The sequence below is a fragment of the Gorilla gorilla genome, chromosome 5 (genome assembly GCF_029281585.2).
Source record: "Gorilla gorilla gorilla isolate KB3781 chromosome 5, NHGRI_mGorGor1-v2.1_pri, whole genome shotgun sequence".
NCBI classification, from domain to species: domain Eukaryota; kingdom Metazoa; phylum Chordata; class Mammalia; order Primates; family Hominidae; genus Gorilla; species Gorilla gorilla.
In genome coordinates this window covers 109,656,309-109,775,000 of record NC_073229.2, presented here as the reverse complement: position 1 = coordinate 109,775,000, position 118,692 = coordinate 109,656,309, and the positions used below count along the sequence as shown (strand labels likewise).

Sequence of the window (118,692 nt, the reverse complement as noted above, 5' to 3'; positions counted from 1 at the left end):
ATCAGAGCTGGTTAGTCAGGCATTCCAGATAGTGGTTCTTTTCAGAACCTTTTTAAAAGGGTTGGTTAACTACCTCAGTAGCAGAGGATTGAACTATACCCTGTCTGTACTGTACATAGAAAATCTTTGTAGATAAAAGCAAGGCTTGTTAAATATGATATGAGGGTAAGATTTTAATATACCAAATGTAACATTCTTAGTTGCCTTTAGTTTCAGAGGCTTGTAAGACTTCCTCATGACCATCATAACAGGCCTTGCTTTTGTCGTATTTTGTGGCTGAAAAAGCAGCCTTGCTTCTTCAGATATTGTAGTTATTTGGATGTATAATAGTTTAGCAAGATGTTACTTTTGTAAGACATCAGATGTTCAAAAAAGTGCATCCGAACTTGTACTAAATACTGCAGTGTCCCTTTATAAAAAGTCAGACTAAAACTGACAATTGTACAGCGAAGCCTGACATTTGGATATTTTGAAGTTTTTTCATAAATCATAGAAATTAGTATATGGCTGTAGTTTAGCTTTTTAGGTAAAAGGTATGTTTCATTAGTGCATTTCTTCCTGCTGATCACTGTAAACATGTGAATCAGCTTTCCATTTCTTACGCAGGTCATGATAACTTGTAGAGTAGAGTACAATCATTTGTGCTATGTTTTTAATTTTCTAAAGCACCTTGATGACAGTGAGTGTCCAGTGGTGAAGCATCCTCTATTGAACCACCCTCAAAAATTTTTTTGCCAAGTCCTAAGTTGATAGCTTAAAGTAAAAAGTGAAAATTATAGTTTCATTAGGACTTGGTGTAAAGAAATCCCCTCTCCCCTTCCCCAAAGGGATACTGCAGTTATATCACATACCCAATAGGCACCACAATGAAGATCAGAGCTTATACTTAATTAAGGTTTTATACACACCAGTTCCCCAGTAAATGCAAATTTAACAAGAAAATTAGACATGTCATATGTTCAAAATGCTCATGGCAAACAATCATTTTGCATTCCTGCAAATAAAATTGTTTTATACTGTAAGCTGGAGGCGAGTGTAACTTATTTTTGTAATAAAGTTTTTATTTTTTTTATGTGTCATTAATATAAATGTGTGTTAGTGTAGAAATCTTCTGGTTTAAAAACTTAGAATTGCACACATTTCAGTATGTTTATTTGTACTTACATAATTTTAGAATAGTGGTTGCCAATAGCCTGTATGTTTCACATTAATTGGTTTTTTGTTATCTAAATAAATCATTTTAGTATGTTGTATGTCAGTTACTGGGATAGCTGGGACATAGAGTGTAATTTAAAATTTGTCAATAAGTATTCATTGGAATATATGTAAATGTGCCTTGCCGGTTATTGAAACTTATCTACAAAATGAGTATGGGGTGACAAAAATTAGTTCCTGGTGCTTAATGAAACTTTCTGCCACTGATTTTATATATTACCCCGTGCTTTTTTAAAGTACATCTCTCTCAAAACTTAGTGTAAGTTTGAGGGCTACACAAAACATTTACATTTCATTCTAACATAATGAATATAATAGGTTGTGGAAAGTGGGTAAACTAAATGTAGCCTTCAGTAAAATTGAATCTCAGTGTAATCCTTGGTGCTGGCATTTCCCAGTTCCGAGGAGTTAAATGATCCCATCTAAGAGGTCATTGCCATGCCTATTGGCACTTTACTGTCATAGCATTTTTAAGGGACACTGTCAAGGTGTTTAAGTTCTCAGAATTACTTGTTGGGATTTTAGGACAGGTTTGTTTACTTAAAGTAAGAACTGCATTGTCAAAGTTGAAAGAGGAACACTTTTGTGAGTTCACAAATGTGTTCTTAAGAAAACATTAAAATATGGAGCTCTGGGTTTTCAAGACTATTTGGCATTCTTAGTTTGGGGACTTGGGAGGGAAACTGATAAAAAGAAATTGTGAAGAATTGATGGTTATACTTAAAGAAGGGTAATGTAAACAGTGGTGATGAAATACATACACATCAAGTGAAATTACTTGACAGTGTTCATTTGAATGACTTTGAATTCAAGCCATTATAATTACTTTTAAAATTAAATATCATTTGCACTGTTCTGATAATGGGTGCAGTTTTTGAGCAATATAATCAGAGCTAAATATGCATGTAGTGATTAGTGATGTGAACAATTAACGTTCTGAGAAGAAATACTAACTGGTATTTTCAAACTGAAATTTCTGTAGTAAAATCAGTATCAAAGTCTTATCAGATCAAGGAAAAACAGGCAATGCATATAAACATACTTTTGAATGTTGTGTGGCCTATAAAGCAATAATGCAATTTATATGGAATGTCATGGGATATGAGAAATGGAAATGCAAAAATAACTAATCCTTTAGTAAAAATGTCAACATGTTAAAGGGGGAATGTTAACTAATGTAGGTTATTGCTATTTGTGATTTGTTTATGGGTTCTTGGCTTTGACAGCTTCAAAGAATGGACAGTGATAAGTTAAAAGAAATTTTGTATATTGTCAAGGAAAGGGTCTTAAATCCGAGTCAAGTCCCTTCCTTGGGGTAAAAAATGTATTCTTAAAGCATTCTGATGTTAAAAAGAAAACTTAAGTTATCTAACCAAAACAGACGCAAGATTTTGTTTCTGCAGACTACTTGGCAATCAAAAGTGATCATAAATTTAGGTTATCAGTTTTCAGAAAGTTGCTTTGTGAGAAAATTTTGTTAGATATATTCTCCCAAGCATGCTTTTTGTGGAAGGTTTTCAGCCATTGCCACTGAATCAGATGTTAAAAATGAAGGGAAAATTGAGTGTGCACACACACAACTGTTGTACACTCATGATTGCAGTTTTAGCTTAAGAAACTTTTCTACCAGTTACTATGAATCTGACTTAAAATGTAAAGTTTCCTCATGATAAAATAGGAACAACATAGAAATGGATTGATAGGGTGATCTGAGTTATTGTATATAAAAGTTTTTAAAGAATAGAATGAACATCAAGCTAGATAGGCAAAAATTGACACATTCAGAACAGCTTTTTTTGACTGCGAAGCCAAAAGTTGTCAGAAACATAGCAAAAGATCCCTTATTATTACAGAGTATTTTACGTAGTCTCTATTTTAAGGAGAGAAATTAAATAGAAGGGCTTCATGCATTTAGGGGAGGGTGCTAAAACTTCTCAAGTTCGTAAAACTTACAGGAATACCCACCATGATCATTTTCTCTCTAATTATGTATACCATAAAATTTTCATCTGGCCATAGGAATTCACTGGTGGGTGTAAAATTAATGACTAAAGAAATTAAGTGACAAATACGTAAAAGAAACAGACTTGTGGGGATATTGTTTTAAGGTGTATTAATTACTCAGTGATCATACCACTCAATAGGGCATGCCACTACTTTTCTTAAGATGCTAATTATGAAGCAGTGCTCACAGGCATTTTTTAACTAGCAAATTAGTAGATGGACTTTTGGGGTCTGTCACTTTTTAAAAGTATTTAAGACTTAAATTCTATTAGCACCACAGTCTGCCTTCAGTAATACACCTAAAATATTTTTCAGGACCAGAAGCATTCAGTTTGAAAATTTTGCAGATGCAAACCAGTATTATTACTAACGCTCTGGGTCAAAGATTAGGTTTTTAATATTAACAGTAGTCTGGTAAATATTTAGAAGTCTGGCATTGAGAAACAAAAGCTTGTACCTGACTAGTATTTTTATTTAAAAAAATTAGTTCTGTTAGCTTATTTAAATTGTGTTTTATTTATCCGTAGAATTTATATTTATTTCATTCCTTTCATCTCACTGAAAACTGTCTGCAGGCCCTTTGATTTGGATTAGATGTGTGAAGTACTGTCTTTTGCCAAAAACCTCAAATTACCTGTTCTTTTCAACGTAGTGGGTTTGTGCTTGTTTGGAGATCAGTTCAAAAACTATCTGTACTATCTGTACTGCCTCTGATGTTAAGATTTTATGTATAGCATAAGGAAGCTAGCTCTGACTATATTTTCCTAAGAATAAAGACCTATTTTTGTAGCATGTCTTAGGATCTCCAGGAGTCCAAGAATTATTGTGGGTGTCCTCCATTTCATCACTCTTCACTTAACAGCTTTTAAGTAGACACTTGGAATCTTTAGAGGTCTGTCGCCCTTTGATTATCCATACATTCGAAGTAACTAGCCAATGGTGAAAAATTCCTCAAGATATCCTCAGTTGCAATCACATTACTGGAAGATGAATAGAATAAATGTATTAGGCTGGTCTTAATTTTTGATGGAAACATTCTGTTGTCACGTACTTGCCATTGGATTTGATAAAGTTAGTGGTAATTTGGAAAGAATCGGGGACTTGCCAATATATTTGTGGGTTTTAGCTTATACCCCTAGGATTTCTTGGTTGCGGGACGAGCAGTTTTGGCCACTTCCATCAGGACAAGACTTTTTAGGTCACTTAGTGCAGGTTTTAGTTTCTATTTTGGATTAACAACATTTATATTGATTATCGAAAAGAAGCTCTCATCATTTCAGAACAGTCCTGGAAGTTTGACGTTGAGTGTGGGAGAAGTCCTAATAAACCATTTTGGAAATTAGTGTCTCCAAGTGTTACAGCTTCCTAAAATGGGTTTCTAACACAGTGGGATCAAAATAAGGTTATTTTAGGATAATATACTGTAAACTTAATTGACTGTCTGATTTTCTACTTTGTCTATAAAGTGGCTTACAACAAGTTCTAATCTAGAAAGGAGTTACAAAGGTTATCTGTAATGTTTATGAATTGTCATTTCTTGCCTTCTTTTAGGCTTTCAGCTGTATTCTGAAAAGGAGATTGTTGTGACAAACCCAACTTGTTTTGGAGAGAATTTTAGGAAACCTAAGGGAGTTGGCGTTTTATATCATTTTTGATGTGCAGTTTTTGAGTTTTCAGGGCAGAAGGGCAAAGTATTTGGTGTGGACAAGTTGTTACCACAGATTAAAGAATAAGACCAGGGCTTGCTGACAATAAGAAATTTGTTAAAGAGTTTTGTAGGTTCCATATGGTAAAATTAGGTCTTGTAACTATAGAAACACCATGATATACAAGAAGAGTTCCAACATACCTGTTATGGCTCGTTAATGGTGTTAACTTTAAGTTGAAATGTGAATAACATGGAATTTGTGTTACATGAGTACTGCATCATTTAAACACAAATTTGCTAAAGCTAGGTGCATGTGTATACTAAAACCCTTATGACATCATTTTTAAGAGAATATCTTTAATATGTCAGTATTTATGTTAATTGGTTGCTTTAATTGGAAGACTCAGGAATTAGGCCTCCAGTTGCTTTAAGTTTAACACGTCATGAAAAATTAGAAAAGCATATGTACAAGTTGTATTTCTCAGTTTTATTTAATATTTGGAATATACTTAGAGGAAAACCAGAAATAAACAATGTTAAAGGTGATCTATAAAAATGGCAGAATACACTTTTCATTTCCACTCTAGAGCCACATGTATACAGTGTAGTTTTGGCAAATTTCGTTCATACTTCTACCTCCTTTGCTGTTTTCCTTGAAATAGTAAAAATTCACATAAATTTGCAGAAATTAAGTTCTTAGGAGTTCTTCAACAGTATTAAAGACAGGTTCTGTTCCCTTTTGGTTTCCTGCCTAACTTCAGGTACAGTTAAACATGGAATTAAAAGACAAACAGCCTTTATTGTAAAATTGTCATGTAACAGATCCTAGTTGATCTCTGGTTTCCTGGAGATTTATTTAGCATTTGGGAGAGGATCAACAAAGGGGCACAGCAAGCAGATACTGTAGTTAGTATTATTTTTCCCTTTTTTGCTTACTGTCTATCGATTAGTCTTTAAATTACTAGTACATTTTATGATAAATTTCTTTGACTTATTTTACCTCCTTTTAGAATGGAAGCTCCTTGAAGGGCAGGGAAATCTGAGTAGGCAGGCATTTAAAAATATTTAAAATGTTCAGTTGGGTGGAAGTTTAGTTTCATTTGCCAAATTAGGCTTGTGACATGAGAACTTGACAAAGGGGATCAAATATTTCGAACCACTTAATTTACGGCATGGAAAGCTTTTAAAAATGATCACAAAGTGCTAATGATTTAAGTAAATTAAGATGAAGATCCACATTTAAATTATCAATGTGACACTTTAAAAAATTATAAAATTGTCTTAAGTTGAGGGAAGAGTTGGCCTAGTGACTTACAGATTTTTTAATATGTTAAAATAACCCTATGTGTAAGTGACTGTTTTCCTTATTTGAAATTAAGAGGAAAAGGGTGCTCATAAATCATCATTAGCAGTGAACTTAAAAGAATCCAGTGGATCAGTTTTCCTTTATGCTGTTGTGTAGTTTAATCTGTGCTGCTGAACAAGACAGTATCAATTTATAAGCCCCCTGTCTATAAGTTCTTTATGAGGTGAGGAGGGGGTACTTCAAGATGGAACTGTTTTGCTAATGAGGGTCTGGTTGGTTTTGAGTCTAAAGTTTTTATAAGGTTCTTTTGCATAGCAATTTGAAGGTGAGGGAATAATGATACTTGAGAAAAAGCATGAAGCCTAGATAACTAAAAATGAGGTTGAAAGCAGCTGTTTCCGAGGGTAGTGTATATTGCTTTCTCTATCTTAAAGTAACTTAGAGAAATGGTTACATACATATGAATAGCGTTATATTTACCTACCAATTGATAGGTAGCTGAAATTCAATAACCTGAATAGCGAGGCTCTGAATTTAACGTATTATTTCACTATACTATATATACCTCCTAATATCAGTAGTGTGAGTAAAAGTGGTATTTATGTTTATGCTTAGTTGATGTTTTAACTTGATTTTTTAAAATCTAGAAGGACCTTTCCATGGAGTCCACTCCCAGATATCTCCTCCTCTCTTTAGTTCTCTCTTAAAATTTATTTTATTTTTTTAAGAGAGATGGTTGGCCAGGCATGGTGGCTCATGCCTGTAATCCCAGCACGTTGGGAGGCCCAGGGAACGGATCACCTGAGGTCAGGAGTTTGAGACCAGCCTGGTGTCTGGCCAACATAGTGAAACCCTCTCTCTACTAAAAATAATAATAAAAAAAAAAGTCCGGAGAGTCAGGAGAATTGCTTGAACCTGGGAGGCAGGTTCAACCTGGGAGGCAGAGGCCGAGATGGCGCCACTGCACTCCAGCCTGGGCAACAGAGTAAGACTCCGTCTCAAAGAAAAAAAAAAGGTCTTGCTCTGTTATCCAGGCTGGAAATCTGTGGCACTGTCATAGCTCACTGCAGCCTCAAACTCCTGGGCTCAAGCAGTCCTCCTGCCTCAGCCTCCCAAAGTGCTGGGATTACAGGCATGAGCCACTGTGCCTGGTCTCTTGGTTACGTTTATTATTTGAAATACACTTAAGTCTCTACTTAAATGAATTTTAGAATCTCTGATTCTCATAAGATAAGGAAATAGTACACTGAGTAGTTTTCTTTTCCTTCATTTTCCACTTCCTGTTAGGTATCCTTCCTTTCTTACTGTTAGGATTATAATACTTTACAACTGATTACCTTATACTTGCCTCTAGACTGAAGAGAGGCAAAACAACATATATAATGTACTTGCCTATCCTTGTCCATCACAGCAGTTTATTTTATATATGCACAGTCTTGCTCACTCTTGAATGCTAGAAATTTTAAGTTACCAGTTTCTTATATGGTGCATTGAAATATTAGTTCACATCAGTTTTCTCTTTGTGCTTCTGATTTCCTCAGACGTTTGGTGATTCTTCATATTTATCAAAGAAGGATATTAGGAAAACTGATGTTGACTTGTCTACTGAGATGGCTTACTGAACGTTCTGTGTGTGTGAGAAAATGAGGACTAATAGCCTTTATTTTTAGCTTTCGTGGGAGTAGTGAGGCAAGTAGGGTACCCTTTCCAGTGTCAGAAGAGTTTTCAATTGCAGGAATTTTGACTGCTCTCAGGTTACTCACTTTGAGAGCGAGGTAGACCCTAAAAGCAATTTTACCACTGTCAAGTCTCAGCCCTTTCACTCCTACAAACTAGGAGGTCTTGCTTTTTCCTTCCCACTCATCCCCCCCATGGAAAGTGGCTCCTGCTGTTTGTAGCAAAATTAATATGAGCCTCATTTCTTCATCTTTTGTATGAAGGAATATGAATTTATCTTTTATATCTAAATTGTGCAACTTAGTATAAAAGGTGCTAGTTTTAAAATAGAACTGGTAGTAAAACACAGTAGTAGCATGGTGCCACCTCCTGAATTAGGAGAAATCTTTTAATCTGTATTATCACTTACATATCACTGCTCATTTAAAATATATTGTCTTGGAAAAGTGAGTAAGTCTTACTTGGAAAGAGAACAGGTACATAGAGGACATTTTGTGACTAAGGATGCAAATTTAGTGACATTCTTAATTGGGAAAAGCATATTATTTTGGAAGACCTTTTTTGTTTTGTTGTTTTTGAGACAGGGTCTCTGTTGCCCAGGCTAGAGGGCAGTGGTGCAATCATGGCTCACTGCAGCCTTAACCTCCCCGGCTCAAGCAATCCTTCCACTTCAGTCTCCTAATAGCTGGGACCATGGATGTGTGCCACCATGCCTGGCTAATTTTTATTTCTTTCGAGACGGAGTTTTGCTCTTGTTTCCTAGGCTGGAGTGCAATGGCATGATCTCAGCTCACTGCAACCTCTGCCTCCTGGGTTCAAGTGATTCTCCCAACTCAGCCTCCTGAGGAGCTGGGATTACAGGCGCCTGCCAACCACACCCAGCTAATTTTTGTATTTTTAGTAGAGTTGGGGTTTCACCATGTTGGCCAGGCTGGTCTTGAACTCCTGATCTCAGGTGATCCACCCGCCTCTGCCTCCCAAAGTGCTGGGTTTATAGGTGTGAGCCACCGTGCCCGGCCAATTTTTTTATTTTTTGTAGAGATGAGGTCTCCATATGTTGCTGAGGCTGGTCTCAAACTGGGCTCAAGTGATCCTCCTGCCTTGCCTCCCAGTGTGTTGGGGTTACAGGTGTGAGCCACTGTTACCTGGCCTGAAAGGCCTTTTTGGAAATAGGTTCAGAAAATGTTTTCACATTTAGTTTCTGAACATTTAAAACTAAACTATTGAGAGTTTCTTTTTCCCCATTATATTTAACAGTTTGTCTTTCTGTCTTGTTATTTTCAGCAAGGCAAAATTTTTGGCAGGTAATGAAACTTCATTCCTTATTGTGGCAGGGATCTCAAACCTACTTTCCAGATTTGATGTTCTGGGGTTTGGTGAAAATCCACGTTAATTTACTTCTGGAATATATTCTATACTTCTGTCAACTCTGGTGATTAGGGAGTTTGATTTTCTACATAAAGACAAGTCAAACTTCTTGAGTCACTTTGGCTTCAAGGTATCAAAACAGTTCTTAATTAGGTTTTGTGATATTAAATATTGGCTGATACCAAGGAAGAAACTGACTTGAAAGGTTTCTGGTACCAACAATCTTGGCTATTTTTTTTTTTTTTTTTTTTTGAGACGGAGTCTTGCTCTGTCGACAGACTGGGGTGCAATGGTGAGATCTCGGCTCATTGCAGCCTCTGCCTCCTGGGTTCAAGTGATTCTCCTGCCTCAGCCTCCCAAGTAGCTGGACTACCGCTCAGCTAATTTTTGTATTTTTAGTAGAGATGGGGTTTCACCCTGTTGGCCAGGCTGGTCTCGAACTCCTGACCTCAGGCCATCAGCCTGCCTCGGCCTTCCAAAGTGCTGGGATTACAGGCATGAACCACTGTGCCCAGCCTAATTTTGGCTAATTTTTCAGTGGTAACAGTATCTGGCCAGTCACACATAAAAATGTACATACATTTATAGATATATATACACACATAATAAGAAACTAAACAGGGAAATAAATCTTCAGTAGACCTAGATCTTTTAGTTAAAATTTATGGACATAAAATGCTCTTAATTTCTTACCTTCGTGTCTTTTATTCATATGGCTTTCCCATTTCTAACAAGCCTCATCTGGCTTGTATATTTATTTTCCACATATACTTACAAAGGTATAGGTTGGTGAAGTAAAATGCTGTCTGTGCATTAATGTGGTTTTCTCATTTCAGCGACTTAGGTAGTTTTTTCAGGAGTTCTGGATGAGACACTGAAAATCTGTTAGTCATTGGGCCATGTAATGGAAGCAGCTACGTATAAACATTTAGCTTCTCTGAGCCTGAGTTTTCTTGTAAAAAGATATTTTTCCAGCTCTCAATTATATCCTATGAATACAGGATTTATAGGATCGTGTCTTTTTTTTTTTTTTTTGGGAAAATTCTGCCTAGAGGACTTTTGACGTTATTTCATTCATGCTTTTATGTGGAGATTTATTTTCACAAAAGAATAAATGTTGCATTAAAAAGTAGACTTAATTCACCCTGTAATACCTTACATGTATGAACATTTGGTACATTATTTTTGTGATAGCTCTTTGAGGGAAAGACAGGGTAAATATGACTTTTGAAAGTTGAGGAAGCTAACACTGAAGCGTATATTTTCTTATATTCTGAGGAGGAAAACTATCAAGCTCTCATTAGTCCACAAAGCATTATTCCAAGTTATTCCCAAATTTCCCTAAATTACCATGTTAATGCATGAATTGGGAGTTAACCTGAATCACATAGATGTTAGCTAATACATGAATCTACTTTTGTGGGAGTAACTCCATTTTAAAAAGTTTTAGAATAGGTGTTCATTTATTCTAAGTTTCTTAGTTTTGAAATTCTAGTCAAAATTCTCAATGCTAATAGATGAATGAACCTGATAAGTAAATACAAAACAGTCTAACTGCTAAACCAACCTAGATTTTATTTATGTTGATAATTGTTCTCTAACAATTACAGGACCACCATATAGTCCAAAATAGCATCGGTGTTCTGATTACCAATGACTCTCCTCAAGTAAGCTGTCTTTAGGCTGAAAGTCCACATATTTAATTATCAGTAAAGCATTTTATTGCATCTTTTCTAGTGAGCTTGGTGGTTTTGGAATGATACCTCTTTTAAGTACAGTCTCTGTTGTACTCAGGCTGGAGTGCAGTGGCGCTATCTCGGCTCACTGCAACCTCCGCCTCCCGGTTTCAGGTGATTCTCCCACCTTAGTCTCCCAAGTAGCTGGGATTACAGCCACCACGCCTGGCTAATTTTTCGTATTTTAAATAGAAACTAGGTTTCACCATATTGGCCAGGCTGGTCTCAACTCCCGCCTCAGGTGATCACCTGCCCGCCTCGGCCTCCTAAAGTGCTGTGATTACAGGCATGAGCCACTGCGCCCGGCCTCTCCTCTCTTTTTAAGAGTTGTTCACAGGATACCAGTGTCCCCATATGAAAATTATATATTTTAAAGATTTAACCCCTATGGCATTTATTACATTCACTTAACCTTGAAAAATCTTGGCAATTTGCCAAGTTATCTCATCTTCCATCCTTACCTGTTCTTATTTTCCTTTTTCCCTGTATACGTGTTTCCTTGATCACACCTACATTACAGTCCCATATCACATCTGTGTGGACTCCTCTTTTAGTGTCAGGGCTTGCTTGATGTCTGTTACGTGCAGTTCTGCATTTCAGCTGTCTCCTGAACACATTCAAGTGCTCTTCTCCATCAGCAACTGTCTCATTAATTTCTCACTTCATATCCAGTCACATTTGATCATTTACTTGAAGAGGCCTGAAATGTCCTCTCTATCCAGGTACTGCCAGTCCTTTAGGAAGTTCAGATCTGGCATAACTCCTTATAAATAAGTTAAACTACTAAGTGGCACATTTAATTTTGCTAGTTCTCTACATCTAGCTCCAGAGTCTATGACAGTATTGTCAAATAGAAATGAAATGCAAACCACATATGTAATTTAAAGTTTTATAGTTTGGCCCCAGTTCATCCTTCTAGTGTAATTTTCCATTAATACTGTCTAAAGAAACTGCCCGCCTTGTGTTTCTTTGGCTCATCTCACAGCTTCTGATGTCTTGAATTCTGCCCCATTTTCTTCAACCAAAATAGGTTAAAATCATCCTACTAACAGGCACATTAGAACTACCAACATCGTATCCCTGAGGAACAAGTACAGTTTGGAGAACATTAAGATAAAAGTCTTGGCTTTGCCTTCTGGGGCAAATAAGGCTATTAGCTGATTTTTCTTCTTTTCTTGGTTTTGTTTTTTTGAGACGGAGTCTGGCTCTGTCACCCAGACTGGAGTGCAATGGTGCAATCTTGGCTGACTGCAACCTCTGCCTCCTGGGTTCAAGCGATCTTCAGCCTCAGCCTCATGAGTAGCTGGGATTACAGGCACGTGCCACCATGCCCGGCTAATTTTTGTATTTTTTAGTAGAGACAGTTTTGCCATGTTGGCCAGGCTGGTCTCAAACTCCTGACCTCAAGTGATCCGCTCGCCTCAGCCTTTCAAAGTGCTGTGATTACAGGCATGTGCCACTGTGCCCAGCCTTTATTGTGGTATAGGTTTGTGATATAAAAAATTTATCAGCCTCGCTTAAAGGTAACTTCAGGAGCAAAAGTATACTTTTTTTTTTTTGAGACAGGTCTTGCTCTGTTGCCCAGGCTGGGTTGAAGTGGCACCATCTCGGCTCTCTGCAGCCTCGACCTCTGGGGCTCAAGGGATCCTCCCACCTCAGCCTGGGACCACAGGTGTTTGCCACCACACCCGGCTAATTTTTTTTGTTTTTTTGAGGCGGAGTCTTGCTCTGTCGCCCAGGCTGAAGTGCAGTGGCATGATATCAGTTCACTGCAACCTCCGCCTCCTGAGTTAAGGTGATTCTCCTGCCTCAGCCTCTCGAGTAGCTGGGAATGTAGGCACGCACCAGCATGCCTGGCTAATTTTTGTATTTTTAGGAAAGATGAGGTTTCACCATGTTGCCGAGGCTGGTCTGGAACTCCTGACCTCAAGTGATCTGCCCGTCTCAGCCTCCCAAAATGCTGGGATTACAGGCATGCGCCACTGTGCTTGGCCCCTAATTTTTTTTGTTGATTTTTTTCATGTAGAGAGGTTTCACCATGTTGCCTAGGCTGAAAGCCACAGTTTTAAAACATCTGATGTCATTTGAAAATCTGATATTTCTATGCTTTGCAATAGCAGGAAACTTCAGAATCATTTAAATTATTACTGCTACCCTTACAATTTTTTTTGGCAGTGTGTATCTGGTAATTACAATCTTCTTTCCTCCACCATGGTAAGTAATAGTTTATTACGTTGCTTTACATAGTAGAAAACACGATGGAACTTGGCAGAGGCTGAAGAGTAAATAGATTTAAGCCAATTTAAAAATAATTATGTTAACATTTGAAAACTCAGTACTTGCAAGGGACTATCTAGATAGGGATATTTGTCCTAGGTGTCTTAACTCTGAAGCAGCTTAAATGCCCCACAAAAATTGCTCTAGTTCTGCCATCAGTGTTTCTGTGAGCATTCTTAAAGCTTTCTTTTTAGCCACAAGAATAACTGAAAGCTGATGTTTTTAACTATATATAAGCATTTTTTTGTTGTTTTTAACTAAAAATAGAAGTGATAGAACTGTTCTCTGAACATCTGGGGACAGCAGAGTTCTTAATTGTCTTGAGTACTTAAGGGTATATCTTGAATTGTTTCACAAAATTGACTATAGGACATAATGCTAAAAATTCAGACTGTTTTAGAATCTTGTGTTCATATGAGTTATGAAAAATTCAAATAGTAACTGTCTTTGAATATATAAGGGAAATTTTACAATTAAAAATTTTCAAAATTATTCAAGATTTATACTTAGATATATTATGTTGAGTTTATTTTCTGGAATCAGCTTGCCAAAAGAGGAAAAGTTTATTTTTAGTGAAGGTAAAAATTGATTTTAATTATTTGGTAGCAACCCTTACTAGTAGAATAAGAGCTGAAGTACCAATATTAGTGATTTTCACAGTTCTGAACCAAGCCTGGTTGCCTGGTGGTTTTTAGGACAACAGTGAAGAGCTTTAATTTTTATGTTTTGGGAAATAGCTTCTGAGAGGTAAGAAGGATTGCAAAGTTTTTCCAAAATATTTTATGAAGTTAGTGAAGTCAGTTGAAATGTGTATTTAAACATTTGAAGGGATATAGTTAACATTTTTTTAATGAGAGGAAACCACTGTCTGTAGTTCAGAAATAAGATGGAGTGTTTTACTTACTTAAGGGGTAATTTAAAAAGTAAACAAAAGCATTGGCCTACAAGAGAAAGGTGATGTTGGATTATAAGTGCTTTTTCTAATCGTTAATATTCATCAACAGGTGAGTATATTTTCCGTTTCCAAGCAGTTATTAATTTACATTTTCTCAAATTATAAGTAGCTTCCTGCTTCTCCAAAAGTGAGGCTTAAGAGGATGGCTATTTCATCATAAATTAGAAAAACGACTACAAATATGAAATGGTTGATTTTTTGGTACTAAGATAATGAGACCATCCAGAATTTTATGATCAAAACATGGCTTTTACCCAGGGAGTATCTGTAGTTGAGCCACTGGCTCTATAACATTGTTAGTTCTTTGTATCTTCCCAGTGGAGGTTTTACCTCATGGCCATAAAAATAAAAGAGGGTTAAATGTGAAAATAACTGCATTTTGAACATCTCAGACCCTCCACTCGTAAAAATTACTTAATGTTCCTCTTCCTTGAATTACATATTTTCCATTGTAATAAATTCCTGTTTTGAAAACCAAGGAAAGGAACATTTTTTGAAGAAAGCAGTTCAGTGGCCTCTAACAGGTTTATCGAGAGGTTGATATGTAGGGATAGGTTGTGGGGGAGAAGAGGGTGCTATGAAATGTAAAATTAAGGATGTAAAAATAACATTAGGGGTGCCACAAAAGGTGAAATATAAACCATGATCATTTGAGACAAGGGAAAAACAGGGCTTTGAAAATGCCTGTCATGTGATAGGAGGCATCTGTAAGGGAGAGACTGAAATGGCTCCCAGGGGTAGTATATCCATCCTCTTCCCGATACACCTGTGCCATACAAATAATGACCCTCAACACGTTAAAATGTGGTTTACATTCAGGGTCATTAGAGTTTAGGCCTAATTTCTGCAATTCAGGTATTCATCATTACCTTGCAAACTTACTGTACCAACATAAAAAGCATTTTGCTGGTGTGGCGGGGAGAATCAGGTTAAATTAAGTAGAAGCATTTTGGAAACTTTGCCTAGTACTTCATGACTTTTGAAAATTATAAGTGAAAACAGAGATAAGTCCTATTCTTCGCTCACATTATTTCCCACAGGCCTTTCCAGATCCTTGTAGCTAAAAATTTCCCTTTTACCATTAACTGTCATTAAAAAAAAAAAAATACAGTCTTTATGTATAAAACCGCTGCCCTTTATAACATTTTATGTGACTTGTTTGCTTCCCTAGACTGTAAGCCTTTGGAGGTCAGAAAAAAATGCATCTAAATGTATCTGCCACCACATCTAGCACAGTGCCTTACACTTATTTGCTATTCAATAAATATATTCATTAAAATAATGGACATATTACTGGATTGCAGTTTAATGTCTATGAGCCCTTTAAATGCATTATCAAATTTTTAACTTTTTATAGTTTGTCAGTGTACACCTAGCACATATGTGACCTTTGTAGCATTTATAAAAGATTTACACATTTAATTGTACTGGCTCTCCACAGCTAGCAGAGTCTATAACAGTACAGTGTAGTAGAAATATAATGCAAGCTACATATGTAATTTTAAGGTTTCTAGCTACATTAAAGTAAAAATAACTTTTAGGGAATTATTTCCAAAACATTTAATATGTAATTGCCTTAAAACTAATTTTAATTTACATTTAAATACAGTTTTCATGGTAAGTCTTTGAAATGTGATAGGTACTTTACACATCACAACAAGCCACATTTCAAGTGCTCACTGGCCACATGTGGCTACTGACTATTGTACTGGACAGTGCAGATGTAGAACTTTAGCGTAGGCAGTCAGCCTTTCTGGACCTCAGTTTTCCTAGAAATCAGGTATTTAATATGTCATTTTCATTTTAGGTTGTTGTAATCCAAATAAAAGCTAATTGGTTTAGCTCATTATTGTCATGTTCATAAAGCCATAAAATTTGAAACAAAATTTTTGTCTTAAGCATTGTACAGAGATATTTAAGAGGCACTTTCCAACTTTCCACCCATTTTAGCCCCCACCCCCCACCTCAGTTTTATGAAAATAGCTCTGTTTTAGAGTTGAGGTAGGAGTGAGATCAAGTTAATCTTGCTAACATGTTGCTAGTAGGAGATAGAGCTAGTTTCAGAACCAGGGTTGGTTGATTGTGGATATTCCATATAACCTCTTGAAAGTTCAGAACTTAACAAGGTTGGGGAAAAAATTTCGAGCTCTGTGTGTGTAAAGGTGGGTTCTAGACCATAGGCTAAAGACATTTAATGAAATAAAGGTTATTTCCTTAGATGAGGTCCGTAGTGACAGAAATTGAATTATGTTTCATGCTTTAGGTGTGGAAATTCTCTGCCATAACGAATTTCCTTATGGCTGAAGTTTATTACATTTTTTTCCTTTTCTAATCATAAGAGCAATTTGGAAATTTAAATTATCTATTGTCCAGTTAACTTATTCTAATTGCCTCTAAGAAATCAGATGGGAAAGAAGTCTTTTAATTGGATGTTGTAGTGATGTCTGATTTGAACAGAACTCAAAACATTTTGTCTTTAAAATATACTCCCTCTTGGTGAAAAGAGTAATTTCAAAATAAGGCTTTAAAAGGAAGCAAAAGTTTTAAACAAAATAAAAGGCAACATAATTTACCAGACAGGTTAATAACTTACATTATTTGTCATGAGATTAGTTTTTTAAAAAGTAATTTACAAAAGTGTAAAGCACTCAAGTCCATAGGAGGCACTTGATACATGTAGATCCACTCAACATACACCTATTTTAGTATAAACAGATAATTCAAAGACGCTTAAAAACTGCCAAAGTGAAATTAATAAATGTTTAAATATGTACCTAGAAACATTAAAAAGTGGTAAGCTTTCCAATGATGTTACACTGTAGTCTTTTAAATGGTTTAGTCACAAACAGAAAAGTATATTTGTGATGTTTAGACAATAATAGCTAATCGTGAGGATCAGTGAAATTGTTTACTTTTATACACCACTGTGGAGTTGGTACCACCATTCTACAAAGCAGTTTGACTGTATCAAGAATGTTTGTTTTTACCCTTTGACCCAGTAATTGTATTAAAGTTGATTCTAAATAATTAGAAATGTGCATAGGTTTATCATCAAGGATGGTAATATCAATGGACTTTAGTGGTTAGCAATAATGGAACAGGATGGTACATTTTGATAAAGGATAATAATGCATCATTAAAGATCCATGTTTTTGTAATACGGGAAAATATTCATTAAACTACATACATCATTAAAAAACATTTGTTTCCCCACTTTGAAGGATAAGATCCTAGGAAAGAGAGATGACAGGCGCAGGCTCTGTCTTTAGAACGTGTTCAAATCCCGGCTTTGTTAGTTTTATGATCCTAAGTTCCTTTCTGTCTCAGTAATTTGCCTGTATAATGATTGAAACTATAGTACTGTACCTACACCATGGGGTGAATGCATGAAGGTCCAATGAAAGTGCTTAGTGTCTGTACCGCCTAAGTAAATTTTCGCGATAATAGTCTTCCTGCATCTCTCATTGTAGCGGACAATACAGAAAAAAACATTTAGTAAAGGGAAAACCCCATGAGAGACTATAAGAGGGATTTTACCTAATCTGCAAACCTGCGTCTTCCAAGCACTTGGATTTTGGTTGGGCTCCTGGAGCCGGCGTGAATTGAGTTCTACCCTTGCCCGTGAGCGCGCAAAAGAGATTTTGTTGGTGGGGTGGCGGCCTGGTGAGTTGTAGTCTTTATTCTAGGGCTGTTTTACTCGCCACTCCCCCAGCCCCCAACACACCCCTTTTAAAATACCGACTCAAAGGCGTCCTCCTATCCCCCTCTCCCTTAGGCGTCACGCAAAGCTCGGACCTGCTCCCACCCGGAGCCGAGTGTACGGTGAGGCGCGGAGCGTTGCGGGGTCGGGGAAGCGCTACCACCCGCTCCATCCCTCTGCGGATTCGTGTCACGAAGACTACAGCTCCCAGCGGGCTCCACGAGCTCCGGTTACCCCTCAGGCAGCGCCCGGCGGCTACGGGGGTGCTGTAGTTTCTTCCGGGCTCCCTACAACCTTCTTCCCTCTCCTCCGCAATACAGGCAGTTACCGGGTGCTGGGGCTGTCCTTTGATTTCCGGAAATGGCCGGTCGCCAGTGTTGTCAGAGTTTCCACGGAAGACTGCGCGCTACTCCGGCCAGGAGGGCGGAGCGGCGAGACGCTAGAGGCTTTGCGCTGGGTGACGACTTCAGGCACGTTCTACGGCCGTTCGTCTGGTCGGCTGGGGACGGCGGCCGCGCACGCGCGGCGGGGGGCGTGGGGCTGGGCCCAGCCGGACGCCACCGCAGCTTGCGGCGGCTAACTGCCGGTAGGCGTCTGTGTGCGCCGCAAAGTCGGTGGGGCGGGGACGCGAGGTGTGGATGGGGGGTCGCCTTGACCCTGCCTCAGCCAGTAGCGCAGTCTCGGCCTCGCCGTTACGGAGATGGTGCCCTGGGTGCGGACGATGGGGCAGAAGCTGAAGCAGCGGCTGCGACTGGACGTGGGACGCGAAATCTGCCGCCAGTACCCGCTGTTCTGCTTCCTGCTGCTCTGTCTCAGCGCCGCCTCCCTGCTTCTTAACAGGTAACGCCGCAGCGCGGAGCCTGGGCGGCGGCTTTTCTCCGAAGGTGCGGACGCCCGGCCCGTGCTGCTTAACCGTGCGGAGGCCGCGTAGCTGCGGGACTGGGGACCAGTGGGGAGAGCGAGCTCCGCAGAGGAGCGGCCTCGGGGAGCACGGCGGAGCGTCGAGGCCGGAAGCACAGGCCGGTGGGGTGGGGTTGATTGCCTCCTTTCCCGAGGCTTCGTCTCCTGAGCTACCTTTTTCTCATCTATTTCTCAAAACGAGTCCTTCATCTTCGTTGCTTTTCAAAAGTGAAATCCATGTGTCGGCTCAAATTGAGACTGTACACAGGCAGTCAAGTCAGCTGACGGAGGAGTGTTCAAGGTCCAGTTCGTAGCCGCAATTTTAGGCAGAATCCGCACACCTCCAGCGCGTTCTTCCATCTCCCAACCCCCCACCCCCTCAGCTTGCAGCTGAAGCTTTTCCTGCAGTATTGTTGAATAAAACAGACGATCATAAAGATTTGTTGGACAGAAATCAGAAAGCAAAGTGGTACCCGTCCCAACATCCTTAGTATTTTTTATTTTTGAGACGGAGTCTCGCTCTGTCCCCCAGGCTGGAGTGCAGTGGTGCGGTCTCGGCTCACCGCAAGCTCCTCCTCCCGGGTTCACGCCATTCTCCTGCCTCAGCCTCCCGAATAGCTGGGGCTACAGGCGCCCGCCACCATGCCACCACGCTAATTTTTTGTATTTTTTTTTTTTTTTTTTTAGTAGAGACGGGGGTTTCACCGTGTTAGCCAGGATGGTCTCGATCTCCTGACCTCGTGAGCCGCCTGCCTCGGCCTCCCGAAGTGCTGGGATTACAGGCGTGAGCCACCGCGCCCGGCCACATCCCTATAATATTCTTAAGAGGACTTGATGCCACCCTCCCCAAAAAAACCTGAAATATTCCGAAAGGTTAAAGTTGATAAATTCAATTGACATTTTGAAATCAGAAGATTCTGCCCCCGAAATAAACTTGTTTTACTTCATTTTACTATTTCAAGAAATTGTTGTGATGCAATAGGTAGTAGAGGAGACTTTTCCTTAAAATTAACACCAGATTTGCTTCTGGTGGAAAGAAATCTGAGATAGTTGTCATTGACAGCATCCGCAAGCTGTTTTCTCTGATGTTTTGAACAGGCAACCATTCTTACTCTTTATCTTAAGGTAGTTGATTCCCAAGGATAGCAACAGGGAGGAATGCGCAAGGAATTTGGTAACTTCATTTTTCTCTGGCGTAACCATTATTTGTGACTGTGTTGAAGTTAGATTTCTTCCCTAAAAGTGGCCTTGCTTTCTTGTTGATTCTTGGTTTAAATATTATTGAGCTTAAATAGTAGTTGATGTTTTACTGAGAAGTGTGCTTTGTGATGGTGAGATATTTGAACTGTAGGAGTGTGGGAGAAGTGGGATCCTTAACAGAGGGAACACTAATTATTATTTGCTTTCTGTCATCTGGAAGGTATTCCAAGCTAGACTAACAGGTTTAGTATGAAAGAAATGTAAGCTTCATATGATTTTTATTTTTATTTTTTCTTTTGAGACGGAGTCTCACTCTCTTGCCCAGGGCTGGAGTGCAGTGATGCGGTCTCGGCTCACTGCAACAGCCACCTTCCAGGTTCAAGTGATTCTCATGCCTCAGCCTGCAGAATAGCTGGGACTACAGGTGGGCACCACCATGCCCGGCTACTTTTTTTGCATTTTTAATAGAGACGGGGGTTTCACCATGTTGGCCAGGCTGGTCTCGAACTCCTGATCTCAAGTGATCCACCTACCTCAGCCTCCCAAAGTGCTGGGATTACAGGCGTGAGCCGCTGCACACAGCCCATATGATTAACTTTTGTCCATGGATTCTTACCTACCTCTTTTGGGAACTGGGTCAGTTTAGGTTTCTAAGGTAGGAGAGCCATCTAGTAGGAGCAGGTTAAACTAGATTTCTGAGGTCATCTACTTATGGTCATAACATTTAGCGTTATGTGTTATTAAAAAGTCATAGGATGCCATCTGATCTGTATACCATCTAACCTGTACCCTGTATTTCTTTTAGGCAGAGAAGGTAGGAAATACAGGTAAATGTTACCTGAGTGGTTGGGTTTATGAGTGAAGCTGTTTTTGCATATGTTTTGGTGTTTTCCATTTGTTACTGCTGTAGTCAGCAAAAGTGATTTTAAACACTGTAGAACTGTCTTGAATAAAACAATGATTATGTATCCCTTTTCCAGGAAAAATCTTTTGGAAGGTGCCAGATGGTGTATGTAGCATGCTTTTCAGTGTATATATGTGATTAAAAAAAAAAAAAACTTCTGTGTGTATTCACATACACACACACACAGATGATAAGAGTATCTCTGAAATGTTGTTATACAAGAAAACATGGGCCCTTCTGAGATGGGGTATACTAGGTACATCTATTCTGAAATAAAAAATAATTTTATATGAAGTTGATCCTTGAACAGTGCAGAGATTAGGGCCACTGACCCCTATGAAGTCAGAAATCCGAGTGGAATACCATGGGATCCATACAAAGTACCACTAATGATACTGGGAGTACTCCCAAGAAGCAGAGAAAAGTAATGACATTACAGAAAAAGTGAAATGCTTGGTGTGTACTATGGATTGAGGTTTGCAGCTGTGATTGCCTGCCATTTCAAGATAAATAAATTGAGTGTAAGGACCATTGTGAAAAAAGAAAAGGAAATTCATGAAGCTGTTGCTGCAGCTATGCCAGCAGGTGTGAAAACTTCGTACTTTTTACAAAGTACCTTTTCATGTTTTATTGAAAATTTAGCTTTTGTGTGGGGGCAGAGTTGCTATGAGAAAGGCGTACATATAAACTAATGCTATTCAAAAACAAGTGAAGTCATTGTATAACAGCTTAAAGCAAAAGGAAGGAGAAGGATCTAAAACTGGGTAATTTAATGCCAGCAAAGGATAGTTTGATAATTTTAGGAAGAGGTCTGGCTTAAAAAATGTCAAGAGATCCGGAGAAAAAGCCTCTGCTGACCAACAGGCAGCAGAGGAGTTCCCAAACACCATTCAGAAAATCATTGAGGAGAAAGTATTAAATATATCTTCCTGAATGGGTGTTTTTTTGTAAAAGCAAGTTTATTAAGAAAGCAAAAGAATAAAAGAATGGCTACACCATAGGCAGAGCAGCACTGAACAGGCTTTTAATGCTGATGAAAGTGACCTGTTTTGGAAAAAATGTCACAAAAGACATTTATTAGTAAGGAAGAGAAATGAGCACCAGGATTTAAGGCAGGAAGGTATACGCAGATTCTTCTATTTTATGGATATGCAGTTGGGTTCCTTGTCTGAAGTGTCTAACCCCCGAGCTTTGAAGGAAAAAGATAAGTACCAGCTGCTAGTCTTGTGGTTGTATAAGGAGGCCTGGACAACAAGAATCGTTCTTTCTGGATTAATTTCATTGATGCTTTGTCCCTGATGTCAGAAAGCACCTTGCCAGCAGAGATTGCCTTTAAAAATTCTTTTGGTACTGGACTATGCCCCTGGCCACCCAGAACCCCATGAGTTCAACATCAAAGCCGTGTAAGTGGTCTACTTGTCCCCAGACATAATGTCTCTAATTCAGCCTCTAAATCCAGGGGTTCATAAAGAACTTTAAGGCATTACACATGGTACTCTATGGAAAGGATTGTCAGTGCTGTGGAAGAGAACTCCAATAGAGAGAACATCGTGAAAGTTTGGAAGGTTTACACCATTGAAGATGCAGTCATTGTTATAGAAAAAGCCGTAAAAGCCATCAGACTTGAAACAATAAATTACTAGTGGAGAAACTATGCCCAGGTGTTGTGCGTGACCTCACAGGATTTACACCAGAGCCAATCAAGGAAATCATGAAAGAGATTGTGGATATGACAAAAAAGGTCTTTCAGCATAAAGATCTTACAGAAATTCAAGAGCCAGTAGACATCACACCAGAGGAATTAACATAATATAACTTGATAAAGATGAGTGCTTTGGAACCAGTGCTAGACAATGAGGAAGAAGACTTTGAAGAAACAGTGCCAGGGGCCAAATGCAGTGGCTCATGCCTGTAATGCCAGCATTTTGGGAGGCCAAGGTGGATGGCTCACTTGAGCCCAGGAGTTCAAGCCTGGGTAACACGGTGAAACCATGTCTCTACAAAAAATACAAAAAATTTAGCTGGATATGGAGGTACACGTCTGTAGTCCCAGCTGCATGGGGGGCTGAGGTGGGGAAGATCAGTTGAGCCTAGGATGACAGAGTGAGACTCTATCTCAAAAAAAAAAAAAAAAGTGGTGCCAGAACACAAATTGACAGTAGACAATATGGCAGAAGGTTTTCAGTTATCAAGACTGCTTTTCACTTCTTTTATGACATGGACCCTTCTTTGATACTGGCACTGAATCCAAAGCAAATGGTAGAAGAAAGATCAGTACTATATAAAAACGTTTTTAGAGAAATGAAACAGCAAAAAGTCGGGCAGAAATCATGATGTACTTCCATAAAGTCGAGTGTGCCTGCCACTTCTGCATCCCCTTCTACCTCTTTCGCCCCTGCAATTCCTCAGACAGCAAGACCAACCCCTCCTCTTCAGCCTACCCAGTGTGAAGACAATGAAGATGAAGACCTTTGGTGATAATCCACTTCCACTTAATAGTAAATATATATTCTCTTCCTTATGATATTCTTAATAGCATGTTGTTTTCTCTAGCTTACATCATTGTAAGAATACAGTATATAATACATATACAAAATAAGTACTAACTAACTATTACTGTATTGGTAAGGCTTTTGGTCAACAGTAAACTATTAGGAGTTAAGTTTTGGGGGAGTAAAAAGTTGTATATGAATTGTTGACTGGGGGGGACCAATGTATATTGTCTTTATCTGATTTAGGAATTAAAATTATATTAGCCCATTTATTTATTTATTTAGAGACGGAGTCTCGCTCTTTGCTCAGGCCAGACTGCAGTGGCGCTATCTTGGCTCACTGCAAACTCCACCTCCCGGGTTCATGCCATTCTCCTGCCTCAGCCTCCCGAGTAGCTGGGACTACAGGCGCCCGCCACCACGCCTGGCTAATTTTTTTTTGTATTTTTAGTAGAGACGGGGTTTCACCATGTTAGTCAGGATGGTCTCGGTCTCCTGACCTTGTGATCTGCCTGCCTCGGCCTCCCAAAGTGCTGGGATTACAGGCATGAGCCACCGCGCCTGGCCTTATTTATTTTTTTGAGACAGTCTCAGTCCATCATCCAGGCTAGACAGTGGCATGATCTTGGCTCACTGCAACCTCCACCTCATGGGCTCAAGCAGTCCTCCCACTTCAGCCTCCCAGTAGCTGGGACTATATATAGGCTGAGCTAATTTTTTAAGTTTTTCTGTGTACAGACGAGGTTTCACTATATTGCCTAGGCTGGTCTCAAACTCCTGACCTCAGGAGATCCACTTGCCTCTGCCTCCCAAAGTGCTGGGATTACAGGTGTGAGCTGTCATGCCTGGCCTAGCCCTTTAAATGAGCAGTTTCCACACACACCCCACCCCCCGCTCCTCCCCTGCTGAAGCAGTTTGTATAAGGTATGTATCTGTTTCGTGAAAGTTTGGTAAAACCATTTGGGCCAGGGGCCTTTTATTGGCAACCAGGATTCTAATTACTATTTTAATTTCTTTAATGATAATTGCTCTATTCAAATTCTCTAATTTTTCACCTACTAGTTGTTAGCATTTTTATCTTTTAAAAAATTTATTTAAGGCGGGGTGTGGTGGCTCACGCCTGTAATTCTAGCACTTTGGGAGGCCAAGGTGGGAGGATCACTTGAGCCCAGAAGTTCGAGACCAGCCTGGGCAACATGGCGAAACCCCATCTCTCCAAACAAGTAGTTGGTCATGGTGGTGTGTGCCTGTAGTTCCAGCTACCCAGGAGGCTGAGGTGGGAGGGTCACTTACTTGAGCCTAAGAGGTCGAGGCTGCAGTAAGCTCTGATCATGCTACTACATTCCAGCCTGGGATGACAGAGCGAGACTCTGTCTCAAAAAAGTTTTTAAAAAGTTATTTTATATAGATTTTCCATGTATTAATGTATAGTTGTTCATAGTCTTATTTTTATTTCAGTATAGCTATGGTTACTTTTTTCATTCTGTGTTTTGTATATTTGTATCCTTGATCTGTCTTGCTAGAGGTTTGTCTTTTTAATTAACTTTTGATATTGAAAATTTCCAAACATACATAAGAGAGTGTAAAAAACTTGCAAGCACCCATTACTCAACTTTAACAACTATCCATATTTTGCCATATTTTTTTTTTTTGCCTTATCTTTTTAAGAAATGTCTTATAGAGTGGGTGAGGTGGCCCATGCCTGTAATTCTTGCTCTCTGGGAGGTGGAGGTGGGAGGATCACTTGAGGCCAGGAGTTGGAGATGAACCTGGGCAACATAGAAAAACACTGTCTCTCTCTCTCTTTCTTTTTTTTGAGATGGTGTCTCACTTTGTCACCTAGGCTGGAGTGCAGTGGCGTGATCTTGGCTCATTGCAATCTCCACTTCCTCAGTTCAAGAAATTCTTGTGCCTCAGCCTCCCAAGTAGCTGGGATTACAGGCATCCACCATCATGCCTGGCTAATTTTTGTGTTTTTAGTGGAGACCCCCAACATGGGGTTTTGCCATGTTGGCCAGGCTGGTCTCAAACTCCTGACCTCAAGTGGTCTGCCCACCTCGGCCTCCCAAAGTGCTGGAATTACGCACCTGGCCAGAAAGACCCTGTCTGTACCAAAAAAAAGAAAAAAAAGTAGCGAGCCTATGGTCCTAGCTACTCGGGGGGTGAGGTGGGAGGATTCCTGGAGCCAAGAGTTCAAGGCTACAGGGAAATATGATTGTGCCCCAACACTCCAGCCTGGGTGACAGAGCAAGACCCTGTCTCTATAAAAGATAGAAATAAAAAAAAAATCACTTCCATACAAAACTATAATATTACAAAATTAACAATAATTGGTTAATATCATCTAATAACTACTGCATAATAAAATTTTCCCTATTGAGTAAAAATATATAGTGCAGTTGTTCTAATTGGTATCTAAACAAGTTGTACTCCTATTTGGTTGCTACATCTCAAGCTTTTCTAAATGTCTTGTAATCTAGAATAAGGGTTGACACATTTTTTTTCTGTAAAGTGTTAGGTAGTAAATATTTTAGGCTTTGTATACCATGCTAGGTCTCTGTTGCTTATTCTTCTTTCTAAAAAACCCTTTAAAAATGTAAAACCTTTCTTAGTATGAGGGGCATACAAAAACAGGTATACTTTTGTCCACAGGCCATCATTTGTCAACTGCTGATCTGGAAGATCCCTCCTCACCATTTTTTTATCCTTGCCATTGACTTGTTGAGGAAACTGGATCATTTGTTCACATTCTGGATTTTGTTGTGGTTTCCTTGTAGTGTCTTGTATTTTAATCCTCGCATTTGTATTTTTGGTAGTCACAGTGTTTGATCTATAGGCTCAATTAGATTTAGTTTTTGTTTCTTTTTTTTTTCTGTTGGGGGGAGTGGTGCAAGAAGACTTTAGTGATGCCATGTACATTCCATTGCATCACATCAGTGGGTATGTAAGATAGGGTTGCTTCACTTTTAATGGGTTCAGTTAATGTCCACCAATACTGTGTCCAAAAAACTTACTCTTTGGTTTTACCATTTATTTATTTCTTGAATCAGTTACTTAATTATGGGTTACAACATGGTTATTCTCGAATTCTCTCATTTCTTCTGTATTTTTAAGTTTGATTCTTTTTTGTAGAATTGCTTTACTCCATCCATTAGGTCTATTTAGTTATTCTGATAGATAGTTCAAATTGGAAAAGTAGGATAAATGCTTACTCTTTATCAATTTTTAGAGTAATAATTGGTACCCTACTAACCTCCATTAGTATCCAGTTAGAAGTTTGGTTGTTTTATTAATTTTTCCAAAGAACTAGCTTATATTTTGTTAATTTGTCATTGTTGTCTATTTTGTTGATTTTTGCTCTTGACTATTTCCTTCCTTTTCATGTGTTTGGATTTATTGTTTTTCCCCCCAAGTTTCTGAATGCTTAGCTTATTGGTTTTCAGTGTTGTTGTTGTTGTTTGTTTTTTTTTAAATTATACTTTAAGTTCTGGGATACATGTGCAGAACATGCAGGTTTGTTACATAGGTATACATGTGCCATGGTGGTTTGCTGCACCCTCAATCCATCATCTACATTAGGTGTTTCTCCTAATGCTATCCCTCCCCCAGTCCCCCACTCCCCAACAGGCCCTGGTTTGTGATATTCCCCTCCCCTGTGTCTATGTGTTCTCATTGTTCAACTCCCACTTATGAGTAAGAACATGCAGTGTTTGGTTTTCTGTTCCTGTGTTAGTTTGCTGAAAATGATGGTATCCAGCTTCATCCATGTTCCTGAAAAGGACATGAACTCATCCTTTTTTATGGCTGCCTAGTATTTCATGGTGTATATGTGCCAATTTTCTTTATCCAGTCTATCACTGATGGGCATTTTGGTTGGTTCCAAGTCTCTGCTATTGTGTATAGTGCTGCAATAAACAAATGTGTGCATATGTCTTGATAGCAGAATGATTTATAATTCTTTGGGTATATACCCAGTAATGGGATTGCTGGGTCAAATGGTATTTCTGGTTCTAGATCCTTAAGGAATCACCACACTGTCTTCCACAATGGTTGAACTAATTTACACTCCCACCAACAGTATAAAAGTGTTCCTGTTTCTCCACATCCTCTCCAGCACCTGTTGTTTCCTGACTTTTTAATGATTGCCATTCTAACTGGTGTGAGATGGTATCTCATTGTGGTTTTGATTTGCATTTCTCTGATGGCCAGTGATGATGAGCATTTTTTCATGTGTTTTTTGGCTGCATAAATGTCTTCTTTTGAGAAGTGTCTGTTCATGTCCTTCGCCCACTTTTTGATGGGGTTGTTTGTTTTTTTCTTGTAAATTTGTTTGAGTTCATTGTAGATTCTGGATATTAGCCCTTTGTCAGATGAGTAGATTGCAGAAATTTTCTCCCATGCTGTAGGTTGCCTGTTTACTCTGATGATAGTTTCTTTTGCTGTGCAGAAGCTCTTTAGTTTAACTAGATCCCATTTGTCAATTTTGGCTTTGTTGCCATTGCTTTTGGTGTTTTAGTCATGAAGTCTTTGCCCATGCCTATGTCCTAAATGGTATTGCCTAGGTTTTCTTCTAGGGTTTTTATGGTTTTAGGTCTTACGTTTAAGTGTTTAATCCATCTTTATTTGATTTTTGTATAAGGTGTAAGGAGGGGGTCCAGTTTCAGTTTTCTGCATATGGCTAGCCAGTTTTCCGAACACCATTTATTAAATAGGGAATCCTTTCTTCATTGCTTGTTTTTGTCAGGTTTGTCAAAGATCAGATGGTTGTAGATGTGTGGTGTTATTTCTGAGGCTTCTCTTCTGTTCCATTGGTCTATATATCTGTTTTGGTACCAGTACCTTGCTGTTTTGGTTACTGTAGCCTTGTAGTATAGTTTGAAGCCAGGCAGTTTGATGCCTCCAACTGTGTTCTTTTAGCTTAGGATTGTCTGGCTATATAGGCTCTTTTTTGTTTCCATATGAAATTTAAAGTAATTTTTTTTCTAATTCTGTTAAGAAAGTCAATGGTAGCTTGATGGGGATAGGACTGAATCTATAAATTACTTTGGGCAGTATGGCCATTTTCATGATATTGATTCTTCCTATCCATGAGCATGGAATGTTTTTGCATTTGTTTGTGTCCTCTCGTATTTCCTTGAGCAGTGGTTTGTAGTTTTCCTTGAAGAGGTACTTCACATCCCTTGTAAATTGTATTCCTAGGTATTTTATTCTCTTTGTAGCAGTTGTGAATGGGAGTTCACTCATGATTTGAATGTTAGTCTGTTATTGGTGTATAGTAATGCTTGTGATTTTTGCCATTGATTTTGTATCCTGAGACTTTGCTGAAGTTGCTTATCAGCTTAAGTTGATTTTGGGCTGAGACGATGGGGTTTTCTAAATATACAATCATGTCATCTGCAAACAGAGACAATTTGACTTCCTCTCTTCCTATTTGAATATGCTTTATTTCTTTCTTTTGCCTGATTGCCCTGGCCAGAACTTCCAATACTATGTTGAATAGGAGTGGTGAGAGAGGGGATCCTTGTGTTGTGCCAGTTTTCAAAGGGAATGCTTCCAGTTTTTGCCCATTCAGTATGATAATGGCTGTGGGTTTGTCATAAATAACTCTTATTATTTTGAGATAGATTCCATGAATACCTAGTTTATTGAGAGTTTTTAGCATGAAGGGGTGTTGAATTTTGTCAAAGGCCTTTTCTGCATCTATTGAGATAATCATGTGGTTTTTGTGATTGGTTCTGTTTATGTGATGGATTATGTTTATTGATTTGTGTATGTTGAACCAGCCTTGCATTCCAGGAATGAAGCCGACTTGATCATGGTGGATGTGCTGGATTCGGTTTGCCAGTATTTTTTTGAGGTTTTTCGCATTGATGTTCATCAGGGATATTGGCCTGAAATTTTCTTTTTTTGTTGTGTCTCTGCCAGGTTTTGGTGTAAGGATGATGCTGGACTCATAAAATGAGTTTTGGAGGAGTTCCTCTTTTTCTGTTGTTTGGAATAGTTTCAGAAGGAATGGTACCAGCTCCTCTTTGTACCTTTGGTAGAATTTGGCTGTGAATCCTTCTGGTCCTGGGCTGTTTTTGGTTGGTAGGCTATTAATTACTGCCTCAATTTCAGAACTTGTTATTGGCCTATTCAGGGATTCAACTTCTTCCTGGTTTAGTCTTGGGAGGGTGTCCAGGAATTTATCCGTTTCTTCTAGATTTTCTAGTTTATTTCAGTAGAGGTGTTTATAGAATTCTCTGATAGTAGTTTGTGTTTTTGTGAGATCAATGGTGATATCCCCTTTATCATTTTTTATTGTGTCTATTTGATTCTTCTCTCTCTTCTTTATTAGTCTGGCTAGTGGTCTATTTTGTTAATCTTTTCAAAAAAAAATCAGCTCCTGGATCCATTGCTTTTTGGAAGGTTTTTTTTTGTGTGTGTCTCTATCTCCTTCAGTTCTGGTTTTCAGTGTTCTTTATGTCTGATGAATATAGGGTTTTTCCTTTTTCTTTCAGATTGAAGAACTACCTTTAACATTTCTTGTAGAGTAGGTCTGGTGTTCATGAAATCCCTCAGCTTTTGTTTGCCTGGGAAAGTCCTTATTTCTCCTTCGTGTTTGAAGGGTATTTTTGCTGGATATACTACTCTAGGGTGAAAGTTTTTTTCCTTCAGCACTTTAAATATGTCATGTGCTTTATATCCTATGTCTCTCCTGACCTATAAGGTTTCCACTGAAAAATCTGGTGCCAGATGCATTGGAGCTCCATTGTATGTCATTTGTTTCTTTTTTCTTGGTGCTTTTAGGATCCTTTCTTGGTATGCTTGACCTTTGGGAGTTTAATTATTACATTTCTTCAGGTAGTCATCCTTAGGTTAAATCTGCTTGGTGTTCCTAATCTTGTTGTACTTGAACATTGATACCTTTCTCTAGGTTTGGGATGTTCTCTGTTATTATCCCTTTGAATAAACTTTCCACCCTGATCTGTCTCTCTGCCTCCTCTTTAAGGCCAGTAACTCTTAGATTTGCCCTTTCAAGGCTATTTTTTCAATCTTTTTGTTGTGTTTTGTTATTTTGTTCTTTTGTCTTTTCTGTGTATTTTCAAATAGCCTGTCTTCAAGCTTAGTAATTCTTTCTACTACTTGATCACTTCTACTATTAAGAGACTCTAATGCATTCTTCTATATGTCAGTTGCGTTTTTGAACTCCAGAATTTCTGCTTAATTCTTTTAATTATTTCAGTTTCTTTGTTAAATTTATCTGATAGGATTCTTTATTCCTTCTCTGTGTTATCTTGAATTTCTTTGAGTTTCCTTAGTACAGCTATTTTGAATTCTCCATCTGAAAGGTCACATATCTTTGTTTCTCCAGGATTGGTCCCTCGTGCTTTATTTAGTTTGTTTGGTGGGCCATGTTTCCCTGCATGGTCTTGATGCTTGTGGATGTTTTTCAGTGTCTAGGTATTGATGAGTTATTTATTGTAGTGTTTGCATTCTGGGCTTGTTTGTTTCCTGTCCTTGGGAAGCCTTTCCTGGTATTCGAAGGGATTTGGGTATCATCTACATTTTTGGTCAATGCAGCCATATTTGCATTAAGGGGTACTGCAAGCCTAGTAATGCTGTGGTTCTTGCAGACTCACAGAGGTACCTCCTTGGTGGTCTTGGATAAAATCTGGAAGAATTCTCTGGATTACCAGGTAGAGTCTCCTGTTCTCTTCTCTCACTTTCCTCCAATCAAATGGAGTCTCTCTCTGTGCTGAGCTGCCTGGAGCTGGGGGAGGGGTGACACAAATAACCCTTTGGCCACCAGGAGTAGGAGTGTGCTGAGTCAGACCTGAAGCCAGCACAGGCGCTGGGTCTCATCCAAGGCCCACTGTAACCACTATCTGGCTACTGACTATGTTAGGGCTCTATAATCAGCAGGTGGTGAAGCCAGCCAGGCTTGTGTCCTTCCCTTCAGGGTGGCAAGTTCCACTGGATATGGGGTGGTTCCAGAGATGCCATCCAGGAGCCAGGACCAGGAGTTGGAAACCTTAGAAATCTACCTGGTGTTTTATTCTACTGTGGCTGAGCTGGCACCTATACCACAAGACAAAATCCTTACCACTCTTCCTTTTCCCCAGGCAAAAGAGTCTCTCTCCGTGTCAACTACCACCATAAGCCCATGGGAGTGCTGCTAGACTCTATCAATCTAACTACTACTGTCAATGTTTACTTAAGCCCAAGGCCTCCTTAGTCAGCTTGTGGTGAATGGTGCCAGGCCTGCAACTCACCTTTCAGGGCAATGGACTCCCCTTTGGCCCAGGGTAGGTCTAGAAATGGCATCTAAGAGCCAAGGCCTGGAATTGGGGACCCCAAAAGCCCTCTTGGTCCTCTACCCCACTGGCCAAGCCAGTACCTGAGCTGCAAGACGACATCCCCTTTACCTTTTCTTCTGCTTTTTTGAAGCAGAAGAAGTCTCTCTTTGTAGCCATCAGAGCAGTGAATGTGCTAGACACACCTGAGGCCGGCATACCTCAGTCTTACCCAAGACCTACTGTGTGACTACCTGGTTACTGCTGCTGTTTTATTCAGTCCAAAGTCTCTTTAGTCAGCAGACGATGAATCCTGCCAGGATGGGTCCTTCCTTTAAAGGCAGTGGGTTTCCTTCTGGCCCAGGGTGTGTCTAGAAATGTTGTCTGGGAGCTAGGGCCTGGAATGAGGGCCTCATTACTCTGCCCAGTTCCGTCTTCCTGTCCCTGAGATGGTATCCAAGTTGAAAGACAGAGTTATCTTTACTTTCTCCTCTCCTCTCCTCAAGCAGAGGGAAAGGGTCTCTTTCAGACCTGCAAGCTGCACTGCCTGGGACTTGGAGAGGGGTTTCACAAGCCTTCCCTTAGCTGCCTTGGTAAACAAAAGAACCATAAGGAGAGAGAGAGGCAGAACAAGATAGCCAAATAGAAGGCTCTCATCATCCTCCCCACAGGATGTCTCACTAGTTCACATGCCCTCCAAGTCCACTGGCTTTGAGCCCTAGCACAGTAGTAGGACTTGCCTAGGCGTTACAGTCCTTGTGGCCTAGACTGCCTTTCAAGTTTACTTAAGACCTTTCAAGTTTATTTAAGAACTCAGAGCACTTTAACCTGTGGTGTCAAGGATTGCTGAAACTCAGGTTTGGACTACTGGGATGAGCGGTTGCCCTCTGGCCAGGACATGTGTAAATGACCCCTTTCTGGGCATCAGCTAAGTTCTTCCTGGTGTTGGCAGCGCTGAGTTTCAGTGCAAATTCTCACAATCACTGTGTTGTCCCTCTCTCAAGCCGTGTGCTTTCCTTTGCCATGTGGCCACTTCTCGGGGCTGCAGAAGGGGTATTGGCAATTTCAGAATTGCCTTTGCTACCCTCTTCCATGCCTCTTTCAGCAATATGAAGTTAAAATTATGTACTGTGATCAGTCACCTGGTTTTTGATTCTTATGGTTTTTTTTGTTTAGATAGTTGTTAAATTTGGTGTTCCTGTGGGGAGGATGATGAGAGCCTTCTATTTGGCTATCTTGTTCTGCCTCTCTCTCTCCTTATGGTTCTTTTGTTTACTTTTTTTGCTTTTTGCTTGGCTGTCATTTCAATTATCTCTGTAGTGAACAGGTATTTTTCTTGCCCATGCCCGGCACCTGGCTCTTGTCCTCTTTGGGGTTGGTCATTTGGGTGATGATGGCCAGGCCATCCGTGGGTATGTGGCATGCCAGCTGTTTACCTCTGAAATCTTTTTTTTTTTTTAGACGGAGTCCCATTCTATCACCCAGGCTGGAGTATAGTGGCGTGATCTCGGCTCACTGCAACTTCTGCCTCCCGGGTTCAAATGATTCTTCTGCCTCAGCCTTCTGAGTAGCTGGGATTAAAGGCACACACCACCATGCCCGGCTAATTTTTTTGTACTTTTAGTAGAGACGTGGTTTCACCATGTTGACCAGGCTGGTCTCGAACTCCTGAGCTCAGGTGATCCGCCCTCCTCAGCCTTCCAAAGTGCTAAGATTACAGGCGTGAGCCATTGCGCCCGGCTACCTCTGAAATCTTAAGAATCAAATATGTCACTTACTCACCAGTGTCAACTTCTTTCATTTAGTCAGTCACACTGTCCCTGCTTCTTGACATTTCAGTCTCCTGACTCTGCTCTCTTTCTGTATGTTGTCCCTCTTCTGTTGTTAGTTTACTTTCTGATGCAACTTAGAGCCAGTCTAGCTTAGACAGATAGCTTGGTCTATCAGTCACTTCATGCAGTCTATTTCTAGTATCTTTAACTCCATCCCTTCCATTCTACTCGCCTGTCAGAATCCAAATCTGGGATCAGTGATGCTGTTTGCTTTTTTTAGGTTCATATTCTGAAAACTGAATGCTGCTGGAAAAGATCCCACAACTGAAAGTTCATTGTCTTCAGCCTCAGTAATGTCCAGCAGTTCCCCAGGATACCCCCCTCTTCCCTTCTCTGTGGCACCTGTGTCAGAATTTCCCCAGTCTTCTAGAACCTCTGTTATTTACTCTCTGTCATGCTACCTTTGTCATTTACTCTCAGGATCTCCTGTTTTAGATAAAAGCCATTATATGGCTTTTAATTCTTGTTACCAAATCTACAAATGTAACTGCATATTCATCCTTCTGTGCATCCTGTGTGGTGTTGGGAAAGAGACATTTCTCTCATTTATAACTGTTTCTTCCATTTAGATTCTGAATCCTAACAACTCCTACCTTCTTTAAGATAGTATTTACGCATTATTTCTTTTTTTGTACTTCTTTCCCTCTTGCCTCCTTTTCTCCTATATCACCATTTAAATGTGATCAGGTTTTTAATCAAAAACCTTAACTTACTGTCCCCCTCCAATTACTGTGTTATCTCTCCTTTTATTTAGAAAGAGAATTATCTACATTTACCAATCCCACTTCCTCACCTCCATCTCACTTCTCAATCCTTTGTAGCCCTTTGCCATTCTAAAATTGTTTTTGCCTGGTTAATCAGTGCCTCTTTTATTGTGAAAACTAATGGACACCTCTCAATTTTTATGTTACAAACATTTGGTCATGTTGTCCACTTCATTTCTGTAGTTTTTTTTCTCTGTTTGTTTGTTTGTTTGTGTTTGACCTTGCCAGTTTTTATGACTCGACCCTTGGTTTTCTTTCCAACTCTTCTAATTACTTGATTCCTTTATAGATTTCTTTTCCTCTGCCTAGTTCTTAAATATCTTATGCTCATTTCTTTTTTAACTCTGTAGATTCTCCCTGGGTCATGTCATTTATTCCTATGACTTCAGTGATATTTATGTTGATAATTTCTAAACCTTTATCCTTAGCCCATATTCTCTCCAGAGATTGAGACTACCCAATATTTAGGTGCTTGTGGAACATTTCTGTGTAGCGTGTTTTAAAATATCTGAAACTTAACATGCCCAAAGAGAACTGATTTTTTATTTTTCTCTTCTGCTTGCTTTTATGTATTTATTTATTTAGACGGAGTCTCGCTCTGTCACCCAGCCGGAGTGCAGTGGCGTGATCTCGGCTTACTGCAGCCTCCACCTCCCAGGTTCAAGCAATTCTCCTGCCTCACCTTCCCTAGTAGCTGGGATTACAGGCATGCGCCACCACGCCCAGCCAATTTTTATTTTTATTTTTAGTAGACATGCGGTTTCACCATGTTGGCCAGGCTGGTCTCAAACTCCTGACCTCAAGTGATCTGCCTGCCTTGGCCTCCCAGAGTGTTAGGATTACAGTTATGAGCTACTGTACCTGGCTCCTTCTGCTCACATCTAATCAACTACTTAATCCTCTTGATTTTTCCTCCCAGTGTCTCACAAAATAATTCGCTTTTTAAGATCTCTAAGTCTCTTCCCTAGTTTAGGCCATCACTGACTCTCATAGATTACTGCAACAGTTTTCTAACTAGGCTGTGTGTTTCCAGTCTAGGCCATTCTCCATATTTCATCCAGAATGGTCTTCCTATTATTTAATCTAATGATATCCTTCTGAAAACTCTTGAAAATTCTTTAAAATCTTCTTAAATCTCTTAATTGTCTCATAGATGTTACTCAGGACTCTTGATGGTAGATAACAGAAACTCAGCTCACACTAGGTTTAACAAAGGGCAAGCCTTGGAAGGTTTTGTAAGTGCAGAAATAACTGGAGTGTAGCTGGGCCCCAGAAAGACATGGAAGCAGGATTTGGAATACTGTCAATACTTTCTTCCCCTTCCTTTTTCTCCTCCTCTCTGAATTCTGGCATCATTCTCTTCTCACTCCGCTTTCCTTTAAGTGACAAAGCATATGGCTGTCAGTTTTATTACAGCTTCACATTTCTACTATCATGAGATGAACGAGACTGGTTGGACCCCAGTTCATGCAGTTTACTCTGTCAGTTCATGCAATTTACTGTGTTTCAAATGCCTGTTACTCACTAGGTTGTCTCAGATGGTGTCCATCCCTGAACCAGTCAGCTGTAGGTAGGGAAGAAGATGCTATGATTGGCCTATTTTGTTGTTGTTGTCATCGTTTTGTCTATTCTTAATCCAGTCTTGAGTGAGGGAGATAGAATCTTAGGGAGATAAAAGCTCTTATTCCCATTTGAACTTCATGAATAGAGTGTAAAGAAAGAACACTTTGCAGAAGGGATTGTAGTCTCTACTGAGTCTACAAATTATTAGATCCCTACAGTGCATTTTCTTGTAAGATAATACGGGCAGTCCCTGCTTTGTCTGGTAGTGAGGGTCTGTAAAAATGATTGTGCAAGCAGAAACTGTGCAAAATGGTTTCAGTCAATGGGAAAATTATGATTGAGTTTTAAAAAATTTTGTCAAGACATTGAAAACTCTCATTGTCAGTTATAATAGTATAGGGAAATGAAAAAAATAGTAAAGTGAGTAGTACACTGTAATTTTAAACATTAGAAACATTGAGAATTAAAGTGTTTTATTTCTTTGTAAAAATATATTAAGAGTAACTTAAACAGTGTTTGTCTTCTCATCCGATAACATGGGATATGGAGCGAATATCTTTTTCATGCATAGGTGAATTACCATACTCCTAAGTTTGGATCAACTTTCAATGTTTTATCCAATGTTGTGAAATCTCCAAAAGCTCCTTTGCTGGTGTCACTTCTTCTGGGACATTTTCATCCTTGTGCCATAACCACTCTTCTCATTGTTGTCAAAAAGTTCACTACCTTTCTCTGGCTGCATAGAATCTGTTGAACAGCAGCATTGTCATCATTCCCACAGTCAGCTATTTCTTCTGTAACTTCATTTACATTTGATTTGAATTTTACTTCTTGCATTATCACTGTTCATTTCTTTGTTTCTCTTTAATATTTGTGGGCCAAAGTCCATGTTTGTAAAGTGTATTGCAGATTTATTATTGGGAGACAGGGAGGTAACACAACTCCATGGTTTCCTGTCTGTGCATGCACTGAAGCATAACAATGTGCAGTGAGTGACCAGTCACTGACAGAACCGATGTGATTGGTCCCTGATCATGATGCACATCTGTTATTTATATAGTGATTTGTGGACTGATGAGTTAGCAGAGTTTGTACTTTATACAATTACTCACAGTTAATAAATAATACTGTGGTCATTGGCATTCGAACTGTGTTGTGGGGGACTGGTGTTATTTAGCACAATCATGGTATCCGAAATTTTTGCATATCAGAACTGTGCAATGTGAGGACTACCTGTATTAAGACACACATTGCCCATTATATCACACTATATTATTTGGCTTCTGCTTTTGCTTTTAGATTCATCTTAAGGCCTTCTTCCTTGGAAGTGTGCTCACACAGACCTAAGCCCATGTGTTTCTCTCAAGTTTGAATTCCCCTGCCTCTTCTCCAGTCTCCCATACCTCTATCCTATCCTCTTCTGTTTATTTGTTCCTACTTAAACCGTTTAAGTTTTTCTGTAGATATTGCTTTCTCTGAAAAAACTTTTCTGTTCTTTTCAAATTTGGGTTAATCAGCCTGTGGTATTCCCATATCACACAGACTTTCTGTCGTAATATCACATGTGTGATCACATAGTATTGTGCTTATTTTTACTTACGTATCACCACTACTAGACTGTGTTTTCCATGCAGGTAGAGACTATGCAGTGCAGTTCCTCACTATATTCCCAGGGCCTACCTCTATCTATAACAAAATAGGTACTTAGTAAAATTTTTTTGATGTAGTGAAAAATAATCAGAATTTTGTTGGGATATGAATACTACAATATCATCAGAAGATATTCTGGAAGAATGTAGTATAGACTAGTTAAACATAGGTACCAATTATGAAATATTGATCATTTATGCTTCCTTATCCTTTAAATGAAATATGTATTTGATAGCATACATCTTACGATTCTTGTATTTAATACATTACAAAAAATTAATCATAATTGGAAAAATTGCTTCAATCTGATATTGTAGGTGCTTAATGAATGCTTGTTAAATCAGTGAAGCAGTAACTTAGAATTAGGCATTTTCTTTGGTTGTAATAATTATTTTCATTTATTTTTAAGGTATATTCATATTTTAATGATCTTCTGGTCATTTGTTGCTGGAGTTGTCACATTCTACTGCTCACTAGGACCTGATTCTCTCTTACCAAATATATTCTTCACAATAAAATACAAACCCAAGGTAAAATTATGTGTTCTTATTGTTAAGAATCAATGTGTATGAGCCTAAGCTGTTTATTATTTGAAAGCCTGCTAAAGCAGTGTATTTTTTTAATTTACAAAATTTGTTTTCTTTCAGTTTCTTTTCTTTTTTTTTTTTAGGTACTGTGCTAAAAGCAGTGATTTTATTATAAAATGATGTTATTATTATTATAAAAATCCATCTAATTTTATTTAATAATGGAAGTCTATTAGAAAATTTTCAAAATAAGATTTGTGTATGTGTATGCTTTTAAGGTATACAATTCTCTTAGAGGAGCTATAAAAAGAAAATATGGTACAAAAGTTTCAGAAAGTTGGAGTCCACAATTTTAGGGTGTCCTCTATTAACTGTGAGGACAATAAATTAAATCAGAGGTTCCCAAAGCTGGTTGTACAGTAAATCTCCTGGGGAATTAAAAAATACAGATTCCTGGGGTGTACTACCAGATTTTGATTGAATAGTTCTGGGTTAGAGCCTTGTAATCAGTACTTGTTAGAAGCTTTCCAGCTGATTCTGAGGCACAGACTCAGGAAATTCTGGGTTAAATGATCTAATCCTATTAAATTCTTAAATGTTTGTGTGCTTCATAGAAACAGAGATATAATTAGGCAGTTTGTATAACCAAAGTAATTTATTTCTGAAATTTAATGAAGGGTGGTAATGTGGTGAGTCTGTCTCTGTAAAGCAAGGTTCTGGTCTGTAGATTAGGGTTTAGTGGGATATCTTTTCCTTTTCCTTTTTTTTTTTTTTTGACATGGAGTCTTGCTCTGTCACCCAGGCTGGAGTGCGGTGGCGCCATTTTGGTTCACTGCAACCTCTGCCTCCCAGGTTCAAGTGATTCTTCTGCCTCAGCCTTCCATGTAACTGGGATTACAGGCACACGCCACCCCGCCACCAGGCCCAGCTAATTTTTGTATTTTTAGTAGAGACGGGGTTTTGCTGTGTTGGCCAGGCTGGTCTCGAACTCCTGACCTCAGGTGATCCACTTGCCTTGGCCTACCAAAGTGTTAGGATTACAGGCGTGAGCCACTGCACCTGGCCTAGTGGGATATCTTTAAGGCTTAATAATTCTTTAAGTTGATGTAGTATCTTGTCTCGGGTTTGTTGGTATTTCTACTCAGAGGAAACACAACTGAAAGTGGTGCCCCATATTTGATCAGGAACTGTAATAGTTACCTCGTACCTTTGTCATTGAATTCAAGATTTTGGAGAAAGAGAAAATAGTTTTTTCTTATTATGCCTTTGCAGTAGAGTGTCACTTTCTTTTTTCTTTCTTCCTTTTTTTGAGACAGGCTAGAGTTGCACAAGCTAGAGTGCAGTGGCAGGATCACGGCTTACTGCAGCCTCAAACTCCTGAGCTCAGGTGATCCTCCCACCTCAGCCTCCTGGGTAGCTGGGATTATAGGCATGTGCCACCACACCTGACTAATTTTTGAATTTTTTTTGTAGAGACAGGGTTTTACCATGTTTCCCAGGCTGGCCTCAAACTCCTGGGCTCAAGCCATCCACTCACCGCGGTCTCCCAGAGTGCTAGGATTATAGGTCTGAGCCACTGTGCCTGGCCAAATTATCACTTTCAAATATAGACTGAATTTTTTTTAAGTGATCATAACAATTGATTTTAACTTTAAGCTTGGAAATTTGGCTTAGGTATTATAAGGCATTTCATGTGGTATTTTTTTCTCTGGTGGTTTAGTTTAGCCAGTATTATGTATTACAAAGGAAGGTTTCACTGTTAAAGTAGACAAAAAATGTTCTTTGAATTTATACATTGATTTTAAAAACTTCTGAAAAGTTGATTCTTTTAAATAAAGATGATATGTAAAGATGGATCTCCCCACCACCTCTCATTTTCCTTTTTTAGCAGTTAGGACTTCAGGAATTGTTTCCTCAAGGTCATAGCTGTGCTGTTTGTGGTAAAGTGAAATGTAAACGACATAGGTAAGTTAAATATTTTTTTATTTGTTGATCCTTCTAATTACATTTGGATTTCAAGTGATTTACTTGTATAATTTTTCTTTAGGCCTTCTTTGCTACTTGAAAACTACCAGCCATGGCTAGACCTGAAAATTTCTTCCAAGGTTGATGCATCTCTCTCAGAGGTAACTGATTTAATTAATATTATTAACAGAAAATGTTAAATGCCTGTGGAAAAATTTTCCAGAATTTTTTATCAAAAAATTTAATTATGGAGCATCTTAATACATGTCACTTAAATCAGTTCTGAGTTAGGCAGTTGATTATTGCAGACTAAACAACTTGAGTAGTAAGCTAGAAATGTTTTTGAATCTCATGTTTAATTTAGACATTTTCAGCTAAGGAAAGCACTGGTTTACCTGAAACAGTCATAAAGATGAAAACAGTCATCTTTATGATAGCGCAGCAGAAATATCATTTTGTAATTCCAAAAGGAACCCTGGACTGCAAGGAGCAAATCAATATATAGCTTACTGAATTATGACCCCAGTTTTGACACTAACTGAAGGGTAGAGTAGGGAATGGGATATTTTTCAGTATTTCTGCATAATACAGGAATGGAAAGCATGTTCTCTTATCTTTGTTATAGTCAGATTTTATGTGTATCTTTTTGGTAACATGTTTTAGTTGTTTTAAAGACTTGTCTTCTCAGTGGATTTGACAAAACACTCAAGTCCTTGAAGGCAAGGAATGGAGTCTCATTTGTTCCTAGCACCAAGTATCAGGTCACGTATATTGTTGGTAGCTGATCAAAGTGTATTGAATCAAATTGGATGTTAATTAGTTGAAGAATAGCATCTGAATCCTGCTTAATTATTCTTTATCCCATTTTGTATCCTGCATAAAAGCCCATTAAAATTTGGCATTTTTTTCTTTGCCTCTCTAAGGCCTTTTTTTTTTTTTTTTTTTGAGATGGAGTCTTGCTCTGCCACCCAGGCCGGAGTGCAGTGGTGCGATCTCACCTCACTGCAACCTCTGCCTCCCGGGTTCAAGTGATTCTCCTGCGTCAGCCTCCCAAGTAGCTGGGACTGCAGGCGTGCACCACCACGCCCGGCTAATTTTTTTTCTTTTGTCTTTTTAGTAGAGACAGGGTTTCACGTGTTAGCCAGGATGTGGTCTTGATCTCCTGACCTCGTGATCCACCCACGTCGGCCTCCCAAAGTGCTGGGTTTACAGGCGTGAGCCACCATGCCGGGCCTCTAAGGCCTTTTTCATCTTCAAGATACCCTGATTTAAGACTTCTATCTAATATGGTAGCTCCTAGCCACATGGGGCTATTAATAAACACTTGAAATGTGCTAGTCCAAGTTGACATGTTCTGTGTATAAAATATATAGTGGATTTTGAAGATTTTGTAAGAAGACTTAGTAAGAAAAGACTTAGAAAAAAGGAATGTAAAGTTTCTTTTTTTTTTTTGAGACGGAATCTCGCTCTGTCACCCAGGCTGGAGTGCAGTGGCATAATCTTGGTTCACTGTAACCTCCGCCTCCCGAGTTCAAACGATTCTCTTGCCTCAGCCTCCCAAGTAGCTGGGACTACAAGTGCACACCACCACGCCCAGCTAATTTTTGTATTTTTAGTAGAGACAGGGTTTCACCATATTGGCCAGGCTGGTCTCGAACTCCTGACCTTGTGATCCACCTGCCTCGACCTCCCAAAGTGTTGGTAGTATAGGAGTCAGCCACTGCGCCTGGACAAGTATCTCATTTTTTATATTGATTATATGTTGAAATGATAATATTTTGGATGTGTTGGGTTAAATAAAATATAAAATTAATTTCACCTGTTTCTTTTTACTTTGTAAAAAATGTAGCTACTAGAAAATTTAAAATTAATGGGTGACTTACATTATATTTCTGTTGGAGAGTGCGAAGTTGAGGTCTGTTGAAAACTTCTAACGAGTATTATTTGTGTCTTCGACATGTCATTCATTCATAAAAATGAAAGGACTTGTATAAAACCCTTGGTCCAGTACCTGGCACATACTGGTGCTCAGTAAATATTAGCTCTCACATTTAAAAACATATTTTGATATCTTATAGGTAGGAACTGGGCTAGGCCCTAGTGATTAAAAGTGAAGATATGGTCCCTTTCTACCAGGAACTTTAGTCTAGAAGTAGAGGCAGGCATATAAACAGGTAATCACAATATAATTTAGTGCAGGCAATAGTGGAAAAAAATTAAGGTATATAGAATTAGTATAGAGGAGAAGTTCATAACTATTGAGAGGGCAATCAGATCGGAGAACTAGAGGTTTGCCAGACTAATAGTGTGGGAAAGGGTATTTCAGGATTTGAATAGAGCTTAGCGTAGGGCTAGGCCCTAGTGATTAAAAGTGAAGATATGGTCCCTTTCTACCAGGAACTTTAGTCTAGAAGTAGAGGCAGGCATATAAACAGGTAATCACAATATAATTTAATGCAGGCAATAATGGAAGTTCATAACTATTGAGAGGGCAATCAGATCGGAGAACTAGAGGTTTGCCAGACTAATAGTGTGGGAAAGGGTATTTCAGGATTTGAGTAGAGCTTTCAAAAGGAAAAAGAGGCTTGAAACAAGGTGGGATGTTCAGCAAACTGGAGAGTAAAAAAACTCAGGTCTGGTTAAGTTCTTAATCAGGATTTTATATGGCCCTTTAGAAATGAGACTATCAAATGACTTTAAGGGCTATGCTGATGGAGCTTAGATTAATTGATTCTGGAAGTCAGTGATTTTCTTGAATTTTCAGATGTGACTCATAGGGTACACTGGGAGTGAAAAGGAAGTGATGCAGCTGCTGCATGCCAGCAGATCCCCTTCAAAATCAGTGCAATTTATACCTTTCTTATTTTCATATATTCAGGTTTGATATGTTGAGGATTTCATGCAAGAGGATGATGTGGTCAAATGTATGTTTTAGGTTACTTTGGCAACTCTATTTAGGATGGAGGGGAGTGAGCTTGGAAGCAGGGAGTTGAGAGGCCATTGCTGCAATATAAGGGGTAAGAAAACGAGTACCTGCTGGGCGTGTTGGCTCACGCCTGTAATCCCAGCACTTTGGGAGGCCGAGGTGGGCGGATCACCTAAGGTCAGGAGTTCAAGACCAGCCTGACCAACATGGAGAAACCCCATCTCTAGTAAAAATGCAAAATTAGCCATTCGTGGTGGCACATGCCTATAATCCCAGCTACTCAGGAGGCTGAGGCAGAATTGCTTAAACCCTGGAGGTGGAGGTGGAGGTGAGCCAAGATTGCGCTATTGCACTCCAGCCCGGGCAACAAGAGCGAAACTCCGCCTCAAAAAAAAAAAAAAAAAAAAGAAAAGCACTACTTAGGATATAAAATCAGTAGGACTTGGTGATTGGCTGGATGTGGGAAATAAAGGAAGAACAAATGTTTAATGATAACTCATTCTAATCTGTTCTCTCTATCCTATTCATTGTTATCCCTGTTTATGTGTATTTTCATTTCCCAACACATATAAACAATGCTTAGTTTTTGTACTAAAATGTCTAAATTATTGTTCACTTAATATTTAAACTAGAAAATTCACAAACTTTATTATTGCTGCCAGAGAAAATATATGATCTGATTTTGGAAGCATTAGATTAGATATGCCGTTTTGTTCCCTACTGCATTTGTAAGTTACTGCCCAATGTTGCAACTCCTTGTAAAAATTATGACATACTGCTTCACCCAAATCCAAGAAATGGAAGATTTAACACCCAGGGTTTGTTTTATTTTGTTTTGTTACTTTTTCACTTATATAACTTATGTACTGATTTGAGTGTACAGGTAAAATTTTCGCAAAGCGAACATATGTGTGTAACCAGCGTTCAGATCAGGAAACAAAACGTTACCAGCATCCCAGAACTCCCCTTTGTGTTCCTCTCTAGCCACTATACTCCCTTCAGAGGTAACCACTAACACCTAATTTTGACCCCTTACATAAATCTTAGCTGCTTGTTTCTTCACTGTATTCTGAAAATACTGGCTTATAAAGTTAGGAATGGAAAGGACTAACCTGCTCTGTTTCTTCTTTCCATAGCACGTTTTTGGTTCAGTTAAGCTTCAGAGTCAGGAACAATTTATTTAACTTTTTGTTTGATTATGGGAATATTTAGAAATATGTGCATGTCATTCTAATAATAACTTTTCTTATTGTGGAATTTTTATGATTTTACAAGTGTTTTCTCATATGTTTTCTTTGATCCTCATTCACATAAGGATGAAATATACATTTTGTCATGTGAAAGTATTATATTACTGTCGTTATATGTTTTTTGTTTTTTTGAGACAGAGTCTCACTTTGTCGCCCAGGCTGGTGTGCAGTGGCAACATCTTGGCTCACTGTAACCTCTGCCTCTCAGGCTCAAGCGATACTCCTGCCTCAGCCCCCCAAATAGCTGGGAATACAGGTACACGTCACTACACCCAGTTTATTGTTCTGTTTTTTGTAGATACAGGGTTTCATCATGTTACCCAGGCTGGTCTCAAACTCGTGAGCTCAAGCCATCCACCTGCCTTGACCTCCCAAAGTGCTGGGATTACAGGTGTGAGCCACTGCTCACCGCCTACTGTCACTATTTGTGATAATAAAATTGTTTCTTGGTAATGTTTTTTTTTTTTTTTTTTTTTTTTTTTTTTTTTTTTGAGACAGAGTCTTACTTTTTCGCCCAGGCTGGAGTGCAGTGGTGCGATCTCGGCTCACTGCAAGCTCCGCCTCCTGGGTTCACGCCATTCTCCTGCCTCAGCCTCCCGAGTAGCTGGGATTACAGGCGCCCACCACCGCGCCCAGCTAATTTTTTGTGTTTTTAGTAGAGACGGGGTTTCACCTTGTTAACCCGGATGGTCTCGATCTCTTGGTAATGTTACATATTCCCAAATAGTACCATTTATTTTCGAAAAACTAATTAATTTTATTTTTCTTTAAAAAATAATTGTTTATGCAGGTTCTTGAATTAGTGTTGGAAAACTTTGTTTATCCGTGGTACAGGTATGTTCTTTCTATAAGATCTTTTTTTCTGTGATACGGTGAATACTATTAAGTTAAGCATGCTAATGACATGTTTTTCATGTAGACCAGGATTTCTCAACTTTGTCGTTGTTGACCTTTTAGCCAAAATAATTATTTGTTGTGGGGGCAGTACTGTGCATTACATGATAATTAGCACCCCGACCTCTCCCATTAGATACTAGTAGCAGACATCTCTGCCACCAGTTGTGACCAATAAAAATGTCTTCAGAGGTTGCCAGATATGACCTGGAAGGCATAATTGGCCCTAGTTAAGAACCACTGATGTAGGCATCAGTCAATTAATAATTTGGTGATAGTAAAGAGGAAGAAAACTTAGGCTGTGTTTTGAAAGAAAAGTAACTCGTAGAATTCCTTATCACTCCTAAATGTAGTGATTTAATAATTTTATATACAGTTTTCACATTTGAAATAATTGTACCTTTTGGAGAGGAATCTGTATTCACATATTTCATTAAATTGAAAGATAGTTTCAGTACTTTTCCTGGAGAATTAATGGTTTTTTTTCCCCAAGTACCTTTGTTTTTGGTGTATGCCATGTACGTGCAAGGGCCTTGTGCTTTTGAAGATACAGAAAATACTTTACATTTGACAGAAATCTATTTTGAAATTAGAGAGATCCAACTTATATCATTTAATAAATACATATTTTCTTAAATAAGCATCATGTGTTTAATATATATTTGAACACTTGCACCTCCATGGCTTATACATATGATGTTTAATGACATCTACCCTGATTTTATATTGATTCAGTATATTTTGAATTTTCTTTTCTTTCTTTTTTTTTTCTTTGAGATGGAGTCTTGCTCTGTTGCCTAGGCTGGAGTGCAGTGGCGTGACCTCAGCTCACTGCAACCTCCACCTCCCAGGTTCAAGCAATCCTCCCACCTCAGCCTCCCAAGAAGCTGGGATTACAGGCGTGCACCACTATGCTTGGCTAATTTTTGTATTTTTAGTAGAGATGGGGTTTCCCTATGTTGGTCAGGCTGGTCTCAAACTCCCGACTTCAAGTGATCCACCCACCTCGGCCTCCCAAAGTGTTGGGATTATAGGTGTGAGCCACCATGCCTGGCCAAATTTCTAATTAAAAAAAAAAAAAAATGCTAGTAGTTGAATTCACCCAGAGTGTTTAAGACAAATTTAATATCGTTTCTATGCCATATTTTCCTGGAGAGCTATGTAAATTTACATTTGGTTCTGCCTTAAATATCTGGCATTTGCCATTTAATTAAAGCTGATGGTGAGGCCTTTTGTAAAATGAATCCTTTTGTGAAGACTCCCTTACCTTCTCCCATCTCTCATTACGACACTTTCGACATAAAATCTAGTTGTATTTCTAAGTGTGAAAGTATATTTTCTTCTCAGTTGCAGCTATTGATGCTGTAATATCCCCTTCTTTAGGGTTAACAGTGGAAAGCATGGTTGATACAATTATCTTTCCTATTCTGCCAAGAAAGTTAACAACACCGTCTTTGAGTTCAAGATATCATCATTCTTTCTTTTCTTGCCTTTGATTAGGGAAGGGTTCTAATTCTAGGGCCCTCCAAACATCAGGAAAATGAAAGTAACTCCTCAGTTGAAGATTGTCAGAATTTCTGTTTTACAAAATGTCTGAGTTTCAGTTCATTTAATTTCTTTTTCAAATAGAGCACACATTTTTTTGTTTTAACTTTTAGAATTTATTTTATAAGTATTTTGAACTATTTAAAAATTTTGTATTAATTCTATTGCTTCTCCAAAATTATTCATTGTTTTATTTCTTTGAACTTTCTTTGGTGTTGCTTAGAACACAATCTCAGTATTGTAAAAATAAGACTGTAGTTGTGTATGTCTGCAAGGAAATATATGTTACAAATTAGTTAATAGTGATTATGTCTTGATGCTAAAATTATGGTAGATGTTTGTTTTATTTTTTGTACATGTCTTTTGTTCTGCAATGAAATGTATTATTTGTAAATGAAAAAAGAAAAGTAGCTTAAGTAAACAGAAAAAAGGAAAATTTTCCCTTGGATTGTAGAAGGTGAAACTGTATTTCTCTGAGCTTCTGAATATTTGTTTTTCTCCTTATTGAAGGGATGTGACAGATGATGAATCCTTTGTTGATGAACTGAGAATAACATTACGTTTTTTTGCATCTGTCTTAATAAGAAGGATTCACAAGGTATATATTTTTAATGAGAAATTTGGGAATTTGGGGCTTTATCATTTAATGAAAGAGATTTAAAACAATTTTTTGTGAGTACATGGCAAATGTACATATTTGTGGGGTACATGAGATACTTTGATACAGGCATGTAGTAAGTAATAATCACATCATGGAAAATGGGGTATCTATCCCTCAAGCATTTATCATTTGTGTTACAAACAATCCAATTATACTCTTTTAGTTACTTTTAAATGTACAATTAAATTTTTGACTATACTCACCCTGCTGTATCAAATATTAGGTCTTACTCTTTCTAAGTGTATCTTCTAGGAGATTATTTGAAACTTTTTTTTTTTTTTTTTTTTTTTTTAGACAGAGTTTTGCTCTGTCGCCCAGGCTGGAGTGCAGTGGCATGATCTCAGCTCACTGCAACCTCCGCCTCCCAGGTTCAAGTGATTCTCCTGCCTCAGCCTCTCGAGTAGCTGGGACTACAGGAGTGTGCCACCACGCCCGGCTAATTTTTTGTATTTTTAGTAGAGACGGGGTTTCACCGTGTTAGCCAGGATGGTCTCGATCTCCTGACATTGTGATCCGCCCACCTCTTCCTCCCAAAGTGCTAGGATTACAGGTGTGAGCCACCACGCCTGGCCTTAAACCTTATTTTTACTTTCTCCTATACCATGTGTATTTGTTTTGTCTTCATTTTTTTAGGTTAAAAAATTAGTGAATAATTTTTGATCCATCGATCAGTTTTGCTTTCTTTCATTTTAATGCTTAGTTATCTTGGTTTGTAGAAATTAGAAATGAAAAGACAGCTATAGAAAAAAGTCATGTTCTGGCCATCAGAGAAATGCAAATCAAAACGACAATGAGGTACCATCTCACGCCAGTTAGAATGGCAATCATTAAAAAGTCAGGCAACAACAGGTGCTGGAGAGGATGTGGAGAAATAGAAACACTTTTACACTGCTGGTGGGACTGTAAACTAGTTCAACCATTGTGGAAGACAGTGTGGCGATTCCTCAAGGATCTAGAACTAGAAATACCATTTGACCCAGCCATCCCATTACTGGGCATATACCCAAAGGATTATAAATCATGCTGCTATAAAGACACATGCACACGTATGTTTATTGCGGCACTATTCACAATAGCAAAGACTTGGAACCAACCCAAATGTCCATCAATGATAGACTGGATTAAGAAAATGTGGCACAAATACACCATGGAATACCGTGCAGCCATAAAAAAGGATGAGTTCATGTCCTTTGTAGGGACATGGATGAAATTGGAAACCATCATTCTCAGCAAACTATCGTGAGGACAGATAACCAAACACCGCATGTTCTCACTCATAGGTGGGAATTGAAGAATGAGAACATTTGGACACAGGAAGGGGAACATCACACACCGGGACCTGTCATGGGGTGGGGGGTGGGGGGAGGGATAGTATTAGGAGATATACCTAATGTAAATGACGAGTTAATGGGTGCAGCACACCAACATGGTACATGTATACATATGTAACAAACCTGCATGTTGTGCACATCTACCCTAGAATTTTAAGTATAATAATAATAAAAAAGAAAAAAGTCATGTTCCAGTTAGATGGATTTATTGAGTAAATGGCAATGATTATGATCTAATTTAAAAAATATTTTTCTCAGCCAGGCGCGGTGGCTCACGCCTGTAATCCCAGCACTTTGGGAGGCCTAGGTGGGCGGACCAGTCGAGGTCAGGAGTTCAAGACCAGCCTGGCCAACATGGTGAAACTCCGTCTCTACTAAAAATACAAAAAATTAGCCAGGCATGGGGGCGGGCATCTGTAATACCAGCTACTCAGGAGGCCGAGGCAGGAGAATTGCTTTAACCTGGGAGGTGGAGGTTGTAGTGAGCCGAGATCGTGTCATTGCATTCCAGCCTGGGCAACAAGAGCGAAACTCTATCTCAAAAAAACAAAAAAACAAATATTTTTCTCGAGCTGTATTTTGTGCATATTTGGATCATTGCCTATATATATTTGTAGTATATTGTCTGTAGACACACACACTTTTCTACTGCTTTGTCAGTTCAGTATTGACATATTGAACATATTGAGAATTTATTAATATATAATATCTCTGCCACTAGTAATAAAGATTAATCTTGTTAAATTATTCTATACCTATTTGAGAAATGAACAATATAGTCAACTGCTAGAGAAAAGATTTGCAAAAATCGTACAGTAGTTCACAAAAAAAAGATACAAAATGGCCAATGAACGCTTGAAAGTATGTTGTCTCACAGCAAATAAATATGTTTTTAATGAGATATTATTCTTTTACTTATCAGACTGGGAAAGGTAAAAAAGAGTGTTAATATCTAGTAATGGTGATGTATGGAAAACAAGTTCAAATTCAAATTGGTATAATTCTCACATTTGAGGGCAGTTTGGTAATCTTTATTAAGACTTAAAAAAATCTATACTCCAGGCCATGCGCCGTGGCTCATGCCTGTAATCCGAGGTGGCTGAGATGGGCAGATCACTGGAGGTCGGGAGTTCGAGATCAGCCTGGCCAACATGGTGAAACCTCATCTCTACTAAAACTACAAAGAAATTAGCCTGGTGTAATCGTGCACACCTGTAATCCCAGCTACTTGAGAGGCTGAGGCAGGAGAATTGCTTGAACCTGGGCAGTGGAAGTTACAGTGAGCCGAGATCACGCCACTACACTTCAAGTGCTTGGGCAACAGAGCGAGACTCTGTCTCAAAAAAAAAAAAAAAAAACCCCAAAAAGTATGTTCAAAGATTTATTGCAGTATAATTTATAAAAAGTAAAACTGAAAAGAAAAATTGATGCCTACTAAGATTGTTAGTTGAGTAAATATAATACATCCTAATTACAGAATTCTACACGGCCATGAACAATCATTTTGTAGAATAATACTTATTTTCAAGGGAAAATATTTATCTTAAATAGTCAAGTAAAGGGGATGCTCATATGCTGCTGGTGGGAATGCAAATGAGTTCAGCCACTGTGGAAAGCAGTTTGGAGATTTCTGAAAGAACTTAGAACAGAATTCAAAGGAATATAAATTGTAGACATGGAATCAACCTAGATACCCAGCAGTAGTGGACTGGATAAAGAAAATGTGGTACGTATACTCCATGGAATACCACGCAGCCATAAAAAAGAATGAAATCATGTTCTTTGCAGCAACATGGATGTAGCTAGTCCTAAGTGAATTAACACAGGAACATAAAATCAAATATTGCATGTTCTCATTTATAAGTAGGAGCTAAACATTGGGTACACGTGGACATAAAGAAGGAAGCAATAGACATGGTGACCTACTTGAGGGTGGAGAGTGGGAGGAGGATTAGGATAAAAAAACTGCTTATGGGTACTGTGCTCATTACTTGGGTGACGAAATAATTTGTACACCAAACCCCCATGACATGCAATTTACTCATGTAATGAGCCTGCACATGTACTTCCTGAACCTAACATAAAAGTTGGAAAGAAAAAGGAAAAAAAAAAAAAACAACAAGAGAAAAAAGAAACAGGCAAATGAACAGGCTGGAAACTAATATGTGTGGTATTTTTCTACTTTGAAAACAAAGTTCATATATTAAAGCTTCCTAATACATATATTAAGGACATATACCTCCTTATCACTGTTAACTCTTAGTGTGGTGGTGGGCTGATGCTGATTTTTTTTCCCATGCACTTCTTTATATTTGTCTTTTTCTATTGCATGTAGCTTTTGTCACTTTTGAAAATAGTTGATAAACAGTCACCACATTGTTTAACAGACAGTCTAGGGAAATTGACTCATAATATTTAAGTGGAATGAAACAGTAAGAAATATCAATTGGTTGATGACAAACCATTTAAGTTATACTTTGGAATAAGTAAAAATTGATTTATCAAAATTAATTTTGATTGCCGTATTACGGTTAGCTAATAAACGTTAGTTAATTGAACAGTTCTTCTGTGTTAACCTTTTCCCTTTTCTTTTTTTTTTTTTTTTTTGAGACAGGGTTTCACTTTATTGCCCAGACTGGAGTGCAGTGGTGTGATCTCGGCTCACTGCAACCTCTGCCTTCCAGGCTCAAGCGATTCTCCTACCTCAGCCTCCCAAGTAGCTGGGATTACAGGCTTATAGGCATGTGCCACTACCGCCTCACTAATTTTTTTTGTATTTTTAGTAGAGACAGGATTTCACCATGTTGGCCAGGCTGGTCTCGAACTCCTGACCTCAAATGATTCACCTGCTTCAGCTTCCCAAAGTGCTGGAATTACAGATGTGAGCCACCGTGCCCAGCCTTTTTTTTTTTTTTTTCAAAGATGGAGTCTCACTGTGTCACCCAGGCTGGAGTGCAGTGGTGCCATCTCGGCTCACTGCAATCTCCACCTCCCAGGTTCAAGCGATTCTCCTGCCACAGCCTTTGGAGTAGCTAGGATTATAGGTGCCCGCCACCATGCCTGGCTAATTTTTGTATTTTTAGTAGAGACAGAGTTTCACTATGTTGGCCAGCCTGGTCTCGAACTCCTGACTTCAAGTGATTCACCCGCCTTGGTCTCCCAAAGTGCTGGGATTACAGGTGTGAGCCACTGTGCCAGGCCTGTGTTAGGCTTTGGACTAGCTTAGTGGATTCTAAATTAATAGCACCTCATACTTGGAGTGGTTTATAGATATATATATATATGTAGTTTGTTAATAGTTTTATTGAGATATAATTTACATACCATGTAATTCAGCCATTTGAAGTATATGATTTGATGGTTTTTAGCATATTCAGTTGTACAACCATCCCCGTAGTCAATTTTAGAACATTTTCATCACCCAGAAAGAGACCTTGTACCCTCTAGCCATAAACATCACCTCTTCTATCCCTTCATCCATGGCCAACCACAAATCTACTTTGTATATCTATGGATTGGGATGTCTATTCTGAACATTTCATATACATGGAATCATACAATATGTGGCCTTTTGTGACTGGTTTCTTTTACTCAGCATAATGTTCTCAAGGTTTATCCATATTATGTTGTAGCATGTATCAATATTTCATTCTTTTTATGGCTAGTATTCCATTGTGTGAATGTACTACGTTTTGTTTATCCATTCATCAGTTGATGGATATTTGTATTGTTTCTACCTTTTGTCTGTTATGTACCTGTTAGCATTTGTATACAAGTTTTTTTTTGTCGGATATATATTTTCACTTATCTTGGGTATATACATAGGAGTACAATTGCTGGATCAAAAACTCTATGTCTAACACTTTGAGTAACTGCCAGACTATTTTACAAAGTGGCTCCACCATTTACATTCCCATCAGCAGTGTATGAGGATCTCAATTTCTCCACATCCTTGCCAGAACTATTTATAATCTCACTCTTTTATTCTAACCATCCTAGTATATGTGACATGATATTCCATGGTGGCTTTGAATTGCATATCCCTGATGCCAATAATGTTGAGAACTTTTATGCTTATTTGCCATTTGTCTGCCTTCTTTGAAGAAATGTCCATTCAAATTCCTTACCTGCATTTTAACTGGGTTATTTTTTTATTACTGAGTTGTAAAAGTTACTTATATGGATACACGTCCTTTATCAGATGAATGATTTGCAAAATATTTTCTTCAATTTTCTGAATTATACTATGGCTCCTATTTTATCTGCATCACTATCCTGGAAGATAAATGGGTCATTATTATATTCATTTTGTAGAAAGGTGTTAACTTTGTCAAAGTGTTAGCAAATGTTAATGGGCAAAAGATTAGGCCTTGGTCATCTTATTCCTTCTACAATGTTCTGTTCATGATTCTGTTGCCTGCATAATGTAAATTGGAAGTTTGGGAATAATGAAAGCAAAGAATCATTTAGGGTCTACAATTTTTTAAAAATCAAAGTTTAATGACAAACCCATTATTTTACCATTTTAATTCTGACCTGAATTCCCTAAAGTGGAACTTACAAATAAAAATCTTACTGAGTATTCTCAGAAAACAAGATTTTACAAAATGTTTGAAAACTATAACATCTTGTTTATTTGATAAATATGAGAGTAATTTATAAGCGAGTACCAAGTGGCCAAGGGCAAATGAAGAGTGATGTTATTTTCAATGAGGTATAATACTAGCAAAAATAACGCCTCTTACTGAACATGTTTGATCTGGGTTTTATCAGCAAATCATTAAAATTTGGGGGTTTATGATCCATCATACTTACTAGATTTATCACCCTGGGATTTTGTTCCCTTAATACGGAATTTAAAAAGAATTGAAAAATTAACACTGTTGTGATGGAATTTTCTCATGCCTTTGATAAAGGAAATATATAATATATTAAGTTTTATGGTGGAAGACAGGCCTTTTGAAGTCTAATAAATATGCGTTTTGTTGATTTATTTATAATTTATTTTTAGTTTTTTTTTTTTCCTGTTTTCTGTGTGTGCATATAAGCCCTCAGCCCTCCCTCACTAACCTACCATGATCACTGCAGCTTCTAGCCTTTAGGTTGAAAAATCTTGGTGGGGAATGATGAAACTTAATTTTATTCTAAAATAGGGTGTTTCCATATATCTTGAAACCAGGATTCATGCTGGGCATGGTGGCTAATGCCTTTAATCCCAGCACTTTGGGAGGCTGTTGGGAGGCTGAGGTGGGTGGATTACTTGAGTCCAGGTGTTGGAGACCAGCCTGGGCAACATGGCGAAACCCCGTTTCTACTAAAAACTACAAAAAATTAGCTGGGCGTGGTGGCATGCGCCTGTATTCCCAGCTACCCGGGAGGCTGAGGTGGGAGAATCACCTGAGCCCGGGAGACTGAGACTGCAGTGAGATGGTGCCACTGCTCTCCAGCCTGGGCAGCCGCTGTGAGACCCTGTCTCAAAAAACAACAAAAACCCAAAAAACAAACCAGGATTTATCTTGTAAGCTGAATGAAGAAGTTCATTTTCAACTAATTTCTTACTAATCACAAATGTACAGCATCAAAGGGATAATAAGTTACTGGAGTTTTCCTTGAATGCATTTAATACAAAGAACACGTAAAGAAGCTAGGAGTAAAGATACTATTTTGTGGGAAAGATTTAGTATTTAAGGTATACATATTAAGATTAATTTTCAGTACTGTGGGTAAAAAAATTATCTAATGTTACAGTTAGTATGATGCAGGAATATAAAGTGTTATTTTTGAAAGATTCTGAATACTTCTAATTTTTAAGATATATTCCAATATCATAATTGTAGTGTACCTGCCATTGTAACTTAGTGATAATTATTTTAAAAGTTTTAATGTTGAATTTTTCTAGGTGGATATTCCATCTATTATAACCAAGAAACTATTAAAAGCAGCAATGAAGCATATAGAAGTGATAGTTAAAGCCAGACAGAAAGGTAATACAGTTTTCTACTACAGTTTGAGTAATTTTGTTTTTATACACCAATTTTCACCCGAAATATCTAACTATGAGTACTGATTAATTAACTTATATATTCACAGTTGATGCGAGAGTATTCTCTTAAACTGAAATCTCTTTCAGTAGTTTGTTAATGTGTGAAAACTTGAGAGCCTTTAAAAATTAAAATAAAAGTTAACTTTACTATTGACACTCTTAATCAGTTTTGAATGGTAATCTATTTCTCTGAAGTATCTTTCATTTCTCTTCACCCTTTCTCCTTAATGGTTTCAATGGTTTTGACCTATTCCAGCCCATCCTTTATATTGCTACAAGGTTACTTTTATGATATGACAAGTCTCATGTTGTCTTTCTACTAAAAAAAACAAATTTAGTGACTGTCATAGCATCTAAACTGTGTATTTAAATCCTTTTCTATCTAGTCAGATATTAGATCTAGTCTTGTCTTTCACTATATTATGCTTTGGCCAGGATGACCTGCTTGCTGCTTCTCATGTATGTTCTGTCCTTTTTACTGTCATGATTTGCACATAGCATATGTTCATTAAATGTTTTCCCTTCTTTCCTTTCCTCCTTTCCTTCTTACCATATCCTGCAGGATCTTTTCTGAATGAATGAGTGGAATCCTCATTTGAGACTTTTCATGCTCTAAGATCAAGCTCTAAAATGTTTCTTTTTAACAAAACTACTTCTTTGCACTGTACTTAGTTCGTGAAACCGAGATTTTCCTTGTATTCGCATTTGGTATTCTTTTTTGTCAGTGGTTTCTGAAGTGTGTTCTGCAGAGTACCACTCTACACACATGACCATATGACCAGAAGAGGTTTCACGGTCATATTTTTTGTTTATTGTATTCCCCTTGTAGAAATTCCCATAGGTAGGAGTACACTAAAAGCTTTGGGTAGTCCTACAGCAGTGAAATAGCTTTAACTTTAACCTAGCATGTTCCAAATTCATTTGAGCATGGAACCATTTTTTCCCCCCACATAGTATCAATTATTTTAATCAAAAAACATTTTGGGAAATTATGCTATAGGTAGATTTGAAGTTAAATGAAATTATTAGTTTATTTACCCTTTGATATGAATAGTTCCTCAGATATGAGAATTATTTTAAATTATATATTTAAAAATTATTCTGTGTTCATCTTATAACAAGTAAAAATAATTTTACTTTCAACATAGTTTAAAAAAAGGTTGAGGTTGGGCATGGTGGCTCATGCCTGTAATCCCAGCACTTTGGGAGGCTGAGGTGGGCAGCTCACTTGAGGTCAGGAGTTTGAGACCAGCCTGGCCAACATGGTGAAACCCATGTCTACTAAAAATACAAAAATTAGCCAGGCGTGGTGGTGCTACTCAGGAGGCTGAGGCCGGAGAATGACTTGAACCCAGGAGGCAGAGGTTGTGGTGCGCAGAAATCGTGCCACTGCACTCCAGCCTGGGTGATAGAGCAAGACTCTATCTCAAAAAAAAAAAAAAAAGATGAATGTGAAAGAGTTTGAGTACGCATAACTTTCTTTTTCTTTTTAAATTAAAAAAAAATTTTTTTTCTTTCAGAGATGAGGTCTCACTATGTTGCTCAGGCTGGTTTCAACATCTTGGGCACAAGCAATCCGCCTGCCTCGGCCTCCCAAAGTGCTGAGATAACAGGTGTGAGCCACTGTGCCTGGCCAAGTACACATAACTTAATTGTTGTGTTGTAAAGGCTACTTTACTGTCAGAAGAATGTATAGGAAAAGTATTTTTCTTTAAATCAGTAGATTTTATGTTTTAGAGCAATTTTGCATTCACAGAATTATTGAGCAGAAAGTACAGTGAGTTCTCATGTACTCTCACTTTTTCCTAGTATTAACATCTTACATTACTTGATACATTTGTTATAATCAATGTACCAATATTGATACATCATTATTAACTAAAGTCTGTAGTTTAGATTTTTGGTGTTTTTTGTTTTTTTGAGACGCAGTTTCGCTCTAGTTGCCCAGTCTGGAGACCAATGGCACAATCTCAGCTCACTGCAACCTCCACTTCCCAGGTTCAAGTGAGTCTCCTGCCTCAGCCTCCCGAGTAGCTGGGATTACAGGCATGCACCACCACGCTTGGCTATTTTGTATTTTTAGTAGAGATGAGGTTTCACCATGTTGACCAGGCTGGTCTCGAATTCCTGACCTCAGCTGATCCACACGCCTTGGCCTCCCAAAATGCTGAGATTACAGGCATGAGCCACCGCGCCTGGCCTCATTAGGTTTTGCTCTTTACATTGTGCATTCTATGGATTTTGACAAATGTATAATCATGTATTCATCATTACAGTAGCATACTGAATAGTTTCACTGCCCTAAAAATCCCCTGTGCTTTCTCTGTTCATCCTTCTTTCCTCTGGGAATCCCTGGCAACCACTGATCTTTTTATTGTCTCTACAGTTTTGACGTTTCCAGAATGTTATATAGTTGGAATCATACAGTATGTTTCAGATGGATTTCTTTCACTTAGCAATATACATTTAACCTCTATCTTTTCATGGCTTGATAACCCATTTCTTTTTACTACTCAATTATTTTCCATTGTACGGATATACCGCACTTTGTTTATCCATTCACCAATTGAAGGACATCTTGGTCCAATTTTTGGCAATTATAAATAATGCTGTTATAAGCATTTGTAGGTTTTTGTGCGGGGGAAGTATTTTTAATACAGTTTTAATTTTGTTCTAAAGACAAAGACAAGAAGCCTCTCAGACTATGAATAAATGGAATCATCTTTTAAATTTTAGTAGAATTGATGAGTTTAGTAAAATCCCCAAATTGCTTTGTCTCTATGAGAGTGACGTTATATATATATCACATTGGTAATCCCAGCACTTCGGAAGGCTGAAGCTGGAGGATCACTTGAGCCTAGGAGTTTGACACAAGCCTGGGCAACACAGTGATACCCTGTCTCTACAAAAAAATTAAAAAATTAGCTGAGTGTGGTGGCATGTGCCTGTAAGTCCTAGCTACTTGGGAGGCTGAAGCAGGAGGATTTCTAGAGCCCAGGAGTTTGAGACTGCAGTGAGCTGTGATCACCCAATTACACTCCAGCCTGGGCAACAGAGCAAGACCCTGTCTGAAAAAAAGAAAGAAAAAAGGAGAATGATATAAATATAAACTAATTTGACTAAAATTTATCATTGAATTTTTGTGAGAGGGGTTGCTAATTTGCTACTATTCATGTAAAAAAATCATCCTCAATTATAAAGTCACCCTAAAATGCTAGATTGCATTCATTAATAACATTGTAATCATCATAATTAATGAAGTCCATGGAAATAAAGGCTCAGAGAATTAGGAGGGCTCTTATTTTATCCCAAGATCCCAGTGTTCTAAATATCATGATAGTAAATTAGACTTATAAAAAAAGTTTTCAGATTTTTGATTTTTCATTTAATGTATAAATTTGTTTTCTAAGTTCTTTGGCTCTACATGTGAGCATAATTCAGGAAGTAAAGTTTCATTTCTTCATCCATAGTTGTCTTTACTGTCTTGGCATTCTCTGCTTAATCTTCTTCTTGAGAATAGGCATTATATAGAAGTTGTCTATGTAAGTACTTCCATGGCTCTTAGAAATGTTGAATATATATATGTGTGTGTATATATATACACATGTGTGTATATGAAATATATGAATATATGTGTATATTCAACATTTATATACATATGTATAGCTACATATATATATATATATATATATATATAAAACTTAAATTGGATAATGATTGTGTGGGACCTTACTCCAGACTTTCAACCTGAAGATATCTCTTTATCATGGATTTTGTGGACCTTTCCTTTTGTGTTCTGAAAACTGCCAACTGATAGGCATTAAATATACTGGTGATCAGTGGAGATTAATCCATGCTTTGTATTCCAGCACTCTGTTTTGCTTATATTCCCAGTTAAGGTGTTTTCCCCCACTTTAAAATATTTTGCCTGCTTCCTTTAATTTCTTATCACCTTGGATTTAAAAAATCCCTTATGTCTGACAGGTGCTGAGTAGATTCCAATCTGGTGATTTAATTTATATATTATGTGTGAATGCTTAATCACACCAAATATTGTAATTACTTATCTATATTACATTATGACTTTTCAGTGTTAATAACCGTTTACTGATACAGATTCTTTTTTTTTTTTTTTGGAGACGGAGTCTTGCTCTGTCGCCGAGGCTGGAGTGCAGTGGCGCGATTTCGGCTCACTGCAAGCTCCGCCTCCCGGGTTCACGCCATTCTCCTGCCTCAGCCTCCCGAGTAGCTGGGACTACAGGCGCCTGCCATCATCCCCGGCTAACTTTTTTTGTATTTTTAGTAGAGACGGGGTTTCACCGTGTTAGCCAGGATGGTCTCGATCTCCTGACCTCATGATCCGTCCGCCTTGGCCTCCTAAGGTGCTGGGATTACAGGCGTGAGCCACGGGCGCCTGGCCTGATACAGATTCTAAGGCTCAAAGGGATTGTTTCATTCGTTCAAAATCTTATCAGTAAAGAAGCAGAGCTGGGACTTAGCACAGCTTACTGTGCTAAGATACTGTGCAGAGATTTCTGACTTTTATGCTCACGATACAAATTTCTAAAAGACCCATGCCCCAAATTCTAATGGAGAAAAGCTTGACGAATAATTTAAAATGCGTTTTTTACAAAAACTATGTTCTTTGCTAATCCCGCTTTAAACCCACAAATGCAGATAGCCTTGATTTACCTTCTTAGTACTGTTGCCAAACTGAACTCGGGTCTGCTTGCCCAGTGTGCAGAAAAAAAGCAAGCACTGACACTGGGATTTTCAGCAAGGGAACGTGAGGCATTTATTGCTAACAAGGAGAACAGGCAGCTAATGCTTACGACCTGAATTCTCCAGTGGCATACAAGCAAGGGTTTTTAGACTTGGGGTAAATTTCAAGAAAGCAAAATTACATGTAAAATTGTAAGTCAGTACATAAAGGGTTATACATGGGTTGACTCAGAAAGCGGGGATATCTTGAAGTGAGTGAGGGCTTACAAGTGACAGGTGGATTCAGAGTCTTTGGTTTGCATTGGTTAAGAAAGCAAGGCTTTGTCTAAAAACCTGGGGTTAGCAGAAAGGAATGTTAAGCCTTGGCCTGTGGGTGTAACTCTCTCCAGGCCCCTCAGGAAGAAATTTAGAACAAAGAACGGTGGTTAGAGTTCAGTCCTCAATTCCTCCTTGTCTGAGGTCTACATGACAGTGGTTGGCATTTTCTATCTAATGGGGGTCCAGGTTTCTGAAAAATAATTCAAAGATATATGTTATAATTTTATCTTTAGTTTCTGTAGGGAACCAAACATCTTGTGACTCTGGCTTACTTGGGGCAATTGTTTATGTTATTATTTTCTTGTTTATCAGGTTATTCACTCACTTTCCTAATTGCTGGTTGTAGGGCTAGCTTAGGTGCCTGCAATTTCCCCTTGGGACTCATAAGTTTTTTCTTTATTTTCATGCTGGGGGTCCTAGCAGGCCCCTAAGAGGGATTGCTGCTCCATCTCAGTACTCACACTGTTGCAATGCATATAATGCCTTTTTTTGTGTATGAATATGCTTGCATTCTATTTCAATAAAAACAGAAGGAAATAGTTCTAAAATAAATGCTATTGAATTAGGGTTAAGATTCCCAACACAGACTCCATGATTTGAAAACTGCACAGAATGCAGAAAGGGAAAAGCATCACTTGCCTTTCCACTTAGTCTTTTGAGGTCTATAAAAAGGAGACAATACTATTAATTTTACATTTGAAAATACTAGTTATTGCCAGGTCTAAAAAAAACTTTGCTAACATAACTTTTGTCATCAGTATTTATTAAGAAATCTATCCTTTCATGGGTTTCTACTTTAAATAGTTTTATATTTCCTATGTCCTCTGCACGGGGCAGAAGATCCAGAGCTTAACCAGTGAAGCCAGATTCTATTGTGAACACAAGTTCTCTGAAAAGGAATTTGAGAGTAAAGAGACTTTGTTTCAGGGAACAGTTTGCAAACCAGGAAAACATAGCCTTCAGTGTGAAACAAGGCTGCATTCCAGAGAACAAAGAGTTCTGGTTTCATAGCAAAAGTTCCTTCCCAGGTTCTCAATCAGGCCTGTTTATGCAGATGAAGGATTAAAATCTGATTGGTCAGTGCAGCTGAGTTCTGATTGGTTGATACAGCTGAATCCTGATTGGCTGGGACAGGTGAGCTTATATTGGTTGGTTTAGGTGAGCCCTGATTGGTTGGTTTCCAGGCCCCAAACCAGGAATCTGACAGATGTTTCTTTGAAATGGCTTCTAGCGGGAGGGAGTTTCCAGCCACAGTTCATCTTGGCTCCCAACAGCAGGAACTGGTTTTGCTTGATTGTAGAAAGGGAAGTCGTATGAAAAAGTTTCATAGCATCTTTCTGAGAACACAGAGTATATAACTGCTTCCTCACGAGCTATGGTAGTCTGGATCTATTTTAAATTTCAGTTTCTCAGCTAGGGGGAGTCCATTTTGTCTGAGGGCTGAGGGCGTATTTTGATAGTGTAAGTGCTTTAAAAGGTTACTTGGATGTGAAAGCAGATGCAATTAAAGCATTTTGAGGCAAGGCGCAGTGGCTCATGCCTGTAATCCCAGCACTTTGGGAGGCCGAAGTGGGTGGATCACATGAAGTCAGGAGTTCCAGACCAGCCTGGCCAACATGGTGAAACCCCGTCTCTACAAAAAATATAAAAATTAGCTGGACGTGGTGGCCGGTGCCTGTAATCCCAGCTACTCGGGAGGCTGAGGCAGAATTGCTTGAACCTGGGAGGTGGAGGTTGCAATGAACTGAGATCATGCCATTGCGTTCCAGCCTGGGGGATAAGAGAGAAACTCTGCCTCAAAAAAAAAAAAAAAAGAATTTTGAGGCCTATAATCCCAGCAATTTGGGAGGCCGAAGTGAGCAGATTGCTTCAGTTCAGAAGTTTGAGACCAGCCTGGGCAACATGACAAAACCCCATCTCCACAAAAAATACAAAAATTAGCCGGGCACAGGAGTACCCGCCTGTGGGCCCAGCTACTCTGGAGGCTCAAGTGGGAGGATCACTTGAGCCAAGGAGGTCGAGACTACAGTGAGCTGAGATCACACCAGTGCATACCTCCAGCCTGGGTGACGGAGCGAGACCTTGTCTCAAAATAATAATGATAATAATAATAATTTTGAGTAAGATAGTTTTTGCTTTTGGAGAGGAGAAAGAAGATACAGGATTTGGCAACCAAAGCCTTATGTGTGCTAGAAGTTGTAAAAGTTGTTTTCTCTAATTTTTTCCACTTAATCATTTGCTATTATTTTATATAACTTGTAGAGACGTAAGTTTAAATTCTTGTTTGCAAAGGGTCCATTTATCAATTTATTGCAAACTAAGCAGGCTTCTAGTAAAGAATGCACATTGAAAAGAGGCTAGGAAAGGAATGACTTCGTTACATATTTTTTTGGGAAACATCTCCATTCACTGCAACCTTGCAACCTCCGCCTCCTGGGTTCAAGCAATTCTCCTGCCTCAGCCTCTTGAGTAGCTGGGACTACAGTCGTGTGCCCCCATGCCTGGCTAATTTTATATTTTTTGTAGAGACGGGATTGCGCCATGTTGGCCAGGCTGGTCTCGAACTCCTGGCCTCAAGCGATTTGCCTGCCTCGGCCTCACAAAGTGCTGGGATTACAGGCATGAGCCACCACGCCCAGCCCATGCTCTTCTATTTGTTAGTGGAAATGACCGAAATTATTTAATGTCACTTAACTTGTTTCAATATTTATCTTTAATCTCTATAGTAAAAAATACAGAGTTTTTACAGCAAGCTGCTTTAGAAGAATATGGTCCAGAGCTTCATGTTGCTTTGAGAAGTCGAAGAGATGAATTGCACTATTTAAGGAAACTTACTGAACTGCTTTTTCCTTATATTTTGCCTCCTAAAGCAACAGACTGCAGGTATAAAAAGACTAGACAATATAATAGTATTTGCATAACATGCCGTATGTATATTGCTATTTTTGGTTATGATAGGCGTATGCTAAAATTTGAGGTTAGCCTATGAATAGCTTTTCATTTGAAAACATTTATTAAGTTATTAATATATAATTTATTAATTATGGTCTTAAAATGCCAATTTAAGTGCTATTTGTGGTGTGTTGTGTAGCTTAGAATTTTTCTTTAAAACTGATCTTGGACATAAAATATAAATATGAATAAAATTAATTTTTTTATGCCATTATATTTTATTTCATTGGTGTTCCCCTTTAAAGACATGCACATTATAACTATAATAGGCAGAAACATTTGAACAAACTATATAGATGAGTTTATGTTTCAAGGTATCCAGCTGGGAAAAAGAATTGGAGGTCATCTAGTCTGTTCTCCCTTTTTCTGGCTGGAGCATGTTTAGATTATTCCGTAAGTTACCTTGTTACTCTTACCCTAATAACCCTTAGAGGAGTAACCGTGGCTTATTTTTAGTGATATTTAAAGTGATGTACTTTAAATACTACTTTTTGTTTAAAATTTTTATGGGGTTCTTAAAAATATTTTAATATTTTGATTACATGATTTTTATACTAGACTAGTTTATAATAGTAAATATGATTATAAGGTAATTACATTAAACATTAATTTAAATATATATTAAACATTTAAGTATTCTTAGGAAGTATTTTCTTTTTTTTTTTTTTTTTTTAATTATTTTTGAGACAGAGTCTTGCTCTGTTGCCCAGGCTGGAGTTCAGTGGTGTGATCTCGGCTCACTGCAACCTCCGCCTGCCGGATTCAAGCGATTCTCCTGCATCAGCCTCCCTATTAGCTGGGATTACAGGCGTGCACCATCATGCCCAGCTAATTTTTGTATTTTTAGTAGAGACGGGGTTTCATCATGTTGGCCAGGCTGGTCTCGAACTCCTGACCTTGTGATCCCCCTGCCTCGGCCACCCAAAGTTCTGGGATTACAGGCGTGAGCCACCCCACCCGGCCAACAGAGAGTATTTCCTAATGTCCCCCAAGTTCCTCCTGTTAAGGGAATACTTTTTCTTCTCTTAAGTAATATTCTATTTTAGCCAAGTAAGAACTCTAACTCTTTGCTATTCAACGTGTGGTCTGCAAACCAGTAGCATGAACATTGGTTGAGAGTTTATTAGAAATGCAGAATTTTAGGGCCTAACCAAGACCTACTGAATTATAGTCTCCATTTTAACAAGATCCTTAGGTAATTCATATGCACTTGAAAGTTAAGAACTAATATAAATCACTAAATATAAACAATTATTATTATTTCTTTTTCCAGATCTCTGACCTTACTTATAAGAGAGATTCTGTCTGGCTCTGTGTTCCTTCCTTCTTTGGATTTCCTAGCTGATCCAGTAAGACTTAAAATTTTTTTTTAAATTGTTACAAATTACACTTAATATAACATCTAGTATCTTAAACATTTTTATGTATACAGTCAGTGATACTGAAAACATTCATATTGTTGTGCAACCATCCCCATTCCCCATCTCCAGAACTCTTCATCTTATGAAATTGAAACTCGGCATCTGTTAACAATAACTCCTCATTCCTTCCTGCCTCCAGCCCCCCCTGGCAACCACCATTCTGCTTTCTGTCTCCATGAATTTGACTACTCTGGGTACCACATATAAGTGGAATCATAAGTATTAGTCTTTTTGTGACTGGCTTATTTCACTTAGCATAGTGTCTTCAAGGTTCATCCATGTTGTAGCTGTGTCAGAATTTCCTTCCTTTTCAAGGCTGAGTAATATTTCATTGTATGTGTATAACGTGTTTTGCTTATCTGTTCATCCATTGATGGACACTTTGGATGCTTCTACCTTTGATCCAGTGAGATTTTGAAGAAACAAGAATGATTTAGAAATATTTTAAATGCCAAAATCAGAATAGCTTTTATTTGCCCATTTTCACAAAGGTTAAGAACCTCTTTTGTAGATGTAAAAAAACTCCTGCTGTAATACGTATGTGCAGATTTTTTGCCACTGCTCCATTTATTTTTTCATTTTTCTAGAAACTTACATAATATGATACAAGTTATGAGAATTCTGGGGAGAATACAGTAGTGGAATTATTTTGACTTATGTTTATTATTTTCCACTAGGATACTGTGAATCATTTGCTTATCATCTTCATAGATGACAGTCCAGTGAGTATTGAATATATTAGAAAACACTTCAGATTGCATTGAATTTTGATTTTGTATGTCAAATCAAGTGGGAATTTTACTGAGTTAATAATTCTCTTTCTTTCAAAGCCTGAAAAAGCAACTGAACCGGCTTCTCCTTTGGTTCCATTCTTGCAGAAATTTGCAGAACCTAGAAATAAAAAGCCATCTGTAAGAATTTTCAGCAATAACACCTTTTTGATATAAACAATTTTAGAACTCATTTATATAGCTTAAACTTAATCTTTCTCTTATATCAAGGTGCTGAAGTTAGAACTGAAGCAAATCAGAGAGCAACAAGATCTTTTATTTCGTTTTATGAACTTTCTGAAACAAGAAGGCGCAGTGCATGTGTTGCAGTTTTGTTTGACTGTGGGTGAGGCTTACCTGTGTATTTTACGAAAGCAATTTTTAAACCTTTTAATGTATTTGAATATTTTAAATCAGATCTGGTGTTGTGGTACCCATCTATCATTGTACTAAATTTCATATACTCGATTTCCTTTTTTTTTTTTTTGTTTTTGTTTGAGGCGGAGTTTCACTCTCGTTGCCCAGGCTGGAGTGCAATGGTGTGATCTCGGCTCACCACAACCTCCGCCTCCCGGGTTCAAGCGATTCTCCTGCCTCAGTCTCCCGAGTAGCTGGGATTACAGGCATGTGCCACCACCCCAGCTAATTTTGTATTTTTAGTAGAGACGGGGTTTCTCCATGTTGGTCAGGCTGGTCTTGAATTCCCGACCTCAGGTGATCCACCCACCTCGGCCTCCCAAAGTGCTGGGGTTACAGGTGTGAGCCACCACGCCTGGCCATATACTTGATTTTCTAAGAGCATCTGTGGGTTTCTCTCAAGTGCCCACTCCTTTCCAGATTGGGAAATAATCTGTCACTAACTTCATTCAAATCCTAGTAGCAGAAAAAAAAAAACTACTAAAAGTACAGTATAATGAAAATATATTAAAAACCCAAACTGTAGCCCCTGTCAATATCACTTTTTCACAGTTTTTATAAAGGATTGTTTTGATTAAATTATCAAATGTAAGAATGCCTCATTTTGATTATAAGCTCTCTAGCATTACAGATTATTGAATTTATAAGAAACTTTATAGACTATGAAAATATTATTTTTAATGCATTTAATTTCTTTTTAAAATATAACTTTAAAACATGAGGTATAATTTATATAGTGAAACACATGGAATTTAAATGTATAGTTTGATCAGTTTTGCATGTGTGTACATCCATGTAACCTGCATCTTTATCAAGATCTAGAACATTTATTTCCATCAGTCCAGAAAATTCCCTTAGGATCCTTCCCAAGAGATCCACTCTTTCCCTTACTCCTGCCAAAGCAATCACTGGTCTCATTTCTCTCAGCACAGATTAGTTTTGCCTGTGTAATTTTTTTATATAAATTGAATCACATAATATGTACTCCTTTGTGCCTAGCTTCCTTCACTCAGGATAATGCTTTTTAAAGTTCATGTGTGTTTTTGTCTAAATAAGTAGTTTGGGCAAGGCGCAGTGGCTCATGCTTACAATCCCAGCACTTCGGGAGGCCGAGGCAGGTGGATCACTTGAAGTCAGGAGTTCGAGACCAACCTGGGCAACATAGTGAAACCCTGTCTCGACAAAAATACAAAAATTAGCTGGGCGTGTTGGCTCATGCCTGTAATCGCAACTACTCAGGAGGCTGAGGCAGGAGAATTGTTTGAACTTGAGAGGTGGAGGTTGCAGTGAGCCGAGATCATGCCACTGCACTCCAGCCTGGGTGACAGAGTGAGACTCTGTCTCAAAAATAAATAAATAAATAAATATGTAGTTTGTTCTTTGCTGAGTGGTATTCCATTGTATGAATACATATATCTTTTAAACTTCATTATTAGGTGCAGACACATTTAAGACACATTGTATCTTCTTAATGAATTTATCCTTTTATCATTATAAAATGCTCCTCTTTTATCTTTGGTAATTTTCAGTCTTGAAGTCTACTTTGTCTGATGTTAATATAGCCACATCATCTTTCTTTATATTTGAGTGTTCATTTGTATATCTTTTTCTATCTGATTGAAATGTTTAATGTATTTCTAGTAAGCAGCACGTAGTTGCTCTCGCTTTAAAAAAACCTAATTTAGTAATCTTTGCTTTTTAATTGGTATCTGTAGTACATTTACACTTGATATATTTATTATGTGTTTTATTGTTAGGCCTTACATCTTGGTGTTTGTTTTATATTTGTCCTGTATATTCTTTGCCTTTCTTTTTCTCCTTTGCTGCCTTTCTTGAGGTTATTTTTTTAGTATTTTATCTTTCCTATTTTTTTGAGTGTGTTCTGTTACTTTTTTGATTGATCAGAGATTTTTTTTTTCATTTATCATAGTCCTAATTTAAAAACATTTTACTGCTTCAGGAGCAATGTAAGAACCTCAGTGTACCTCAGAGCATCCTCTCCTGCCTATTGTGCTCCTGTTGTCATGTATTTTAATTCTGCATAGGCTATAAAACCACAGTACATTATTTCTTCACTAGTCATCAGGCTTCTACACATGTGTGGAATGCACACACACATTCATTTTTAAAGGTTCTTACAATTATTGGCATATTTACTGTCCTGGTGCTCTTCATTTCTTTCTGCAGAACCAGTTTTCTAATATTGTTTCTTTCTGCTGAAAGAAATCATTTTCACAGTTCTTAAAATACAAATATGCTGGAGATAAATTTTCTTAGCTTTTGTGTGTCTGAAAAGATGGCATGATCATGGCTCACGAAATACAGCCTCAACTTCCTGAGCTCAATCATCCTCTTTCCTCAGCCTCCGAAGTAGCTGGGACTACAGGTGAACACCACCATGCCTGGCTAATTTCTTTGTAGAGACTGAGTCTCACTATGTTGCCTAGGCTGGTCTCAAACTCCTGGGCTCAAGCGATCCTCCTGCCTCAGCCTCCCAAAGTGCTGGGATTACAGGCATGAGCCACCACACCTGACCTTTAATCAATTTTGAAAATTCCTGGCTGTCTTTTCAAATATCCTGCCCCATTTTCTCTTCTTTAACAACTCCAGTTATATGCATGTTAACTCATACAGAAATGGCAATTATATTCTATTGCCTCACAAATCTTATATCCTGTATTCCAGCTTTTTTTTTTAACTCCCTTTTTTCCCCTTTATGTTTCAGTTTGAATGATTAAGAAGTAAAAGGTAAACTCCTTATTAACACATCCTGAAATAAAAAGAAAAAGCAATTGGTATTTTGGCTATCGTAATACTACCATCTTTTATTTTGGAATAAACATTCATTTGTTCAAACTCAGTTCTGCCACTAGTTTGCAGCGTTCATTATAGAGAGAAATATTGTTTAAAAACATTGATTGGGACTAAAAAAAGTCTTCGTTTTTATTTTTATTTAGTAAGTCAGATCTCAAAATAATAAAAGACTTTTGGTATAATAAATTCAATATTCTTTAAGGAAACTGTTAGAAGTGTGTTTAGTGTTTTGAATTTTAGCAAAATTTGTATTGGTATTTATGTATTTACATATTTTCTATTAATATATAAAAACTGGTTGATTGCATTTTTCTTTTATTGAGTATTTTATTCTCAAATATTTTTTAAAAACTTAGATGAATTAGATTGCTTCTAATTGCTGCTGTTAGTATTGGCTACAATTAGAATGGGACTATGAAGTTTTTATGAATAATTTTATATTAAAATTATTTTTTCTTATTCATTCCCTCATTTGTTAGAGGAATTTAATGATAGAATTTTACGACCAGAATTATCAAATGATGAAATGCTGTCTCTTCATGAAGAATTGCAGAAGATTTATAAAACATACTGTTTGGATGAAAGTATTGACAAAATTAGATTTGATCCCTTCATTGTAGAAGAGATTCAAAGAAGTAAGTCAAAGACGATAAGAATGACTTATTTAGCACTCTTACAGTTTTCCCATTTATTTTCTGTTTATTATTGCAGTGGCTAGCTGCAGTACATGGACAGCTATTATTCTATTTTACTAATGAGATGAAAGCTTTAAAGAAAAAACTTATTTATACTTTATGTATTTGTCAGAACTAGAGCTTGGTTGGTCTGATTTCTCAATCTAGTGTGTTTCAGTGGAGTTTCAGTAAAACATTTTAGAACTGTATATATTTATGCTATTTATAAATAATTTCTACAGTAGAATTTTTTTAATAGTTGCTGAAGGCCCATACATAGATGTTGTGAAACTTCAAACTATGAGATGTCTTTTTGAAGCGTATGAACATGTTCTTTCCCTTTTGGAGAATGTATTTACTCCTATGTTCTGCCATAGTGATGAGGTAAGTCAAAATATTAACCTTGTTTGAGGATTTTTATACATAATTTAATAGTAGCTTTGATATCATTAGATGAATGATTCAAATAACAAAATAAATAGAAAAATAAAACAAGATTACTGGGCACAGTTGCTCACGCCTATAATCCCAGCACTTTGGAAGGCTGAGATGGGTGAATCACTTGAGTTCAGGCATTCAAGACCAACCTGGCCAACATGGTGAAACTCCATCTCTACTAAAAATAGAAAAAATTAGCTGGGTGTGGTGGCACATGCCTGTAATCTCAGTTACTCAGGAGGCTGAGGCAGGAGAATAGCTTGAACCCAGAAGGCCAAGGTTGCAGTGAGCTGAGATCACACCACTACACTCAAGCCTGGGCGATAGAGCAAGACTCCGTCTCAGTAGAAAACAGAACAAAAAAACCAAGATTAAGAAAGTGAATATTCTTTTTCACTATGTAATTAAGTGAAGATTAAAAAATAATTGCAAAGGCCGGGCGTGGTGGCTCAGGCCTGTAATCCCAGCACTTTGGGAGGCCGAGGCGGGCGGATCACAAGGTCAGGAGATCGAGACTGTCCCGGCTAACACACTGAAACCCCTTCTCTACTAAAAATACAAAAAACTAGCTGGGCGTGGTGGCGGGCGCCTGTAGTCCCAGCTACTTGGGAGGCTGAGGCAGGAGAATGGCATCAACCCGGGAGGCGGAGCTTGCAGTGAGCCGAGATCGCACCACTGCACTCCAGCCTGGGCAACAAAGTGAGACTCTGTCTCAAAGTAAATAAATAAATGAATAAATAAAATAATAATTGCGAAAACAATTATCAATACCAAAACCTGTTTATATTTGTGTAAGTAGATAGATTGGGACCAAATAGGTCTGCCTGGTGTGCCATATGCCTGAGTGGCTTTGTAGTACTGCAGTGACGCAGAAATCTCATTGTATACACATTATTTACAAACCTGTGGAAATCATCTGCATTTGCAATATTTTCATCCTTACCCTAGTTGACCATGTCTGTATTCACTTGATTGAGATAGCTTTTTTTTTTTCCAAAACTGGAAAGTGGTAAACTAAGGTAACATGTTTTAATGTTAATTGTAAGTGTAATAAATGATAATTATTATTTGTTATTTTAAAGTATTTCAGACAACTTTTAAGAGGTGCAGAATCACCAACACGCAATTCAAAATTGAACAGGTAGGTTGTATGTTTTGTTTTTGAACTTGCTGATGCTGGTCATTCTATGATAGCATCATTGTCTTTATTAGCTATTTTTCTGAATGAATATGTGGTTCCGTTGTTATATGAGTACACAAGGCATTTTACTAGTGAATTGTAGAACTGTATTCTATATGGTGATCTGAAAATGCCTGAAATTCTTTTAGAAAAATTTAACAAGATACATAATGTGGCCTTGTTAATCTCATAATGAATATATATTAGTTTTGATTACCAGCTTTATTGGAGACTAGGGACTGAATGCATAAGTGGCATCCACAGATAACTCAGAATTAAACGTTTTAGAGAAAACTTTTTTTTAAGAGTGCTTACTGGGTACAAAAGTGGAGGGATGTTTATTTCTTTTTTTGGCTCTGGAAATCTAAGTGTACAGTTAAATGACCTAAAGAAAGGTAATAGAAGAGAAAATCTTTATCCATTTATAAACTGGATAATTAGTGTTCTAATTTGTGTTTGCAAGGTTACATGTACAAAATTGATACAGACATCAAATCTATAAATCTATTCTGTAGATTTATAGATTTGCTCTCAACACCTTCCAATAATAAAATGTAGACATGAAACATATGAATAAATATATGTTTTAAGTCACTTAATAGCAAATCAACAAAGCTATTCTGAATTTCCAATGAAAGAATGTTAATGGCCGGGCATGGTGGCTCACGCCTGTAATCCCAGCACTTTGTGAGGCCGAGACGGGTGGATCACTTGAGGTCAGGAGTTTGAGACCAGTCTGGCCAACGTGGTGAAACCCCATCTCTACTAAAAATACAAAAATTAGCTGGGCATGGTGGCACATGCCTGTAATTCCAGCTACTTGGGAGGCGAAGCAGAAGAATTGTTTGAGCCCAGGAGGTGGAGGTTGCAATGAGCCAAGATCGTGCTACTGCACTCCAGCCTGGGTGACAGAGCCAGACTGTTTCAAAAAAAAAAAAAAAAAAAAAAAGTTAAGAAACTCTTTTAACTTATTATATATAAGGTAAATGAATCATTTCATTTACCTTTCATTTTCATTTCTGATCATTTCATTTACCTAATATGTGTACAAAATTGACGCAAACATCTAGACACCTTCCAATTTGAGCAAGTATCTAATAAACATAAATAAATTGGATATGTACTACAAAGAGAAAAGTAGATAAGTCAAGAAATGGGGCAATGTTTTAGATAGTTAGTACAAGGGAAAATGTGAAAACCTTAGCCATGAGGAGAATATACTGTATTTCTTGACATAACCAAGTGTTATGGGAATAGATGTTTTTTTGAATGTTGAATATTAATTCTGATTTAATGCCTCAGTAGAAGTAGTATACATGTAATAACTTTTCTGAAAGGTAGAAATACCTTTAGGATTATTTGCAAAAATACCACTTTGTAACTTTTTCCTAAAAATTTATGTTACAGCCGTGAAACTTAGACGTTATTTAACAAAAATCATATTCATGCTATTTAAAATAGCATTCTTTGCCCAGGCCACATGCCTTTTCTTGCATTTGAATTCTTTTCCAAGGAGTTTCCTCAAATGTACTGGCATACTTGAGAAGCAGGTAGAATTTATCCCTGTTTATAGACATAAGATGTTTGGAGTTTCATACCAGGACGTGGAGCTAATGACATGCCCTTTTCTAGGACCATTTAAGGGGAAGTGGTTCTGTGACCTTAAAAGCCTGCTTTGGTAGATGGCCGGGCATGGTGGCTCACGCCTGTAATCCCAACAATTTGGGAGGCCGAGGCAGGCAGATCACCTCAGGTCAGGAGTTCAACACCAGCCTGGCCAACATGGTGAAACCCGGTCTCTGCTAAAAATACAAAAATTAGTCGAGTGCGATGGAACACACCTGTGATCCCAGCTGCTTGGGAGACTGAGGCAGGAGAATCACTTAAACCCAGGAGGCAGAGGTTACAGTGAGCTGAGACTGCACCACTGCACTCCAGCCTGGGCAACTAAGACTCCGCCTCAATTAAAATAAAATAAAATAAAATAAAAAGCTTGCTTCATGGTTAAATCTAAGTCAAGGTCATAACTTCAGAGATGAAAAGCCTTCTTGGCTACTTTTAGAACACTTGATTATTTTCAGCATATTAAGGTACTAATTCTGTTGGCTTTAAAATATAAAAAAGACAGGTTATATGGGTTCTTTTCATTCTGGATACTGATTATGACTTTTTAAAGTATGTTTTTCTTTATGGTGATCTGATTTTAATAGTTAACTATCAGTCTTGTCAGGACTCTGCTTCTGTGATACTTAATGATTTATTTACCTATATATAATAAGTTAAAAGAGTTTCTTAACATTCTTTCACTGGAAATTTAGAATAGCTTTGTTAATTTGCTATTACATGACTTAAATTACATAAAATATGTATTCATATATTTTATGTCTACATTTTATATTTTCAAAGTAAAATTCTAATGCATATTATTTATCATGTTCTCTGTTTCATTGTACACTTAAAGTACAACTTTTGTTTTTTAATATTTAGAGATCTTTTGTTAACTGTGCTTCTTAGCTTAAAACATATTTTTTTACTCAACCTAAAAACGTGAAGCATAAATGATTCTGTCTAACATGAACACAAATTTAATGTTGGAAAATATGGGTTTGTTTTTTGTGCCAGGTTTTTGGTGGCTCAGTCTCTGCATACTTTCCACTGCATGAAAGAAATGGTATGCTTAAGGACAAAGAAAAGACAGAATTATTTCTGGATATTTAATTTCTAAGAACCTTTTTTAATTATGTAGAAAAAAGTCAGTTATTTCCTGATATATTTAATTTTTTTCCATGTCACCCAAGAGAAAACATATTTAATTTTTAAGAACCATTTTTAGTAATGTAGACTTCATCCAAACACAAAAGACAGCTATGTGCGTTTATCTTACCTTTATCACCTTATTCATGAGGATTTCTTCCCTTTGCAAAAATGAATGTTATACACTTGTGTAACTTCTGAAGCTTTTAAATTTTGTTTTGTGTTCTAAAATGAAGTTTATATAATATCTGGGCTTGCTTTCTTTCCTCTCCTTATATAATTTCACATACCTGTTATTGCAGAGGTAGCCTAAGTTTGGATGATTTTCGGTAAGTCTTGAGCATGTGATTCTTTTCAGTATTAAATGTTTTTAGAAAGTACATTGTGAACAACCTAATACAAATAAAAAGGAAAAAAATGGAACACTGGTATTAACTGCCATTATATCCTAGTTATTTAGGATAATCTTTTAAAATGAATACCTACTTTTATTCTAGATATCTCCTTTTTGAAATAGCATGATATGCCATCATAAAATAAAAATGTCCTGATACTTTAAAGATATTTTCATTATTTAATTTGTCAGTATCTTGTATTTTAAGGCTGTTGACTCATTTTTGTTCTTGTTGATTTTGCTAAATTAATTTTAGAATTATGTTTAAAGAACTTTTTTTTAAATAAGAAATATGATGTTTCTGTATTTCTGGGCATAATAATCATAAGTGAGAATTTTTAAATTTCATATTTCAACAACCCCCATTGTTTTGTAGTATCCATGTTGTAGAGACTAGAATAAACTATCTAGAGTCTAGAGATTCTAAAAATATTTTGTTAACATTTTTATGTCTTGGGAAATGTTTTTTAAATCAAGGACAATTGTGTCTACAATTCTGGATTAAAAAAAAACCCTAATTGTATGTTTGTTTAGATAAAATAATCTAGTTTAAGTACCCCTTTTACTGCTTTCTACTTATTATTAGTGTTTTTCCAGAAGTTTGATTTACTTCTTGGATGTGTGTAAAATACACATTACTGCATATTGGTGTATTTGAAACTTGATTAATTTTCTTTCTGTAATTGTATTATTTCAGTAGATAACTTAATTTTTCTCATAGGAGTAATAGCTATACACTTGAGCATTCAAAACAAACTTTCTCAAAATTTAAAGTAGTCATTTTTATTTGGATATCTGTTGTAAGAGCAGTATTACGTAGTGAACGTGACTTTATTTTATTTTATATATATTTTCTTGATGGAGCCTCACTCTGTTGCCCAGGCTGGAGTGCAGTGGCGCGATCTTGTGGGTCCAAGTGATTCTTCTGTGTCAGCCTTCCTAGTAGCTGGGATTACAGGTGCCTGCCACCTCGCCGGGCTAATTATTGTATTTTTAATACAGACGCAGTTTCGCCGTGTTGGCCAGGCTGGTCTCGAACTCTTGACCTCAGGTGATCTGCCTGCCTCGGCCTTCCAAAGTGCTGGGATTACACGTGTGAGCCACTGTGCCTGGCCTTGAGCATGACTTTTAAATTGGATAAAAGTTACGGTTTTAATTGCTGAAACATTGGGTAGCAGGCTAACGGACATTTTTGCTACTTTTGGCTTATTCGTTTTGTTGCTTTTCAGCTATTTCTGCTTTCAGAAATTCAGCTTAAAAAAATGGCAAAACCAACATTTAATATTTATGGCAGAGCAGACTGCTTCCTTGGGCTACATTTGCTTTTATCCCTATGCTCATTGCTAACCTTTCCCTTTGGCACTATTCTTTTTCTTAAAGTTCCATCTGAAAATGAAGTACTTAGAAAGTAATAGTTTAATGTTTTTTTTTCTGTCGCATAATTTTAGTCCAGTTACTCTAAAGAGATGTTTTTGGTTTTGAACAGATCTTAAGCATTTTAAAATCTATTTTGAAATATTGCAATAAGAACTATATTCCACTAGGGGGCTCTCATCTTTTAAAAATTCTAATCCTGTTAATATTTTGAAGTTAATACTAGGTAAATTTTGAGTGTTTATAAATAAATATTGTCCCATTTATTCATCCACCAAATTTAAACTTTAAATACTATGTCATTTTTGACTTCTGAGATGTTGATACTTAATCTGTGTATGAAAACTCCAAAAGTTATGTTAGCTATACCTTTAGTTTATCATTTTCAAAACTGTTTTTCTTTTTTTTTAATAATGGTTTTCAATAAACTAGACTGTTGCGATAATTTGCTATGTACTTGATACATTTTTGTTTAATATTCAGGAACACACAGAAAAGGGGAGAATCATTTGGAATCAGCAGAATAGGTAGCAAAATTAAAGGAGTATTCAAAAGTACCACAATGGAGGGGGCTATGTTGCCTAATTATGGTGTAGCTGAAGGTGAAGATGATTTTGTAAGTAAAATGTATCAATTTGATTTATTTCTAACTTCAGACTTACTATAACATAAAAATTAGATATACTCATTATTTTCCTTTTTTTTGGAGAATCTGTATTCTGTTTAATACTTTACCTTTATCTTCTTACTTCAGACTTCCTTTGTATTTCTCATTCTTTCATTAGTTGTGATAGTTTCATGACGTGAATCTAATTTTTAAAATTCCTGAGAACTGTGTTATTGCTTATTAAGGCAGAATAGTTCCTGTTAAGCTGAGATACTTCTAATAGTCAAGCAGTTTACCGTCTTTTGGTTAAGCTTCAAATTCTGATGTTACCTTTTTCCCACCATATGCTCCAGGTATACAGAGTTGCTAATAGATGCTCTAACTCCTTGCTTACTTAAACTACAGTCTGTTGACAAGCAGCATTGGCATTACCTGGAAGCTTGTATAAATACAGAATCTCAGGCACTATCCTAGACTTACTGAATCAATTTGCATTTTAACAAGATTTCCAGTTGACTTATATAAACATTTTACTTACCATCCTATTTTATTTCTCTGTATCTTTGTCCTGCTTGAAATGCCCTTCATTTGTGTATTGACCTAGAAAATTCATATGCATCCTTCAAAATGCAACTGTTCCCCATAAACCTTTACCCAAATCCCCAAGTTGAACTGAACATTTCCTCCTTTTGTGTCCCTATTATATCGTATGTTAAAGCTTATACCATAATGTATTTCAAGTTACGTGTTATGATTGTCTTTCCTATCACATAGTCCCATAAAGGCAAGTATTGTCTCATTTGTACTTTTTATTTTTATTGAATAGAGATCTTGGATTCTCATTTTGCCTTTTAATGACCCTGGGCACTGGGGATGAAAAGATGATTAAGACGTAGACCTCGGCTTTAAGAAATTCACTAACGTGGGTATAAAAGGGGTGTTTAGTACTGATGGGATTGATGATGACCAAGAAGGAGGAAAGGTGGGGAGACAGGAGTAAACCCTTTTCTTTACCCCTTCCTTTTGACCTTTGTCCCATTGCCTTCATGTAAGGGTCACTGATTCTTCATAATAATTTAAATGGAATAAAATCTTATTTAAACCTTTTTTTATTAATTCAAATAAAGCCGTTTTTTTATGCCTTTATTTTTTCCCTGTAAGTGTGGGTAGTAATTTTTTTTTTGGTTTTTTTTTTTTTTTTTTGAGACGGAGTCTTGCTCTGTCACCCAGGCTGGAGTGCAATGGCACGATCTCAGCTCACTGCAACCTCCGCCTCCCGGGCTCCTGCCTCAGCCTCTTGAGTAGCTGGGATTGCAGGCGCCCGCCACCACGCCCAGCTAATTTTTGTATTTTTTTTTGGTAAGGATGGGGTTTCACCATGTTGGCCAGGCTGGTCTTGAACTCCTGACCTCGTGATCCACCCACCTGTAGTCCCAAAGTGTTGAGACTACAGGCGTGAACCACTGCACCCAGCCTTGGTGTGGGTAGTATTTTTATGCTGGGTGTGGTGGCTCATATTTGTAATCTCAGTACTTTGGGAAACTGAGGCAGGAGGATTGCTTGAGCCAAGGAGTTCAAGACCAGCCTGGGCAACATGGTGAGACCCTGTCTTTACAAAAATTAAAAAATTAGCTGGGTATGATGGTGCCCAACTGTATTCGTAGCTACTTGGGAGGATCACTTGAGCTCAGGAGGTCAAGGCTGCAGTGAGCCATGTTTGTGTCACTGTACTACAGCCTGTGTAACAGAATAAAAGCCTGTCTCAAAAAAAAATAAAAAAAGTGTGGATAGAAGAAAGTAGATCAGAGAAAGTCTTTTTCAAAATAATGTTTATGTTTTCTAATTTTAAGCATATTCTCAGTTTTTTAATAATATAGAACAGTGGAAAAAATTTAAATGCCACGTACGTGCATATCTACCACCCAGAAACCGCTTCTATTAATAGTTTGGTGATTTTCTTTAAAAAAAAAAAAAACCTTTCCCTTTTCACCCCTGTAGACTACATTTTATATGTAGTTTGCTATCTTTTCTCTATTCGATATTATAACAAAAGTATTTAACCGTGTTATTATGAACTTTTAAAACATAATTTTTTGTGGAAGAAGATGTATTTTTTATTTTTTGCCTTCCCAATTGCTTGATACACAAGTTGTACTTTAGCTTTAGGAATAGGAGGCTATCTTTAAAAAGCTGAGAGAGTTTGCTTTGTTTTATAGTGACCCAAGGAAGAAGGAAATTCTTGATTGGGATTAAAGATAGTAGTAACAGAAAGTTGGAGAAGCAGACAAACTAATGTTTAATACTATCAAGGGAAAACTCAGGGACAGTAAGGTGCTAACGCAGACTAAGATGATGCCATTTAGGATTTAGAAGACACTGTGCTAGTTCTAAGCCGTGGGACCTTGGGGAATCCTCTTTGTCTTGTTTAGGAAGTTGAGGGAAAAGAGAAGTTTCCAGTTTCACTGCCGAGTGATCCTAAATTGGTTTGTGATCCTAAGATGGACATTTAGGATGTCTTATTGGAGACTTAGGAGACGTTATCTCGAACTCCTGACCTCAGGTGATCCACCCACCTTGGCCTCCCAAAGTGCTGGGATTACAGGTGAAAGCCAACGCGCCCAGCCTGACATTATCTTTCAGAACCCTTGTTGTGATCATTTGGCAACAGTGCCTACTTGCTCTGTGTTTCCCAGGCTAGTCTCAAACTCCTGGGCCCAAGCAATCCTCCCACCTCAGCCTCTGAAAGTGTTGGGATTATAGGCACTGTCCCCGGCCTATTATATTTTCATATACAGATGATGTAAGAAAACTTGGAGTTGATGCTAGTAACTTGTAAGTTTTTAACTTTTTACCTTTACTTTTTCAGTAGAAAATTTAATATCACCTAGCTTTCAGGGTCTTAAAAATTATCAATTGATATGGGCATATTACTTTATACTTCTATCTCATATGCTGTAGTTCTAAAGGTATTGGGAATATTAAATTCATCCTGGTAATTTTTTTCCAGATTGAAGAAGGTATTGTTGTAATGGAAGATGATTCTCCAGTGGAGGCTGTGAGCACACCTAATACTCCCCGAAACCTTGCTGCATGGAAAATTAGCATTCCATATGTAGACTTTTTTGAGGATCCCTCCTCTGAAAGGAAGGAGAAAAAAGAAAGAATTCCTGTGTTTTGTATTGATGTTGAAAGAAATGATAGAAGAGCAGGTAGGAAGCTTTCTGAGCACCTTTCTTAAAAGATGCCCATGAATGAGTCTGTTGTTATCAGGTATGATAAACATTTTGCCACTTCTAACTAACAAATATGGCTGCATATCCAAAAGAGAAGTGTCCAGAACAGAAAATTGAAAGAAAGCTTAGGATGTCCTAGGTTATCTTCATAGCAGTAACTAATTAACTAATTCAATCAACATTTATTGAGTGATGCCTGCTAGACACCTGACAGTCCATCAGGCATTCAATGTAATGTTCTTTTAATGGTTTTGTTGTCATCATTAGCCATTGTACTTACTTAATTATCATTAATCCATATAGCACTATATCAGGTATTATTCTAGTTTAATTAAGACAGCGTTTTCTCTCACCCATTTTGTGGGCTAATTAGAATTGATGAAAATATGGCCAGGCGTGGTGGCTCACGCCTGTAATCGCAGTACTTTGGGAGGCCAAGGCAGGTGAATTACCTGAGGTCAGGAGTTTGAGACCCACCTGGCCCACATGGCGAAACCCTATATCTACTAAAAATACAAAAATAGCCACACGTGGTGGTGCGTGCCTGTAGTCCCAGCTACTCTGGAGGCTGAGGCATGAAGATCACTTCAACCTGGGAGGCGGAGGTTGCAGTGAGTCGAGATCGTGTGACTGCACTCCAGCCTGGGAGAAAGAGTGAAACCCTGTCTCCAAAAAGAACTGATGAAAATATGGTTAAAACTTTACAAGCCTTCTTCATGTTTTGACATATTTTTTCTTTCGGTTATGTCAGGTATAGACTGTAATAGAGACCAGGGTTAACAGTATCTGTAGCAGGATAAACAGTCACCACTTTAAAGTCCTACTTGTAACTTGATAAAAAGAAATCGAATTAAAAAATAAAATAGTCAACACTTTGAACTTTTTCCAAGAAGTGGGGCAGTGAGTGTAATGAAAAGCACCACATTTAGAGAATGATGAGCAGAAAATAAAGTTGAGCTCAGGAAGAGGGAGTTATGAGGAAAGAAGGAAAAAAAGTGGCAATGTTAGAAAGTGGTTTTGAGAGGATAACTAAGTAGTAGTGTGAAGATCAGTGCTAATTATCCTTACTTATTTTTCAAAAAGTATTAGGTTTTCTGATTTTCCTCAGAAGTTGATCCTGTTTCAAGAACATGAGACATAGGAATTGGGAGGGAGGGAAGAATGCCCAGAGTAGCTACTTATACTTTTTCCTGTCATAATTAAATATCAGGCAGCATCTTATTCTGTCCAGGTCTTAGACCATACTGCCTGATTTTGCTGGAGTTGCTGTTCAGTCTTAGTAGTTGCTGTTCTTTCAGCATTCTGACAGGTGGACAGACTCTATTGTCAATAATAGAGTCAGATTTCCATTTCCAACTTAGTTTTGTTTGGAATATACTTTTGTTTTTACTTTAGGACAACTATTTTTAATTTTTATGCTTTATCTTAAAAGGTTAATCATTTAACATAAATTATAATAGTTCATGGCTCAGTAATTCAAAAATAAAAACCAAAAAATCTTAAAACTTTTATTTTTTAATTTAATTTTTTTTCTTTTTGAGAGAGAGTCTTGCTTTGTTGCCCAAGCTGGTGTGCAGTGGCATGACTGTGGCTCACTACAGCCTTAACTTCCCGGGTTCAAGTGATCCTCCCACTTCAGCCTCCTGAGTAGCTGGGACTATAGGTGCATGTCACCACGCCCAGCTAATTTTAAAATTTTTTTGTAGAGAAAGGGTCTCACTATGTTGCTGAGGCTGGTCTCAAACTCCTGGGCTCAAAGCGGTCTTCCTGCCTTGGCCTCCCAGAGTACTAGGATTACAGGTGTGAGCCACTGTGCTGGGCCAAAAGCTTGTATTTTAAAGATAATTTTTGTCAACAGTGCTGCAGACTTCTACTGTCAATGTAATGTGCTCTTAGAAACCATGATCTATGAGGGAGAAAAAAGTATATCATTTAGTATATTGATTTTATACGGGTAACAGAATAACAATTTCAGCATTAAAAACCTAGCCTAAATATACTATGGATCTTTTAAGACCAGTGTTGAAGAAGAAAACTACGATTTGCTTTGTATGTTGTGATCAGGTTGGTTTTTTCTAAATAGAAAGAAGTGTTGTTTTGGATGATTGTGGTATTGGTTCACTCGATCTACTGCATTCTCAAATCTATGGTAGACTGATGTTAGATGTTAACCATAACAGTTAACATTTATGAGGTATTTACTCTGTACTATGCACTGTACAGAAGTGCTTTATGTGGATTATTTTATCTGATAGACACAATTATTGTTATTCTACATCTAAGCACTGTAAGATACAGTGGTGTTATTTGTTCAAGGCCACATGGTAAATGGGGGCAGGGTTAACTGGGATTAGAACAGGCAGTCTGATTCCAGACTTACTCTTTAAACCATTACTATGTGCTGCCCAATTTAGTAGCCACTAGCTGCATGTGGTAATTAAAATCAAATTAAATTGTATTAAAATTTCAGTTCTTTAGTTGCATTAGCTGCCTCTCAGGTACTCAGTGGCAACATGTGGCTAGTAGCTACTATATTAATGCAGATCCATGGAGCATCTTCGTAACTGCAGAAAGTTCTATTGGATAGTACTGCTCTATACTATATTAAATTAGGACAGTATGGTAAATATTTGAGAAACCCCAAATCAATAAAAAAACTCATGAAATACATCATTTTGGTGATATTTTAAAAATAGTCATAATTGCATGATATTTTAAAGTTTCTGTCAGCTCTGATTCTGTTATAGAAAAAGTATATTTGAGATAACTTCATAAATAGATGAAATTTATCAGTCACTTCTAGGTAACTAAAATATGGGATAAAATGTGTTAATAATGTTATGCCAAAAATAACAAATTACAACTGTGGAATAATGTCCAGCTTTGTATTCTTTTTTCTTTTTTCTTTTTTTTTTTTTTGAGACAGAGTCTCGCTCTGTTGCCCAGGCTGGAGTGCAACGGCGCAATCTCGGCTCGCTGCAACCTCTGCCTCTTGGGTTCAAGCGATTCTCCTGCCTCAGCCTCCTGAGTAGCTGGGACTACAGATGCCTGCCACCACAGCTGGCTAATTTTTGTATTTTTAGTAGAAGCGGGATTTCACCATGTTGGCAAGACTGGCCTCGAACTCCTGACCTCAAATGATCCACCCACCTTGGTCTCCCAAAGTGCTGGGATTATAGGCGTGAGCCACCGTGTCTAGCCAGCTTTGTATTCTTAATGTTTTAAATATCGCATTCTTTTAGGGTTTTGAAATTATTTTTTACTCAGTGTGTGTGTACTCAATTTACAGTTGGACACGAGCCTGAACATTGGTCTGTCTATAGAAGATATCTTGAATTCTATGTACTTGAATCAAAACTAACAGAATTTCATGGTATGTTATTCTTTTTGGATAAAACATTACATTTCAACATTAGCATTCTTTAAAGCTATGACACCAGATTAATTTTTTTATTTTAAGTAATTGAAATACAAGAAATACAACATTGATGCTTGTGTATACTTTTATTGATAACGGAAATGTACTGTTTATCTTCTTATTTTTATCTGTATATTTAAAGTTCTTGCAATGTACATTTATGCTTTTTTTAAATAAAATCAAAATTTAAAAATAGCTATTTTAAAACTATATTTTAGAAAGGGTTCTCTATTTACTCTTTTTTGTTCTTCCTGTCTCATCAATGTATTTATTTTGGTTAATATCAGGGATATAGTTATAAAGAATTTCCAGCTATTTTTTTTTGTATTTAGCTTGGTGAATTTTATTTGTGTGTTCTAAATCTTTTTATTTTAGAAAAGCTCTGTAGAGTGTCCCTGATCCAAATTCAGGTTGGTTTTTATTGAGAAGGGTAAGGAACGTTCCTTTCCCTGCTATAAGAGCAAAGCCTGTAATAAGGATGATTATTATAGGAAGATAAAGAATATAAGGTCCCACTCCATATTTTTGCATAGATTTTGAGTTTGTACTTGTGTTCAAATGGTTTTATCTTTCTCTCTACCAATCTGGTGCAGTACCATCCTCGTTCTTTCTCTGAAAACTACTTTTTTTGTTTAAGGCTGAGAGAAGACAGTTTATCTCCATACTTTTCTTTTTTGATGCTAAAATTTCTAAAGCCAGCCCTATCTGAGAAAGCACATTCATGCTTGCTTCCTTCCTTCCTTCCTTCTCTTGTTTCCTTCCTTCATTTCCTTGTTTCCTTCCTTCCTTTCTTCCTTCGTTTCCTTGTTTCCTTCCTTCCTTCGTTTCCTTATTTCCTTCCTTCCTTCGTTTCCTTGTTTCCCTCTTGTTGCTCAGGCTGGAGTGCAGTGGCACAATCTTGGCTCACCACAGAGATCTTGGCAACCTCTGCCTCCTGGGTTCAAGTGATTCTCCTGCCTCAGACTCCCGAGTAGCTGGGATTATAGGCATGTGCCATCACACCCAGCTAATTTTGTATTTTTAGTAGAGACAGGGTTTCACCATGTTGGTGGCCTTTTTTTTTTTTTTTTTTTTTTTGAGATGAGTCTCACTCTGTCACCCAGGCTGGAGTGCAGTGGTGCGCTCTCAACTCCCAGCAACCTCCACCTCTCAGGTTCCAGCGATTCTCCTGCCTCAGCCTCCTAAGTAGCTGGGATTACAGGCATTTACCACCACACCTGGCTAATTTTTTTGTATTTTTAGTAGAGATGGGGTTTTATATCACGTTAGTCTTGAACTTCTGACCTCAAGTGATCTGCTCGCTGTGGCCTCTCAAAGTGCTGGGATTACAGGTGTGAACCACTGCACCCAGCCTACATTGTGATTTTAAGCCATTTATATAGCATTGACAAAATGCTATCTTTTTTCCCTCTGAGAAATTAGTTATTTCTTTAGTAAGGTTTTGTCTAATAGAATCTCACCAATTTCAAAAAAAAATCTCATAATAATTTTTTGAAGCTGTTTTACTAGGATGGAAAGCCAAAAAATCTGTGTCAAACAGTGATTGTTACAAGAGTAATATTTTGTTTATCAGTAGACTCAAGTTCTTTGGTCTGGACTTCTGACTTGAAGCTCTCTGGTTTTGTGAAGATTTTCAAAGAGTAATGTCACATCTGTACAAGGCAGTATTGCTAATCTGAATGTGCCATAGTAAATTTTAAAACCTAATTTAAGGTTTTAAAAATAGTAGCAGAACACAGTAATAACTACAATATATACTAATTTCAGGTGCATTTCCTGATGCCCAGCTTCCTTCTAAGAGGATCATTGGCCCCAAAAATTATGAATTCTTAAAGTCAAAGAGGGAAGAGTTCCAAGAATATCTACAGGTATAACATCAACTGTATTAATTCCAAATGTTGCTAATCATAGCATTCTCTAATTTGTCTCTTTTTCCCTTGTATATATGTTCTTTGGTTTATAAATACCTGTCCATGTAGATTTTAATTTAAAAAACATTTTTCCTTGTGAATTTTAGAATGAATTTTTGTCAAAAGTATATTACTTACCCCCCTCTCCAAATTGAATGAAATGCAAGATATTTTCTTAGGGGAAGAAAAATCTTTACTTAGTTTTAGGCTAGTTAAAACTTTGTATAGGACATTAAAAAAAGGAACTTGGTGTAAAAGATTAGATGCATTTGAAGAATACTGGATAGTATTCTTAGAATATTTGTTACTGTTTGTTCTGTTTTCTGTTTGATTTTTGTGTTTAGCTTTTTCTGAACTTTGGAGTCTTCTCTCCTATGTTATTCCTCAGTCCCTTTTCTTTTGGGTTTATAGATATTTTTCCAATTTCCTAGGATCAACTCTACTATTTGCTACATGGAGTTGAATTCCATTTTTCTCAGTGTGTGCACGTTACATTATGTTAAAATGTATGGGTATATTATTTAAATACATGGTACAGTCATCATAAAAGTTACTTGAGACATCAGGCTCTCCAAGATTAATAAACATCTCTCTTTATCAAGTGCTTACAAGGGAGGATACTTTCAATTTGTTAAAAAAATACTTTATTTGGGCATGGAATTTTATATTTTTAAAAAATTTTTCATTCAGTTAAATTTGGATGCTTCCTAGCCAAAAAGAAAGACTTTTAAATTAAAAATACTCAGCAGTATAAAGGAGTATTTACACTTTATTTCCTGTCTCTGAACTGTTGAATGCTTTCAACTCCAAGTTGAAAAAAAAAAATATATATATATATATAAGTATCTTCTGTATAAATTTTTGGTGATGTGAAAATTGAAATATGAAATAATAATTAACTACTGCAAGGATGTTTGGATAAAACACAAAGCTATGTTTTTGTTGATACTATTAACTCATTATTTGAACCAGCTAATTATTTCTACAAACTAGAGTACTTCACTCTGGAAGAAATATTTTCTTGTAATATGGATTTAAATTAGAGATAGCTGTACTGGTTTTTTTAATGTAGATTTCTGCTTATAAAGTTTTGTAACTTTCATAGTTAGGAAACTATTAGATAAGACTGGGTTAATTTTGGCTTTTAAAAGTCTTTTTTTAATTTTTTTTATTTTTTGAGACAGAGTTTTGCTCTTGTCATCTAGGTTGGAGCGCAACGGCGCGATCTTGGCTCACTGCAACCTCCACCTCCCGAGTTCAACCAATTCTCCAGCCTCGGCCTCCCAAGTAGCTGGGATTGCAGGCACCCACTGCCACTCCTGGCTAATTTTTGTATTTTTAGTACAGACGGGGTTTTGCCATGTTGGCTAGTCTGGTCTCGAACTCCTGACCTCAGGTGATCCACTGTATCAGCTTCCCAAAGTGCTAGGATTACAGGCATGAGCCACCGCGCCCAGCCCATGTTATCTTATTAGAAAACAGTGTAGCAGGAAGAACGGACAACGGATTTTTCAAGTTATTTCACATCTCCCCATCTAGTTTTCTGCAAAACCCTTTATGCCGACTTTTAAAAATTTATCAGGACAGCTGTATCAGCTATCATTTTTTTCTATAGTTGAGAAACTGGAAATAATAGTAGCTAATGTTTAGTTTTACTTCCTGTGTGTCAGATACTGTGCTAAATGCTTTATATAACAATACTATAAAGTAGGTAGTGTCATTCTCATTTTATAAGTTAGGAAACTGACTCTTGGGCAATTTAGGAACTTTTCTAGTGTCACTTAGCTAGCATGTGGAAGAGCCAGAATTCGAACCCATGCATATCTGACTATAAAGGCCAAGGTCTTACCTACTATCCTGTATTCTTCCCTCTAAAAATGCAGTTGCTTTGTTATTATTTTAAATATAAAGTAGTTTTTGGGGATTTAAAATTTAAAGAAATTAAAATACAGTTTTGACTACTCCTCTAGATTTCTAAACTGTGTTTTCCCTTTTTTTTTGTTCATTCAAGAAACTTCTGCAGCATCCAGAACTGAGTAATAGTCAACTTCTGGCAGACTTTCTTTCCCCTAATGGTGGGGAAACACAATTTCTTGATAAGATACTACCAGATGTAAATCTTGGTAAGTCAATTTAAAGAATCATTATAAGATAATAAGCTGAAAAGAATCAGCATTTTCAGATTAACTTAGAAAAATATGTAGTATAGCCTATGGTAAACTCCGAGGGCCCTTATTTCTGCATTTAGAGATAAATTGTCAGATGCTGACCTTAATCTGTCCATTTTGAGTTCTGATTATTTAAGCAGTCACTTCTAGCCATTTGTCATCACAGAAAATTACATTAGTCAATGTATTTATAAATTTATTTTGTTAAATTTAAATATAAGAAAAGTAGAGATGGTATTTTTAGCATATGTGAATCAGTGTTTTCATCATACAGTGTATCAATAGCTGTGGTATTTGAAATTTGTCATTAAATATCTCAAAAAGACAAGATCTGTTAACATTTAACTTAGTTTAAGACAGTTGCATTTTTCCACATCTTTAAGTTATATCATGCTCTTCCTCATTTTGTATTATAAAGCATTATAAATATTCCTTAAAACCTAATTTTTGGGTCACTTGTAGTAGTAATTTAGGTAAGTAAACTTTGTATAAACTAGCTTTTAATTAACTTGAATTAATCTGTCATTCTGAGCAAATTTCATTTCATGGTACATCTGTACATGAATTTTATTTAAAGTTTAATTGTTGGCTATAAAACTGGCATGGAATGTACACATGAGATTGTGGAAATATTTCTGCTTTGAATATCATTGTTAATTTGTTTTGAATTTTTCATTAGTAACAGAAAAATAATTTAGTTTCTTGATCTTTAATTTCAAAGTAACTTTATAATTAGTAAAACCATTCTGCAGTTAGTAGATTGCCTTATTTCTACTAGTACTATTGTAAAGGAAATTAAGATGTGTGAGAAAGCTTATATTTGGTCTATTTTTTAAAATATTAATTTTTATTATGACAGATATAGAATCTGTAGTCAAAGCATAGTCTGCTGGGATACTGAAGACATTATTATATTTTTACTGTTAGAGATTGAAGTTAGTATTTCCTGAAGATCATGTTTCAGAAAGTGTTTTTGTGTTGTAATACTTGAGCACTTAATTTCAGCTATCACTTTTGGATGAATTATTTATTATAGTTTGTCTAAATAGCAACAAGTTCAGCAGAAATCCAGATAGATCATCTTCTCTAACCACTAATATAGTACATACATTATAAGTACATGTATAAAAAATAGAAATATAACAAAGGATTCAATTAAATAAATGGTAGTCTGAAATTTTCCAAAGAATCATCCCATAAACCCCTGGCATGCCTCCATTCTGTTTTAAAAACTGTTCCTTAATTACTGTTCCACCTGCTGGTTATCAGTGACTGGATTTTTTTTTTTTTTTTTCTGTGATGGAGTCTTGCTCTGTCACCCAGGCTGGAGTGCAGTGGTGTGATTTTGGCTCACTGCAGCCTCCACCTCCCAGGTTCAAGCGATTCTCCTGCCTTAGCCTCCCAAGTAGCTGGGATTACAGGTGTCCACCACGACACCCAGCTAATTTTTTTGTAGTTTTAGTAGAGATGGGGTTTCACCACATTGGCCAGGCTGGTCTTGAGCTCCTGACCTCAGGTAATCCATCTGCCTTGGCCTCCCAAAGTGCTGAGATTACAGGCGTGAGTGAGCACCATGCCTGGCCAGTGATCTCATTGTTAACAGAGACATCTTCTCACTCCTCAGTCTTCTTGACCTCCTCTGCAGCATTCTTTCCTTTAGAAATTCTTTGCCTTTGGCATTCATTATTGCATATTATTCTCTTAACTGTTTCAGTCCTATCGCTACATTTCCATCCTACACAATCCTCCTTTATCTCTATACACATAAATATAGGTGTTTTCTAAGCTCTGTCCTCAATTTTCCTCTTGCCAGTCTCCACGGAACCTATTATTTTAATCTTTACCTATATATAAATGTTTCTTTTTTTCTTTCTTTCTTTTTTGAGATGGAGTCTTGCTCTGTCTCTGTCGCCCAGGCTGGAGTGCAGTGGCGTCATCTTGACTCACTGCAACCTCCGCCTCCCGGGTTCAAGCAGTTCTCCTGCCTCAGCCTCCCTAGTAGCTGGGACTACAGGCACACGCCACCTAGCCCAGCTAGTTTTTGTATTTTTAGTAGAGACGGGTTTCACCATGTTGGCTAGGATGGTCTCAATCTCTTGACTTCGTGATCTGCCTGCCTAAATGTAGTCTGACCTTTAGTTGTACCTTTCTAATACCCAGTTGGACGTCACCATCTGATCTATCATCTTTTCAGAACCAGCGTGTAATTCTGTTAATGATACTACAGTCATTTCAGTCATGCTTGAAATTTTACCATTACCTCTTGGATTTTCTCTCCCATGCTCTCACTACACATCTTTTTTTTTTGGAAATGGAGTCTCTCCGTCACCCAGGCTGGAGTGCGGTGGCGTGATCTCAGCTCACTGCAACTTCTGCCTCCTGGGCTCAGGTGTTCCTCCCACCTCAGCTTCCTGAGAACTACAGGTGTGCACCACCACACCCAGATAATTTTTGTATTTTTAGTAGAGATGGGGTTTCATCGTGTTGCTCACGCTGGTCTTGAACTTCTAAGTTCAAGTGATCCATCTGCCTCAGCCTCCCAAAGTGCTGGGATTACAGGTGTGAGTCACCATGCCCTGCCTTACACATGTTTTTAGTTCCCAGATTCTGTACGTTTTTCCTATTTGGTGTCTAACTCATGTCTTCCTCTTCATTCCCTTTACTGTTTCCTTAGTTCAGTTTTCATTGCCTCTTACTTGAACTGTACTAAGTTTCCTATCTAGTCTCCTGGATTCCCATCCTCCTCCTGCTCTCTATCAGTTTATCTTATGTAACATAGCCACATTAATCTTCCTAAAGTACACGTTTGACCATATCTAAAATCCTTTGGTTTTTCTGTCTTTGTTAACTTAGGAAATCTTTATTGTTTAATATGGAACCCTCTGAAAATCACTGTGTGCTTTGATACCAATATAACTTACCGGTATTATTTCTTACTACTTCCTTTCATACTTTAGCAAAATTGAATCCCCTATATTCTTTTGCTCCAATGCCTTTGTTTATACTCTTTTCTTCTACTTTAAATGCCCTTCCATATTACCCATCTTTGAAGATCTAGCTGAAAGAAAGGGACGGCTGGTTCTTCTTAGGGAAACAGGGAAGCCTTTCTTAGGAAGGTATCATTTGTCTAATCTTGAAAGATTAATAGAAATCGGCAGGAGATAGATAAGGAGATCATTCCAGTTGGAGGGACTGGCATGTACAAGAGGCATGAAAGAGGGAATCAGCTGGTAATGTTTGGAGTATCTTGAAGGTACAGTACATGCAAGAGAGTGAGACTAGAAAGATAAGTTATGGCCGAATGTGTCATGATAAGGAATTTGGACTTGATCATCTAAGCAGGGGGAAAGAGACACTGATAGATTTTAAACAATGAAACCTAATCAGATTTAGGTTTCAGAAATCCAACTCTGGCAGCAGTTTAAAGGATGATACTAAAGGTACTTAGAATCAGTATCTGGGAATAAACCTAGTAGAGTATGTGTATGCGTGACCATTATAGAGAAAACTGTAAACTTTTATTGAGAGATATTAAAGAAGACCCAAGAAAATAGAAATCGTATTCATTGTTTAGAAACCGCAGTATTGTAAAGATGTAAATTTATCCCCAAGTTGATTTCTAGCTATAATACAGTCCCAATCCAAATCAAACAGGTTGTGTATGTGTGTATACCTTGAAGCTGAATCTATAATTTATATAAACATGCATAGGACCAAGTAGGTAACACACTTTAGAAGAAGAACAAGGTTGGAGAGCTCTTTCGTATGTCTTGACTTATAACACTAAATCAGTAGACCCGTGGAACAGAACAGAGATCCCCAAACCGATCTATACGTCTGTGGACACTTGATTTGTGAGCATGGCTCTGCAGAATGGGGAAGGAGTCAGCTTTTCAAGAAATGCTACTGGGACATTGGATATACATTTGAACTCTTACGAAGTAGCCACATTTAAGTAGACTAAAGTCCTATATAGAAACCTGTAAAGGTATTAGAAAACAGCAGTGATAAATCTGACTATAAAATGTGTTTATAGTCAACTAAATTTGACAGAGGTGTCAAGAACCTACATGGGGGAATGGACACCCGTTTCAATAAATAGTGCTGGGAAAACTGGATATCCATATGCAGAAGAATGAAACTAGACCACTATCAATCACATAATAAAAAAATCAAACTCATAGTGGATTAAAGACTTAAATGTAAGACCCCAAATTATAAAACTACTAGAAGAAAATGAGGGGAAGATGCTTCTCGACTTTAGTCTAGGCAAAGATCTTATGGCTAAGACTTCAAAAGCATAGGCAACAAAACAAAAATAGACAAATGGGGCTAGATTAAACTGTTAGGTTGGTGCAAAAGTAATTGTGGCTTTTGCCTTTTTTTCTTTTAAACAGCAAAAATCTCTCTTTTGCACCAACCTAATAAAAGCCTTCTACACAGCAAAGGAAACAAGCAGCAGAGTGAAGAGACAACCTGTAGAATAGGAGGAAATATTTATGGATATTTTACCTGTATGTTTTGCAACTATTTAACCTGTACAATGGGAGAAAATATTTGCAAATATTGCAAATTCAGTTAGAAGACAATACAGTAGAAAAATGGACAGAAGAAAAATAATTTCACCAGCCTGGGCAACGTAAGTGAGACTCTGTCTCTACAAAAAAAACAACAAAAAAGTAGCTGGGTATGGTGGTGTGCATGTGTAATCCTGGTTGTTCCAGAAGCTGAGGCGGGAGGATCACTTGAGCCCAGAAAGTTCGAGGTTACAGTGAGCTATGAGCACACCACTGTGCTCCAGCCTGAGTGACAGAGTGAGACCCTTTCTCTAAAAACAAAAGAAAAAACACTTCACAAAAGAGGAAATCAATATATGGTCAATAAATACATGGAAAGGTGCCTAATTTCATTAATAGGGAAACTCAAATTAGAATCATGTTTGGGCAACACCGCATTCACCAAAGTTTTTAAAAGTCTGATTATACTAAGTGCTAAGTATTGGTGCAGATGTAAAGGAACAGGAACTCTTACACACTGTTAGTAGGACTATAAATTGAAAAACTACTTGGAAAAATTGTTTGGTATAAAAACTGAAGGACCCAGCAGTTCCTCTCTCAGATATATACTTTGGAGAATCTATCCATGTTTAAGAACGTTCATAGTAGAATTCTTTGTATAGCCCAAACTAGAAACAGCACAAATGTTCATCAGCAGTTGAATGGACAGATAAACTGTGGTAAAGTCTTAACGTTGAATACCCATATCATGAGGCTACTAGCAACAATGTGGATGAACTTTTAGAAATGTTGAATGAAAGAAACAAAACATGAAAGAATATATACAGTCTGATTCTTTTTACATAAACATCAAAACAGACCAAACTAGTGTAAGCTGGAAAAGTCTGAATAAAATTGTTAAAAATTCGTTGGGCGTGGTGGCTCACACCTGTAGTCCCAGCACTTTGGGAGGCTGAGGCAGATGGATCACTTGAACTTAGAAGTTCAAGACCAGCGTGAGCAACATGGTGAAACCCTGTCTCTACTAAAAACACAAAAATTAGCTGGGCATGGTGGTGGGCGTCTGTAGTCCCAGCTACTCAAGAGGCTGAGGCAGGAGAATTGCTTGAACCTGGGAAGTGGAGGTTACAGTGAGCCGAGATCACACCACTGCACTCCAGCCTGGGCAACAGAGCAAAACTCCATCTAAAAAAAAAAAAGGTAAAAAATAATATAGCATTGACTAGGTGCAGTGGCTCACACCTGTAATCCCAGCATTTTAGGAGGCCGGGGTGGGTGGATCACTTGAGGTCAGGAGTTCAAGACCAGCCTGGCCAACATGGTGAATCCTTGTCTCTACTAAAAATACAAAAATTAGCTGGGTGTGGTGGCGTGCACCTATAATCCCAGCTACTTGGGTGGCCTAGGCAGGAGAATTGCTTGAAACTGGCAAGTGGAGGGAGCCGAGATCATGCCACTGCACTCCAGCCTGGGCAACAGAGTGAGACTACATCTCTACTACTATTACTACTACTACTACTACTACTACTACTACTACTACTACTACTGTATAAAAGCAATATTTCTAAATATATTTTATTTTTTATTCATTTGTATTCATTATGGTTTTTAGAGACAGAGTCTCACACTGTTGCCTAGGCTGGAGTGCAGTGGCATAATCATAGTCTTTTTTTGTTTTGTTTTGTTTTGTTTTTGAGACGGAGTCTCACTCTGTCACCCAGCTGGAGTTCAGTGGCACGATCTCAGTTCACTGCAACCTCCATCTCCCGGGTTCAAGCGATTCTCCTGCCTCGGCCTCCTGAGTAGCTTGGATAACAGGCATGCGCCACCACGTCCGGCTAATTTTTGTGTTTTTAGAAGAGACGGGGTTTCACCATGTTGGTCAGGCTGGTCTCGAACTCCTGACCTCGTGATCCGCCCACCTCGGCCTCCCAAAGTGCTGGGATTACAGGCGTGAGCCACCGTGCCCAGCTGACACAATCATAGTTCACTGCAGCCTCAAATCCTGGGCTCAAGTGATCCTTCCTGCCTCAGCCTCCCAAAGTAGCTAAGACTACAGGTACACACCAGCACACCTGGCTAATTTTTAAATATCTGTAGAGATGGGATCTCGCTTTGTTGCCCAAGCTGGTCTTGAACTCCTCTCCTCAATTGATCTTCCCACCTTAGGTTCCCAAATTGCTGGGCTTACAGGCGTGGAGCTACCCTGCCTAGCCTCTAAATATATTTTATATGATGTAATCTGAACTAATGTATATGGAACTAAATCAGTGAGTTAAATAATGCAAGTAGACATTTGGCTTCTGTCTATACCCACACCCCCACCCAAATCAATACATTTATTTGAGTCAAAATATTTAGTGTGTGTGTATCTTTTTATTGGGGGAAAAAAGTGAGGACAAAATATTTGGTTATATATGGCATTTAGGAGATTGGGTATTCCTGGTTACTGACTAGATTTGATTGAAGAAGAAATGATCAAGGATGATCCAAGTTTCTATTTAAATAACTGGATGAATGCTGTTACTTGTTGGAATAGGGGATACATTAATAGCAGTTTTGAACTTACTGAGTTTATAGAATCCAGTTGAAGTTTTATAAAGCAGGAGAGTCCAGGAGACAGGCAGGGATTAGAGATTTGAATTTTATTTGAAATCAGATTGAGCAAATAATTTGGCTCAGTAAGAACACATAGAAGACAGAAAAGCACAGGATGAAACCATGTAATTTAAAGAACTTGGGAACATTCTAAGGAGGGGGTGTTATGAGAACCAGAAATACCAGAAATAGCCAAGTGGGAAGGTTGGGTGGTTTGCCTGTCACAAAACAGTATGTTTATTCTTTATTATTAATGTCCCCTTCTATTGCCATAAATCTACTTTTTTCTGATTTGTCCAGAAAGCAGTTTAAGTTGTATTTATCAATTTTGATTGATTTTTAAGTCATTTCTAAATGCTGGAGAAAATCTCAAGATGTTTGATGTTTCAAATTAAGGGAAGCTGGAGATCAAGAAGTAATTTTGGCAAACATAGGATTTAGAATAGAAATTCTTAATCTAAAATTCAGAATATAAACTACTGAAATAGTTTTAAATATTGAGGCAGTTCCTAAAACTTTTTTTTGACTGGCCTTTGCATATCTTTAGATACCATTATATATTCACTGTTACTGAAAATCCTTTGAAAATATTTCTTACAGAAATTTTCACAAAAGTAGACAAAATTATGTAATAAACTTCTTACTCAACGTTGTTATCAACCCTTGGCTTGTTCCATCCCTTCTCCCACCACTTACCTCACTGGATTTTTTTTAAGTAAATCCCAAATATTGTATCTATAAATATTTCAGAATACCATATTTATTGAAAATTTCCATGGAGTGTGAAATGGTCAATCATAAATACTTTTTACAGTTTTAACTTGGCTATTTCGTATTTAAAATTACCTGGTTAAGTATTCATGTGAGCAATTATGAAGAGTCTTATGCCTTCCTAAAATAATGTTTTACTTTTAATTGCAGGGAAAATTATAAAATCTGTTCCTGGAAAACTAATGAAAGAGGTGAGTAACTGATTTATGTGTGTTCTATAACATGATAATCATAAACATATTTAAATATTGATAAATTTTGCTGGATTATGTACTAAAAATTACCTTTATTTTTTATTTTCTTACAATAATCTATTACCACAGAAAGGTCAGCATTTGGAACCTTTTATCATGAATTTCATTAATTCTTGTGAATCTCCAAAGCCTAAACCGAGTAGACCAGAACTGACCATTCTCAGCCCTACTTCAGAAAACAACAAGAAGGTACTGCACATTGCATTAAAGAACTATTAAGTTTTAAGTTGCCATACTTGAGATGACTTTTTCATTGTCGAGAGAATGAATACTTTGTTAATGAAATGGATTGAGCTATACATTTCCTTTATGTGGAAATCAGTTGAATGGTATACAGAGGGTATTGTGTGTAATTACTTGGTTCTTTGCTTTAATGTGGTAAATGTTTCTCTGGATACTATATTTGCAAACTTATGCCACTTCTGTATTTGGGGATTTTTAAAAGTGGTTTTCTTAGGTTATATGTCACCAACTTTCAATAATAAGAAATTAATTGCTATACTGTGTTTATGTTTATTGGATGGCATTACCTAACTTTCATGGCTTATAAAGTATTTTATCCATTCATTAAACAAACATTTTATTACATGCCTACGATTGAGTGCTAGGCACTGGGAATATAAGGATACATTCCTTGTCCTCAAGAAGCTGTTTAGTGCCAAGGTGTAGTGCCCAGCATGGGGAGCTATGGGAGCTCAGAGGACTCTATCTTTTATTTTTGTTAATACTCTGAATAGTATCTTTAATATTATTAATATTTTCATTTTATAACTTGTATATATAGATAGAAAATTTTTATTTAGTCGTCTTGCTAGACTTAACATTAGTTTTAGTAATATCTGGTAATTCTTTTATATTGACACAATTGTTGCAAATGATTGCAGTTTTGTTTTATTCCTGACTAGGACTGCTATATAGAAAGGAAATTGTTTAATTATTTCACCATCGAATAGTATAGTGTAGCTCTTTTTGTATTAATAGATAACCTTTATAAGATTAAGGAATTTGCCAGGTGCGGTGGCTCACACCTGTAATCCCAGCACTTCGGGAGGCCAAGGTGGATGGATCACTTGAGGTCAGGAGTTTGAGACCAGCCTGGCCACCTTGGTGAAACCCTGCCTCTACTGAAAATACAAACATTAGTCAAGTGTGGTGGTGGGTGCCTGTAATCCTAGCTACTCGGGAGGCCGAGGCAGGAGAGTCGCTTGAACCTGGGAAGTGGAGGTTGCAGTGAGCTGAGATCACGCCACTGCACTTCAGCCTGGGGGACAGAGCAAGACTCTGTCTCTAAAAAAAAAAAAAAAGATTAAGGAAGTTTACATTCATGTTTATGGGTAGAATATAGCCTATAATTTTTCTTTCTCATTCTGTCCTTGTTAGGTTTTGGTATCAAAGTGTTATTAGCATTTTTTATTTTTGGTAGACTTTTTATAAATATTTGATAGAGTTGGTAAAGTCATCTAGGCCTCCAGTTTTGTTTGTAGGAAGATTTTTTATAACCAATTTAATTTCTTTAACAATTACAAAATTCTTCAGGTTTATTACTTCATGAGTCAGTTTCAATAGGTTATATTTTTTGACAAATTTTGTACTTTATCTAAGTTTGTAAGGTTATTGGTGTGAAGCTGTCAATAATTTTGTCTTTTCATTGTTACTGATGTCTGTAGCTATGTCTCTTTATTCTCAACATTGTTTATGTCTTCTCTTTTTCTTTTTTCTTTAATTTGATCAATCTTGAAAAGATTCTGTCTATTTTATCTTTTGGCTTTGTTGAACTTTTCTGTCAGACTTTTAAAATTACCTTTATTTCTGTTATTTTGAAAAATTATTTGTATTTCTTTGGGCTTTTGTTTGTATTACAGTTTTAATTTCCTGTGGTGGAACTAATGCTTAACTTAGCCTTTCTTTTCTAATATAAGCATTAAAATGTATACATTTTTCTTTAAATCTGTTTTAACACTGGCTTGTAAATTTCAATATGTGGTATTTTTGTTATTCAGTTCAGAATTTTTTATTACGATTCCCTCTTTGACCTATGGGTTATTTATAATTTTTTTTTTTAAGTTTACAAACATTCTTGAATTTTCAGATTGTTCCTTTATTGTTGTTATTGATCACAGTTTAATTACGTTGTGATCAAAGAATACATTCCATGTAATGTAAGTTTTCCATTTCCAAGAACAGCTACCTCATTGCTTTCTGACTTGACTAACAGCTTGTCATTTTTTCCAAGTTTTACTGCAGGCTCCTGCCGTTTTTCCAGCCTCCACCTACCCCTAGCTTCCAAAGCTAATACCATGTATTTTAGGTTTATGTTATGGCAACACCCTACTTTTAGGTACAAATCACTTAAACATTGTTGTGTTACAAACTACTCCAAAAGTGAATGGTTTAAGACGACTCTCTTATTTGCTCATGATTCTGTGGGTCGGCAATTTGGACTTGGCTTAGCTGCATTGTACTTCTGGTCTCATTTGGGCTGCAGTCTTAGAGCTTCTTGAATTGGAATATGGCCAAAGGTGGCCTCATTCACATGTCTGACTGTGTGTTTCCTGTTGGCTGGGCCATGTGTCTTCAGCAAGCAATTCTGGGCTCTCATGGTACCAGCATTCTAAGAGGGCTTACCCCAACACACAACTTTCCAGGACTCTGTTGAACATTTTGCTTAACATTTGTCCCAAAGCAAGTCATGTAGCCAAGCCCAGAGTTGATGTGGGAGGGGACTGTACAAGAGTGTGGCTGTAGAGAAGCATGATCACTGTGGGCTGTTACTTTAACAGTCTACTTCAGTTTACCAGTTTTGAAAAATTCTCAGCTATTGTTCTTTAGATATTGCCTTCTCTCTATTCCCCCTCTTATCTCCTTCTGGAATACAGATTTAGTTATCATTCTGTTTTCCGTATCTCTTAAGCCTTCCTCCATATTTTCTGTCTTCATTTTTGCTACTTTTTGGTGGTATATGTTTACTTTTTCTGATCTGTCTTCCAGCTCTGCTTCTTCAGTGTTGTCTGATCTGCATAAACATAACTAAACTTAAAAAAAATTGTTACTATGTTATTTTTAGGATTTGTTTGATATTCCCCCCAGGTCTACTATCATTTTAAATAATGATTTACTATTAGCTGCAGATGTTTTCCAGCAAAGCAGATTTATTGCATTATAAAACCCTGGTTGGTACTTAAGATTCTTGAATAGTAAATGCACACACAGGTCGGGAAGAGCAGGAGAAGATAACTTATCTAGTGCTCTGAAGAATATAGTGGCTGAAAATTTGGCTTACGTTATTTTGTTTGTAGTTTGTCAATATTAATGCACATTTTGCTTTCCTTGATCCTTACATTTATCTTTATTGAACACAAAAATTCCATTAAACATCATTATAAAATAAAAATGTTAAAATATTCAAGAGAAGAAATTGAGATATGGGCCCTAACTCCTCTCCTCTGCTCAGGCATCTTAAGTGTCTCTTAGAGTAAGTCTTCAGCCCTCCTCAGTAATAGCTCTGCCTCCTAAGAAACAGACATAGTGTAGTTCATCAATCAGTCTTAGTAATATTTGTCTTCTCCCTCAGGATTATTGAGATTGATATTCAAAACTGCTTGAAAAGATGTGAGAGATTCTTATGAAATTCTTTTCTTGGTGGCCTTCACTATATATGCATACTTTTGTGAATGATGAAATATGAAAGACCTAATGGGTATGATTTCAGAGGATTAACCAGGCTAAACATAGGGAAAGAGGAATTATACTGGTGTGTGAATTTTAGTACATAGGGAATATGTTTGCAAAATAATTTATGAAAGTTTGGTCAAACTGGATATTTACTTTCCTGGTGACTAGTAAATGGGCCCAACCTTTTGGGAAATAAATTGATACTGTGTAACAAAATAAATCAGGTGTTTATGCTCTTTGACCTCCTGACCTGAATGCTAGGAATTTGTCAGGGAGAAAAATAAGAGAAGAGCTTATAACATGTAAAGGTGTTTATTAAAATATTGTTTACATAAGTGAAAAATTGGAAACAACATGAAATTCTAACATTGTAGGAATGATTATTTTAAGGAACATCTATTCAAGGAGTGTTTTGCAGCAGATGAAATTGTGCTTATGAAAACTATAAAGCAACATAAAGATATTTAATACAGTGCTAAATGAAAAAGTAGGATGTGATATTTTTTGAACCTCATTGATTTGTGGCTATGTATATAGAGAGTACAAGTTAATATACAAAAGTTTAATAGTAACGCTATTAGGTGGTTGAGTTTTAATTTAAAAGTTTAAATGCCCCTTTGCTCTGTGTCACTTTATTTAGCCTTAGTGATTATTGTCAACAGATGTAATAAACTGTATATCTCTTTATTATTCCAACTTTTATTTTAGATTTCTGCTTAAAAATAATGCAAACCGTGCTGAAAATACAGAGGAAAACAAAATTGAGTTGTTTTTCCCCTGTTTTCCAGACTTACTATATAATATCACTGTTTTTTAGTGAAAAAAAAAATTACACTGAAAATTTAAAAGAGTAGAGGGAATAGTATATCAGAAGGGAGAGCCCTTTTCCTATTTTTTGGGTTGGGGAAAAATGTTTTAAGTTTATGCGTCTGCGTTAATAATATCTGACATAAGAGCCAATAGAATATATGGTCTTTGTTCTCAGGATACTTTTCTAGGAGGCTTTTAAAAAATTCATCTTCAGGTAAAATCGAATACACTTTCCTCCACAGTCTCCTTACTTCTCTTCCCTCTCCCCTCCCCTCTTTCTCCCTTTTCACAGAGTCTCAATCTGTCACCCAGGCTGGAGTGCAGTGGTGCAGTCTCTGGCTCACTGCAACCATTAATTCTTAATATCTTGTTTTAGTCCCCCCCTCCAACATTGATTAGGCCTTTGTGGGCTTTGAATATTGTCCAAATAAATTCCACCTAACGCTGGATTTTTACCTCTACTTATAGTGATTTATAATCTTTAAATCATGTTAGTGTTTCTTTTTTTGTTTTTTTTTTTTGACGGTCTTGCTCTGTCACCCAGGCTGGAGTGCAGTGGCACGATTTCGGCTCACTGTTATCTCTGCCTCCCAGGTTCAAACTATTCTCCTGCCTCAGCCTCCCAAGTAGCTGGGACTACAGGCACGCATCACTACACCTGGCTAATTTTTTTGTATTTTTAGTAGAGATGGGGTTTCACCATGTTGGACAAGCCGATTTCAAACTTGCGAGCTCAGGTGATCTGCCTGCCTCCGTCTTCCAAAGTGCTGAGATTACAGGCGTGAGCCACTGCGCCTGGCCTAAATCATGTTAGTTTTAAAGTTAGCTATCAATAATATATTTGTACATCTTTTTATGTTACTTTGCTTTTGTGGTATGTAAAAACAAAGGGGTCTTTAATGGATAATGAATTATCTACTGTAACTAAAATGAATATTTTAGTTTTTATGTAGTATTTTCGGGGAACATGTATTTTTTATTGCAATTCGGGGCATAAATGGGGAATTTTAGAAGCATATATTAACCTATCTAATATTCTGTTTTGATTGGAAAAAGTTTAAATGCCTTTGCTGTGTGACACTTCATCCTTATTGATTATTGTCAGCAGATGTAATAAACTATATATCTCTTTATTATTCCAACTTTTATTTTAGCTTTTCAATGATCTGTTTAAAAATAATGCAAACCGTGCTGAAAATACAGAGAGAAAGCAAAATCAGAATTATTTTATGGAGGTGATGACTGTAGAAGGAGTCTATGATTACCTGATGTATGTAGGTAAGATCTAAGTGGTTTAAGACTTGTTTTTCATTCATCTTACTTCTTCTGTGATGCAAATAATGATCTTGAGTATTGCCCCATCATAACTGTCTTTTTAATTGAAGATACCTTTTATAATAATTCAATACGATTGGCCTTGATCATATTAAAGTTGCTAGTGTTTACAAATAAAATATTGACCATGGTCATTTGTGTTTTCTACATTGGCAAATTTCAAAAATACCAATTCATCTGGAACAATGAGGTATCCCATTTGATCCTTTCTCAGGACGGGTAGTTTTCCAGGTTCCTGACTGGCTTCATCATCTCTTAATGGGAACTCGAATCCTCTTTAAAAACACCCTGGAAATGTATACTGATTACTATCTTCAGTGTAAACTAGAACAGCTATTTCAGGAGCACCGTTTGGTCTCACTCATAACACTTCTCAGAGGTTTGTATTTTCTAATGTGTTTGTTTCATATTTTGTGTACTCTATGATTTTAATTGAATCTAAAGAGGAAGAAATCTTGTTTTGCTTTGGTTTATTAGTATTTCTACTATGAGGAAATCCTTTGTGTATAAATAGATGAAAATTCCAGAAATATTTCTTTTTACTCTTTTTTAGATGCTATATTCTGTGAAAACACTGAACCTCGCTCTCTCCAAGATAAGCAAAAAGGAGCAAAACAGACTTTTGAAGAAATGATGAATTACATTCCAGGTGTAATATTTAAGAAGTAACTTAATTTCATATAGATTAGCAGTCCGTTGAGGTCACAATGTATAGTAATTATTGAAGCTAGTTTTTACTGTGAGTTTTCATTTTACAAATAGTTGCAAAGATCAGTTAAAATTAACACACTAGTTAAATAATTCTTTCAGATGTTAGCACTAAGACTAAGATATTAGGACTTTAAGGCAAGGCTGTTTCTACTCACATAATAGCCAGATTCATTCAAAAATAACTTATAGTCAGACTGGTCAAAGTGACATGTGGGACAATTGAAGGCCTGTGTCCACGACACCATAAGAATAGCTTACTAGTGTGTATGATAAAAGATCAGAATTCATTCATTCCAAATTTATTGAGCACCTTCCATATTCCAGGCACTATGCAAAATGCAAGGCATATAAAAAATGTACTTGAGTAGGTCAGTCTAGCAGGAAGACAGGCATATAGACAAAACATACATGTGATAATAGAGGCATTTTCAAGTTACAGAGATATCACAAAGGAGGAGGATGGTCACCTCTTCTGTAAAGTTGGTAGGTTTGGGCCACTAAGGAAATGAGTGGTAGTAACCTCTTAACTGTGATGGGAAATAACAAGGAAGAAATGTCAAGGGATCAAAGCAGATGATTCTTAGTTTAGAACATTTTGAATGAGAAGTGCCTATAAATTACTCAGGAGGAAGTGTCTGTTAAACACTTAGACACCGAGGTTCAAAAGTTGGAGAAAAGGTGGTATAGGATAGATTAGTAGAGATATGGGAGCCATGTGTGAGTAGATACTAAAGCATAGGGAGAAAGTATGGAGTAAGAAGAGAAAAGGGTGACTTCCAGTTCTGGTCTGGCACACAAGAACCTGGCCATCATCACTCCATCCTAGTAACAAGCAAAAACCTGAATGAACTAAAAAAACTAAACAACTCTTAGATTCACCAGAGAATGAGGTCATACGGCAAGCCACTGCCCCCCAGGTTGGAGAGAATCATAGCTAGCTGCAGCAGAAACCCATGAACTCAAAACCCCTGGAGAAGCCAGTGCTGAGCTAGGGAAACCTGAACTATAACTGACAAATTGCTACAGCCTTTTAAATCTCTTTTTAAGAGATTAAAAACTCCAGGGGAACCAAGTCATGGGGTTACCCATCCACATTTTTTTTTTTTTTGAGACAGAGCCCCACTGTGTCGCCAAGGCTGGAGTGAAATGACACGATCTCTGCTCACCGCAACCTCCACCTCCTGGGTTCAAGCAGTTCTCCTGTCTCAGCCTCCCGAGCAGCTGGGACTATAGTCCTGCGCCACCACGCCTGGCTAATTTTTGTATTTTTAGTGGAGATGGGGTTTCCCCTTGTTGGTCAGGCTGGTCTCAAACTCCTGACCTCAGGTGATCCACCCGCCTCGGCCTTCAAAAGTGCTGGGGTTACAGGTGTGAGCCACCGTGCCCAGCCCATCCACACTTTTTTTGTGAGTTTTACCTCCAGGGCCTTGACCAAGATCCCACAGTGAATATTGGAGAAAAATCCCCATGAGCTTCTGGCAAGGGGGCCAGAAGGGAACCATTTTGAAATACATCAGTCAGGGCATTCTGTTCTTGACAAGGCCCTACCCTCAGTAGAAAGTGACCAGAGCCTGACTGACCTGATGGAAGGGAAAGAACCAACTCTAGCCAGCCCTGGCCTTCCACATGGAAGAAGGGAAATACCCAACTCCAATACACTCTAGCCATCTTGTCCTAGGCAAGGGGGTCAGGGGGGCCTGAGAAACATGTGTGAAGTTCACAGTTCAGTGGTACAAGCTCACTAAAAGATTGAGACCCCCTCCTAGGACTATAGAACCCTTCCTCTCCCTCCATATTTTATCACCACATTACTAAAGGCCTGTTTGCAGCAGTTCCTCTTAACTTGTGCGTCATGTCCAGCTATCAAGAAAAAAATTACAAGACATATTAAAGGCAAGAAAAAACAGTTTGACGAGAAAGAGCAAGTATCAGAACCAGAGTCAGATATGGCAGGGATGTTAGAATTATACACCAAGTATTCAAGGCTGGTTCAGCATTCATTCAAAAGTCAATTAAGGTAGTCCATCATCACATCAGCAGGCTAAAGAAGAAAAATCATGATCATAACAGTAGATGCAGAAAAAGCATTTGACAAAATCTAACTCCCACTTATGATCTCAGCAAACTAGGAAGAGAGGGGAACATCCTCAACTTGATAAAGAATATCTACAAAAACACCAATAGCTAACATCACACTTGATGAAAAACTTAAAAGCTATCCCACTAAGATGAGGAACAAGGCATGCTCTCACTACTGCTTTCAACATTGTACTCGAAGTCCTAGTTAGTGCAGTAAGACAAGAAAAGGAAATAAAGAGCATACTGATTGGGAAGAAAGAAATAAAACTGTCTTTGTTTACAGATGACATGATTGTCTATGTAGAATATCCAAAAATTGACAAAAACGCTCCTGGAAATAATAAGCAATTTTAGCAGGGTTGTAGGATATAAGGTTAATACACAAAATTCAGTTACTTTTCGTGTATACCATCAGTGAGCAAGTGGTATTTGAAATTAAAAAAAATACCATTTGCATTAGCACCCCCAAAAGTGGAATACTTGGCTAGTAATCTAACAAAATATGCACAAGATTTATATGAGAAAAATTGTAAAACTTTAATTAAAGAAATCAAAGAACTAAATAAATGGAGAGAGATTTTATGTGGATAGGAATACTCTGTTTTCAAGATGTCTGTTCTTCTGAACTTCGTCTATAGATTCAATGCAGTCCCAATCCAAATCCCAGTAAGTTGTTTTGTGGGTATTGACAAACATTTTAAAGTTTATATGGAGAGGCAAAAAGACCCAGAATAGCCAACTCAATATTGATTGAGAACAACAAAGTCACAGGATTGACACTACTTTTCTTCAAGGCATACTATAAAGCTACAGTAATCAAGAAAGTGTGATATTAGCAAAAGAACAGACAAATGGATGGATGGAACTAAACAGAGAGCCCAAATATAGACCCACATAAATAATGTTAACTGATCTTTGACAAAGTTGCAAAGGCAATACAATGAAGAAAAGATAGTCTTTTCAACAGATGGTGCTGGAACAACTGGACATCCACATGCAAAAAAAAAAAAAAAAAAAATCTAAACACAGACCTTACACCCTTCACAAAAACTAAACTCAAAATCAATTATAGACTGGGCATGGTGGCTCACACCTGTAATCCCAGCACTTTGGGAGGCTGAGGTGTGTGGATCACCTGGGTCAGGAGTTCAAGACCAGCCTGGCCAAGATGGTGAAACCCCATCTCTACTAAAACTACAAAAATTAGCCAGGCATGGTGGCAGGCACCTGTAATCCCAGCCACTCGGGAAGCTGAGGCAGGAGAATTGCTTGAACTTGGGAGGCAGAGGTTGTGGTGAGCTGAGATAGCGCCATTGCACTCCAGCCTGGGTGACAGCCTAACTCCATCTCAAAAACAAAAAAGAAATCCATTTTAGACCTAACTGTAGAAAGCAAAACTGTAAAACTTAGAGGATAACATGAGAGAAAATGTAGATGACCTTCTGTTTGGCGATGACTTCTTAGTTGCAACACCAAAGGCATGAACCATAGAAGAAATAATTGATAATCTTTACTTCATTAAAATTAAAAATTTTGCTTTGTGAAAGACACTATAAAGAATGAAAAGAGAAGCCACAGACTGGGAGAAAATATTTGCAAAAGACGTATCAGATAAAGGACTGTTACCAAAAATGTACAAGAAATCCTGAAACTCAACAATAAGAACACAAACAACCTGATTTTAAAATTGGCCAAATATCTTGACACCTCACCAAAGAAGATTACACATAAGCATATGAAAAGATGTTCTACATCATATGTCATCAAGGAAATGCACATTTAAAACAATGAGATACCACCACACACCTGTTAGAATGGCCCAGATCCAGAACACCAACACCACCATTTGCTGGTGAACATGTGGAATTCTCATTCATTGCTGGTGGGCATGCAAAATGGTACAGCCACTTTGGAAGACAGGTGAGCAGTTTCTTACAAAACTAAGCACACTCTTACCATGAGATCTGGCAATTATGTTTCTTGATATTTACCCAAAGCAGTTGAAAACATGTCCACCCAGAAACCTGCACATGAATGTTTATAGCAACTTCAGAATTGCCAAAACGTGGAAGCAACCAAGGTGTTCTTTATTTAGGTGAATGGATAAATAAACTCATACTTCTAGACAATGGGATATTCAGTGCTATAAAGGAATGAGCTGTCACATCATGAAAAGTCATGGAGGAGCCTGAAATTCATCTTACTAAGCGAAAGAAGCCAATCTGAAAAGACTGCATACTGTATATTTTCAACTATCTGATGTTTTGGAAAAGGCAAAACTAAGAAGACAGTGGATTGGAGGGGAGGGAGGGATGAATAGGCAGAGCAGAGAGGATTTTTTGGGGCAATGAAACTACTCTATAATGATGGTTACATATCATCATCTATTTGTCCAGACCCACAGAATGTACAACACCAAGAATGAACTCCAATGTAAATTATGGACTCTGGGTAATAATGATGTGCCAGTGTGTGTTATCAGTTGTAACAAATGTACACTCTTGTTGGGGATGTTGATAGTTGGGGAGACAAGACAGGGAACATATGCGAAATCTCTTCCTTCTGCTCAGTTTCATTGTGAACACAAAACTACTTTAAAAAATAAAGTTTATTTTAAAAAGAGAAGAGGTCTTAGGACAGAACCTTAGAGAATTCTTAATATTGAGGAACTAGCCTTAGAATAGTTCTGCTGTTCCTTGTGAAAATAATTAACTTAAATATCTGCTCTGAATATAAAACTGAACATAAGCTGTTTTTGAGTAAATTTTCTGTAGGCAAATGATGAAATAATTTTTTTTACCTGTTTTCTGATATAATGACCCTTAGCATTCATACTTTCAACAGTCTCAGCTTTGATACTCAGAAACAACATGGAGAGCCAGAGAATATAGTAATTTGTTATTTTGTTGAGGAACAAATTCAAACCACATTCACTTTTTTTTGTTGTTGTTGTTGTGATTGACTTTTTTTTTTGTCTTTTTTTTTTATTATACTTTAAGTTTTAGGGTACATGTGCACATTGTGCAGGTTAGTTACATATGTATACATGTGCCATGCTGGTGAGCTGCACCCACTAACTCGTCATCTAAACCACATTCACTTTAAGACTCCTGTTTGGGAGAGTAACTTAGCTCTTGAGTAAGCTTACCATTCCTTTGTGTTATCCTCTGTTCCTCATCTCTTACTTAGTGACACCTGAAGGATGTGAAAGAATTACGTATATTTGTTCATTAGTTTCATGCATATTAATTGGGAAATTCCATGTAGTATTGGTGAGTTTGAGGATTAACAAAGATTTGTATTGGGCCACATATCTTGAAAATACCAAGGATGTACTATGCCTATTGTAAATTAAATTTGGCCTTGTCTCCTAGCATTAGAATTTTTTATGACCAACACTAGGAGTTTAGTTATGATAGGGGAAAAAGGATAAATATTTGAGTACCTTGTTTATATAAGAATAACTTCTTTTTTTTCTGCTTAGGGAAGCATTCAGTGGAGATCTTAATAAGGATTGACTTTTCTTGGTAACAGAATTGATATCAGTGGTACATGACATCTATGCAGCCAGACACAAATCTGAACTCACTGGACCCTAAATAAGTGTTTAAATATTTGTTATATTTCCCAAAATGATTGGTTTGTAAGATGGTTAATAGTAACTTATGCAAAAGTCCAGAAATTAGGTGTTCTTATTCACTGAGAAAAGTCTGCCTTAAAAATTAAGCTTTTTTTTCCTGATATTAAGAGCACTATGAAAATATATAGAATAAAAAGTAGAAGCTATCTTCTGTCCACTGGGTAGAAGTCGGCTTATCCTACACTGGGTGTTAATCCTTACATTTTTCCATGCATTTCTATACATGTATGTACAGATGTGCAAACATCATTTTAGGGTTTAATTTGTTTTGTTTTCCCTTAGTGGGGTAATACAATAAGTATTATTTTCCAACTAGCAGATTTTTTTTTTTTTTTACTGCAGCATTTCTCAGAGTTTGCATTATGCCTTGTGCATTGTGAATCTCCAAAAATGGGATACATGACACTGCATTTGTCAACTTGACCATAGAAACCTCTTGTCCAGGAGCCTCTTATAGAAACACTGGTTTGGGGAGTATTGATTTGCAGTTTTTGCCTAGTATCTGGGAAACAGGGTGGTGATTTTGCTTTATGATCCAGTTAATGGTGAGTCACTTTATAATATAAAATTATTTCACATTTGGCCTTTTTGTTTAGATCTGTTAGTCAAGTGTATTGGTGAAGAAACCAAGTATGAAAGCATTAGACTTCTGTTTGATGGCTTACAGCAACCAGTACTCAACAAGCAGGTAAAGCTCATTAAAGCTGGTAAACTCATGCTGGCTAGGTTTGGTGAATGACGTAGTAAGGTGTCTGGTAACTGATTAGTTGTATAAATGACACTATACTAAACCAAGGCAATATAATTTTAAACATTCAGATAGAAAAAGTTTTATTTGAGTTACTCTTTTTGTTTCAGTTTTTTCTAAATAAGATGAATTATTTTGACTTAAAATTAATATATAGTAATTGTAGAAAATTTGGAATAGAAAATTCATGAAATACAGTAAAAAATTAAAAATGGATAATTCCATTATTCAAGTCACATAGAATAACCAGTTAACATTTTTATGTTTATGGTTTATGTAAACTATGTATAAGCTTTATATATTCTGTTGAGGTCTCAATACAGTTGTGATTTTGTGTTCTTGTTTTTTAAAAATTAAAATATTTAACATAAAAATGAATTAATGAGGCATAATGAAGTGTCCTCATGCAAACACATGTATACTTATTACCTATTTTGAGAATAGAACATTATTGATACTACTGAGGCTACTTTTGTGCTTGTTTTATATTATCAGTCCCATTCCCTGCCTTCCCACTTAGAGGTAACCACAATCTTTAATTTTGTGTTTATCATTTTTATGGTTTTTGTGTTTAGTGCCTTAATATTTATTATTTTTTTTTTTTTTGGTGCTTTAGCTGACTTATGTTTTATTGGACATTGTGATACAGGAACTGTTTCCAGAGCTCAATAAGGTAACTGAAAAGCAGTAATTTTATTCATGATTTTCTTAATGGTATGCTGACATTTATTTTAATTAGGGACATAAATGTAAGAAAACCCTTGTCTCTGTTCTCTGTGGTTCTTTAAAAAATTAACCTCAACAAATTGCCTTTTGTATTTTCTTTATTAAACATGCCCAAACAATTCTGGGGGACAGCTATTGAATAGCTTCTGCTTTGACTTCATCCCTTTTTAATTACAAGCAGATAGGGACCCTATATAGTCTTTCCAGGGGAAGAAGTGAGTGTAAGTCCTAGCACTAGAATAGGCCAAGCTAAGTGTTATCATCTGCACCATTGTATGCTGTGTAAGTCAGAAACTAGAGTATTTTTGAAGCAAGTTTTATATAAACCCAAGCACAAAATGAACTAAAATTAGAGCATGGTCATATTATTATTATGTTGAATCTTGAGGATTTTGAGTTTTGAGCAAAGGTTTAAGTCATTATTTTCTGTCTTATTTTTTGACTAATCCTTTTGGTTGGATGAAACAACTGTTCAGTGCTGTGGTATTGCAATGAAGTGTGACTTTTGTAGAGTAGAGGAAACCAGATTTGGGCTATTTACTTATTATAAACTTTCAAGTTGACTGGGTACGGTGGCTCACGCCTGTAATCCCAGCACCTTGGGAGGCCAAGGCGGGGGGATCACGAGGTCAGGGGATCAAGACTATCCTAGCTAACACGGTGAAACCCCGTCTGTACTAAAAATACAAAAAGTTTTTTGGGTGTGGTGGCAAGTGCCTGTAATCCCACCTACTCGGGAGGCTGACACAGGAGAATTGCTTGAACCTGGGAGGAGGAGGTTGCAGTGAGCCGAGATCGTGCCGTTAGACTCCAGCCTGGGTGACAGAGTGAGACTCCATCTCAAAAAAAAAAAAAACTTTCAAGTTATTGTGATATTAAGTGCATATTAAAACAGAGTGGCAGTTACAGACTTTGTATCTTTAATTTTCATGGGAATCAACAACAGGAAACCTTTAGCTCTGTTTGAGACTTCATAAGGTCTGTCATTAAATGTTGCCTTTTTTCTCATATCTAGAACATAGATATTACTTACTCCATATGCCAGCCAATTTATTTTGGTTTACAATATATATGTCTTAGGTTAGAATTTTAATACACTAGAGCTGTTAGGCAATTTACAAATGAACCTGTGTCTTCTTGTCTTCTATTAAATGGATTTATTTTTACTTTAGGTACAAAAGGAAGTTACCTCTGTGACATCTTGGATGTAAACACTTGGATTTGGTATAGAATAACCCATTGAAATTTCTGCTGTGCGAGGGTGGTAGAAATTTACTTTTTTGGGTATATTCTTATATATATTATGTACATCGCTGTCTGAAATTTTAGTTATTTTTTGTTTTTAATAAAGACTAACACAAACTTAATAATGATTAAAAGTGATTGAGTCTCAGTCTTTCATTTGCTAGCTGTGATCCAAATTTTATTAAAACATAAGTCACTTGTTATTGCCATTTTTAAAAGAGAAAATTCATAATGATGTTATGGCAAACAGATAAGACTGATAAACTTCGTATTGTATAGCTTTGAAAATAATTATGCCTAGTATGGAGAAACAGGAATAAGATCTGATTTTCTTAGAGTTAATATATTTTAGTAGATTGGTTTTCCTTTTTTTTATTTTGTACATAGTTAACTGTGTATCTATAAATAAAACATCCTATATGAGTTTTTAATAATAAACGAGGGATTTCTCCTTATTCTTTCTGGGTGTCTGATGGGTTGTAGCCCTGTTCAGTTTGAAAACTGAATACTTACAGATATTCGTGATTGTGTGGTTGCCTCTAAGTTTCACTGAATTGTCTGTAACTATCAATACATTCCCAAAGCTCATACAAACAATTTAGGCAAGTAGATTTTTGGTTTTTGTTGTCTGTTATCTCTTCAAAAGAAAAATGTAGAATTACTTATACTTCTTGAAAGTTAACTTAAAAGATTATTTTTAAAGAATCAGTGTTTCCACACTGACTTCCACTATGGTTGAACTAGTTTACAGTCCCACCAACAGTGTAAAAGTGTTCCTATTTCTCCACATCCTCTCCAGCACCTGTTGTTTCCTGACTTTTTAATGATTGCCATTCTAACTGGTGTGAGATGATATCTCATAGTGGTTTTGATTTGCATTTCTCTGATGGCCAGTGATGATGAGCATTTTTTCATGTGTTTTTTGGCTGCATAAATGTCTTCTTTTGAGAAGTGTCTGTTCATGTCCTTCACCCACTTTTTGATGGGGTTGTTTGTTTTTTTCTTGTAAATTTGTTTGAGTTCATTGTAGATTCTGGATATTAGCCCTTTGTCAGATGAGTAGGTTGCGAAAATTTTCTCCCTTGTTGTAGGTTGCCTGTTCACTCTGATGGTAGTTTCTTTTGCTGTGCAGAAGCTCTTTAGTTTAATTAGATCCCATTTGTCAATTTTGTCTTTTGTTGCCATTGCTTTTGGTGTTTTGGACATGAAGTCCTTGCCCATGCCTATGTCCTGAACGGTACTGCCTAGGTTTTCTTCTAGGGTTTTTATGGTTTTAGGTCTAACATTTAAATCTTTAATCCATCTTGAATTGATTTTTGTATAAGGTGTAAGGAAGGGATCCAGTTTCAGCTTTCTATCTAGAACTAGAAATACCATTTGACCCAGCAATCCCATTACTGGGTATATACCCAAAGGACTATACATCATGCTGCTATAAAGACACATGCACACGTATGTTTATTGCGGCATTATTCACAGTAGCAAAGACTTGGAACCAACCCAAATGTCCAACAATGATAGACTGGATTAAGAAAATGTGGCACATATACACCATGGAATACTATGCAGCCATAAAAAATGATGAGTTCATGTCCTTTGTAGGGACATGGATGAAATTGGAAACCATCATTCTCAGTAAACTATCGCAAGAACAAAAAACCAAACACCGCATATTCTCACTCATAGGTGGGAATTGAACAATGAGATCACATGGACACAGGAAGGGGAATATCACACTCTGGGGATTGTTGTGGGGTGGGGGAGGGAGGAGGGATAGCATTGGGAGATATACCTAATGCTAGATGACGAGTTAGTGGGTGCAGCGCACCAGAATGGCACATGTATACATATGTAACTAACCTGCACAATGTGCACATGTACCCTAAAACTTAAAGTATAATAAAAAAAAAAAAAAAAAGAATCAGTGTTTCAAAATTTTTGCAATTCCTTACCATGTCGTGCAGTTATCCTTGAAACAAGTTTGTCAAGACTGAGCATTTTGCATTAGGTTATTGGCTCTAGTGTTTATTCAGAGTATTTATTGAGCATCATCCATGTATTAGACACTAAGCTGGGTAATGTGAGAACACTGAATATAATTTAGAAAACTAACAAATTTAATTATACCATTCATTAATTTTTCTGAAGATTTCAAAAAATGATTGTTAGGTGTTACAAATTTTTTGAAAGGTTTTCTTAGCAGTTCTATTATATTTTTAAATACTTGAAAGTTCTAGGATATGTATGAGTTTCCATGAATCAATGGTTTAATACCAAGCCCTAATAAACAGTTACTGATTTCTCAGGGGCAGGTGGGAAATTGATCAAACGATTCACATTTAAATCCATAGCATTTTGAATATTATTATTTAAAATGTTACAGGTAAACTGGAAAAATAAAATATTTTACAGCCTTTTTTATGTCATCCTTACCTATTCTTCTTTAAATTGTGATATTCTCTTTATTAAGATAAGAAAAAATTTGTGGGTGTATCATGTCTACTCGAGTTGCCATAACAAAACACTAGGCAAGGGGTAGCTTACACCACAGAAATGTGCTTCTCACAGTTACGGAGGCTGGGAAGTCTAAGATCAAGGTGCCAGCAAATTAGGTTCCATACTGAGGCCTGTGCTCTTGGCTTGTAGGTGGCTGGCTTCTCGATATGTGCTCACATGACCTCTTGTGCACATGTGGAGAGGTAAAAATAAATCTTATTCTTTCTTCCACTTCTTAAAAGGCCACCAATCCTGTTGAATTACGGTCTGACTCTTCGGACTTCATTTAACCTAAATTACCTCCTAAAGGCTCTATCTTCATATATAGTCATATTGGGATTTATGGTTTCAGCATATGAATTTTAGGAGGATATAGTTCAATCCATAACAGTAGGTGAGCTCTATTTAAAGAAGATGTTAGAAGATGTTATGTATAAAAGACTGAAGAAACAAATGAGTCTGTACATATAAAATTAATAAATCACATTGTGAAAGGGGAAAGGAACTAAAATACAATCCCTATTTAATTTGCCAGGCATTTTATATATATCATCACAGCAACTCTGAGGTAGTGTTTCTTCTATTTTATAGGTGAGGATATGGGGGCTTGAAAGAGTGGTAAAATTAGAATTTGAACTTAATATCTCTAGTCTGCATGTTCTTGTCAACGTTGCACCATGAAAGGAACTTGTTTTCAGAGGTAGTCACTCTCGGGATCCCTTTAAAAAGTATGCTTCCTGATTTATTTCAAAAATTTACTTTGCACATTCCTTTCTATTCATTTTTGTGTGTGTCCTCTAGTGTATGAGCTTCATGAAGAACACATTTTTAAATGTGTTTACATAAACAGAGCCGTCAGTTTTTCTGGTTAGGGGAGATACAATGCAGTTAAATATATGAGAAAACACTTTGAAATTTATAAAGAACATTGTAAGATTGTGTTAAAAGTATTAAATTTTTTTTTCTTCAACTTTTAAGTTCTGGGGTACATGTGCAGGATGTTTGGGTTTGTTACATAAGTAAACGTGTGCCATGGTGGTTTGCGGCGCAGATCAACCCATCACCTAGGTATTAAGCCCAGCATCCATTAGCTATTCTTCCTGATGCTCTCCCTTCCCCTGCCACCTCCTGGCCCCCCACCACAGGCCCCAGTGTGTGTTTTCCCTACCATGTGTCCATGTGTTTTCCTTGTTCAGCTCCCACTCGTGAGAACATGCAGTATTTGGTTTTTTCTTCCTGCGTTAGTTTGCTGAGGATAATAGTTGCATATTAGAAGATTCTGTGAAGTGATTGAAAGCATTTAAATTACCATTTATTGACTTCCTAAAAAATGTTATATTTTTACAATAGAAGTATAAACAGAAGTCTAATTTGCCCACTGTTGTTCTTAGCAGACTGTATAATGACATATGTACCACTTATAATTTCAGATACAATCAACATGAGAGTAAAAAATGACTGACTGAATGAAGAAACAAATGAGTATGTCTTCTTAGTCCACTGTACAATAGTACTCGTTTATTTTTCCTGATGCTCTCCCTCCCCTTGCAGTTTTGCTTTCCAAGGTTTCAGTTACCCAGGGTCAACCAAGGTCTGAAAATAGGTGAGTACAGTATAAATATTTTGAAAGACCACACTCACATAACTTTTGTTACAGTATGTCATTGTAATCGTTCTATTTTGTTAATCTCTTACTGTGCCTAATTTTACATGAAATTTTATAGGTATGTATAGGAAAAAACAGTATAGTCATGCGCTTCATAATGATGTTTTAGTCAATGATGGATTGCGTATATGACAGTGGCCCCATAAGATTGTAATGGAGCTGAAAAATTCCTGTTGCTTGGTGATGTAGCCAACTTAATGTCATAGCACAACATTTGTGGTGATGCTAGTGCAAACTAAACCTACCATATTTCCAGTCACATGAAATTGATAATAAACCACTGTGTTACTGGCTTATATATTTACTGTACTTTTTAGCATTACTTTAGAGTGTACTCCTTCTACTCATAAAAAAAGAGTTGACTATAAAACAGCTCGAGATAGGTTTTTCAGGAGGAATTCCAGAAGAAAGCATTGTTATCTTAAGAGAGGACAGCCCCATGCACGTTACTGCCCCTGAATACCTTCAGTGGCATAAGATGTGGAGGTGGAAGACAGTGGTATTGCTGATCCTGTCCCTTTGTAGGCTTACGCTAGTGTGTATGTGTCTTAGTTTTTTGTTTTTTAAACTTTTATGAGACAGGGTCTCACTTTGTTATCCAGGCTGGAGTGCAGAGGCGTGATTGCAGCTCACTGCAGCCTCAAACTCCTGGGCTCAAGGGATCTTCCTGCCTCAACCTCCCAAGTAGGCGGATTCCCAGGTGTGAGGCTGAGGTGGGAAGATCCCTTGAACCGAGGAGTTTGAGACCAGCCTGGGAAACACAGTGACACCCTTTCTCTGCAAAAAAAGAGGAAAATTAACCAGACATGGTGGCACATCGCTGTAGTCCCAGCTACTCATGAGGCTGAGGTGAGAGGATTACTTGAGCCTGGGAGGTCGAGGCTTCAGTGAGCAGTGATTGTGCCATTGCACTCTAGCTTGGGCAACAGAGTGAGACCCTCTCTCTAAAGAAATTAATTAAAGAAAAATAAATTTAAAATTAGAAAAAAAGCTTATAGTATAAAATATAGTAAAAGAAAATACTTTTGTACAGCTGTACAATATGTTTGTGTTTCAGGCTAGGTATTATTACAAAAGCATCAAAAAGTTAATGCTGCTCTCACTCATTTGCATGTTGTGGGCTTTCCTGAATAGGATGGGGATGGGTAGAATTTTAAGCAGTGATCAGATAATCAAGGGACCAGCAGCCTGCGTTATCAGTGCTGTAGTTCTAGAGAACAGCAGTTACTGAAGTTACATTACTAGTTTGTTCCTTATCACTTCTATTCTCCAGTAGTAGATGGGATCTCTTTCACAGAGAGATAGTTTTACCTAGAGATAGATTTTTCTTTTTCTTTTTTTTTTTTTTTCTTTTGAGACAGTCTCACTGTGTTGCCCAGGCTGGAGTGCAGTGGCATGATCTCGGCTCACTGCAACCTCTGCCTCCTGAGTTCAAGCGATTCTCCGGCCTCAGCCCTCTGAGTAGCTGGGACTGTAGGCACCCACTACCACCCATGGGTAATTTTTGAATTTTTAGTAGAGACAGGGATTCACCATGTTGGTCAGGCTGGTCTCAAACTCCTGACCTTGTGATCCGCCCATCTCGGCCTCCCAAAGTGCTGGGATTATAGGCATGAGCCACCCTGCCTGGCCTCAGAGATAGATTTTCATTGAGGAATAAGGCAAGGCTAGATGAAGAAGACTTAAGCAGATTAATGGTACATCTATGTTGTAAATGAGCAGGAATGATGCTATTTGTATTTCTTAGTGTGACACAAAATTTGTGATCACATAATCACAGTTTCACAATGTGATGAGTTATTGAAATTTTCAGGAGCACTGTTTGTATTAATGCTAATAATATAAAGTCTGTGCATTGTGATTTTACCAGTAAAATAAAACATATGTTTATCCTTCAAATGTATAGCCTTCCTTACTTCATCTGTGGAGTTTAGAGCTGAACAAAGAATCAACATCCAATTAAGAACATCAAGCTCAGTTAAAAATTTGATTAGTCATTTATTTATTGCTATAAAATAATACTTTGAAATATTTTAGGGGCTGATTTCATTACTCACATGCTTACAGGTTATTGAATGATTTGTCTTACCGAAAAAAAGGTTATTTTGTTTACTTCTCTGGCATTTTTGACTTTCATGAAAGTCTGGATATCTCACAAGTGAATATACATTATTGGAGGGGGAAGGTTAAAGTGTAGTTTTTAAGAAAGACTTAGAAGATAATTTTTTTTGTTTTTAACATTTTTTTACATGTTTTTGTACATGAATTCATATTCATTTTCATAGGGGCCATTTTTGGGTAATTTATAAAGAAAAGGGGTTTACTTGGCTCATGATTATGCAGACGGTACAGGAAGTATGGTGATGGCATCTGCTTTGCTTCTGGGGAGGTCTCAAGAAACTTATAATCATGACTGAAGGCATAGGGGGAGCAGACACATCACATGGCCAGAGCAGGAGCAAGAGAGAGAGAGCAGAGAGTTGCCACACACTTTGAAAAGACCAGTTTTTATGAGAACTTACTGTCACTAGAACAGTACCAAGGGTATGGTACTAAACCATTTATGAGAAATCTACCTCCATAATCTAGTGACCTCCTACTAGGCCCCACCTCCAGTGCTCAGGATTATAATTCAACATGAGATTTGGGTGGGGACACATATCCAAACTGTGTCAGAAACCAAAAGGCTGGAGTTCATTCCTCAGTCAGCCTTCTATCTTTATAAATTTGGACTTGAACCAGGCTCAGCAATTTAGATGTTCCCATCTCTATGTAGGCAACAAACCAAGGCACAAGAATAGTCTAATGTCCTGGGTTTTAGCTGTGAACCCAGCAGCTCTCCAGCCTTAGTCTGGGACCTGCAGCAACAGGGCTGTGTACTAAGACTGTTCTTGTGGTGGGATTTTAGCCATGCGTCACTTACCTTGCTGTCCATTTTCTAGGATAGCTTTCCAAGTTGCTTAATTTGGGGAGCAAGCTAATACCCTTCTGATAATGTCACTGTTTACAGAATATATTTTTTTCCAACCAAGTATCCTAATGAATAATGAGCCTAGTATAATTTTCACTGTTGTAACTAATATGCCAGCCATCCTTGTCATGGATTAGAGTTGATTATTTTTAGATTCTAGCCAGCTTATTAACAATGTCTTTCATGGTGTATTTAATTTAGGTTCTTAGAGGCCTCAGAGGCACTACTCACTAGAAATTTGAGATCCTCCCAATTTATTATAAAACTCCAAAGCTCCTTCTTTGATTGCATTGGATAACAAAACTGGTTCCTTTTGCTGTATAGGAGCTAAAGGAGCTTAAAATGTCTTCGATTTTATCAGCAAAAAACAAAAAAAAAACAACACCATGAATTATAACCTCTCATTTACAAAGTATATAGGACACAGAGCTGTAGGTTGCCCCAGGGCTGCTGCAGCTGATTATGGAATTGTACTGAGGACTGGTAATCAGTTGAATTGTGTCGTCCAAAAAGATCTTGAAGTCCTGTCGGGGGGACTTCCATCCTAACCCCCCAGTAACTAAGAATGTGACCTTATCTGGAAAGAGGTTTTTGCAGACAATTAAGATGAAGTCATTATAGAGCTGGCACTAATCCTGTATTATTGATGGCCTTATAAAAGGGAGATTTGGACACAAATATAATCATGTAAAAAAAGAGGATGTAAAGACAAGGAGAGAATACCATATATAAAGCAAGGATGCCTTAGGCTAGAGGCTACCTGGTACTAGGAAAGAGGCATGGAACAGATTCTCTGTCACTGCCCTCAGAAGAAACCAACACTGCCAGCTTGACCACAGACTTCTAGCCTCCAGAACTGTTAGATTATACATTTCTGTCATTTAAGCCAACCAGTTTGTGGTATTTATTGTGGTGGCCCCAGGAAACGAATACAGGAACCTTTACCTAACCTTGCAAGCAGTTATGGCTTCTTGCCAAACCAAACATCCATAGGACTGCATACTCACAGAGGTAGCAACTTCTTCTGAAGGACACCTATTAGCAGCCTAAACTTTCCTCTAAGAAACCCAGCCTACTGTTGTGTCAGACTGCTGAAGGCAGCTACTTATATAGCCTGAATGTTTATTTTCCCCCAAACTCTGTATGTTGAAACCTGATCATCAATGTGATGATGTTGGAGTTTGGGCCTTTGGGAGGTGATTGAGTCATGAGGGTGCTGAATGGGGTTAGTGCTTCCTATAAATGAGGCCCGAAAGTCACCTGGCCTCTTCCATCTTCTGATGACACAGTCAGTTGGTGCCGTCTATGAATCAGGAGGCAGGCCCTCACCAGACACCAAATCTGCTAGTGCCTTGCTTTTGGATTCCCCAGCCTCCACAACTGTGAGAAATAAAATTTCTATTATTAAGCTACCCATTCTATTGTATTTTGCTATAGCAGCCTGATATCGTTTGGCTGTATCCCCACCCAAATCTCATCTTGAATTGTAGCTCCCATAATCCCCATGTGTCTTGGGAGGGATCTGGTGGGAGGTAATTGAATCATGGGGGTGGGTTTTTCCCATGCTGTTCTTGTGATAGTGAAAGTCTCGTGAGACCTCATGGTTAAATAAAGGGCAGTTCCCCTGCACATGCTCTCTTCTCTGCTGTTATGTAAGATGTGCCTTTGCCCCTCCTTCACCTCCTGCCATGATAGGCCTTCTCAGCCACATGGAACTGTGAGTGCATTAAACCTCTTTTTCTTTATAAATTACCCAGTCTTGGGTATGTCTTTATTAGCACCGTGAGAATGGACTAATACAGTAAATTGGTACCAGTAGAGTGGGTTACTGCTATTAAGATACCTGAAAATGTGGAAGTGACTTTGGAACTGGGTAACAGGCAGAGGTTGGAACAGTCTGGAGGGCTCAGAAGAAGACAGGAAGATGTGGGAAAGTTTGGAGCTTTCTAGAGACTTGTTGAATGGTTTTGACCAAAAAGTCCAGGCTGAGGAGGTCTCAGATAGAGATGAGGAACTTACTGGGAACTGGAGCAAAGGTGATTCTAGCTATGCTTTAGCAAAGAGACTGGTGGCATTTTGCCCCTGCCCTAAAGATCTGTGGAACTTGGGACTTGAGAGAGATGATTTAGGTTATCTGGCAAAAGAAATTTCTAGATGGTAAAGCATTCAAGAAGAAGCAGAACATAAAAGTTTGGAAGATTTGTGCTCACTTCAGTGGCACATATACAAAAAAAAAAAAAAAAATTGAAAGATTTGTAGCCTGACGATGCAATAGAAAAG

The 118,692-nt window shown here is 37.4% G+C and overlaps 2 protein-coding genes across 26 annotated transcripts in view; both read left to right on the top strand.

The window, feature by feature from the left end:
* The window catches only part of SYNCRIP (synaptotagmin binding cytoplasmic RNA interacting protein), a 32,810-nt gene extending 31,788 nt beyond the window's left edge, over positions 1-1,022 (top strand). For all 5 annotated transcript variants that reach the window (XM_055391146.2, XM_055391145.2, XM_019029213.4 and 2 more), the window contains one exon: positions 1-1,022. This exon is cut by the window's left edge. The gene's annotated coding sequence lies outside the window, so the exon portion shown is untranslated.
* An 8,434-nt stretch (positions 1,023-9,456) lies between these two features.
* SNX14 (sorting nexin 14) lies at positions 9,457-109,413 on the top strand. Of its 21 annotated transcripts, none has more exons than XM_055391126.2 (29): positions 9,457-18,356; positions 37,877-37,997; positions 39,886-39,959; positions 40,042-40,120; positions 44,926-44,969; positions 47,085-47,172; positions 54,466-54,550; positions 62,376-62,532; positions 63,875-63,950; positions 64,700-64,744; positions 64,853-64,933; positions 65,024-65,138; positions 68,503-68,658; positions 68,957-69,081; positions 70,218-70,276; positions 73,372-73,398; positions 75,321-75,453; positions 78,452-78,653; positions 81,967-82,050; positions 83,863-83,963; positions 86,017-86,128; positions 94,210-94,250; positions 94,383-94,502; positions 99,950-100,073; positions 100,345-100,509; positions 100,684-100,779; positions 107,157-107,248; positions 107,925-107,981; positions 109,207-109,413. In XM_055391126.2, exons 1-29 carry the CDS (start codon positions 18,247-18,249, stop codon positions 109,243-109,245), a joined length of 2,808 nt encoding a protein of 935 aa, XP_055247101.1. In that variant the 5' UTR covers positions 9,457-18,246; the 3' UTR covers positions 109,246-109,413. The 21 variants fall into 21 exon arrangements, with proteins under 21 accessions (XP_055247101.1, XP_055247100.1, XP_055247103.1 ...); XM_055391125.2 differs by having other exon boundaries at positions 39,883-39,959; XM_019029206.4 differs by having other exon boundaries at positions 18,283-18,726; positions 39,883-39,959.
* The last annotated feature ends 9,279 nt before the right edge of the window (positions 109,414-118,692 follow it).

Coding starts and splice junctions, on each gene's coding strand:
- SNX14 (XM_019029206.4), top strand. CDS start 18,587: ATGGTGCCCTGGGTGCGGACGATGGGGCAGAAGCTGAAGCAGCGGCTG. Junction 64,934..65,023: donor CTAGAAATAAAAAGCCATCT/GTAAGAATTTTC, acceptor TCTTATATCAAG/GTGCTGAAGTTAGAACTGAA. Junction 86,129..94,209: donor ACTACCAGATGTAAATCTTG/GTAAGTCAATTT, acceptor TTTTAATTGCAG/GGAAAATTATAAAATCTGTT.